Source organism: Mytilus californianus, unplaced genomic scaffold, assembly GCF_021869535.1.
Source record: "Mytilus californianus isolate M0D057914Y unplaced genomic scaffold, xbMytCali1.0.p SCAF_11, whole genome shotgun sequence".
Classification (NCBI taxonomy): domain Eukaryota; kingdom Metazoa; phylum Mollusca; class Bivalvia; order Mytilida; family Mytilidae; genus Mytilus; species Mytilus californianus.
In genome coordinates, this window is record NW_026262593.1 from 63,570,845 (window position 1) to 63,715,023 (window position 144,179).

At 34.2% G+C, this 144,179-nt stretch overlaps 3 protein-coding genes and 1 long non-coding RNA gene across 6 annotated transcripts; 3 read left to right on the forward strand and 1 right to left on the reverse strand.

The window, feature by feature from the left end:
* Positions 1–11,607: 11,607 nt before the first annotated feature.
* LOC127720497 (cytochrome P450 3A4-like) lies at positions 11,608–31,955 on the forward strand. Of its 3 annotated transcripts, none has more exons than XM_052227087.1 (14): positions 11,608–11,630; positions 14,549–14,645; positions 17,528–17,580; positions 18,928–19,024; positions 19,374–19,490; positions 20,930–21,018; positions 22,219–22,367; positions 22,646–22,773; positions 23,827–23,947; positions 25,578–25,735; positions 26,895–26,983; positions 28,397–28,534; positions 29,562–29,724; positions 31,634–31,955. In XM_052227087.1, the coding sequence occupies exons 1-14, from the start codon at positions 11,623–11,625 to the stop codon at positions 31,706–31,708; spliced, it is 1,482 nt and encodes a 493-aa protein (XP_052083047.1). In that variant the 5' UTR covers positions 11,608–11,622; the 3' UTR covers positions 31,709–31,955. The 3 variants fall into 3 exon arrangements, with proteins under 3 accessions (XP_052083047.1, XP_052083046.1, XP_052083045.1); XM_052227086.1 differs by lacking the exon at positions 11,608–11,630 and adding an exon at positions 11,655–11,811; XM_052227085.1 differs by lacking the exon at positions 11,608–11,630 and adding an exon at positions 12,186–12,316.
* Positions 31,956–34,017: 2,062 nt separating this feature from the next.
* Positions 34,018–55,518, reverse strand: LOC127719274 (solute carrier organic anion transporter family member 3A1-like). Its single transcript, XM_052225289.1, has 11 exons — positions 55,497–55,518; positions 53,696–53,716; positions 50,312–50,452; positions 48,924–49,010; positions 46,201–46,386; positions 44,222–44,374; positions 41,147–41,336; positions 39,764–39,872; positions 38,229–38,386; positions 37,072–37,136; positions 34,018–35,161 (listed from the first exon to the last, which is right to left on the reverse strand). Exons 1-11 carry the CDS (start codon positions 55,516–55,518, stop codon positions 34,785–34,787), a joined length of 1,509 nt encoding a protein of 502 aa, XP_052081249.1. The 3' UTR covers positions 34,018–34,784.
* Positions 55,519–63,555: 8,037 nt separating this feature from the next.
* LOC127720498 (uncharacterized) lies at positions 63,556–67,781 on the forward strand. Its single transcript, XR_007990823.1, has 2 exons — positions 63,556–63,977; positions 67,206–67,781. It is a non-coding gene; the product is annotated as an uncharacterized LOC127720498 (long non-coding RNA).
* Positions 67,782–123,271: 55,490 nt separating this feature from the next.
* On the forward strand, positions 123,272–126,396 carry LOC127720499 (uncharacterized). The gene is made up of 3 exons (XM_052227088.1): positions 123,272–123,632; positions 124,084–124,245; positions 124,514–126,396. Exons 1-3 carry the CDS (start codon positions 123,321–123,323, stop codon positions 124,847–124,849), a joined length of 810 nt encoding a protein of 269 aa, XP_052083048.1. The 5' UTR covers positions 123,272–123,320; the 3' UTR covers positions 124,850–126,396.
* The last annotated feature ends 17,783 nt before the right edge of the window (positions 126,397–144,179 follow it).

Consider the following 144,179-nt stretch of genomic DNA (forward strand, 5'->3'; position numbering starts at 1 on the left):
CAATGCAAAAATTGGTATGCAAGGGTAATTTATTTGGTCAAATCATCTTTGTAAGTGACATGATATCATTACAATGATGGAATAAATGTTGGGAGAATTTGTTGATATTTCCACCTCAAGTTGATAATGTCTCCTCAGAGCACGCGCTATCGTGATACGAGTTTTACGGATACGTTGAGGAAACAGATATAGCCGTAGGGAAGGATGGATTATATTAATAAGTATTGACTGAGTGAAAGTCCTTAATTTTTATATTACATAATTATGTAAATAATGTATCAGGAAAATGTACTTCAATGTTCTTTCTGTGTATTTCTAACTTGTATTTTGTAAAATTAAACATGCCATTGAAAATATCAATAAATAACATGAACTTGTTTTATTGTAACCAAAAAAACACAACATAGTTTTTTTTCTGTTTATAACAAATAAGAATTCAAATTATATAATTTTCGTCTGCTGCGGCGCTTCTCCCTTGATTGTTATGCGTGACGTCATGACGTTGAGTAATTTCGGACCGGAACGGCTTAAATCTGGATCTAAATTTAGCAAGATTTTTAATATTGACCGTCAATATACATTAAAATAGATACAAAGCATCAATATACTTAAAAATAGAAACAAGGCTTCAGATACACGAAATAAACTTTGAAACACGTGATCATATAACCAATGAAAACAGTAGAATGCTACACCATATGTAATATTTATCAATTATGGACTTTTGACGAGGTCAATACGTTATATATTGACCTGTTCCGATTATATTGACCGAGAACGAGGTTAATACGTTATATATGGACCTGTTTCGATTATATTGACAGAGGACATCGTCTTAGGCGATGGGAGCATTAAGTGTTACCCTTGAACGTCCGTCCGTCCCATTGTCGTTGCAAAGCTTGAGCGGGAGCATTCGTATCCTCAGACACATTCTTCTTTTATTTTTTATTATTTTCTTGCAATAAGCAACGGAGAAAGGATGTCACTTATGAAGCAGGAATTACCACTTACCACTCAGAAGTTCAATCCCAGTTTTTAAATGATGTTCATTTTATTTTTGCATTAGTGTTTTGTGGTATAATTTTTTTTTTTTAACATATGGGCGTCCATTTGGACTGTGTGGGATATATAGATACACAGCCACATCTGTCTGCCTCACTTAACCTTAATGAACAATCGAACAACTTTTCAGGGGTTTGAAGTTTCCTATAAGAAGATCAAATCTTTTCCCCTGTTCAACATCATCTTCATTCTTAAATGACCGTCCAAACTTCTCGTTGATCCACTGTTAGTAATTGACCCAATTAATTTATTGTTTATCTGAATTGTATGAAATATTTGCAACCGGACTTCAAGCAAACATCAATAATTCAAGATGCTAAAGGAGAAAAGAACGTCGGAAAATTGAAAAAAAAAACAAAAACAATTAGTACTGATTTTTATTAAATATATAGAAATACGAAAACTTATTCTTTTCAAATATCATACCTGATGCTTTATCTATATATACATTTAATTAAGAGGTTTTATCCAATTTATTGTTAAACTAATTGATTGTTTAATGTCATATGGCAAATATTTGATACATATTCAGAACGAGAGAAACAACTGAAGACACCAAAAAGCCTTTGTCGCTCACCCGGATCAATGTATATCTTCAACAATGGCCATCCTCTAACAGTATAGACTGATTCATAACTCAAGTTTTTTTTTACCTGATAACATTTTCTGTTTTTTTCTGTTTACAGTTCCTCTCCATCAATTATTTTTATTTTTTTATCAAAATACAAAAAGTGGGTAATAAATCCTATAAGGAATCGTTTATAAATTTCAGCTGATTAACCTATTTCTAGATCTCGTCTTTGCTTTTACAGTTTGTCTCTTTCTTCTATATTTATTTTTTAAAACGCAAAAATATTTTTTTTTTTTAAATCCTCATTTAAGGACAATAACTGCGTTAAGGAGTTGTATGACTTTTTTGGTTGGAAAGACAGGATGCAGATCTGGACCTTCTTAACATGTTTGCCTTGTCAGATCCCCCTATCTATATCGGTTTTGAAAACAATAGACAATATTCCCATTTTAACCCTATATTCATTTTTCCCCATTCTCTATGCTCTATTTATAGCATTGGTCGCCTTGTTTTTGGTCGGCGGGAATACCGGACCCCAAAAACGATTGTGGTTGAGTTTTGTTCAGTTTAATTTGTCCTGTATTTTCAGAGAAGATTTGTTTAAAAAGTTAATTGACGACGACAGCGGACGCATAGTGATAGCAATGGTCGGGTGAGCTAAAACAATAAATATAAATAATAGTTATCCCGTGAGGACGCGGTGTGTCAGTGTAAGATCACCCCGAAGTCCGAGTGGGATAACTATTTTACATCCCAGCTCTTCTAGACTATATGGAAAAAAATGCATTTACGCTTCATAGCATCTAGTTCAGAATGCCATACAATAGTTATAATATACTTTATATATTACTATATAGTATATACCCTTTATGAGCCCCGGATACAACATTTATATATGTTAAATTAACAATGAGTTTGTATCCAGTCGTCTTTGTGTAGGGGTATGAATCGTGGCTTCATATACTAAAGGTCTTGAGTTCTATTCCCCGCTTACACACTGGAAATTTAGTGGATATTTTCTACATAATTTTGAAAGTTAGTCTTTTTTCCGATTAAATATTTCTAAGTTTTATTGTGTGTTCGACATTCCCGCCAAGATGTTACGAAACAAAAGAAACCATGCAGAACAAAGAAACTCAAGGTAGGGTGAACTGTTAGTGGTGATCCGACTCAGATCACCCCTGTTAGAACAAAGGAGCTGGGATGTAATATCGTAGGAATGTTCATGAAAGGCAGAATTATTGACAGGGAAAACAACTGGAAATTTAGGACTGTCAATGGACGTTGCATAGTGGGAGCATTTTTGCATGCCACTTAAGAATCTATCAAACCGACCCTGCGATACCCTAATTGCAATCGAGATCGTTAAATAATCACGTAGTAGTAGAGCTCTCAAATGGTTGTGGCAATTGTTCTTCAACGTAAAGAGAGCATTGCACTCTCACTACACGAGAACGAGACATCGGATATAACACGATTGTGACCAGACGTGTTTGTGTATTTATACATCTAGCACAGGATGTAAACAATTTTAGGTCACCGTACGGCCTTCAATAATGAGTGAGCAAAACCAATATCCTATAGCAAGCTAAAATGAAAAAAAAATTAAACAATCAAAAAGAGTAAACCAACGGCCTGATCTGTTTAAAGCTTTAATCAAGTGTAAATATATCCTCAAATGTCATTGCTCCAAAGTAATGTCTAGCGTATTTATGTCTAATAATTATCTTCTAAACTGCATTAACAAAGTTCAAAACATTTATCATTGGCATCACAAACCAGCAAGATTACACTATTTACATCTCTAACTGAATGACTTATTTTACTAAATCTTCTCAGTGTCTGAAGCATTATTGGTTAAAGGACATAATACATAATATTGCATCAAGGTTGAAAAAATAGATAACGAAATTAAGAATATTCTCCTACTTATAAGTTTTATGTTCACAATAAGTCTACTTAAAGACTAATCATGAGAATAAATTTTCAAAGTAAACATAAAGCGCATAAAACTGACAGCGGTATCTTACATTTTACTTAACACGTGGTATTGAATCTATTATGTTGGTTTTTAGATGTTATGTTTGGTTTTAATGTGTTATAGGATAGTTATTATCTTTTGGTGTATGTCCAAATGTATTTTATTCATTTATAATTTATATTATGACCTTATTTGAAAGAGCTCCCCTAACTTCTTATGGGGAATCGTCGGTTTTTAGGATTGAATTGTTTCACATTTTATCATGTCTGGTGATTTGTCACTGATTATACGGTATGGGTTTTGTTCGTTGTTGAAGGCTGCATTCTGACATATCGTTGCCTAAATGCGCGTCATTTAGACCACATCTCTTTGTATATATTTTTTAATGGACAAAAATTCAACTGTTTTCTGGATCTTAAGAAAAAATCACCTAAAAAACCAAAAGTCATTTTCGTAACAAGATTCGCACCTTTCTTGCACTATTTTTTCAGCCCTACCTGTTATTTTTACAACTAACGAAAATCAAAATTTACATGTAACACTACTTAGTTTCAGTTAGGTATTTTGTTTTGCAAAAGTTTGAAGCTAAACCTGTTGTTTTTAGAACCAAAGAACATTGATATATTGATAGAGAACATTAGTTTTTATTTGCGTTTTATATCTAAATATGAATCAAATTAAATTTCAAAACGCAGTATAGGGTATCTTCTACGAACATATCTGTGAAACCATACTACATTTAGGTACAAAGAAACCATTCAAATTGTTCTTTTATATTACAAAACTTGATCGCCGAAATGATAAGCTCTATTTTAATCTAGATGACATTTGAAAATTAAAGGAAGATTATGATGTTTTTTTTCCTTCAAAATTTAATAGGATCAGAAATACTCAAATTTATTTAAATTTTCAAGGCGAAACTAAGTCTAAAATTTAATACGTGGCAAAATTTATCGTTATTTTTAGGACCTAATTCAGGAAATTCGGAAATGGTCGACTATGTTTATGTATTTGCTTTTGGATTTTTGGTTGTCCTGCTAAGACTTGGTTCGTTCTTGGCGACAGATCACGTCAACAGATTTTTCTTGTGGATTATCTTTATCAAAATAATGATATTTTACATAAATAAAAAAAAAGATCATCTAGTTTAAATATAATTTAAATAATTTCATTTATAATGTTAACAGGTCAACTGGTTAATCTTCTATCTTAAAAGGTTGATACTCTGACTATTGAAAAACATGTCTACGTTCAAAGTTTGACAGCCTGAAAATGTCAAAAACTTGTTTATATGGAACATTTGGAAGGTACAGAAGTTTGAAAGGAATATTTGCAGATATTTAGTCCCTACTTTTAAATAACGGGGGAGTGTAAAATGCTTCAAAATAATTTAAGAAATGAAGGGTTTTTTTTTCTTTAAATTGGATAACTAGATTGGTTGATTGACTGATGGTTGGTTGCGTAACGTCCAGTCGCAAATATTTCATACATGTTCAGGACGATAACACAAAATAGAAAGAAATAAGAGTAAAATTTTGTCTTATTTTTGGCTTTTGAATTTTCAGTTTCAGATTTATCCGTATAACACTTTGACAAAAATAATTGCATTTTGTCGTGGCCAAAACAATTTAGAATACGTCGTCGAATATAGCAAATGGTTATGAAGTATCGTTATTTATGTAATAATTGAGGAACTACGACTGTTTCCTTTTTTTAAAGAAAAACGCCAAAACGATTTGTAGAACAATCATGATAACTTTTAGATCTGCTTGTGTGATAACGAAGATAATATTGATTAGACTAAGAAGTCAAAAAATATAAACGCTTGAAATCATAAATATAAAAAAGGTCAAATTTGCCTAGTGGGGTTACCACGTAAGTTTTATTGATTAGATAAACCCATATTTAGTGTATATGAAATTAAAACCCAGCTACCCATTCTTAAACATGTATTCGCTTAATAAAAAAAAATACACAGAAAAAAAAAAGATTCATGTTCAAAAATTGCAGTTCTTCAACTGCAGCAGAAGCTAAATATGATAAAATAAAAATGAATACTAGTATGTTTTCGACTTCGCCCTTTCCTTAAAATAATCTTATGGTGGTCAATACTTGTCACAAAGAAATCCGATTTAATCTTAGGAAGTCACGAGTTGCTTACACCACGGCCGTCACTCGGCTAACCGAGAGATTGGTCGGTTAATCTATATTGAGTATGCGGCTATATCGGCGGTTGGTCTGTTAATTGGGTTGGCTAAAGTCTGTTAATCAAGTGTTATCGAGAAAATGCTTGCAAGTTCAGTATGTTTCATTGTATAACTTTTTAAATATATTTTTTATCATAAAAATTATTCATGTCTGACAAAACAATTCAATGTACTGAATCCAGTGGTGTAATTATTTTTTTTCTAGCTTCGATAAACAATCAATAAAATGAAAAGGCGGGTTACTCATCAATAAATTTATACACATTTTACACACACAAAATGTACACAAAATGACAACTTGGCTGAATTTACTTGCATGCAATATTTTGAACATCGAAAAAGACAGGATTATGTTTGTTAACCATATTAATATCATTGTGTGAAAAATCTACACGAACAACTGTATTTTGGTGATATTAATCAATTTTTATTAAAAACCTGGTCTGTTAATGGGTCGGATGTATAAAACCCGGTCTGTTATTTGGTCTGTTAAGAGTTATGAATGGCAATGAAAATATAATTTGATTGCTTTATGGGGAGTTATCGGATCAAATGGGTAGGCTCAAGACGAGTGGCTAAAATATACGGAAGCAACACATGAACAATGAAACATAAATTTTGACAGTGGAAATTGGAAATTGATAAAAATGGTTTCAAAAAGTGTAATATTAAAGTAATATTAATTTCATTCAAGAATGGTCGCATATATCATGTGAATTCTGTTTCGTTGTTATGAATGACACCAATTTGTCATCTACATTGGTAACCAGTATATACATCATTTTATCGTTCGTTCTTATGTTGTACTGTTATACCACTGTCCCAGGTTAGGGGAGGGTTGGGATTCAGCTAACATGTTTAACCTAGCCACATTAAGGATGTATATCATGTGCCTGTCCCAAGTCAGGAGCCTGTAAATCAGTGGTTGTCGTTTGTTTATGTGTTACATATTTGTTTTTCGTTCATTTTTTTTTTATATATAAATAAGTCCGTTAGTTTTCTCGTTTGAATTGTTTTACATTGTCATTTCGGGGCCTTTTATAACTGACTATGCGGTATGGGATATATTGGGATGCTAAAATATAAAGAATAGAGAAAGAATGATGAGAAAAATAAATAAAATGTAGAAAAAAGTGACATAACAATTTAAAGAATACAGAAATAAACAACACCTCCAATCCGGACCTTCATGGTATACACGAGAATCTGGATAGAGACGCAGAATATAGAATAATAGATAAGGACAGTAGAGAGTGATGCATTGCAAAAAAAAAGAGAAAAATAACAATTGTTTACGAATACAGACATGAAACACCCCTTTTTACTATTTAGACCCTCCAAGATGTTTGTTAAAACAATTTTGGCATTTATTCCACATCTCCTTATTTTTAAATTAATAGTATAGACAACGATATCTATATAGATGCTTTGCAATTTTTTTTACTGTATATCACTTTATGTTATTTGAGACTGGAGTCCGATAAACATTGACCTCCTGTCAACCGCTGAATCTGATAGCTCAGTAAATATTGTAAAGTGCAAAAAAAAAACAAAATTTCAGGGGGAGGGGGTGGTTGAAACAGTAACGGATTGCGATGTACTCAAATTGGTGACAAATGCTAGAATTTTACAAGCGCACAACTGCAGTTCTCCTCTGCACTTATGTAGAAAGGAACTAAACGGAATAAAATGAATTAAAACTTAAGATAATCAAATGCAGCTGCATTCGCTTCTTTCTATTTACTTCTTTAGAATGTTTTGTAAACAACATATGATTAAGTAATAGAACAAAAGAACCAATTGGATGATGCTGACGAATTAGGGTTTAACGTCCAGTGGCAAATATCATGTCCATATGAGAACGACAACACGTTATATGTACCCGGTGTTGTATAAGACAGACACTTTCAGTCGGATTTTTGAATGTGCTTCTATTGTCGTGGCTAAATAACTCTTAACTGACACAATTTTAATTGTCCAACCCATTAACAGACTTTATTCCCCTAATAGTCACTAAAACGTGGTATTACTCACGATATATTACAATTATGAAATATTTACTAATGTCAATTTATTTTTTAGAACTAAAGTACTATTTTGTGTCCTTTAAATGATATCTAAAATTGTTTGTTTCGCCTATTATTAAAACAATTGCTATGCGTATAAGCATAAATACCACATACTTGCACGACGCCTTTAAGTTTTACTGAAGTTTGCGCAGACTATGAAATGTTTTTACAGGTGGAAAATGTTCTATGATAGATATCATTTTGTCAGACACTTTTCTTTTTTTTATTTGGTTCTTATAATATGCCAAAAATCTGTATATTTAACAGAGTTGAACATTTAAATTGTGCGTTTTACTCTTAACAGACGTATAACCGACCCGATTAACAGACCAACCGCCCATATAGCCGCATACTCAATATAGATTAACCGACCAATCTCTCGGTTAGCCGAGTGTCGGCCGTGTACACGTGAAATTTATTTAATTGAATTGACGATTTAGGAAAGGGATTTAAATACTGCGCTGATGTTAAATACCAATACCGATACAAGATTTAAGTGTGGACTTTCTCAAAATGCAATTGCATTGAAAAGTATCCCAGAGTAGTATAGTTTAGCTTTGTGGTGTGTTTGATATGAAGCGAACGGTTTACATCGACTCCAATTTTTTTAAGACGTGCATTGGCCTTACGTAGATCTTCATACATTCATTTGTATTTGTTTGATTTGGGAGTGCAAAACAAAACTTTAAAAAAATATATGTAAGGTTCAAGAACGGGAATGGCAGATTTTACGGCCACAAGTACAAATATATACATTAAATAATATGAGTAGAATATGTAAGGTTGTTTTGCTGCGCATCGTTTTTTATGTTCAAGAAAACCACTTTCCACGAGCCATATGTGATTCGTATTGTCTACTACTATCTGGTCTCTGAATGCACAGCATGGACAGAAGGAAGAAAGAACGGACGGATGGACCCATCCAACCATCACTATATACTGTCCAATTTAGAAAGCAGAGAGTATAGTGAATATTAGGTTGAACAAAATGCAAGAAATCGAAAAAAAAAATGCTCGACATATAATTTAGCAGGCTTTGCAAGAGGTGAAAACGAATATTCCATTTTCAAAATATCCTTCTGACCCAAGGATAATAAAATTAACTTCTCCATATAAAAACTTAACGCCACTTTCAACAATATCTCAATTTAATCGTGGTGTTCTGTTTTGTTGGTGGAGGAAGCCGTGATACCAAGAAAAAAAACCTGTCGACCCTTCACCGAAACGTAAATTTAACATGCTTGAATAATGCCCAAATGTGGTAATCTTTTAAAACTTAACTCGATATCCTCTTCTGTCCGATAAACTAACTGACAAAAGTTGATAGAAAGAAAATGTCAATTAAAATGTGAATAAGAATAACTAATTCACACATTTTAACGTTTTTTTTTTTAGGTATTGTCCCTTTTCAGCATTACATTAAATTGCCAGAGTGACCTTTCTAGATAAAATAAAAAGATAAAGATTATCAAATTCAAATGCAAAATGAAATAGCTTTTGTTTCATTGTTACATTCTTTTATTTTTTTTAATTGCCAAGTACAAAATTTCTATGTTTTTTTATTGAAATTTTAAGCTACACATTTCTCTAATCTAGAATATGATATAAATTAAGGAGATGTGGTATGATTGCCAAAGTAGACAACTATCTACCAAAGACAAAATGACGCAAATGTTTGCAACTTTAGGTCACTGTATGCCCCCTCCCCCACACACACACAAAAATGGAGCAATACACATCCCGTATAATCCTATGAAAGGTATATCTTAAATAAATTTTAAATAAACGAACATTTTGAACAAAGATTGACGTAGAGTAAAAAATCGGATTCGGATGTGATTTGATTGCAGTGGTTTTTTTTTATTCATTTATTTATTTCACTTTGCAGATTTTCCTTGTAATCGTTCAACAACATAGTAAGAAATGGGGGAACAACGATCTTAAGATTATTCGATCACTACTATGAACCATGGCAATTTTATGATAATATTAATAATGATCGTGTTGTTTTGCTGGATCCTCCTCGGTGTAACTTGTTATTATTTAATTGTATAAAAATCATCTCCGCATTATGAAACAACCCCATACAGATAACTATAATAAATGATTACCTGGGCTTTATGAGATGGTCCCCACAATAGCCAGTAGTGATCAGCGTCAAAATCGTATTGACTTTCCTAACACGTCTAATAAAAATGAAATCTAGAGAACAAAGATCCAGTACACTGAAGCCGCATCTATTTTATTACCCAATGTTTTTTTTTTTTTTTTTTTTTTTGTGCAAAACAATACTTGTTATATGTGTACTAGTATCAGAAAATATATCATTCTCATCAAAGCATAGACTTTTTTTTAAATGTAATGCACCGAAAGCACAATAATGCAATGTAATGTAATGTTACTAAACTCCCCTAATGTCATATCACGTTCCAATGTTTAGACATTACTATTCTTTTAAAGCGCACCATTTTAGATGAATACACTTTCCGTTTGAATACTGAACAATATATCACTTCCTATTTTTTGACAAACTGAATTAAAGGATTGATTATTTTCTTCATATGCTGGATGATTTTGTATTTTTATGATCCCCAAGGAAAAGGCATATGGTGCTTTCGGTGCATTACATTTTCGCGCATTACCATTTCATTCACACTCCAAAGTGAACAAAATGGATCCCGCCACATTCTGTATGTGCCTGTCCCAAGTCAGGAGCCTGTAATTTAGTGGTTGCCGTTTGTTGCTGTGTATCTTATTTGTTTTTCGTTCATTATTTTGTACTTAAATCAGGCCGTTAGTTTATTCGTTTGAACTGTTATACATTTGTCATTTCGGGGCGGAATGTGTTTTGCTTATTGTTGAAGGCCGTACGGTGACTAAGAATTATAAGCATTTGCTGCATTAATCAATCCTCTAATAGTAAATAGAAGAACTAGGGCATATTCGCATAAGGCCAGGACATTTTTTCCATTACTGATCTTTACCAGCAAATTATCAAAACAATTTCCTTCAGCGAATTTGCTCGACTTTAGCAAATAAAAATCGTTAAAATATACCTCACGAAGGAGATATAAAGTATTGATGAAATGATAATTAACTGCTCCGATTCAACGTAAACAAATTCAACATCACAGTACATTTTCACGCAAGAAAACCTTGGTCATCATTTACACAAGAGGCCTAACTTGACCAGTAAAAAGTAAAATAGCAAAAATACCGGACTCCAACGAAAATTCAAATCGGAAAGTCCCTTATCAAATGGCAAAATCAAAAGACGAATGAAAAACAACTGTCATATTCTTGACTTGGTACAGGCATTTCTTTATGTAGAAAATGGTGGATTAAACCTAGTTTAAACCTCTCACTTGTATGACAGTCGCATAAAATTCCATTATATTGACAACAATTTAGTAAAAGTTTAATTTTCAGTACGCTTACTAAATCAATATTTGGTAATGTACCTAATCGGTGTAGCTTCCAAGGACTCACTTTGTAGACATGTACAGTTACGGATGAACTGAAATCAATAAAAATGTCTGTGATCTAGGACACACATATATTTACACGACCTGTTTTTTAACCTTATTATTTCACCATACTTATTTGAACAGGTATTAGACGTGCTACGAAATGGTATATACTCGACGCTGAGGTTGACAATTTAGATCTTAATTGCGAGTATCGAATCAAAACACAAACGTGATTTAAAGATATCTAAGTCTTGGTTAGTCTATGGAAAGGTATATAATCAATTGAGTTTTGAACATATCCATATAAGGTAGTGTTCCCGATCTGTTAAATACTTGTCAATGTTGACGAATAGAGATTTATTTATAACGTTGTAGACATGGACGTTGTTGGTCTGGTAGATATACCTTCATGGATAATCTCAATTTTACTGTTCATTCTTACACTCTATTTGTAAGTTTTTCGTTTTCATTCTTTAATGCCAAATCGTTAGTTATTTTTTTTTTTTTTTTAATTTTTAGATCACTTTGAATTGTTACCACTATTTAGCTCGCATAAATATGGTATTACAACTGAAGGGGAATTCTAGCATAAATATGGTATTACACCTGAAGGGGAATTTTAGGCAAACTTTTAGTATTACAAATTTTAACCGACAGAACAGGAATTTCGACATGCATTGGGAAATGAAAGTACCATGTTGTAACAATTATACATGTATTCACGTTTAAAAATAATTTATAATAAAAAATGACACAGTGTGACCTCTAGGACACACGTATATTTACACGACCTATTTTTTAACCTTTTCATTTCACCATATTTACTTCACCAGGCATTAAATAAACTTTGATGAATAGAGATTTATTTATAACGTTGAAGACATGGAAGTTCTTGGTCTGGTAGATATACCTTCATGGATAATCACAATTTTACTGTTCATTCTTACACTCTATTTGTAAGTTTTTCTTTTTCATTATTTAATGCTAAATCGTAAGTGTTTTTTTTTTTTTTTTTTTAGATAACTTTGAATTGTTACCACTATTTTGTTAGCAAACATATGGTATTACAACTGAAGGGGAATTTGAGGCAAACTATTAGTATATACATATAATCGACAGAACGGGAATTTCGACATCCATTGGAAAATGAGGGTACTATGTTGCAAAAATGATCCCCTCCTATGTCTTAAAATGAAATCATCGCCTTAATTTTCTTTTCACTTGTTAGTTTAAAGTACAGACTTTCACACAGCAGGTGTATTTGCTGAAACAATCAATCTTATTTTCAGAGGTTGTCAAGTTACTATCTTAGGGACGATCATTTTATTTTAGGGGAGATTTTTAAATGTGAAAAAAATAGGCAGGACAGGAGTTTTGAGTAAAAAAAAAGGCAGGATGAGATTATCTGCAAAAAAAAAGGCAGGATGACAATTTATGTAAAAAAAAAGTCAGGATAAACTAAAAAAAAAAAGGCAGGACCGAATAGAGTGAAAATAAAAAGGCAGGACTGAATAGAGGGAAAAATAAATAGGCAGGACAAAATTTTTCATCCTAGCCCTGATTAATGTTTTTTTACAACGGATATGTGGGATGTTCGTCAATGAATCCTTAACCCAACGACACAAAAAGCAGATACACCATTTTGTGGTCAAATAAAGTATTTAACAATACAATACAATAGGACAAGTTTTTAACCTTTCTATCATTCGGATTGTGTATTGATCGAATTCATTACGTAAGAACAAATATACATGTATTCACGTTTAAAATAATCGATAATTTGCCGTATTAAAGATTATATATATATTTTTTTTTAAATAAGTATATATATTTACGCTTATTGTTAACTTACGAGTGCGACTGGTGATAACTTTGATTGCCAAATAAAATAGACTTGAGAATGGAGAATGTGAATGTGTTATAATGAAAATCTAACCAATTATTTAATGTATTTAAAATGACATTACATCAGTTCTTGACATTTGAATTCTGACCAGTATTTTAAGTGGTGATATTTGACTAACTACGTGTTTTATAGTATTTGTTTACTCTGTATCTAAATGAATTATAGGACAAAGGCAGAAATATAAAATGTCAGATTAAACAATTTGAAATTAGCATTTCCGTTTCAACTTTTATTTTTAAGGCTCCCAAACGATCTTATTCTTCTTTGTTAATGCTTAAGCTAAAAATGAGCCGAGTGAGGAATTTGAGGTATAATTTTGGAGGGAACCATATGAGGAATTTGTATTTCGTGCTCATAAGTTAAGAACAGAAAGTGGACATGGGGCCTTCAGTAATGATCATGGCATCACATGACCTACCTGAATGTCAAGGTCAATGGTCACCTATGACCTTGACATTTGACCTTGCACATTATTTTTTAAATTACACAAAAACCGTAAAAAATATGGTAAGTTTAATGATTGGAAATTTTTCTACATTGCAACACTAATCAAATCAAATAAAATATAGGACGAGTCCCATTGGTCATCCTAACCCTGGTATTTGGAAATATTTTAGATATGTGTTGGAACCCCGACCCCTAAACCATATATTTTCTGTTTGTCTTGCCAATATGCCTACATTGAAATATAGGTTTAGCCCAAGTGGTTGTCACATCCCTGTCATTTAGGAATGTTAAAATATTATGCAAATTGTTGAGACCTGCATTACTAAACAATAGTTTTTTTTTTCTTTTTATTTCAATTCAAGATAATTTAAATAATACAAAGGGTTAGTTCCTAGGGACGTCCACTCTCTCTTCTTTTGAGAAAGTCAAATATCTAGAAAATGGTGGAGATGCCCGCACCCTAGCCATATGTTTTCCTGCTTGTCATGTCAAGGCAAGTTGAATGAAGGATAGGATAAGTCCCCAGTGGTCATTCCCACCCCCTGCTATTGAGAATATTTAAATATCTTGAAAATGGTCGAGATCCTAACCTAGAAACCATATAGTTTCTTGTTTGACATGTCAATATGAATTGAATAATATAATGGTCTAGTACCAAGGAGTATCTATTTATGGAAAATTCATTTTAGAAAATTCGTACTAACATCATATCACAATAATTTCTCTTGTTTTTTCATGTTTCCTTTAATCCTATAGAATGTATCAAGTCTTCAAACGACAATGGAAATAATTGTAAAACAGTCTATTTTATTTCGATTGCATTTTTTTTCACCAGATATACATTATGGAAACATACTTTATGGAGAAGGCTAGGAGTTCCAGGACCAACACCGTTCCCTTTCCTTGGAAGCATTAAAGACTTGGCAGTAAAGGTAATATACATGTAATAAATCCATAGGTAATATGTGAACTTTTTTGGGGCTTTTAAAATTCGTCTGTAATTATTGTAGTATAATATCTATTTATAATTGAGGATTTCGGTTGATCATATTACACACTCATTCTTTTAGTGGGCGATAGTCCAATGACCTTGTCCGTTCGTTCGTTTAACACAGTCATATTTTCGTCACACTTTCCTCGTTAATTTCTAAGCATAAAGTCTTTATAAAAATTATTTGATCAGTAGCTTGAGAGTAGTGAGTTGTAACGTGTATGGACTTTTCGGTTAGATACCGACTCTCTGTTTGCCGATAATATTTTTTTTTTCAGCGTGGTAAATGAAATGAAATTTTTCTTTAAACACATCTACAATACTTCAGTTCAAAAAGACTTCATATTTGGACAGCAGCATATGAGTTGTAACGTGTGTGTGATTCCTGTTTTGGATCTGTCATAGACATCTTTTTTCTTTTTTTCTGATACTATTAGTTACATAGTGTGCTAGTGACCTAATACGATATATATGGTGTCAGTCCTTATGGAATTTACTGACCCCCATATATATCGTTTTAGGTCACTAGCACACTATGTAACGAATTTATCTTACCGACTATCTTAACATGTGGTATTTAGAATAGTGGCCTATCAAAGTGATCAAGTCTTAAATACCGTTAGTATTAAGAACCTACTTTCATTGGTCTATACAAAAACAAATGCCTGAAGTCTCTATACTTTTACGGATAAAAAAAGGTGTTGGGTAAACTCAAATGAGAAGGTCAGAAAAAAATACGCAATCACAGATCTCAGTAAGTCAAATAAAAACAGACAACACATTGACCAAAACGAAAAAATAACGAGATGACGATTAATAATACCAAACACTAAGTCTTCTAAAAAAAATGTAGATTGCTTCGGAAAGGTAATTAGTTCATGCTCCACTAATTGCAACCGCCGTGTTTTTGAGTTATGAATAAAACAGTGATAAGCTGCAGTCGTTTATGTAAAAAGACAGAAAACGGGATTAATGTAACGGCATGAAAAACGTATGCGTGATCATCTATGTTCGTAAATGTTTGTATCCTTTGATGTACAATACAATTCGACCATATACTGGAACACTCTACAATGGACAAAAACATACATCAAGGTTTAAATATCCTGAGTTGGAATATATCACTTTTTTGGAATCGCAAATAACTTTTTATCGAGCTTGCGACTTCTGTCGCAGAAAGCGAAACATAAGGATAGTGATCCTACTGCGATGGCGGCGGCGGCGGCGTTAACTAACTACTTAAAAGCTTAATATTTCAGAAGATAGAAGACCCGGATGCTTCATACTTTGTATATAGATGCCTTATGTTATGAAGTTTCCATCTGTCATATGGTCATTGTCCTTGACCTCACTTCATGGTTAAGTGACTTCTTGAAAAAAAAGTTCAGATTTTTTGTAATGTTAATTTCTCTCTTATTATGAGTAATAGGATAAGTCTATTTGGTATGTGCGTACCTTGCAAAGTCCTCATACCTTGACCTCATTTCATGATTCAGTGAACAAGGTTAAGTTTTTGTGGGCAAGTCCATATCCCAGATACTATAAGCGATATGTCTACTATATTTGGTATATGGAATGAAGGTGTACATGTCGAACCAGCAGGTGTCATCCGACCTTGACCTCATTTCCATGATTCAGTGGTTAAAGTGAAGTTTTTGTGTTTTTTGGTCTGTTTTTCTAAAACTGTATACAATAGGTCAACTTTATTTGGTGTATGGAAATATTTTACGATATACATGTCAGTCTGGCAGGTTTTATTTGATCTTGGTCTCGTTTTCAAGGTTCATTGGTCAATGTTAAGTTTTCCTAGTTAAGTTTATTTCTTAGATACTATAAGCAATAGGTCAACTATATTTGATGCATGGAATGATTTCAAAGTGTACATGTCTGTCTGGCAGTTTCATCTGACCTTGACCTCATTTTCATGTTTCATTGGTCAATATAAAGTTTTCATGGTTTGGTCTGTTTCTTGTATACTATAAGCGAGATATTTCAGCGTGTGCACTCTTGTTTTATTATCATCTTTAGCTGATTATAAATTAGATTGCCTTTTTCAAATGACATCATGTACTGTATACACTTACAAAATGTATGTATGATTCTTATGGTTCTTACATCATCAGTGACTCCATTGTACTTAATTGTCATTTTTATTTGTGAGGAATTTAATTTAGTTTGTTTATTTAACCAATAAAATTACATTGAGTGATTCAACATAAGATAATGATTGAGTTCTTATACCTGACTGTAGAAATTAGTCCAGGAACCAAAACAGTAAAATGGTGTCAACTAATCATAACATCATTATTCATAACATATGAATAAGAAGATGTGGTATGAGTGTCACTGAGACAACTATCAATCCAAGTCACAATGTGTAAGAAGTAAAAAATTATAGGTCAAAGTACGGCCTCCTACACGGAGCCTTGGCTCACACCGAACAGCAAGCTATAAAGGCCCCCCAAAAGACTAGTGTAAAACAATTCAGACAGGAAAACCAACGGTCTAATCTATATATAAAACGAGAAATGAGAAACACTTCTGAACTACACCAACAAACGACAACCACTGAACAACAGGCTCCTGACTTAGGACAGGTGCATAAAAATGCAGCGGGTTTAAACGTTTGAACTGGCGCCAACCTACATCCTAACCCGAAACAGTGGTATAACATTACAACATAAAAAGACACACAATAAAATATCTATTATGTTATTTATTTGAGGGAATGATCATTATTTCTTCTGCATTCTATTTTGTGAAATACTTTTAATGAATTTCAAAAGAATAAATCTGTATTAATTATATTGTACTGTATTGTAGGGAGTACCCAAAACTGACCAAGACTTAGTTCCAAAGTATGGCAGTGTAGTTGGGTACGTTTAAAAAGATTATAACGTTTTAAAAAGGAGTATTATCTAGTGTTAGAAGATAAAACCGTAATTGAAATAGCTGTTAAGCTATTCACACATGAGTATAGAATTATATTTAACATTATATTTACACATGCTTATATTTAAACTTTAATACATGTATAATGCTAATATGCTTGCATAAAGGATTCGGGTGAACTTACACACGAATATAAAGTTCTGTTTACTTTAAATTTATATGTGGACAAAGATGACCAAAGTCGTGGAAAGCGAGACATAGGGATTGCTTTTCCGGCGGCTGCGGCGATGGCGTCAACAATTGTTTAGTTTTCTGCATAAGTTAGTTTGGTAGGAACTACTTGTGATAGATCATAAATATTTAATATACAGTTGAATTACTATCAGTACATTTCGGTTTGAAGACTATTTCGAGGCCCTGCCCCCTAGGTCATAGTCCAGCAACTTTGAATTAACTACCAATTTTCAATGTTAAGTGTTCTGCTTAAGTTTGTTTGATAGGATCTACTTGTGATAGATCAATGATATTTTGTATGAAGTCGCATTAATATCAGTACATGTCAGTTTGACTACTATTTTGAGGCACTAGCCCCTAGGACATGGTCCAATGACTTTGAATTAAAAAGCAATTTTCAATGTTAAGTTTTCTGCTTGAGTTAGTTTGATAGGATTTACTTGTGATAGATCAATGATATTTTGTATGAAGTTGCATTACTATGAGCACATCTCAGTTTGTTGACCATTTCTAGGCCCTGTCCTGCCCACAAGATCATGGTCCACCGACTTTGAATTTATAAGCAATGTTGCTGTCCGCCTGATTGTCTTTTTCTGAATTTTATGAGGACAGGCGAGACATAGCTCTCTGTCAACAGTTTATTATTTACAAAAATGTACAATTAATATATGTGTATGCCCTGCCCACGATAGTAGAGGTGCATCATGTTTTCTGGTCTTTGCGTCTGTTCGTCCGTACGTCTCGTATCAGGTTAAAGTTTTGGTTTAATGTAGTTTGTGGGCACATCAATTTGAAACCAAGTATACATGGTCATTTGAAGTAAACTGCGAAAAATGTATGCCAAATTATCGTTTTGACCTAGATTCTACGGTTAACTGAACATGGATTTTTATTTAGTGTGAGCAGGGCAAGGTGTTCTATGAACATATATTCTTGTTTTACAATTAATAGACACTCAGCAATATTTGTATTCATTCATTTTATATTTTTTTTTCGTCCTGAACATGCATGAAATATTTGCCAATGGACGTTAAGCAACAAACAATCAAGTAATCATTTTATATAACAGTACATGTGCATTTGACTTTATTTTGCAGAATATATAACGGAACTATTCCTGTACTATTAGTTACAGATACAGATCTGATTAAAGAAATATTTATCAAAGAGTATCAAACGTTTACTAATCGTGTTGTAAGTTGTAAAGTTTGTTTAGTCTAAGAAATTCTTTGGTTGGATACGACAGTTTACCACATGGTTAATCGATATGTTAAACGGGTTTACTTTTAATTTTCTTTGGGGTGCGAGTTTTGTTATTTAAAACTACAATTGTTCATTTGCACATGTTCACGTCTAGAAAAAGTAGTAAATAATTTACATTAAGAAAGGTAGGACCTGAAATGTAAGCTTTGGAGAAAACAGTAACAAATTAAAAATATCTTGTTTTTAAGAAATTAAAGCTCAACACCCACAAGTCACTGTAAAGCCTTGGATGTGTTAAATTGTTTACTTTGTGGTGGTTAAAGTAATATTCATGTTGCAGCTGATTTTAAAGACGGATGATTTGTTGGACAGTATGATAACAGCAGCAGAAGATGACCACTGGAAGTTTATTAGAAGTACTATGACACCTACTTTTACATCGGGCAAACTAAAGAATGTATGTATAATTTTATATATGTCCAAGTCTGATATGTGATTTAGTGTCCAATTCGACGCTTAGTTAAGTGTTATAGTGTTCTTTTATTTGTCTTTGTAAATTATTTACCTTACTGTTTAGTCAACTTTTGGTAATATCCTCTTAGCGTGGCTCGGTACTTACACATCCCGTCATTGTGTTATTGTGCTATCGTCATTTGTTGTATTATTGTCGTTCATTTTTGCTTATGTGCTTTGTGTATATGCCATTTTGTTTTTCTTTGTTGACATATTTGTTTGTTTTTATAGTGATTAAGATTATAACACAAAGTTGACTGCTGTACCCCTATTTTTGACATGTTTACCTATTTTGTCTGTTTGTTTTGTTCACACATTGTTGTCAATATAATGAAATTTTATGCGACTGTCATACAAGTGAGAGGTTAAGCTAGCTATAAAACCAGGTTTAATCCACCATTTTCTACATAAGGAATTGCCTGTACAAAGTCAGGAATATGACAGTTGTTTTCCATTCGTTTGGTGTGTTTGAGCTTTTAATTTTGCCATTTGGTGAGGGACTTTCCGTTTTGAATTTTCCTTGGAGTTCGGTATTTTTGTTATCTTACTTTTTTTTACCATTCTTTTATAATTATTTAATACTTAAAGCTTCTGCAGATAATTAACAAATGAAAGTGTGTGATTTTGATAGGAAGACTTTGCAATACCGTAAAGCGTTATGATAAAACTGGTCTTTCCAACAGATAAAACAGATAAAAAGGAGTTAACCGATGCGGATTTAGGGTGTAGGGGACCAGTCCCTTTTATGGAGCTACAAAATGCACATTTAAGGTTATTGCATAGACTTCCATTCTTAACGTTGTCTTGCCGATGGTCCCCTTTTAACATAATCCTGGATCGGCACTTGGTTTAATGGGAAGCTTAATGAAATTTTATCTTTAGATCACAAAACTAAAATAGATTGTACAATAATACTATTGACACAGTACCTATTTATAATTCCGTAAGTTTACTTTATTCCCTTCCATCAAACCTACTAGGTAAATATTCCCTTTCATCAAACCTACTAGGTAAATATTCCCTTCCATCAAACCTACTAGGTAAATATTCCCTTCCATCAAGGAAAATATTCCCTTCCATCAAACCTACTAGGTAAATATTCCCTTCAATCAAACCTAATAGGTAAATATTCCCTTTCAACAAACCTACTAGGTAAATATTCCCTTCCATCCAACCTACTAGGTAAATATTCCATTCCATCAAACCTACTAGGTAAATATTCCCTTCCAACAAACCTACTAGGTAAATACTCCCTTCCATCAAACCTACTAGGTAAATATTCCCTTCAATCAAGGTAAATATTCCCTTCCATCAAACCTACTAGATAAATATTCCCTTCCATCAAACCTACTAGGTAAATATTCCTTGCTCTGTATTTACTAGATGCTTCCAATGATACTGCGATGCTGTGATGATCTCGTAAATAATATCAGTGGTAACATGGAACAAAATGAAACTGTAGAAATGACAGAGTAAGTATGTTTAATAACTATTCCCTTCGTAGTAATATGAAACCAATAGATAAATACATTTTTCTTTTATGTGGTATGATTCGCAATGATAGAAATATCATCTAGAGATCAAAGGACGAGGATGTAAACAACTGTAGGTCAATGTAAGACCTTCAGCAATGAGCAACACCCTTACCTTTTAGTTAGCTAAAAAAGCTTCGTCATGACGAAATATGTAACAATTCTAAAGAGAAAAGTAGCAGCCTAATTTGTGCTAAAACAATAAACGAAAAACAAATACGGAATACCAGACTGTAATTATTTTTACAATTTAATCCTGTTATCTGAAATACGACTTACTGTCCCTGTTCTTACTGAAATTACGATTAAAAGAACAGCTCTTATTTACGTCATTTAGAATTAAGAATTTAATACTGTTTTACCCGAGAACAAATTTTGACAGTTCTACCGTAGAATCAATTTGGACCGGTTTACCCTAGAACTGATCCTGGCAGTTTTACACTACAACAGTTTTGGACAGTTCTACCTTATAACAGTTTTGGACAGTTTTATTCCCTAGAGCTGATTTTTACAGTTGTACTGTTTTAGAAGAGTTATATGACAGATTTTCTTGCAATGCTAAGAGAGTTTAGAACAGTTCTATGACATATTACAATTTTGTCAGTGCTAAAGAGAGTTTAGAACTGTTTCCAACTGTAAGTTGTGTTGATGAATAGCTATTCTTATCAAAAATACTAAATGACAATTCAAATCATATTATTCTTTTCCTTTCTAGATATATCTGTCGTCAAAACATCCTTATTTTATTGTTTTTTTTTCTACTGGTTACCAGTAACAGAGAGCAGAGCATAAGATCAATAAAAGTGAAACCCATCTATAAAGGTCAGGATTATGCCGTTAATTTAAAAAGAAAAATTGCATAATTTAAAATTTTTTTAAACTCAACCAACCTAATCTTATGTTCACAAAACTTTTAACACATTTTTTACAAGAAATACAACATTAAGGTGAATAATAATACTTTTAGCGAGCAATATAGAAAATTTCAAAAACTTTACACCGAACTCATGGACATTCTTATAAATTAAATACTAATTTTCTATTGTTAGCTTTTAAATGTTCTTTCATTTAAATTCATTTATTAATATAAAGATGTGCTGTTCAAATGTCAGATATACACATTTTATTTCAATTTTTCAGAGTCTTTGGTGGTTTTACATTGGATGTTATTGCAAGCACTGCCTTTGGTCTTCAAGTGAACTCTCAAAAAGAACCAGACAACGAGTTTGTTACGAATGCAAAGAAAACAGTCACGGATGACGTTGTAAAACCATATTTCCTGATAGTTAGTTAGTGATTTTTCTTTATACTGTTGTTCTAGTAAATCTGTCATTGAAATTTTGCACTACATGTAAAAAGTCATGCGCAAGAGTTTTAACTTTTTCTCTTTGAAAAACGTGTATTATGATAAATGTTCGCCATTATTGTTTTGTATAATGTATTTAAAAAATCAAATATTTGTATCATGTAGTGATATCATCCAATATAGTATAGAGTTAACTTGATTAATACTTTATATTTTTTTTCTTTAACCCATAAATGATAGTTACAATCATTAATATTTTAGTGATTTTTCCATTCTTGAAAAATCTGATGGGAACCCTGTTCAAGGCTCCAGTGTTCGGAGAGGGTTCTGAGGAGTTTTTCAGAAATATAGTACAGCAGTTAATAGCAGAAAGAAAGTCAAACACCAATGTAAGTACAAAGTTACAAATCATGCTCTTCAGATAATTGCTTTGCTCTTATATATTTTGAATTATTATTCATTATCTTGATCATAATATACATTTTACCTGCATCGCTGAAGGCGGAAGCAGGTCTAATAATCATTCGACTCCGTCCGTCGGTCCAAAAGGAAACTTTCGTCAAATTTTTCTTGGCTTTTATGAAAGGAAATGATTTATTATTTGTCTGCAGCTTGATAACGTTCAGTTGTAGCGAGTAAGTAATTTTAACATCTGCCGTGTATCTTCTTCTTGTTTTCCGGTAGTTTGAAATTTTAAAACCAGTCATTGTACAAGGGAAATTTTCGTCAAACCTTTTTTGGCTCCTATTGAAGTGAATGATTTTAATATTTGGTCTGGGAATGATCAGTTATGCTCTGGTATACATGTTTCTCAATGAATTGCATGCAGCAACGCAGGTCCAGACCCGGTCTTGGTCTTGTTATAGAAATGAACAGTCACATGAATGACATGCGATACCTCATCTAAAAATATTAATAAGGGAAATAACAAAAATACCGAACTCCAAGGAAAATTCAAAACGAAAGTCCCTTATCAAATGGCAAAATCAACAGCTCAAACACATCAAATAAATGGAAAACAACTGTCATAATTATTACTGACTTGGTACAGGCATTATCTTATGTAGAAAATGGTGGATTAAACCTGGTTTTATAGCTAGCTAAACCTCTCACTTGTATGACAATAACAGTTCTGTTGTCATAAATAAAAAGTTATGTTGTCATAATTAGCATGTGGAACCTAACAGTTGGCTTTTGTTTTGATGCTTGTCTTTTGTACGACCCTGTGTTGTATTAGTTTAACCAAATGGCTTTAAATTGCGAAGACAACTTCCTTTAGATTTTAATTATAATTCTTTAGTATGTTTTTCAATTACCTTAAACCTGACAACAAATATTTGATATATTATAGATTCCTTAATTTATCTGCGCTTTGTGACTAAATGATTTTATTGTTTTCTTTAAGAGTCAAGTTCCACGAGTAATACTCTTTCTTGTTTTAGAATAATTTCAGAGATTTTATTCAATTGATGTTGAACTCTCATAAAGAAAAAGAAAAACATAAAGAAAATGGGAAAATTGATGAGTTGGGAGGACTTGACTTTGCTGAGTTCAAAAACAGAGGTATTCTGGCCTTTAAAGTGCTTTTGAGTTTGCGTGTAAATACATTCTAAAAATAAAAATATTGTTTATGGGATCAAAACGAGGAGGATGTAAACACCTTATGGTCATCGTACGATCTTCAACAATGCACAAACCCATACCAAATATTAAGATGTAAAAGATCTCGGAAAACAAAATGTTAAACAAAACAACAGAGAAAACTAACGACATGATTGAAACTATTGACTTTAATACGAAAACCAATTTTTACAGACGTCAATCACTGAATTACTGGTTTTTGGCTCGGGAGATGCGCTTAAAGCATTTGGCATGGTTAAACATGTTTATGAGTGCTCAACCTTACCCTATCGTAGGACAATGGTGTATCAACACACACTTTAAAGTAGGTCAGAAAGGTATTGACCCATCGGCTCGACGCAAAGCACAACAAAAATTAACTAAAGGACAAAATACGAATAATGCTGATAGTTATTGTAGTTACTGGAAGCTAGATTAATGCTCCTAATTTAAACTAATACATTGTAAACAAAGACGTCTTTCCCTGACCAAATATAAATCAGTACACTTCCAACAGATTAAGTTTAAAGACGTCATAAGCAGTCTGATAAAAGCATAATCTCTTGCAGTGCCATAGTATAAGTATCTACTTGAGGAGGACCATAAGTCTTTACTTAATAAGTTAGCTTAGCAATACATTTTCAGTAAAGTATTAAACAATTGAAAATAATAAAACATATATTCTAAGATCTTACTACTATGTAAGACTGGTATCCTTTAAGAAAAAGTTTATTCAACGGACTAATGGGTAATTTCAAGTTGATTGTATATTAATTTACGAGTTCTATGAACAGCTTTACCGTAAACGGGATGTATGATCTTGTTTGTATTAGATTCCAACAAGTACAACAAAATCTTTAAAATAAAAAAAAAAGATGTTAGTAAGAAAAACTATCAATAGGGAACGAACGAACGTTTCTCTCTAAAAATTAAACATTTCCTTATAATTGTATATTAACTAAATGGCTAAATTTCGAGAAATCATTGAGGCCCTTTGCATTTTAAAAAAAGTCATGGAATAATTCATATCTCGATTTTTATTTCGTTAAGACTAAAGATATCGATGATAACTTTGGAATATTTATATGATGTATATGATAAAGTTTAAATGCATTAAACCTCATACATATGGATTTATTGGCCTACCTCAGAAGGTTCAACACATCATTTTTATACTACTGTAAATAAGAATTTTATCACGTAGTACAAATTATCATGGATTACGTGTTTGCTAGTTTCTTTTATATTAAATTTGAATTGATCTAATTGATAAGGGGAGGCGAAAGATACCAAAGGGACATGCAAACTCATAAGCAAAAACAAACTGACAGCACCATGACAAAAGACGATAAAACGACCAAATAACAAACAACAGTAAACAAAACACAACATAAAAAAAACTAAAAACTGAGCAATACGAACCCCACAAAAAACCGGGGGTCATGTTAAGTGCTCCGGAAGGGTAATTTATCAATATCTTGTCAACAAATAACTTTTCCAGAAACCAGAAAAAAATATAGTGCATGTAGCTACGAATGAAAATTCTTTAACAATATCATTTCTAATGTTGTAGGAATGAACGAAAATGAAATATTGACGAATTCCATGGTATTTTTTGGAGCCGGTTATGATACAACAAAGAACACCCTATCGTTTGCCGCCTATAGGTTGGCCTTACATCCAGACATGCAAGAAAGACTATTTACTGAAATCGATAATGAATTAGGAAAGGTATTAGCATTTCATTCTTGTAAAATTAAAGTTTTGTATAATTAAACAATTGGCCAGTCACATACTGTAGAAAGAAATGTAAGCAATTATTCACGAAAAAGAAAGTGTAGAGTATTAGCAAAAAATTTAGCTGCTTCAAGAAACAAAGATCAAATATCATTAGCTTTCTTTAAAACATATTGCAATGTTAGTCAACAAAACTAAAACAAGCACTTTTAGGTTTTAACTATCGAAGCCTCTGTTCGATTCAATATGTACAAGATCTTGTCTTTGGTTTTACCGATTGAATACACTGCTGTTTAAAGATGGCTTTCTTCGTGCACTCTATGTTTCCTTAACCGATACCTGTCAAAACGAGTCGCTTTATACAACACTTGAAAATGATCGAAGACCCTAATGTACACCCTAATTGGTATACATTAAAATCAAGAGAGGGAGTTTAATATATTCAAGAAGAGGGCACATCTTTAACTCAAAAACCACAAACAAGGTTCTTCACCGAATACATTAAGTATAGAAAATTAGTAGGCACTACTAAAAAGTTGAATCCGTATTAGTGTATAGGGTACAAAAGGGAGGTTTGTAAAAAAGATAACATATCACTCATAAATGTTTCAAGTGCTGTTCGACATATTCAAACATACTTTTTTTCTCTTGTTCCTGTATGTCACTGATCTTATTTTTTATTTTTTATGTTATTTCTTTCAATTTTATACTTTCTTGTCACTGATTTTCAAAGGGTATGAGGAAAACAAATAATTATTGAAGATTCGTGTTTATTCGGCAATTCGAATTACAACGTACTAATAATAGAGGAATCATATCAATAAAGTTATAATGTATATTCACCCTAACATTATATTGTTCCACTCCATCTTTATATATTTCGAATGGGACTTATCACAGTATATGTACTTACCATGTGCGACATGACAGGTGCCAAACGTAGAGCAGGAGCTGCTTACCCTTCCGGAGCATTACAATCGTACCTGTTATTTTGTGGGGTTCGTATTTTTCTTAGTTTTCAGTTTTCTATGTGGTATTTTGTGGACTTATTTGTCATTTCGTCGTTTTATGTTATCCCATGGCGTTATCTGTTTGTTCCACTTAAAAGAGTTTAGAATGTCCCCTTGGTATCTTCTGAATCTTTCTTTTCCAGAGACCTCCTACCTATGATTCTCTTCCCAACATGCAGTATCTAGAGATGTTCCTAAATGAGGTTCTGCGTCTGTATGCAATTATTCCAAGGTAAATTTATACAACAAATGTGCTTTTTTACAAGAAAAAAATCGAAGCACAATTAAAAAGCTAATCATGTTAAAAACTCAACTCAAACTGGCTAATATGCCGCGTTTAAGACATCATTCTTGTTTCAATTAATAAAGGTCTGATTTTACGAAACCTTGTCAAACTGGGTTACTTTAAATACAAACCTTCTTCTCCTACAATAACAGACTGAAGTGTGTGTTCATAGTTTCAAAATTTGCGCCTTTACGTTACGAAAAACGAGGCAAAGGAAATAATATACACGTTTTTGAAAAACTCTATGATTCAAATTTATGGATTTGAGAGATCTTAATGAAGAAAAATACAGCACTTTGGTCGCACGAAAATAATAATTTTATTTTCATTAAATATTAGAAAGCTATGCTGGTATTCAAATCTGTAAATGAATTGGCACCTCCTTATTTAGAAGAAGATCGTTAATCATTGATTTACACCTGGCAAAGACTAAGTTCACAAAGAAAATATTTACTCTAATTCATAATTTCCTTTCAAAAATATAATATTTTGTAACGAGGTTTTTTGTTTAATGACAACCTTCCAATTTGTATTGGTTAATCATATAACAGATTTCGATACGAAACTTAAGTAAAAAGAAAAAAAAATTAACCAAAAAAAGTCTCTATTTTGTGGGTTTCGATCGCCTAATACATGAAAATCCGTTGCATTAATGCAAAAATGAAACGGGCACAAAGTATTAGGTTGTATTAGACAATACACCGTTTTTAAATTTAAAGTTTGTGTAGTAGTATGAAACTCATATGAAAGTCTGGATGGGGTTTACATATTAGAGGATTATGGGCCAATACCACAGTAAAATGGGCCAGAAAATACAAAATAGAGAAAATAGGCCGAAAACAATAGAGAATAGTGAAAAGTGAGGTACTTAACTATAAAAAATAGTCTCATAATAATGTGTTAGATTTATAAAGAGTATTGATAAATAGATTAAAAAATTAAGGAATAAAGATTTGGAAGACCCCTTTCTAGACCCTCTTATATGATATTAAGCAAAATGCTAGTTAAGCAAGTATCTTCAAATATTTACCTAAAATATGCACGAATAGCTGGGAAAGAACCAGTAAGGTGTCATTTATTGTGTTGTTTTGTTCAATTGCTTTACTTATGTCAAAAGAGGTCAACATGAAACAAACACGTGTTAAGTATTTATTATTAACAAATTTATATTCCAAACATTGGCTCCACATTTGCTAACCTGACTGCAATGTATGGGAAAACTATGTTTCCTGAACGTTTTCTAGTCAAGCAGTGAGTCAGAGGTCAAATTTTTCTCAACATAAGTGGTCACTGGTCCGTTTTATTGTGATATGTAAATGCAATGTATATATATTAATTAGTACATTTTATTTTACACAGGATTAACAGACGCGCCAAAAATGATATCACAGTCAATGGTATGTTTATACCAAAGGACACCGATGTAACGATACCAATATCTGCACTGCACAGGAATCCCAAATACTGGCCTGATCCAGAAAAATTTGATCCAGAAAGGTAATATGCTTATTACAAGCTACAAATATATCCAAAATCTTTTACAATTTTACACACTTACAGACAGACATACGAAATTACGTGAAACAATATTAAAAGTCACATGAACTCCATATAGAAATAAACCCATGTCAACTGACATATTAACCGTACTTCGGTTGCTATGCTGTGAAACAATATTAAAAGTCACATGAACTCCATATAGAAGTAAACCCATGTCAACTGACATATTAAGCGTACTTCGGTTGCTATGCAATTACAGACTCATTTGACATGCAATCTTCAATTAAAGACAGCAGTAAGCTTCATGTAATAAAAAGGTTTAACGACCATGAATAACCAAATTGCAATTGAGGCAAATCAGAAAATCCTTCAACTGTATCAGTGTTGGACAAATCAGGTCTCGTGATTTCTCGTGATATCACTGTAGATACACTGCGTCATAATTGTTGCACTTAATGACAACAGTGTCATTTCATTCGATATTTTGGCAACAAGTTTCGATTGAATAGGTTCAGTTTCTGCAGAGGCGGATTCCTAGCTAGTCTATAAATTACCAATAATTGCTTAATTTACATGCTACCTAGATTCTGCTTTTATGGGACTTAATGTTTTGTTCGTAAATTAAGATCGTGTCTTTTTTTATTTGTGGTTAACCGTTTAGTTGAGTGATCAAAATATCTAAAAATTCATTCAATTTGTGGTAAAAAATACAAGAATTTTTATATTGGTTTATTTCATCTTAAAAATAGTGCATGCATTCCGCTCAAGCCGGTGCCAGGGGCCGTCTTAAACTTACAGTGTGGTGAGAGTGTAAAAACCCTCGCCAAAGTTTCAGTTGGCTGTGCTGGATGTACAAGTACGTAGCCACGTGTGTACAGAATAGGGACGTCAAATCCGATGCCTCGTGTAGGGAGAGTGTCACGCTTTCTGCACGTAAGAACTCTTGCAACAACTCTTTTATTCTGATACACCTATCTTTTGATATTTATCTCGTTTTAATATATATGCATTCATATTTGCCTAGGTTTACAGATGAGAATAAGGCTACAAGACCTATGTACAGTTTCCTTCCTTTTGGCCTTGGACCACGTGTTTGTATCGGTATGAGACTTGCTTTGATTGAAACCAAGTATGCTCTCATTTCAACGGTGCAGAAGTTTAAGTTTGTAGTCTGTTCCAAAACAGAGGTAGGTGGAAACATTAGTATACACATAAGGAGATGTGGGATGATTGCTAATGAGAAAACTATTTACTTAAGTTAAAATGAAGTGGATGTAAGCAATTATAGGTAAACGTACGGCCTTCAACAATGAGAAAAACCCACAACGTATAGTCGGCTATAAATGTTCTGACATGAAAATGTGATACAATTTAATTGAGAAAAATAACGGCCTAATTTATAACAAAAAACAAATATGACAGACATGAACCAACGACAACCATTGCACTGCACGCTCCTGACTTGGGAGAGGCACTTAAAGAATGTGGCGGGGTAAAATACGTTTGTGAGTCCTACTTGGAATAGTGGTGTTACAGCACAAAATAAGAACAAACTGTAAAAACCAGTTGCAATTGGCTTAACTCATAGATCGGTACGAGGCTAATACACATTAATCAAAGTCCATTTCAAAAAATTATGGAATTAAAAGTAAAAAAAAAAAAATTATTTATTTTTATCTATTGCTACACATACTTATTTTTATTTTCACTTTTGTACACATTTGTTTCCTGCATTTTGTGTTGCAGAATATTCATTTTCATCCTGTCTTGTGCAAAGTTCCAACAAGGCATTTTTTATTCATTTTTAAAATCCACCTGCCTACCCCGAGAAAATCAAGTGGTCGACCTATTGTACAGGTGTCACATCTGGTAATGAGGTTAAAATGTTAAATGTCAAGGTCGGTAAACGATATAAGGTTTATAAAAGTGATACGCCAGACGAGCTTTGCGTCTAAACAAGAATCAGCAGGAGCGTTCGAATCAAAACAGTTTGAATGCCAAATCAAAAGGTCGCCTAAAGTGAGATGAAGACTTTGTCTGTGATTTTGCACACTTACATGCAGTTATCGTTGTCATTCCTTGCCTGTTCTAAAACCGTTTTTTCTTGTTCTATTTTAGCTCATCTGGCCAAAAGGGCCAAGTGAGTTTTTCTCATAACTTGTCGTCCGGCGTTCGTCGTCGTCGTCCATTGGTGTCCGTTAACATTTACAAAAATCTGCTACTTTGAAACTACTGAGCCAATTGACACCAACCGATTCATATTTTCTATATTTAATTTTAATCTTAAAACTTACATTATCATATACAACCACGAGGTTTTTTCAGGTAAATATTATAGAAGAACATTGAGATAACTAAGTAAGAAAAATATACAACGACATCTGATTAATATTCAAATTTAACAGTCACATGGACAATAAAATAAACATTTTAGCAAATTGATCTTTTAGGGGAAAAAACGGTTTCGAGTCATCTGATGACCTAAAATCTCAGTCCATATTTCATTAAGTCCAAATTTCTATATTCTTTCCCCTAAAAGTGATGCGAAAGATATGAAAGGGCTATCAAATTCCTAAGTCGAAAAAGAACTAACAATTCAATGGAAAAAACTACCAAAAGACAAACAACAGTATACCACACATAACATAGAAAAGTAAAGACTGAGCAACACGAGCCCCACCAAAAACCGGGAGTGATCAAAAGCTGTTTTGTACTTTATATTGTTGCAAAAGTTTTAAATATCTCCTTTTACACACTCATTATTGATTTTATGCTCATCAAGTTCTTATTTATAAAGAAATTGATGAAAGTAAATATATGTTTATAGTTGTATACCAGTTATATGATATTTATAAAATTTTAGCATTTAAAATTTTAATTTTGTAAACTTTCAAAAATGTTCAAATGTTTCATAGATAATCGGAGTAGCCTGAGATGGAAGAATCTTTAAACTTCACACAACCATAGGGTTTAGAATACTTATATTCTACCTAATGGCAATAACAATTTTTTGAATAACCAGTAAAATTAATAAAAACTGATAAATAAAGGAAAACAATTGCAGTGCTCTCTTTATTTGTTATTTGTTATTTACAGATACCAATGCCTCTTCAAAAAGGTTTCATCACCAGACCACTAAATGGAGTCCATCTGAAGATCGAACAGAGATGATTCAATGTTTTCATCGGAGCTTGACACACATTGTTTAAATATGTTTACATTTCAAAATGTGTTACTTTATTTTTTCTTAGCATAGCCAATTTATTTAACATTAGTGACGATTGAAAAGTATACGGTCCATTTTTTTGATAAAAACATAGAATGTTGGTGTATATATGTGATACCTGTTATGTAGTTTTCTCGTGTCAGTTTACTTTGACTTTTTCAATGAAATGGAAATATAACTTATACACTTTTAGACTTGTGTTATAGGGAAAAGAGACTGAATATAAACAAGAAGATGTGGTATGATTGCTAATGAAACAACTCACCACAAGATACCAAATGACACAGAAATTAACAACTATAGGTCACCATACGGCCTTCAACAATGAGCAAAGCCCATAACGCACAGTTAACTATAAAAGGCCCCGAAATGACAAATGTAAAACAAATCAAACGAGAAAACTAACGGCCTAATTTATGTACAAAATAATGAACGAAAAACAAATATCTTACACAGCAACAAACGGCAACCACTAAATTACAGGCTCCTGATTTGGGACAGACAAGCCTGTTAAATATGAAATAAATTTTGATTATTGACAAACAAGGGGATTTTCTTATATGTGACATACGGGAATTTGCCTGTTATTTTGGTTTCATTCCTTGACATTACCTTTGGGCAATAACAATTTTACTCTATTAATTAACGGTTTACATGACATTATATATTTGTTAGAGACAAGTGCGTGTCCTCAATACTCAGAATTGTCAGACTTTTGAAGTCAGATTTAGGCCATTTAAAAATGATAAAAAAGACATAAAAAAATCAATCTTAAAGCGTCGAATATCTGAGTTAAAGATAGAACTTGATCTATTTCCTTTCACCTATGTATTATCATTCTTTTATTCATTTCTAAAGGTTAACCTGACGATTTGTTTAAAATTGTTAATTGAGTTTAACATGGTCCATGGTATTCAAGCATTCCCAATGTGGTTGAAACACATTAAAGTATCAATTGATTCGTTCTTTAAATGTGCATTTTTGCATTATTTTTTTTTTATTTTTAGATTCACGAAAATCTCTTTTATTGATACTTTGAATCTTATGGGAACACACAACAAAAAAGTTCATGTGTGTGCTGTTTACAAAATCCCATATTTTGTTTAATAGTAAGTGTTGTATCAGACAACGTACAACGTATTGACAGAGCTGAATTTGTCATGGTCCGGGTTTCACCAAATGTGGTTGAAGTGCGAAGACCAAACAATGTAAAATGTATTTTCCAAAAAAAGTAGGACAAATGAGAAGCAGAACATGGCATCCAAACAATTTACGAAATAACAAATGATTGTCTAGTTCAATGCTTATGGAAATTGTAAATAATTCAGTGGATGTCATTTCATATAAGTTTAGGTACTTCATAAATTGCCTGAAAATTCAGTCATTTCACAAAATGCCTAAATTTAGAAAATGCATGTAACATATATATACATTGTTACAAGACATAAGTAAAAAATGTGACATTATTATTATGCAACTAAGAAATATAAAGAATTTAAATTTCTTCGATATGAATATAGAGTACATGATACTTACTTAAGATAACGTTGGAGTACATTACATACGCACTCATATTCGAAAAAAGTTACATAATTTACCCCCGTCTGTCGACAAATGATTCGTGTTTGTCAAGATATAAATATTGTCAAATTTCAAAACGTCTTTTCTAAAACTTAAGATAAATAAACTCATCATAGATACCAGGATTGAAATTCTATATTTTCGCCACACGCGCGTTTCGTCTACAAAAGACTTATCAGTGACGCTCGAATAAAAAAAGTTAAAAAGGCCAAATAAAGTACAAAGTTGAAGAGCATTGAGGACCAAAAATTCCTAAAAGTTTTGCCAAATACAGCTAAGGTAATCTAAATCTGAGGTAGAAAAGCCTTAATATTTTAAAAATTTAAAGTTTTGTACACAGTTAATATATAATTATGATCATATCAATGATAATTCATGTCAACACAGAAGTGCTGACTACTGGGCTGGTGATACCCTCGGGGAATAAAAGCGTCAGTTTGCTACGAAGCGTAAAAGCAACTAACAAAATGACAAAAAAACATCTCAGTCGAATTCTAAATCAATCAGTGACAATATTGTTAAAAGTATTACACACATGAGAAATTATTTTCACTGCATGTAAAATGTATCATGTACGCGGACAAATATGAAAGTGGGTTTGTCAATATTTCCCGTGGTCAAAACACATAAAAAAAATCATCACATACAAACAATTCATATAACAGGTAAATACTTCATTGCAAAAATATTTATAACGTAAAAAAATATGTTCTACATGACAAAATTGCACTGAAGAGAAGTACACAAAATATGCAGAAATATGAATGTCGTGTATTAAATATCTATAGTGCATGATGGATGTTCAATACATACCTAGTACTGGAAAATACACTAAAGCAGGGATAATCAATAATTATTGTGTAATTCAGGTTTCAAACAGGGAAGTTAATGTGAGATTCCCCGGCTTAGGTGTTTATATTCAGCTCAACTTTGGATCAGAGAGTATAAACCCTAAGACGGGAATGTCACATTAAATACCGTATGAGACCTGAATAACATATAATATTTGGTTATTGTAAAATTAAATTATACGACGGACCGTATTATGCAATTGTTGTCCATTTACTATTTTAGTGCAGGACAAAATGTTGCTGAGAGTATTTGAATTGTTTTACATGCTTTTCAGTGGTTATTGCACTTATTTAACGTTTGATACAAGTGGTTATTGCACACTTTTTACGTGCGTTACAAGTGGTTATTGCACACTAAAGTCTGCTTACATTTTACCGAAAATATAACTTGTGTAATAAATAAAAAAAGTCTAAAAAGTAGAATATTGTATTTCAGGAACAATAGCGCTATTACTGTACAACATCTAAATTGACTAGAACACAATGTTTAATTAACGATACCCAACCAAAGTGATATTGCATTATTGCAATACCTAGGGATATTGCACGCTCCATTTACTTTTTACTGGGATTCTTGCATTGCTGTATATTAGATATGTATAAATTGAATGTTATATTGCATTATAAACATTAAAGTCGGTTGACCATTTGATAGTTTTCTGTTCCCATAGCTATGTTCATCAGCTGTTGATTTCTCCATTAACTCCTCTCCTTCTGGTATTATTGTTTTCTCAAACTTACTAACTTGTTTCCGTTTAAGGTCCTCTCTATTTCTGGCACACATGAAAGCGAGGAACGAGAACACAGTTGCAACCAACTTGATACCCAAATCTAATGCATGACGTCGGTATCTGAAATCTACTAAATCGTACAAAGCACATGCGCCGGTTCCACCACAACTAGTATTCCATAATCGGCAACATGTATCCACTACTTTTCCTGTTATTACCGGACCCGGAAACCAACCTTCGAAAGACATAGAAATGAAATTCAACTTGATTTGTATCACAGTGATACTATTAGTTAGATGACTTGGTGTAACCAGGGATGTACGGATTTTAAAACCGTTGTAAAATTCCGAACTTCCTTAATTTTTACACCGACATTACGAATGTATTACTTCTAAAGCGTTTTTTTTAACTCATTCTTATACCGGGCACACCTTTTCTTCATCATCTTAGCAGACGTAAATAAATAAATTTAATCGACTACGCATGCAAAATCAGCGTATTGAAAAAAAGAAATTACTATTTTTTTTTTGTTTTTTTTAATATAGAATTGAATGTATTACACATATTTTTTTTCACGTTGTAAATTATCATTTTAAATTGTTGCGCGATGTTAAATGTTACCTTTTTGTCGCAGGGAGTAAAAATTTTAGCTAAAGTGGGGTGATATTTACAACATAGGTAATTTACCAATCAGATTACAAGATTCTTGCTTCATATAGATAATTATCCATACCACAACGCATATTCGAAAGCAAAGTTAAATAAATGTATGAAAACAATCGTTCATCTTCTTTTAAAATAAGTATATATAATATTTACCAAAATGGTTTTAAAAGTAATGTGTCTTTACATTAAAGTGTATGAAATGGTTTCCTGGATATAAATAATATCACGGAATAAAATGGGGAAACAACATTTTTCACTTGTTTCTTATTCTTCAGATTGTAATTGAATACAATGAATATAAAAAAATTACCAAACTTCAGTATGCTATAAAAAAAAAACCCACAGATATACGTACTTTTTTTATGTAGAATCAGATACTTTGAAGATACTACAGTTTTCAAGAAAGAAGGCTTCACGCTACTTTTCCGGAACTTAGAACCTTCCCAACGTTATGCGACCATTTTACATAAGTTTGGAATAAAAACAACAAAAACAAAACATGCATATATGATAATTATTGTCAGTATGAACATAAATCCTTGGACGACTAAGTCCGTTAGAAAAAATACCAAACATATTCAGGACGATAACATATTAAGTATAATTTATATGTATATACTCTGCTTTGCACGTTATCGACATGCTGAATCAGATGTTTAACAGTCCAAGGAAAGGCATGTACAGATAACCTTTATGATTGGTGAAAGTTAACTTCGGACAGGATTTATGATTGCTCCGGTTGGTCTCAGAATTCATGTTAACTTAAAAAGCAGACTTGGTCCTAGGAATTCTTTTAGGACTGCCCGAAAAGTAAAGTTTATGACAGGTATAATATTTAAGTTAACTCTGAACAACAAGTCCTACACAGAATTAAGCTTGTGACAACGTCTGCATTTTAAAGCAGTCATTGATCTGGACTGCTATGTTTGAACCAAACCTGTTCAAACAAAGTTAGCGTCGGTCTGGTCTACTCCAGACATGAACCAAAGTTAACTAGTTAACAGGGCCGCTTTGATTGATGAATTCGATTTGAGTATAATCACCTACATGTATCAAGAAGTTTGGTAAAACAAGATATATCCATAGGATCGATGAAAAAAGCAGACCTGTCCTCATGACTGACATGACTGATCTGTCAAACAGAAGACTTGTCCACAGGACAGGTTAACAGCAGGCCTGTTCACATGTCTGCTTGGGTCAAGTGGTCCTGTCTGCAGGTCAGGACAAGCTGACCAGTCATCAGGTCTGGTCTTCTTTATGAGACCTGCCCTCAGGTGTGGTCTGCAGCAGTCCTAAAAATGCAGACCAAGGTCTGATCTGTTAAGGATAAAGTTGACTTTCAGGTCTTCTTACATTTTCTAAAGCAAATACAAGTGGCGATCCCAGTATAATGGAAAAGTGCAGAAATATATAAGTTTTAAATGTTTACCCAATCTAGTATAATAAACAAACAAAAAAGCAGAACAAAATAATGTTTACCCAATACTGTGGCTAACAATGATCTGAATGCAAGTGCCATGGCTTTATCTTTGTCCTCAACACATCTGAAAATTTATTTGAAAATTGAGATAGGAATATCATGTAAGAATAACTAAGATAATTGCATGGTGTCATTAAAGACTAGAGTTTGGGACTTATTTTTACCATTTTTTTATTCTGACTTTTTATAATTTTATTCTTTATTAATACATTTGTTTTGATGTGCTATAAGTGGGGGTTCGGGTTATATAATTTTCTTCCAGAGATCGTAGTGTTAAGGGGTGGTTAAGCACTTAACTTTTTTACAGTAATAGTCAGTGGTTGTCAATTTAGAATTTGGTTCTATATCAGAAAGTGGAGTTTTGTCATCAACAAGGATATTTTGGTAACCTTTACTGGTTCGTTTCCAATGCATGTATCATTGTGTTGCTATTTCATTGACGTGTTTATCACATATACCAATTTTGTCATGATGACTTTTATTTTGAGGGACATGAAGCCTATAATAATCGAGATATACGTTCGCAAAAAATTAAGCAGGATGCAAACTTAGTTTAGCTCTTCTTTCCAGTTGACTTTGTGGTAATTTATGTTTGCAATTTTCTTACTTATTTGGTGCTTTCAAATAAGAGATAAGTTTTGACAAATTCACAATGATTGATATTCGCGTTATTTTTTTACTTTCTAAAGTCGCGTACATCAATCGCTCACGATTGTTGGTTAACAGTATTTATCGAAAAAAACAGTTTAACTATTATCAAAAAGGTTTCTGAATTGATCATCTGTTGCATTTGTACACTTCGGTATCTTTTTTTTTAGATTTTCTATGTGTATTTATATTTATTGAATTTTAAACAATCTTGTCCATTTAAAAATGTCATAGTTATGAATTTCTACAAAAAACGATGAAATTTGTCTTAATTATCATACAAGTGGGAGGTTTAGCTAGCTATAAAACTAGATTTAACCACTATTTTCTTCGGAAAATGTTTGTACCAAGTCAGGAATATGACAGTTGTTTTTCGATCGTTCCGTTGGTTGATAACGTATGATTTTGTCAGTTTTTATGAACTTCCCCTTTTTGAATTTACCTTCGAGTTCTGAATTTTTGTTTAACTTTCCTAATATCAAGATAAAAGTAAAAGTAAATAATCTACCTCATCACGAATATATATTCAGGCATGAGAGCTATTGTCTGCAACAAAGCAAACACAAATACCTCTGATATATAATCATACAGCATATCACAATCTGGTTTGCAAAGCCCTGGTGTAGCAGTAGCGCCTTCTCCAATACATTTACAGTCAGCGTATCCCTGGAGAAGACATTTAGACATAAGATTATCAAATTGTAAGTGCTGTGATGCATGTTTTAAAGGTGTAATGTGTTTATTTTTTAGCTAGCTATAAAACCAGGTTTAGTCCACCAGTTTCTTCAGAAAATGCCTGTACCAAGTCAGGAATGTGACAGTTATTTTACACTCGTTCCGTCGGTTGATAACGTTTGGTTTTGTAAGTTTTTATGGACTTCTCCTGTATGAATTAAACCATTTACCTTGGAATTCTGTATTTTTGTTATCTTTATGTCTTAAAGTTACTATAACTTGTTCAATGCAACGTTCCTGTAAGAAACCTATTTTCGTATTCAAAATTACACTCTGCTTCACTGTTGTTGCTGTGTAATGCAAGTTTTGTTTAACAGGGAATCACACACAGTCATTTGCAAGCAGCAAAATTAATGAAACAGAGAGTTAAACTATCTTTGATAACAACAAGAATACTTTATTAGACCAATTATCGGCCCATAAAGGGCATGTTACATATTATGATTACAAATAGACATAATCAAAGAAACAATAATGATGATGCTCATGATAATATTGATTTAACTATAGCAGTTGTTTTTTTTATTGTAAAACATTTATTACAAATCAAAACCACAGTGTTGCATGGTTATATATTGATATGACACCCTTGAATAAGACCTTCCAACTTAGCTCCTTTCCAAACTTCTAAAAGCAACCAATTAAAAATAGACAAAATGTAATTTCTTTTTCGTCAAACGTTTGACAGAAGATACTAAAGGGACATTCACAAACTATAAGACGAAGACAGGTTGTAAAACGAGGTAGATTTGTTAGGGGCCCATAGTCATCCATTGCTGTGAAATAAGCATTCAGGTGACAGTAAGTTTGTGGTACATGTATTTTTTTTTTATCAGATTTTGCATACAATTATAGCACTGATATAACAATTTTACCTTACAAATGTTTGTCTAGTTTAATATATTTCCTTTATTCTCATTTAAACAAATACTTTTTTTTCAATTTTCGGTTAAGTTGTTTTGTAAAATTACATATTTACACCCCGCTCTTTGAAAAAGAACTAAAATTTTGAAAACTTATTGTCATGTCGCAATACTCCCATACTTGGCAAAATCTTGCATCTCCACTGAATGTTTAGTCAACAGAACTTTTGATATGAATAAGCATAACGAATAACGGTTGTTTACCCCAAGACCTCCCCAAACCCTTTCCATTCAAATACTTCGGATTATAAGAAAAGTAAGCTAATTTAGCTTAAGGATTGAATCATCAAAAATATAATACAACCCCGACCGCATGCCGTCGAGGCCATGGGCTGTTTACCTTTCTAGAAGTATTAAAAGTATACCTCTAAATTGTGTTCCATACACCTTCGTGACAATACGAAAAATAGTTCCTGTTGTCCGAACCACACACATGGAAATAGGTATCTTTGTTACAATGACAGTCTTCGATGCATGTAGTTATATTGGAATTGCTACAAAAGAGGAAAATGAAAATTTGCATTTTTTTTTTGTTTTGTTTTGTACATACTGGTAAATGTTAATGATCAGCTGGATTTTAGCGTACTTTATCATTTAGACGCGTTTACTCACAATAATATGATGACGTTACATACTATAAATTGAAGTTCTACTCGAGCTTGAAATTAGAGATTTAATATCTAAAGTTTGAAATTCGAAATTCAATATTAGAAATTCGATCTGAATTTTTTTAAATTCAATATCTAAATTTAAAATGAATCTAGAAATAAAGAAATTCCATATCCAAATTAGCCTGTCAAAAGAAGGCTTTTAAGTTGTTAAACTTTTGAGGTAAATGTCTTTAATCCGCATTTACATAATGCCGATAATTGCTCTCGTTTGAGACGAGACACCGATACGACACGAAAAATGAAAAAGTCGGATTTATATCCACAATGATCTGGAATGTCCTATCATTGTCTGACCACAGTCTTATACGTTCATAACAGAGTCCTACTGATCGGGAATGGTCCGGACAGGTCGGAAAAGCACTCTCGATAGTAAGGTGCGTCCCGTAACATTCGAGAAACTTGATTCGATTTTGTCTTTTCGGATTACAACTGTGACTATGTCGCGACATATTCTGCTGTATCAGATCAAAATCGTAATAATTTCTTTTATTATACTTCATGTCAAAATGCCAAATTTTGATTGGTTAATACGAGGGAGATAATTTACTCTATCCCATGGTAAATACTCTATTACCCTTCACGAAGACGCTTGATCAAGTGTGCGCTTTATTAGATACGGATAGTTGTTGTGTACAAACGTCATAGTTTAGTACTTTGAATTTGAAATTTCATAGACAGTAATAACAGAACAGTCAGTATGATAAATTAAATAATACATAGCAGAGAGGGTGATAGAGCAGATTATTACCCCTCGAAAAAACATTGTCAACCTTGGCTTCGCCTCAGTTGACAATGTTTTCTTGGGGAAACTATCTGCTCTATCACCCTCTCAGCTATGTGTTATTTATATAGTGTTGTCTAGTGGTAGTGACTTGCTGTTTTTAATTGCCTCTTTGGTATCTTCTTACTTTTTTTTATATTTTTTTTTTGCGACGAAAAGCGGAACTGCACATTTCCCTTTGGATTTTGGACTTCGAGTTATATTCAATTGACTCTAAGAAAAAAACGGTACATCAAGTAGTGAAAGTGTAAATAAAAGTAAATATATACCACAATGAAACAAAAAAAAAAAAAACAACAAAAAAAAAAAAGTTTACCTTATTGTGTTATATCCGATAATTTCTGGATTATCGCATCCAACGAAAAATCCTAGTAGTAGAGTGAACCCTGTAATGGCCGTCAAAATCAGTGCTAGTTTCATGCATGCATATGGGGTCATTCGAAATTTGTATACAATGAATCCTCCAATAAATGTCCCAAGTGAAGCAGAGCAGATGTTTAAACCACCTAAAAATCTATTTTACACATTTTTAAATATTTACAAAAGACCCAGCAGTGACGCTCGAATAAAATAGTTAAATAGGCCAAATAAAGTAAGAAGTTGAAAAGCATTGATGACCCAAAAGCAAATGCTGTGATTCAACAATGTCCTTTAAATTATTCATATTTCTTCAATCACATTGTGCACAACTAGTAGGTTTTTGTTTACTTGTTATCTGTCTTTAAGGTAGATCGGCTGTCTTTTTCTGAGCATCCCTTCTGAGCATGTTGCAAAAATGATTTTTTGGTTTTAAAATAATTATACCAAGTATCATTAGTCATACAACAGAAACATATAAAGCTTGATATTTTAGATTAAACTATAACAATTTAAGTGTCGTCAAGAGTATATATAATTTTCAGAAAAAAATTCTTTAAAATCAAGAGCAGATAATTTTATTGAATTTGATAGGACAATTTGTGTTGGTTTTTATTTATTTTCTCAAGAAGATAAGGCTCGTGACCCCCTATTTCTATTTGATATTTCGGAAGAACTTATGACAAGTAATTTTCTTATTGAATTTTAACCAATTCTATCGTTAAATGTTTCCTGAATAAGGAAAATTTAAGTTTCCCCTATATAACCCATATACAATAACTGTGATTTCGTTAATTTCAGTGCATTTAAACGGGGAAAAAAACAAGGTCCGTGACCCCTAGTTTTCATATAAAAATTTGAAGGTACGTTGAACCAGAAGTCGTTTGTACAGTAGTTTAAGAAAAATTCTATCGTCGACATCCGCAGGCCAGCTACATTAAAGAAAATGTCTTTTCATATTTAAATTCTAAAGCTTTTGTATTCTCCTTTTAATGGTTTTCAGTGCTCTTATATTCACTTTTACAGTGAATCATAATATAGTCACAGTCACTGGTACATGTAAACTGGATTGCTCTCTCATTTTTTTATTTATGTTGTGTAAATTTATCCTTTAATAATAAATGTGAATTAACTTTTGATTTTTCAATAAGAGTTGGTGGATGTAATATGATTTGCTCATTTGAAAAAATGAAATTCTACCGTCTTCCTTTCAATACTTATGAAAGGAGAATATATCATAATCCAGTAATTTTCATTACTAAATTCTCAACGTTCTATATAACACACGTAAAATAAGTTATGTCTAATATTGTTTCATCTCAGCTTCTAGAAAGTGTTCTACAACTAACGTTGTTTATGCTTTAGACTAGTTCCCTTACTTCAACTAACGAACTTGTTATTTCTTTTATTTTTATAAAAGATACGTAAACAATGGAATTAATTATTTCTGGAGTGTCAGAAAATCTGGATGTCTTGGATAGATTATAATTATGTGCTTTTGAATGTCCTTTCAATTCGGTTAACAATTATTTTTACTCCGTACACTCCACTTCCAAACAGCCTTATGAAACAGAAATTTTCTTATTTAACTAAAATGATACTTTGTATTGGCGCCAATTTTGCCATTTTAACAGAGATCTTGCTCCTGTATTTTCCTGTATGGCCTTAATTAGTCAGTAAAGATCCGTCAAAATTCTAATTGCTAAATTTGTTTGCATTTATACCGTTACCTGGATAACTTCTTTGCTTTAAATACTCAAGAGTTCTCCATTTATATTGCGGAATTTTAACCAAGGGAACTTCCATTGAATAGATATAATATGAACAGCAATGATTGCCCTTTTCTATATTGGGATATTTCCTTTTCATACGGGAAACTCTTTACTTCAAATCTTTACCACAAAAGAAACAATTTTTCGTTCCATATTGTTTTTGAACAATGAACCCTAGCTTTGTCAAAGGTGTGGATGATTTACAAAAGATTTCTATGCCCGTTTACTAATAAATGTCATCGTTTTAGATTTCAATGAACGTTATCTATGTAAATCTAGTAAATAATTGAGCTTAAACCTTTACTTAATTCTTTTATAGATACAAAGATTCAGTTGGGAAGTTAGACTGTATCTGCCAAATTTATCAAAATAGTGGCATTATATCCTAACTTTTACGGTGATGTCGTTTATAGAGCATGTTATTTTAAATTTGTTCTTAAAGGTTGTCAAGTTACCTCCATAGTAAGATCTTTGAATATTTTTGTATCAGTACTGTCATTGATTTTGTTTTTTTAATAAATCAATTAATTAATCTTAATGTGTGCTGTTACACATGTTCACAAACATGTTTAACCCCGCCATTCTTATTGTGCCTGTCATATTTGTTTTTTGTTCTTTGTTTTTTCATCAATCATGTCGTTGTTTTTTCCGTCTGATTTGTTTCACATTTTGTCATGTCGTGACCTTTTATAAATGAAAGAACGGTTTTGGTTCTGCTCATTGTTGATGGTCCTACGGTGACCTATAGATCTATGCTTTCGTCCACGTCATTTGGACTCTAATTGATAGTTGTTTTATTGGCAATCATACCGCATCTCCTTTTGATGTTGATAGATGCTTTTCTAGTAAAACGAAGACAACTCATTTTACAAATATCAAGTCACACATTAAAAATGCATTACACGTGTGTGTACATTTGTCACATGCGTATTTAAAGTAATGATATGTTGCTGTTCTATTGAAAAATTAATATATGTAGTTTATAATTTTTATTATTATATGTTATAAAAGTGCCCCCCCCCCCCCTCGCCAATAAATTAGACTTACAAATACTGCAATGTTTTGGGTATATTTTTATTCACTATTCGATTCCGTTCTATATTTTTGTTGGTCTTTTATTTAAGGTTTTCAACGTTATTAGGAATATGCTATTTTCAGATAAAAACTTAAGTTTTAAAATAAAAAAAAACTTGTTTTAACTTACATGAAAATATCATGGTAATTCAATCCATTTATTCAGATAAACTTACCCATTAATCAATTGTCATGCCAAGTGGGTATAGTAAACTGTGTTTCTAAAAATTTTGGCATGAAAGAAATCATACCCGAAACAAAGAACATTTGTAAACAGCTGCCAAGGATCGAAAAGGTGAAGCACCCGTTCCTAAATAGACGTAGTACAGTGCTTACAAATCCTGCAATTGATACAGAAACAATTTTATAAAATTTATCTAATAACAACTTATAACGTCAATTGTAATAGTTATATGAATGACTTGCATTGAATACGTCAGCTGTAAAGGCATTTATCTACGAGAAAGGAATTCAATGAGATAGCAACCCAACGACACAGTTGGTAAACAAACGATATCTAGAAGTCAAAAGACAGTCTTCAACAATAAACAGGTGTCACAGCAAATTATTTCAAGTATTAAATCGCCAAGAACAAAATTTGGGAAACGTTTTAAATGAAATAGCCGACAAGATATCTTTGGAGAATATAAACACCGAAGTTATAATATCTAAAATTACAGAGACATTGATACTTTTACTTGTGAATCAACTGTTCAATTACCCAATAAAATTGAGAATGGAAATGGGGAATGTGTCAAAGAGACAACAACCCGACCATAGAACAGACAACAGCAGAAGGTCACCAACAGGTCTTCAATGCAGCGAGAAATTCCCGCACCCGGAGGCGTCCTTCAGCTGGCCCCTAAACAAATATATATACTAGTTCAGTGATAATGAACGCCATACTAAACTCCAAATTGTACACAAGAAACTAAAATTAAAAATAATACAAGACTAACAAAGGCTAGAGGCTCCTGACTTGGGACAGGCGCAAAAATGCGGCGGGGTTAAACATGTTTATGAGATCTCAACCCTCCCCCTATACCTCTAGCCAATGTAGAAAAGTAAACGCATAACAATACGCACATTAAAATTCAGTTCAAGAGAAGTCCGAGTCTGATGTCAGAAGATGTAACCAAAGAAAATAAACAAAATGACAATAATACATAAATAACAACAGACTACTAGCAGTTAACTGACATGCCAGCTCCAGACTTCAATTAAACTGATTGAAAGATTATGTCTTCATCATATGAATATCAGGCACAATCCTTCCCGTTAGGGGTTTAGTATCATACCATCATAACATATATGAGAAGAACATAACCCGTGTCATGCCAACAACTGGTTTTTAAATAAATGTGTTTAGTGCCGATGCAAAGACCCTATAAGTGAATCAATATTAACGCCAAAATATGCAATCTTTAATGACCTGACAACAGTATCGTAACTATATCCCTTCTTGATAAGTCTATTTAAAGGTTTTGTTAGTTTCAGAGGTGAATACTGACATTTTTGTGCTTTATAAAGAATATTTCCATAAAAAATTGGATGTGATATACCTGAACGTATAAGAAGTCTGCATGTTGAGCTATATTTACGAATGATGTCCTTATACCGATGATAAAATTTAGTAAATGTTTTGACTAGTTTGTGATATCGAAAACCCTGGTGTAATAATTTTTCAGTAATACATAAATTTCTCTCGTTAAAATCTAAAACATTGTTACATACACGAGCGAATCGTACAAGTTGAGATATATAAACACCGTAAGATGGTGACAAGGGAACGTCACCAAACATATATAAGCTATCAAAGTAATGTAACTTATTAATAATGCTAGATTTAGGAATCTTTTAATGCGTTAACTACAAAATATGTACATTTACGTGCATTCAATTATAGTTTAGACCGTTGGTTTTCCCGTTTGAATAGTTTTACACTAGTAATTTTTTGGGGCCCTTTATAGCTTACTGTTCGGTGTGAGCCAAGGCTCCGTGTTGAAGACCGTACTGTGACCTATAATGGTTTACTTTTATAAATTTTGACTTGGATGGAGAGTTGTCTCATTGGCACTCATACCACATCTTCTTATATCTATATTCAAGAATGTTATGTTATGATTACAAGTATATAAAAGATGTCTCTAAGCTAAATAAAACTAACCTTTTATATGACTGAGAAATTTAATATTTTTCTTTGGCTCAGTTTTTATTACTTTTTTGTTAGATTGGTAGTTCCTTGGAAAACAAAACAACGGCAAAGATATCACTATGCTAATAATTCCAAATATTAGGAAGCCTAACCACCATGCCCCTATCCAGCGTGGGTCCCTAGTTGTAATAGCAACATCTGAAATAAATATTACACGATTTCTTCTCTATGTATGAACAAAACATGCAGATGACAGTATGCTTTATATCTGTTGGAAATTGGCTTCGGCGGTACAACATAATTATATAGGGATTCGTGTATTCACCTTATGGTCACGTGACATAAATCGTAGTTATAAAAATGGAATACTTACCAAAATTTTAGAAGATACAGTATCTCGACCTTGAACATTACTTGAATTGAACAGGACATTACATTACACTACTTTTACTGCTAGGTCATTTAAAAACTTAAATCTCAATGTAGAGTAGAATTAAATGGTGAACTGCTGATTCTGAAATCTCGTGCACCGCAAGTGATTGATCATTATTTTTATTTAAATCTACTTATGCCTTAATCAGATAAATTTTTGAGAGAAAAAAAACTTTGGCAGTAAGATATTCAATTATTTATAAATTGGTTTATGATGTTGAGCAATCAAAAACCAATCAATCATTAATGTGTTTACCTGACAATATTATATATAAACAAAAAATCCCATATGAAAGTCGACAATCAAAAGATGATAAACATAACTGGACGCTTTAACTAACATTAATTTTCCAGAAAAGGGTTTAAGTGTTTAAGTTTTAAATAAAAATGTGTCAGGAGTTTAAATCAAAGGGTATTTTCACTTAACTTCAAAATATTGTGCACTCGGAAATTCTTTAAGTGAGTGGGGCTGTCTGTAGGTTAGACGAATGAATACAATGCATCTTTTATAAACAGTAAATTCTTATCATATAATTTAGAATAAATTACTTAAATTAGCTGTATTTGGTTAAACTTTTCTGAATGTTGGGTCCTCAATGTTGTTCAACTTCGTATTTTATTCGGCCTTTTGAACCTTTTGATTTGAGCGTCACTGATGAGTCTGTTGTAGACGAAACGCTCGTCTGCCGTACAAACTTTTAAGCCTGGTATATCTGTTGAGTTTATTTACATTTATACCAAATAAAGAAATATAAAAATGAGATGCGAGATATAATTTTCAACAGCACCATAAATTAAAAAGTAAATAAAACGAGAAACCATTTTCAAGGATAGACTGGTACTCATTCTTAATTTCTATGGCACCCGAGTTCCCCTCCGGCTTTTTGCAGAGTTCATGTTGTTGAATCTTTAGTTTTCTATGAAATGTCTTGTTTTTGTTGTTTGCCGTTTCTTCTTTTTTTATTCTTGTTCATGGTTTTGTCTGTTTTTATTGGATTTAAAAACCATTTTACCCATTTTAGATGTAAAAGTCTAAATGGCTCCTTGCCTTTACAAGTGTTATTTGAATTCAACAGACATTTTCATAAATATGCATTTAATACCAAATAGAGGAGGAAAAGAGCATTAAGATATAAAGAAGAACATTTACGTCATTTGGACTGATGTTTGTCTGATTAGCATTATTTTTAGCTTTTTCTTAAATTGACATTTATAAGGGGGAGGGTTCGGATCCCGCTTACATGTTTAACCCCGCCATATTCTGTATGTATATCTGCCTGTGCCATGTGAGAAGCCTGTAATTCAGTGGTTGTCGTTTGTTTATGTGTTACATATTTGTTTTTCTTTCATTTTCTGTACATAAATTAGGCCGTTAGTTTTCTCGTTTGAATTGATTTACATTGTCATTTCGGGGCCTTTTATATAGCTGACTGTGCGGTTTGGGCTTTGCTCTTTGTTAAAGGCCGTACGGTGACCTATAGTTTTTAATTTCTGTGTCATTTGGTCTCTTGTGGAGAGTTGTCTCATTGGCAATCATACCACATCTTCTTTTTTATAATTAAATATTTGTCACATACCATGTCTTTTTTTTCATTATAATCTTAAATAAATCAAAGTTTATCTATGTCACTGCCAAAAAATATACATTATTGCAAGATCCGTATCCTTTGACATTGTCAAATTTTCATTTTCACAAATATCTAAGTTTAGGCATAAATATAGCGTGTAAACAAATTGCCGGTACTAAAACATATTTATGCATAAAAAGCGTCATATGAAACAAAATTTAAGTGGTAGACTTAAACTAGTTTTGAATTCTCTAAACTGTTGTTGCATTTGTTTTCTTGTGTTTCCTTTGCTTATTTTCAATTTTCATTTAAGGGCATACGATACATTTTTGAACCCACGGTGATTTTTTTAAGAACATTTGCATACAAGCTATTTTTCACCTAGTCAATTCAAAAATTATACCTTATGTGCTACTTTAATTAAGAGATAAATGTGGTCGGAATTTTAGACATTTACTCAAAATTGCGGTTTTTGGACATTTCTATCCTTTTGGATAGGCATGCCTAACTTTTTTTTTTAAAGATAAATACAAGCGGATTATTTTTAAAACATTTGGATAATCTTCTTTACACAAAGAGGGGTCAGTGTACTTGTCTTCTAGCTAATGATTACAACTGTCGAAAAATGCATCTTTTCCCGATATGTCACAGTTTGACGTCGCAAAAAAATAACGTCATTACCTCTGCTGTAACTGTATCGTATGCCCTTAAACGAGTGATACCAACAGATCATACCTTCTAACGTAACGTATATATTACTAAAAACTGCCCCTAATCCAAATGCCAGTGCTGGTCCAAATATACAAACGGTAATGATTATACCTAAAATTAAACAAAAACAGGTACATAATTTCATGAACATACACTGAATACAACAATGTCAAAGGTCAAATAATATAATATTAATAAAACAAATTTTATTTAAAATAAAATGAAAATATACGATGTAAAGAAAGACTAGCATGTTCAAAGTCATAACAATTCAACCCCTAGTTTCAAAACAAAGTCCGTTCGGCCTCCATCGATTTTTAAAAATAAATAATTTGAAATTATTTTTTCGATTTTTTCGCAATGTTTTTTCTACTGATTATACGAGTTTAGACAATATCGGTCATAATCAGTTGCTGCTCTGTTAAGGATGTACTCAGGTCAAGTAATGAACTTTTGTCAGATGTTCGGACTTCTTGTGTTTTGTCTTACAATGCAGGGTAAAATATTTTGCCCCATATCACCAACTTTTCTTTTCATAGAAGATTTCAAAAGCTCATAAAAAGGTCATTACCAAAATTGAAGCAGATTCTAGATATTTTTAGCTTACGATTTGAGACCCAAATAATGCTAATGCTAAATATAAGGTAAAAGTCCGAGTCAGCCTTTTCCCGCCATTTTTTAAAACTCAAATATCACAAAAAGGAGTTCCATAACCTATCAATATTTTAGCTCATTTTGTTCCTTTACTAATGCTCTTTTGACTAATAGTATCAATTTTAAATTCTTAATTTTTATGCCCACCTACGATGGTAGAGGGGCATTATGTTTTTCGGTCTGTGCGTCCTATTGTCTGGCCGTCCGTCCGGCCGTCCGTCCGTTTGTCCGTCTGTCCCGCTTCAGGTTAAGTTTTTGGTCAAGGTAGTTTTTGATGAAGTTGAAGTACAATCATTTTGAAACTTAGTACACATGTTCCCCATGATATGATCTTTCTAATTGTAATGCTTAATTATAGTTTTGACCTCAATTTCACGGTCCATTGAATATAGAAAATGATAGTGCGAGTGGGGCATCCGTGTACTATGGACACATTCTTGTTTTAATTTTACCTAAGTACATCCTTAAACAAGTTGTCTAGTGAGTAGTATACATAATAGGTGTTCCCTGAATGCCAAGCGGCCAATTTTTCATTCATATTCTGGTCTATATTAATTCAAGGGATACATCTCAAATGGAAGTGAGATCACTGAATATTTAATGAAAAAAAATTGAAGTCCTGTGTTACTTTCATTAAAATCATCAAGAGACAAATTGATTGATTGTTGATTGCTGAACGTCCGAAATATTTCATGCATGTTCAGGACAATCATTAGTAAGAATATATAAACACATGTTGACCTTGAATGTAAACTTACCAAGATACATAGATGTTTTCCTTTTCTCGACATTTTCATCAACGTAATAAGAAACATATGGCGTCCTTGGAGACTTCCCAACACCTTGCAATACCATACCAATCGCAATAATAGCCATTGCAACAGGAGTAAACGCTGTTGCTGTACCAACAGCTTAAGGTGCCTCGCTTTCACATTGGGTTGTATCGTATGACGATGAATTCTTAAGATTGCACAATTGCAAAGGATCTGTTGGCTCAAAATTTGTTTCATTTGTTGTTTTTGTTCCACTATCTTGGCTCGGCATAAGAAAATATGCACATGAACACAAAATGCCGGCAAATCCATAAAGTACGGTTGATATACCTAGTGTGTGCGGGATATGAGCAGTTGTTGCTCTATAGCTAACAAAAAGTGTCAACAATAAGAAACCGATGTCATTACAACTTAACAAAAATCCACTCTGTGAACTATTGAAGCCAAACTGTTTTTCTAGGGTTGTTATCTGCGAACTTATATAAATTGACAGGGTTGATGTTGTCAAACTGGATAAACTGTAGATGCCCGTAAAACAAACAATGGTCGCACAAAACTGGAGACTTTTTGGTTGACATCTGCCTATCCCACAATTATCGGATTTTGTATTCATTTCTGGAAAAAATCTGTGGTGAAATTTTAAATCTAACTACATAAGTATATTGAAATGTGTACGAAATGAACGGATTTACCGGACGAACGATATTACTGCATTTTAGGGGGATTGACACCAACCCAAAATTAGTGTAACGTAAATTTCCAGTAAAAGATTTTCAATTTTACTAAAGCTCCTTCATGCAAAGCATGATTTTTATTAAAGAAAAAGGACTTTAGATCTTTTTCATTTGAAAATATTTAATGAAACATTTTTAATTGTAAACTTTCTATCGAAATGAAGGAATAACTTTATTTTGACCCCGTCTCTCTCTCTCTCTCTCTCTCTCTCTCTCTCTCTCTCTCTCTCTCTCTCAAATTTGATCTTCGACAATTTTGGATGTTCTTTTATCTCTTTGTTGATCGTGCGCTTAAATGTTTATTGATTTGATTTCCCAAACCTTTGGTCAATAGTGTATATGATTAGGATCGTGCGCACTACAATCTCTATGTTTTTATTTATATTTCAGGGTATAATGTATAGACAATAAATGTCTAGTGTCTTTAAATATCAGCTGTATTTGTATGAGGCTAAGAAACGGATGTAATGCGAGCTTTAGTGAGCTATTACTCCTGTTTCGAGCCGAGTACAAATACAGCTGATACTTAAAGACACTAAACAGTTATTGTCTTTATTCTGCAATTAATTTTGTACATTTTTTTCCATCCCAATCGTTGAATTTGTTTTTGAAAGAAATCGACATGACTTAAACGCGGACGGCAATGAGGACCCCAAATTGAACTGTGACGTAACCGTTCGCTCGAAACAGAAGCAGGATACCAGGAGACTATATACGTATATCGCTTCGTGTTATCTGTACACCTGTATTAGTATAGTAGAAAGGTCGATTGCAGGATAAAATGTTTCTATAGATAGAAAACTAATGTAATTGTACGATTTCAATATGAAGGATAATCGAATATAATTTGACGAACTATTTCGAAACGAAAGTTTTATTTCGCGCAGTTCCAGTTGTACTTCAATCTAAATTAAATATCCGAAGGATAACCTTAATTTCTTAGGGTTGAACATGTTTAAATCCGCCGCATTCTTTTTAACGTGTCTTTAACCAAAACTCTCCATCTAAAGGCAAATAGTTTCGTGTTTATACCCAAAAAGAACAGAAAACACTTTTCTGGAAAAGGTTATAACGCACCCTGATTCAGTGGTTGTCGTTGGTTGCTGTCTGCCATGCTTGTTTTCGTTTATTAGTTAAGAATTATGAAATTTCGTTGGTTTACTCTTATGCCTTTGTTTCATATAATATTATCCTCGGGCCTTGATAAATTAATATACGGTATCGGTTTTGCTCATTGTGAAGGCCGTACGGTGACCTATAGTTTTCACATTCTTGTCCGTTGGTCTCATTGGCAATTATACCGCATCTCCTTATATTTATGTAAGAATTTGTCCAGTATCAAGATCAAAGTGTTATCCTATATGATATATATGGTAACGAATGAATGGCTGATTATATTTGGACTTAAAAACAAAGTCACGTGTATACCATACTTGCATTACTCTCTCTCTCTCTCTCTCTCTCAATTCACACTTACCTTGTTTATATACGATCATATGTACTCGTGTATTATGGCTATAGACAACGTTCCAGCTGATTTAACTACATGTACATACTATTCAATGTAAATAAATTATAATCTACCTTTTCAAAATTTAAAATGCTATTGTGCAAACAAAAAGCTACGTACCATATCTCGTAAACTTTTGATATACATGGACTTATAACGTGTTTACCTGTGAACACGTGTTCTTATGCCTTTTAAGCTAGATTAAATTTAACTTGTTTAAGTCTATGAAACTTATATATCCTTGAAGAAAAAAGGAGAACTATGTATATATCTATACTACTAAAATAACGAGGTCCAACTTGTAAGCCGCCATGACGTAAAAACGACGAATCAAAGAATTCAACTTTATATATAACTAATATAGGACAATGGTGTTGATTAAAAATTGCACCACTCCAGGCCCTTTAAATTTGTTTTACACATAATTACCGAGTCACTTGAGAATCGGTCTAATTAATCATACGGGGCACGTCACGATGGGTTAAATCTGTTAAGGGATTCTCATTGGTAAATATTAGCTTATTCCGGAAGAACATGTGGTAAAGTAAAGGCTTTTTTTTATTAGGGACTTTCCGTTTTGAATTTTCCTCGGAGTTCAGTATTTTTGTGATTTAACTTTTTACCATCTGATTGGTTATTATTGAGCTGCATCTATTATATGTGAGCGTATCCGTAAACTTTTGAGTGAAATTTTTGAAGTGAGATTTTGGAGCGAAAATTTTGGAGTAAGATTTTGGAGTGAAATTTTTGGAGTGAGATTTTGGAGTGAAATTTTGAAGTAAAATAGAACACAAGAATAAGAGATGAACTGCAATTACAATGTTATATGTCCAAGATTTTTGTTGAGAAAAAATATCAAGACATTTTACTATTACAATGTATTGATTTACATCAAAATTTCAATTTCGGATACAAAAATGGAGTTGGGGGGTTCCTGGCAGATTTTTTTTTCAATTGCATGAAATTGTAACATTCGGCACAAACAAATCTGTGGACCTATCATTGCTAGTTTTATGCAAAAAAGTGCCTTCCAATCACCCATTACATTAATGTATAAATCAGCTCTCTGGCGATAAACTTTTTTGTAGTCCGTTGGGTCGGGTTCCAATTTCTTTTTAATCTTACATTTAACTTTTGATGTAGTACCTAAAAGAAAAACTATGATAGGATGTTAAAATTTATTTGCTATCAATGTTTGTCTACACACATAAAAGGATTGTAAAAAATGTCAGTATCTAATGCTGTACTGATCCAGCATTTCTTTGTGTCCTTCATTCAATTGGTCTTTATTTTCGTCGTGTACAATAACATGCTGCATTTCGAATCTTGGTATAAGTAAAAGTATGTGCTCTGCATGTCCTTAGAGTTTTTGACAATTCGATTAAAGGCTGAAGAATGAATTGAAGTCATACCTTTTTAAAAGTAAATCATGTGGCGACTTTCTATGCTTTTTTTTCTAGAACCCATTTCTTAATTTTCGAAGTCAAGTTATACTTTAACTCAGGGGCTACTGCGGGCACTGTATGATAGAACCGCAGTATCAGAAGAATGTAAAGTTGAACAAGTTATGTTGAGCAAGTGTGGACGCAGTATTGTGCTTAACTTAGTAATGTACTGGACATAGACTCACATTTTTTACATGGCAGGGTTGGGATCCCTAATATTATCATTTTTGGATCTAACAAAGTCAAAACCTTTCGAATGAATATATCAACATTTCTTTTTAGAAACTTATTATTTCGCCCTCTTTGTGGCTCCCAAATTCGGACCGGTAGCAACTTGGACCCCCATAATTGATCTGACCTTTTATTTTGTATATTTGAAAAGGATCAGTCATACCATAACATTTTTCGTTGAGCGTCATAAAAATAAAAGAACATAGTTCCAATGTCCCCGCATTGCACATATTTTATCTATCAAAGGTACAAGGGCAATAACTAATAAATTGCTTCGCCGAGCGCAGCTGGATACGACCGCAGAGGTTCAACCCTGAACAGTTGGGGCAAAAATGGACACAATATTCGCGCTTGATACAGGTCTGATTTTGGATTGTAATCAAATATTTGACACATAATAGGTTCTGACACAGAATAACTGTAGTCAAAGAACTTAGAATTGGTTATATGATTTGAATTTATATTCATTTTTTTGCTTTTGTGCAATACACTATGCTGTTGCGAATTGAATTTTCTAAGTCCAAGGACCATAACTCTGCACAAAATCATCAGACCGGAACAAAATTCGAACTTGATCTGTAATTTGTCATGATAAAACTGTATAACAATTATCAAATCAATATCTTCAAGCATGACGAAAAAAAGTGTGAAAAACTGATTATTTGAGTGAATTTTCAAAGTCCAAGGACCATAACTCTGCATAAAATCATCAGACCGGAACAAAATTTGAACTTGATCTGTAACTTGTCAGGATAAAACAATATACCGAATTTCAAATCAATATCTTTAAGCATGAAGAAAATAAGTGTGGAAAACTGATTTGCCGAACTGACGGATGGATGGACAGACAGACAGACGGACAGAATGCAAACCTAAAGTCCCCTTCGACTTCGTCGGTAGGGGACTAATAACAAAACTTTCTTTTCAAGAAAAAGTTAGAACCTGTACACTTTTTAAAAGCACCTTCAAACATGTGTGTGTGACCTCAACTTTGCATGTTTGGAGATACATGTATAACCTTAAGTTAGTTATGATATTGATACAAAGTACACGTACATGTATTATAAAAATCATATCATAATCGAAGAATGAAGTTATAAGTTTTACTAGACATACATGTACATAAGGTGATTCCATGTTTTTTAGACTGAATAAAAACTGTATATTGAAAATTGGTTATTTATTAGATTATTAAACCCACAACTCCACTTCACAACTCCACTCTACTCAACCCTTCTGTACATGCCTACTTTGAATGACATTTGCTGCCATGCTTAATTGAAACTTCGGTTTAATTAATTGTGATATAAATTTTAGTATATTTCACAGATATTTTGTTTCATGTATCTCGTATCTCGTATTTTGTTATTATAAAACACCCATGCAACCACGTACGCATCCCATATTGCCTAATATACTATGTACTCCAAAATTTCACTCCAAATCTCGGATATAACATTGTAATTGCATTTCTTTTCTTATTATTGTGTTCTATTTTACTTCAAAATTTCACTCTAAAATCTCACTCCAAAAATTTCACTCCAAAATCTCACTCCAAAAATTTCTCTTCAAAAGTTCACTCCAACACTCCACTCCATAAAATACATTATGCCAGTTTACCACACAGTAGCTGTCGTAATTGTGCAGAGCCATTTACAAATTAAACGTTCTTAAAAACATGTAAATATACAAAGGATCGTGTATGCTTGCTTCTGTCTGTAGTAAACACAAATTAAAGATAAACGGGAATATAGATATACTGTTCCAAGAGATAAGTACCTATTAACTAATATAAATCAAAAGCATAAAAAAATTCTGAAAACAGGTTTATTCAAATGACTTATTTTCTATTAATTATAATGTTTTTTATCCCGGGTCTATAGCTAGGACAGTAAGACGGGTTTATCTGTAGTTGACCTAGAAAACATGGGCGCATCTATTAACCTCTCACGTGACCGATCATCACTTACTATGTAATGAGTGGTAGGGATGAGCCGCTTGAATATGTCACTATTCCATGCTCCATGATATATGAAAAGGGTGAGAAATTCAGATTAAATATATCATTAGGTTGTAAAACTAATTAGATGTCAGTATTTTTTTTTATGCGGTTGAACCACAGTCGTAAATGCATCAGCTATTTGTCAAACTAATTAATCTCTATATATCTTCACATGTGGTATTTCCACTGATGCTAGTTATAGATGCTATCAATCCGATTATTTTGACATTTTGCACCTAATTAACATTCAAAGATTTGCATACATGAAACATGATATCAATTATTAAAAGAAATTCCATAGTCATGATAGTGTCAGCGTCCTTTAAGAGGGAACGGCAATTTAACTTTTTATAAGTTTTTCATTTATATAAAACTGAAAGTGTTACTCTCTGGGGTGTAACTAGAAATAAACGGATGCTTATCAGGTTTCATAAGTATTCTAAGATAGGGAAATATATCTTTAGGTCTGTTTGTTGTTAATTGATATATGACAGGGTATATATTTTTGATAAACAAAATATATGAGGAGGGTGGAGTACTTGATGTCTCAGCTGCTTACCCCTACCAAAGAAAGATTTAAGTGCCCCCCCCCCCCCCGAGAAAAAACTTCAGATGTGGAAAAAATCAATATGTGAATTACACAACGATTTGCACAATGACTGCCCTCGTTTGATTCCATATATATGTCTCATTTGATGCCTTCAGACGAGCCAACAAACTTTAGTGGATCAAAGCCGTATAAACAGAAAAAAACTTTGCATAAACAGGTTTTTGTATGGTCCGGACATTTTTTTCTGGATGATGCGCCAGTGCACACAATCCGTTTTTTTTTTTTTTTTAATAAAACTTGTTATGAAGTAAAATACCACTGGCAGACGAATGTTTACACGTTGTAAAACGACTGTTAAAAACTTAAATTAATCTATGAAAATTAATCCGATGACTACAGTGCATCTGCCTCTTTTTGTATAGAAGATCCACACATCAGATTTTGAAAAAGGGGGGTGGGGTGGGGTTTCAGGATATTTGTTCATTTGGGACGGCGCTTTTATATTTCGAAAAGTATGCGGCTTGTGAAATATTTTATTCCTGTGTGCAGTTCTTGCAAAAAAATTTTAATGTTCTACAAACAGCTGCATCCATAGACAAATCCCAGCAAAACTAACTATTAAGGTCCCGCCTTCCCTAAAAGCCTCGTCTTAATGTTCCATATATGTAGGCCTATGAAGGTCTGTGTGCTTATAGTATATATTCACTTTATTTTCTTTATAAGACTGACGTATACAGTTACTTCTGTTGATTTGAACTTTCCTCAGTAGATTTTTCTGTGCATGAATTATAAAATTTTATACATTAGAAAGGGTTTTTCAAAAGTCTTGGTAATCAAATAGTTTACTAGAACCTACGATAGCGTAACTATAATCCGACAACCCGAAACTCCGACAGTTCAGTAGTCAGACGGTCCGATATATATCCCTAATGTTATACTTTAATAGTACTGTATTTCACTGTATTGTATACATCGGGCACTTATATAAGAGTCTAATACAGATTAAGGATGAACATCTACGAGACCTCTGTTTTGGCGTGATTTGGAGGGGAGTTGGCAAAACACTAAATGACGCTTCTAAAACATAACTAATTATCGCTTTGAATTTACATGTTGGAGTCTTTGGTGGTTTAATGGCATTCATTTATATTAAGCACGGGCTGGAGCATGATGTTATATACTATACATACTAGTAGTTGTATGTCGAGTAATTTTCTGCAAAAGAAATTGGAATAAAACACCTTATAACAATAGGATTACATGGGCAATGAAAGTTCAAAACTTCTTAAGCCCATATTCCAATCGCAAAGTTATATCTACATATGGCCCGATGCATCGATTGCATATATATATATATATATATATATATATAGATATATATAGCGCAGTTCATGCGGACACCAAAGTAATACGTTACTCAATTTTCAGCATTATACGTGAGTCGAACCAAAAGCACAAAACTCTCGTCTCTGTGGGCCCGTCTGATTAGAGGATTGTTAAATTTTAGGACTGTCTCATTATAGGTCTGACCACGGAAATTTCTATGACTTGATATATATATACATTCGACCGGGCAAGACTATTTATTTTTATCTATGTATCCGTTTTAATTATTAATATCATGATTACCAAATGATTATAATCGATATGTAATCTGGAATTAGTATTCGTATATAATTTATTATGTCCCGCGTGTAACGTATCAAATACACTGAGTTATATTTTAAGGACACGACACATGTCCTGCAATACACTTAGAATCCTTATCTAATTACTTTATTATTTATAGCACTTATAATTTTGCCGAGGTCAAATACGACTTCACATTCTTGTGTTTACATTTAATTATATGAGGTCTGGGCAATAGATGTATATCTTGTTTATATTTTTTTCACGGTTGTAATGACGATCGTACTACGACGACGCCTAGGAGTCGCGTCACAAACTAAGGCAGATAATCGGAAAAACCTGTCTATAGAAGAGGGATGGATTGATGTAGACATGCGTCTAATTACTTATCACGCTAACGTCCAGCACGGTACAGTGAAATTCTGATGACAAAACAAACAAGTAATAGCTTTTCTAAAAAGCTTGCCGTATTTTAGCTGCTTATACATGTATTGAGATCGGTGGTTTGTGAGTATAGGTTTTTTTTTATTGGAATCTTACACTCCAAGCATTAGAATATATAGTGTCTTTTTTCTCCTGGTTTTTATACGCCCATCAAAATGTTGACGGGACGTATTATGGTATACAAATGTCGTCTGTCCGGCGTAAACATGTCACACCGTAACCTAAGAACGACTTATCCAAATTTCATGAAACTTAACATAGTTGTTTCTTAAGATGGTCAAACGATCTGTATACTTTTTGGTGAAAATAAGATTAAAACTTTAGTGTGGTTTTTTTCACATGTCGCGCCGTATCTCAAAAACAATTTATGATTATTGCTTAAAACTTTACACACTTCTTAGTTATATTAATCTTAAGATCTGTATACTTTTTGGGGATGATTCAAAATTTTAATTTAGAGATATTGAGTTTTTTGTAAAAAAAAGGGTGTTTTTCGCATGTCAGGCCGTATGTCAGAAACTATTTATGATTATTGCATAAAAATTCACACACAAGACGACGGGCGTATCATGCGCTCATGGCGCAGATGTTTATTGATTTTAGTTGTAGTATTGGTGAATCAGGGTTATCATTGAAGGAGGCTTGATAGTCACATATGATAATATATATATATGGTTTGTAATAGCTAGAGTAAGGATATAAACACTTTTTTCTTTGTTTTGTGGAATATGATTGTTTTTACTCTTTATGACAATGCAAGTAGTTTTAACATGCATACTGTGTCTTGACAGCTATTTAATAGTTAGCAAGGTTATAATCAAGTTGACAAGAAAAACGTATTATTTACTTTTGAGGATTACTGCTAGACAAAATGGACTACCAGTGGCAGATCTAGAAATTTTCATAAGAGGGGGCCCGCTCCAGTCATACTTCAGTGATTCACTACATGTATATGATCAACCAAAGTTTTCCCACAAAGGGGGGGGGGGGGGGGGGTTCCCCTGAAAAACTCTCTAAATCCGCCTCTGACTACTATAGTTGGCCATTCGAATATGAGAATATTACATCTTATATGTATAGAAGACAGTGGTCTCTTTAGCCCAATTTAGAAGGGCGCCCTTAGCCACGCCCTGGGTGCCTTCAATTGCACCCCTCCCTGACGCCTTTTTCAAAGGGGGGAGAATAGTAAGTTTATTTCGCTTCTTCTGGTTAATAGTGATCTGATGTATGAATGTGTATTGCCATGTTTTATGAACATGTAGTATGAATGACTTTTCTAATGCAAATTTCATAGAATAAATAATCAAAACAACAACTTATGCATCTTTATTAACAACAAATAGCAGATTTATATGACATGTTTCGCATAATTAGCAATTGTTGTTATTTAAAAAAAAAAAAAAAAAAAAAAAAATATTTGTTAATTGACCGGATTCAGTTTCTCTATTTATTTTGTTAATCTGCTTCTGACACGGGGAGGATTGCTGTTATTGCCTATCGCAATCAACAGTATATCCTAGAGCACCGTCCCTTGGTGTCTCCTGCAGATGAACAAATTTCCATCTTTATAGATAATAATTTAAGTTTGTTCAAACTTTATCATTAAGACCTTTTTTTTTTACACTGCTGGACATAAGGAAGGAAGGGAAAAAAAATATACTCAAGAGTACTTTTAATGTATTTTTGTTATTAATGCTATTTTCATTGTCTATTATAATATCTATCACGTTATATACTGTACAATGTCTCATGTTTGTTGCTTATACTATCATAATTGTTAATTGTAAATGCCCCCTGTGTGACCATGATTGGAATAATAAATATTTGATTTGATTTGATTTGATTATATTTTTTATTATTTTGTTACGGTTTATAATCTTGACATTTTTTTTGTAAGTTCTATAGATGAGAGCTTCGTATTAGTATTATCATTTAGTGCTTTATATTTGGATGCATGTGTAAGCATATGCTTTTGTTAGTTGGAATATTTATATTTTCATTTCTGATGGCAACAAGTTCATGTAATACATATAGTCAGGATTGTTAGTAAGCGATAGTTGTTTTGTTTGTTTATGTTTATTGTCATGATTGATATGGACTATATAACTTGCTGTTTGGTGTGAACCAAGGCTTCATGTTGAAGACCATACTTCAACCTATAATGCTTTACTTTTACAAATTGTGACTTGGATGGAGAGTTGTCTTTGGTACTGATATGACATTCTGTTATATCTATCGACAAGATTGAGAACACATTTTTTTGTAATAAAACATATTTAATTCTATGATATCATATTTAACAACTTATCGGTAATTTGTGCATTTTTCCTTTGATGTGTACTCTGTGATAATGTCAGTATCAGTTGACTGGTCGTGATATATAAATTATTGGGTCAGTTCGCAATTGACATGCTCAGGTGCGCTGTGTCAGGATCTTCTTTTCTCTTTCATTCACAAAATCATGCATGATTTTTTTTTTGCAGAATCGCAAGAGTGTTTTGGTGAATGAAACACTTCTCATATTGTTTGAAAGTTTCAGTAAAGTTAGTTTTGCCTTTTTGGCAGATTGTGTGAAAATTCGAACAGAATATGAATAAAAAACCCAATAAACTTTTAAAAAATGCACTATTATTAATAGCTTTCCTTGCTTATTCACAATGATGTACAAAATGTATAAATATATCATCCATGCTATTCCGATCTAAGTTTTTATTCATACATAGTCTGGTGCTGTTCCAAGTAGTCTTCTTTTTCTGTTTCTTGAGAAGTATTTGTTTTACCTGTTCAGTCACTTTAAAGTGTTACAATTAATATTTAGACGCAACACAGAATAGTGACCAAAAAGGTACTGCTATCATATGAGAGGAGCTAGAAAAAAAATGAAATGTACACATTATCAATATTTTTGTGGTACCATCAAGATGTGGTTTCATTGTCAATATATAGACAGATATTCATAGACCAAATAACAAATAAGCAACAAATTCAAACGTAGATGTAGGATGAATTATAGAAAAAGAAGGGGTATCCGGATGCCCGAAACTTGACGAGGTTTGGTTTGGAACAAGTGATATGTCTGCATTAACATTAAATGTAGGTTTTAAAAGGGGGACCCAGATCACCCAGATCGCCTTTCCCTAAATCCTTTTCTGAAATTAAAGGTAACCGCATATTTCTGGGCGCGGTTGAAAAATAAATGAACATGACTTTGAAAAAGCAAGAATATTAAGCTAAAAGAAATAGACCAAATTTGGATGACATCTGTTAAAATGTTTGAAATAATTATGAAGTTGACAAGAAATGAACTTGTTCAGATAATATACAGTCAGCCTACAGACTTGTTGCTTCCTGAAATGTCTGCTTACACGGTGCTTTCCTAAAATAATTTGTAATGTGATAGTTTTCATGATGAATGCTGAGCAAACATAGACTATGCCATTGGTTTTGTTTGAATTGTTTTACATTGTTATTTCGGGGCCTTTTATAGCTGACTAAAATGTATGCAGTATAGGCTTTGCTCATTGTTGAAGGCCACAAGGTGACCTATAGTTGTTTATTTCTGTGTCATTTTGGTCTTTTTTTGAGAGTTGTCTCATTGGCAATCATACCACATCTTCTTTTTTTATATTATAATGACAAGATAAATGTTATGTTATCCACCCAACTAAGTAAAATATATAACTTCTCGTTGAACTTCTAAAACAACGATAAATCTGCTGATTCATATCGTATCATTCAATGCTGTCAGATGCTAATGTATGTGAAAAATAATGAAATCTACCTTAATGTATGCTTCCATTATATTCGGCATTGTTATTCAGTTATGTCCAAAGCAGAACTTATGAAAGGCATGCAATAATTTAATTTCGATAGATGCATTTGAAAAATTTATTTTCGGCACTAGTAAAGCGACGTCTATGTTCATGATGTCATGTGATCATCTATATATATAAGAATATTTCATTAGAGTTGATTTATTTAAGATTGCTTTGAATCCTACTTATTGCTATTTGTCTGCAATTACTGGCCATCACAAAGGTTCACGTAAAATTTTGACGTCATAATACAAAATATCTGACGCCACAATGGAAAAGTGATTGTTGTATGATGTCAATGGTTGAAGCAGGACAGATTCTCAGGTCAGCTGGGACAGAATTCCATAAAGCGATTAGGTGTATGGTTATTATGTATGGGTACTATGTTCAGGAGGAGGAATTCTAATATATATACGTAAAATACCGGTTTGGTTTTGGATTAAGGTGGCTCACCCCAATAAGGACCCCCGGTAGAATTTTTTTATTTTCACATATTTTGTAGATTTTTTCATGCTGAATCCAAAAATGCAAAGAAAAAAGGGGGTCACCAGGCTCGTTTTCCCCTCAAATGGAAGCGAAATGTGCGATTTTGACCCTATTTCCAAACTTTGACACCCTTTCAACAATAACAACTACATCAAATTCAAAGACTTTTAGAACCATGTCAGTATGATTATTATGTGAAAAAACAATTAAATTTGAAATGTAAACGTTCCCCTTGGTTGTTTTAGACTTAAAAATCATTTTATTTTCAGATTTATGTCTAAATTTTGCATTTTTTAATTTCAGTTTAAGGCTAAAAATATTGGTTAAATCGATTTTTCGCAAAATTTCCCCGGTAGATTTTTTTTAAAAACGGATACGTCAAAGCTATGAACTTTTCGAACATTTTAAGGTAAAATAAAATGGGGGTCACCAGGCTTTTAAAAAAGTTACGAGCTTTTGTATAACCCCTCTACCCCATGAGGTCTGATTTCAATGCACTCCATTAATTACTTTATTGTGATTTTTTTATTGATGTCTTTAAATAAATAATGTTTGTAATTATATCAATGGACGAAAGCTGAATATAAATATGATGAATATTTTACTGTTTGTTATAAAAAAGCGAAATTTTGATTATTTTGGTGAAATACGGTAATTTTTCTGGCGCGAGTTGCTTCCCTCTAATCTGGCGCCATAATCGGACAACAGAAATTTCAGGGTCGCCATTGCTGAGCAGCATACTGCACTGATAAATACGACCATGTGCATGAATAACAGACATAGTGGCGAATAGACAACGATGAAGGTAGAGTCATTACATAAGAAAACATAGATTTTAATATATTAGACAGTCAAATGTTATCAGTATCACGAAAAATACAAAGTGGGGGGTTTTCTCAAAATACTCGCTACTGTAGAAAATCACTGCGGCTGAAACCTTGCATGGGCTAAATTTCTGTTCTATGTATAATCTTTATGGCTGGTATCTTATTTATGTGTTTACTTGACCATTAACCTGTTAACTGGCAAGTTGTGAACATGTATAGCCTGTTTTGAAAAATATCCGTGTCAAACAGTCAAAGAAGGGGGTGGTCATTTTCAGCATCTCATGACCCCTCTCATGATCTGCGCTACCGTTAGCGTCAAATGAGCCTTGATTTTATATCGTCATTCGTAAAATCTAATTTCGTAGCCACGTTAGGGTTAAATGAAGTCAAATATTTATCGTTAGCGGTCTATAATGACTAGTAAAACAGGTTGGGAACAAACCCTCTATATGGTGTTTATACCTGTATAGAGGAATAATCCTTCTATAGTAGTATAGAGGGATAAAAGAGGGGTATTTTTGTTTAGACTGGATTTAAAGCAAAATAGGGCAGAATGGCATTTTCTAGTTATATTTGCTATAATCTATAGCACTATATATGCATCTATTATTGCACTTTACTGTATTCTGTATTTCTTTACTAAAAAATGGCCTGGGATACCAAGTTTTCTGCTAAAGTGACAGAACTTGCAATCTATTGTATACCTATCTGAACACCTGATCAACAACAAAAGGGACATGCAGTTGACCTTTAAATTTTATGTTAAATCTAACAAAAGAAATTCTGTTCACTGAGGCATAACTGAGTGGAATTTACCTGATCATCACAGCTTTCTTCTTCTTCTTTAAGTTTCTAGCGATCCTTCAATTATTGAAGATTATTCGCTGGGCGTCGACTATAAAATTTTATAATTTACATTGTAGCAAGAAAAATAAAAAGAAACAAAATCAAAAAATCAAAATAATGTATGTGCATTTGTAAAATTTCATTTAGATAAAACTATATACATTTGATAACAAAATAGTTAGGGATAGAAAATGGGGATGAGAGCAGATTCTGAGATCATACTCTTGAATCCCTGTACTGTACTGCATGATACTATTTGTTGTGGCAGAAGATTCCAATCTATAACTGTTCGTGGATAAAATGAATATTTATAACTGTCTTTAGATGTTTGTATTTGCCTAAATGAGTGTGGATTGCTATGTCTAGTTCTATTGTGTAGTGGGATCAAAAGGTTATATGTAGGGACTGCAACAATTAAGTACATCAATTGGTGCATCAAATGTAGCAGGTTACTGCCATAGTAAGTAGAAAATGCCATTCTGCCCTATTTTGCTTTAAATCCAGTCTAAACAAAAATACCCCTCTATAGAGGAATAATTTTATCCCTCTATAGAAGGATTATTCCTCTATACAGGTTTAAACACCAGTGGCGGGTCCGGGGGTTGAAACCCCCACCTTTTTTTTGACGATCAATGCATTTGAATGGGGACATTTAGTTGGAACCCCCCCCCCTTTATCCTGGGTTAGGAACCCCCCTTTTATAAATGGCTGGATCTGCCCCTGAACACCATATAGAGGGTTTGTTCCCAACCTGTAAAATGGGGTTCCCCATAACTTCCCTCGGACAGGGGTTCATGATTACAACTCCCTATCCCCAACTCCCATTTCTCTTCCCTTTTACTCTAAAAATTTTCTCCCCTAACTTCTACTTCCATCCTCCTTGCTCCCAGACAAAAAAATTGCAAAATATTTTTCCCAGATTATTCATCCCCCCTCTTTTCAAATTCTTGTCCTTTAACCCAAAATCATGTTCGCTCCAATTCACGTTCATCCCTTTTACATTCCCACCCTGCGTCTGTTTGTACCCTTCCTTTTATCTAAATCATGCTTTTGTTAGTATAGTTCTATAACAATAAAATAAAGATATATTAAGTTTATTTTTATTGTTTAAAAATAAAGTGACTCACATGAGATCAAAGGGTTTTTTTTCTATTTATAATCTTCATAAGATTTACCTCTACCAAATTGGTTACTTTTATTTTCACTTCAGACCAGGCTAACTAACGGTAACGGACCTGCACATGATACCCCCTTTTCTCGCTTCCTGGTCCCTCATTCCCATGTTCCCTTACCCCTGTCAACCCGCTCAAGGGGTTCGATTGTTTCGTTTATTTTCTTGAGAATATAAATGGCCTGATTTGTAAATTATAACCACTAGAGTACGAGGCAATACATTTTATTGATGAATTTGTCTTGAAAACTATTTGTTTCCAATTAAACACCCCCCCCCCCCCCCCCCCTGTCTCTCTTTTTATAAAAAATTTCATAACGTCAAGTATCTGGTTTAAACATACACACGTAGGGCTTATCTTGTTTACCAAATAACACATACATTTGAGTTGAAAAATTCATTATTGTTTTGTGCTTAGTATTTTTAACAGAAAAAATTGTATATCCCATATTCCAAACAGGTTACAAGACACCTCAGCATAATTTGGTTGACGAGGAGTACAAATGAAGCTCAGCTGCATCTTAGAATTTTTAGGCATAGAAATAACTTGTCCCTGGCATCGAAACAGCATGCCCCGAGAAGTCTGTATTCAACATATATATAAAAACAAAATCACTATTTACACTTGCTGTGCATGTAATTTATTTTGTTTGCTCATTATTGTTGCCACAAATTCTTCATTTTTTTACGCCGTAGTGGAGTGGGCATTAAGTTTTACCCTTGTCTGTCTGTACGTACGTCCCAAAATTGGTGTCCGTTCTCTAACTTCAGTTTGCCTCAACCAAATGTTATGAAACTTATACACAATGCTTATTACCAACAAACACAGCTCAAGTTTGAATTTTTTTTTGGTGGTGTCACTTTTACTCTTCTAGAATTATGCCCCTTTACAAATGGAAAAATTGCTGATTTTTTTGTTTCCGTTCTCTAACTTTAGTTTGCCTCATCCAAATGTTATGAAACTTATACACATTACTTATTACAACAAAATTCAGATCAAGTAAAACTTTGGGTAGTGTCACTCTTACCGTTCTTTAGTTATGCTCCTTTATAACTTTATATGCAAGTGGGGCATCATCTGTGTCCCATTGACACATTCCCCATTTATTTAAAATATGAACTACAGTATGCTTTTAAATGTCAATCATGGTTGATTTTCTGACAGAATTACTCTGACATTTAATTTCAGGCTTCAAGTACATGTAAGAGGAAGGAGTGATTTGTTGTGAAAGATCCTGGAATGTTCAACTTTACTTGGAAACTATTGGCAAAGTACTGACAGAATTTACACGAGAAGCCAGTATCATCTTGTCTTGCAATTGGGAACTATATGTAAAGTGCAGAAACTTAAGAACAACATTAGAAGCCAAGATCAACAATACTTGGAACTACATGTATAATCAAAGTACTGTCAGAATCCATATGAGAGAACCCAAGATCATCTACACTTGGTGTCTATATGCAAAGTGTTGTCAGAAACCACTTAAGAAGCCAAGATCAACTATAATTTTGAACTATATGCTTTAGTGCTGTCAAAATCCATAAAAAAAAATCCAAGATCAAAAGGACCTACTTTACCTACCTGTCCCAATGATGAATACAGATTACTGAGTCTTATAAAAAACACTGATGAAGAATATTGATATAAAAATAATGAAAATATAGAGCTGATCAGCTAATGATTATACATGTACATGATGTATACATGTCAACAATTACTAGTATATTGAAATTTACAATGCTAATAAATGTTTTATAAATTTGATCTCATAGACATTTTAGGAATAAAAATCAAAAATATTTCAAAAAATGAATTTTAATAGAGCTGAATTAATTTTTTTTTTTGCTGTCTGTAGTGAATTTTGCTGCAAACACAATTCATGATATGCAAACTGCTATATATGCAGTTGTCTATAATACAGAAGGTAGCTATGAGATTTGTAAATTTTGGAAATCATAATACCAAGTGGCAGTTGTGGTAAATGCACATGCCTTTGCCTCATCTTTTACCTCACCAACCCCTGACCTAAATGGCCACTTGAATTATTTTACATCATTTGGCATTTATTTTCCATCCATATGCTATTCAGTTTCTATTTCAAACGTTATATTTTCTGGATAAAAGCAGAAATAAAATACAGTTTTGTTCAATGAGACAGCAACCAAACAAAACAACCAAAAGAATTATATATTGTCTGGGAAAACTTGTGTCTCACTATTAACTGACAACATTTTTACCTACTGTAAATTCAGAAATTATTGCGTTCATTTATTATTGCGATTTTTGACGAATGGACTAAATTGCGAGTTTGATTATTGCGATTACAAAAAAAATCTGCATAAAGATCTATAATTCAGTTATCAGAATGCAAGTTCTTATTATTGCAATATTCACCCTGTCGCATTATTTGCATTAATAATAACCTCACAATAATTTCTAAATTTACAGTATCACAATGATCCAGATTAATATTGTTTTGTAAATTTAGATATGCACTCAAATTAATACAGATTGCTACAAAGATCTCAAGCATATTTCATGGATCAGTGATCAAGGTTAAAGTTACCTGATTAGGGTTGTTTATCAGATACTGTTAGCAATAGGTCATTTGTCAATGTCATGTTTTTGTCTGTTTTTTCTAATACTAAAAGTACATGTAGTAGATAAACTATGTATGCAATGATTCACAAATGTAAGGAGTACATGTCTGTCTGGCAGTTGTCATTGACCACATTTGCATGGTTCATTGGTCAATGGTAAGTCCTCTTTTAACATGCTACATTGTGTAATCAATGGGTTATTATATTTGGTGTATGGTATGATTATTAAATGTATATATTGAAATATTAAGTAAAAAGATGTGATATGATTGTAAATGAGACACTCCACAAGAGACCACATGACACAGAAATAAACAACTAAATGTCACCATACGACCTTCGACAATGAGTAAAACCTATACTGCATAGTTGGGTATAAAAGCCATCCAAATGCAATCCAATGACAAATGTACAATTTAAAACAATTCAAATGAGAAAACTAACGGCATGATTTATGTACAAAATAATGAATGAAAAACAAATCTGCCTGTCTTGCAGGGTCTATCTGAACTTAACCTTATGTTCATGGTTTTGTCTGTTACTGGCATACTATATATATGTTTAAAATATTTGGTTGATGGGGTGATTGTAACAGAGGCGGATTTAGGGGGAGGGCCCATTGGTTGATTATATAGGGAATCACTGAAGCATGACTGGAGCAGGCCTCTCTTAGGCAGTCAGCCCCCCCCCCCAACCCTTTCATGAAAAATTCTGGCTCCGCCACTGTGTAAGGCTGGCTTGGATTGGTTTATCTGATCATTTTCATGATCATTGATAATATTAATTTTTTCTGATACTTGTAGTGAAACTTTATCTTTAGGAATATCAACATCAACATAAAGCAGGTGAGACATTTCAGCTTGTGCACTCTTGTTAACACAAAAATTATATGGACTGCCGCTAGAAAATAAATGGACAATGCATGCTTAGTATGGAGAAAATTCCTCATTTTTACCATACGAGGCTGCGTATTTGTCTCGGGTGGGGTGGGGGAGGGGGCACTTCCTATATTCAAGGTGATGGGACGTGCCGCTAGAATAGGTCACCTTTTCAAGCTTGAAAATATGTGAATAGGTCGGGAAAACTCAAAAATATATGATGAGGTCAATAAAGTTTCCATAACTTCTTCGTCTGTCATCTTTCATGGTGTTCCCGGTTGTGATTTTATCAACCAAATTTTCTCTTTTAACACTTTGGTATTCTAGTCTTACATTACACTACATGAAACCCAAGCATTATAGGGAAAAGGTTACATTTTTACCTACGCAATATATGAAAAGGTATACATTTTTGAAAAAGGTGGGCCCCAGCGGCACCCCCTATCAATTAAGTATTGAAGTGCCCCCTCCTAACCCCCCCCCCCCCCCCCCCCCCCCCCCCTCCCCCCGAGGTATTTATACATCCAGCAGTATGAACACCATGTCATAGCAAGGGATTATCTGTCAGATTAGGGAAGTCATATTTCTATACCCTACGATATGAAAATAAGGAGATGTGGTATGATTGCCAATGAGACAACTATCCACCAAAGTTCAAGTTTAAAAGTCAATATTAAAAAAAATGCATCTCCATATTATCTTTGCAGCTAGCAGGTGGGTCAAACCAGTGTTCACACATCATTAAAAAAGTTGTCATGCATATTTCTTGCCGCAATGACACACTCCACTTTATTTTTTTTAAATCAAGAACTTTCCTTATAAGCTTCCCTTTTGAAAAAAAAGTAAGACAGAAGTTAAAGTTTGCCAATATCACCGACTATTATAGCGTCCCTGTGTACTGGGCTGAGTTTTAAAATTACAATTCCAACTTTTCCTGAACCTAGTAAGTAGTATAGATTTTGTGTATATATAATGTCTTTAACTGGTAGTGTTTTGAACTGCCCGGTAGACTGCGGATGTGTGTCCTAGGCAAAATTCCGACTTGGTCAAGCCAAATATTTTGCGCCTCAAAGCATGTGGTATTGAGGGATAATAGCATATACCGATATATAAGGCCGGAATACTAGTAAGGTCCCGGTTGCTATTGACCAATTTTCATCTACATGATCAAAGGTTGAAAACTGCAAATTATTGAAATGTCCGTTTTTTTTTCTGCGTAAAACAAAAAATGTGTTGCTCGAGTTCCGTTAGTCTATTATAATAACTCATTCTAAATCAATTATTTTAGTTTTTATGCTGATATTTCCTCTTTTTTTTAATGCGAACTCTGTTGGCATATTGATAGATACAACAGAAAATAGAAAATTAACAAATAGCAAAATAAGTAAAAGGAAAATATTATAAATAGAAAACATTGGCCCCGAGGTCTCATGTTAAAGGACTAGAGTTCCAAATTTCATAGAATCATGATACGAGAAAATTTGTTATATATGTTCGTGCCCATTATTTGATAAAGTATATAAATCTTTAAATGAAAATGTTATGTGTGACTCAAGTATTTAGTCTTTGTTTGAAAATTGTAATGTCCAAAAAAAATTTTGGAAAATAAAAAATACTTAACTATTATCAAAATTTTGCAGTGTTAAAATATTTCACATACTCCGGAATTGTTATGTTCAAAAAATTTTGGCAAATAAAAAATACGTAACTACATATATTATCAAAATTTTACAATGGGAAAATATTTCACATACTCCGGAATAAGATCCTACCAATACTTGGAAATGAAGATAGTTCAAGTAAAAAAGAGATTTATGACAGTAACAAAATGTTATAATACGCCAAACGGATAAAACGGTTAAACGCTCATTAGAGCTTATGTTGACTCTGTTTGTATACTTTGCCGACTCTAAATAAAGCTTATTTATTTATTTATTTTTTATAGCGTGCAGATGAACCCCGATGCCTTTATATTATAGCATACTATATGGGTTTTACTTGTTTTTGAAAGCCGAAAGGTGACATATGCAGTTGTTTACATCGCTATCCTTTGTTTACGGTTAAACATTGCGTCATTGGCAAAATATTTTCATATAGATACTAATACATCTAAAAGACATCTTTTGATATATTCAACCAGTATTTAAATGAAAATAGGGTGCGAACGGGTCCAAGGGGCGAACGTGTAGAGTGAGAATGTGTTTTTGGAGCGAACGCACCAGATACCGTCGTACAACTACAAGTCAATATTTATATTTTCTTTTTTTCAATGTTATGCTTTAATATATCATGTATAATTCTGTTCTTTTTATGTGAAAAATGAACAAACCACTCTGTAGTCCTGACCGTACGTATTTCCTGTTTTGTGGCTTTTGTAGAACGTTTTGCATGGTTTGTTGACATCGGGAAAGGGTGCTTTCATACACGCCCGCGTTCCAATGTCGTCAAAACTGTTTTTGAGAAAACCCCTCAAAGCGACCGTTTCCAAGGCGCTCGTCGTTAGTAACATGCGTTAAAATATGCGCACTGTTAAAGGGCCGAGCCACCTTAACATCCTGGATATCCTTATCGACCACCATCATTGATAACGCATCCAAATAATAAACTAGAGCCTTTACATAGTCAGTTCGATCTACCAATATCACATATTACAAATACTTATACAAATACAGCCTATAGATTAAACTCAACACCATTGTTGCGGCATTGTATATTGATGATTATACATATAGTATCAGCGCATTCAGATTTGAAAATGTTAGCAAAATAGCAGCACCATCTGAAAATGGGAAACCTTTATTATCTCGAGCATGTGAATCGAAGCAAATAGTTATTATCATCACGACGAAATATACCTATTGTAAGACCTGATACATTGTACATGTAATGTGAACAAATTAGAATTGGATTTATCTATATCAAATGCACTTCTCAGTGCTGTTGATATATCAATTAACAATCTGTGTACAGTGGCGGATACAGAACTTTTCATAAAGGGGGGGGGGGGGCTATATAATCAACTAAGGGGAGGGACGGCCCCCAGCCCCCCTCCCTTTTGGATCCGCCTGGGGTGTACAACGACTCCAAAGAATAAATCATGTATGAGTACCCCACATGCGAACATCATTTGGGACCTCGCTGTGTTGCAAGTATCTTGGGTTTTCAGGCATATTTTCATTAAATTGCTCATTGCTGCCTTTTTTAATTTCATCTATAATACATGTATAGACGTATTTACACTTGTATGCAAATTTGTCCGCCATTACGTAAAATCACACAGGTTCCCGTAAACATTGACATCATAATTCAAAACATTTGACATTCACAATTAAAAAGTGATTGTTGCCTGACGTCAAAAGGTGATTCGGAGTAGATCTAAGGTCATTCGGAGGCAAAATATAACTAAATACCAAATGTGTTAATACGTTTATAGTCGACCAGCTACATGTAGAGGGGTCATTAAACAAACTAAAGTGCACTGAAACCCTTGTCCATAACTAAATCGTGATGCTTGGTGTTTGCTTCCTTGCACACACGCAACCATATTACTCACCTTGTTTGTTTTCTATTCTTCTAATCAGCTGTTTATCGGCAATTGTCTGTTTTGTTTACATCAGAAATCAATGAAGCGGTGAATGCGCGGGGAAACGAAATGACATATTCGTATCAATACGGTAAATTCCGTGTTTGAATATTTTCTAATCAATATGTTCAAGCAATGAAAAATATGAGGATAACATTTTTAATCATAGAGCACACGTTTTGTGTATTTACTATTTAAAATTACAGTTTATGATTGATGATTGATTGTTGGTTGCTTAACGTCCAGTGGCAAATATTTCATGCATATTCAGGACGAGAACAAATTCACAATAAATACAATAGGTAGGTTCTGTAATAGATTAAGGGATTAAGGTCGGAGAAATTTAGACTGCCACGGGAAATGAGGGTATATTGGATAGGGACAGAAATTTAGCCTTGCAACAGGTCACCTACGGACCCCTCAAAGAGTTGTTGCAAGGGTTCTTAACGTGCAAAGAGCGTGGCACTCTCTTTACACGAGGCATCGGATTTAACGTCCCCATTCTGACTGGACGTGGCTGCAAATTTGTACATCCCGCACAGCCACACGGACGCCCCACTTTAGCACGGGTTTTACTGCCGGTCGGAGGAAGACCAATGGTGACCATACTTCTATTCCCCAGTCACCCTTGGGGGGACAGTTTATGAAGAAATATAGCAAAATATGTTTCAATACGCACTATAAAGTGAAGATTAGATGTATTATTGTTTTGTTTTTGAAAGAACATTAATAATCCATAAATACACACCTTTGTACCAAAATTGCAACAAAATTTCAAGATAACATAAATTTCATCATCACAGAATGATATTATTTGCTCAAATTGACAGGGCTTCGTGAACTAAATTTGGCTTAAATTATGATAGCAAATGAACACTTCATTATAGTTTCTACCGATGACCTACTATCATGATTTTTATCCGACCCCACTTACGGACGCGTTGACATATAATGCATACAACTCAATAATAGCCAATCAGACGTTAAGATATCCTTCACTTCCCCCAGAAGCAGCCCGGAAGCAGCTGAGATGCAGCCATTTAATGTTATGTATAACCAATGAGATACCGTTAACAGATTTAACACATTCCAGACGTCCAGCCTCTGAATAATCAGACCGTATCACCATGGTGATACGGTAATAACCCTCCCTTCCCGAAAAAAAAACCTGCATTTATCGTATCAAGTCACCCCCGGGAAGGGATGGATATTTTACACACAAATGCGTCGGTACAGGTCCGGTGGCTTGTTTTTCTCAGTCCTGTAAGGTGTTTTGAAAGCAGGTATTATATAAACATATAAAAAAATTAAAGCGTTGCCAGAATAATTTGTGTAAATAAAAGTTGTATTATAAATAAGACAGCAACCAAATTAACGCCAAAGCTAAACTAGATCAACACTCTGGTTTTCTCAATGGATACATGTCTTTACAATTTTTCAAGCTCTAAATTTTCAAAAAATAGATAATTCAACAAAGACTTCCAAAAATATGAAATCGACACAAAATCCTTAAAATAGCAAAATTAAAATACACAAATTTAGGAGACCTTAAGGCAATGAACAGGAACGAACTCCGTTTGCTAACATCTGAGAAAACAATAATCACAGCTTCATGTACTTGTTTGTATTATATCCGTTTGCTAACATCTGAGAAAACAATAATCACAGCTTCATGTACTTGTTTGTATTATAATGTTCTGACAACAACTGGTATATGGTTAAACTTTGATCGATGTATGTGAATAGTCCTTGCGAATGTTCGAAACTATAGTTTTAGTAAATAATTTTTTTCCTGATCAAGAAAATTAGACAGTCATATATTTATTACAAAAAAATAAGATGTGGTTTGAATGCCAATGAGATAAATATCCACCAGAGACAACATGACGTAGATGTTATAAAATATACGTCAACATACGGCATTCAACAATGAGGAAAACCCATAATGCATTGCAAGCTATACAAGGATCCAACATGACAAATGTAAAAAAAAAATGTCAAACAACAAAACCAACGGCATGTCATTGATTTATATACAAAACAATTAAAAAAGCAAATGTAATACACTACAACAAACGACAACCAATGAAATCCAGGCTTATGATTTTGCCACAGTCACACATTCTACATGACGGGGTTATCAATATAAAAATAAGAAGATGTGGTATGATTGCCAATGAGACAACTCTCCACAAGAGACCAAATGACACAGAAATTAATAACTATAGGTCCCCGTACGGCTTTCAACAATGAGCAAAGCTCATACCGCATAGTCAGCTATAAAAGGGCCTGAAAAGACAAATGTAAAACAATTCAAACGAGAAAACTAACGACCTAATTTATGTACAAAATAATGAACAAAAAACAAATATGTTACACAGCAACAAACGACAACCACTGAATTACAGGCTCCTGACTTGGGACAATCACATACAAAATGTGGCACATACATAACCATGTTTGCGGGCGCCCAATCACAATCATCAATAAAAGCGCTGTTCCTCTGCTTTTTGTGTTTTGCTGTGCATGAAATGACTGTGTGTCATGGACGGATACCCCTTATCCTTTTTTTCTATTTTGTACGAATTTATTGTAAAGACCAGTTGAAAAGGGGTTGACTCATCAGATTGATACAAAGCTAAAAAAACTAACTAACAAGAAGACCTATATAACCGAATTTAAACCGATTTACTCTATACGCAGGAACTATATACCCTTACAAACTAATGAGACCTGCTCAAGTAGGATATAGGGACAATTAGTTCCGGTATAATAAAGATTCGGTGGACTCTAAAACGTGTTTGGTTGATTTATCTCACGGGACAATTAATGAAAGATTTATCACACCTTTTTTCTCAAACACAATCAAACAAACAGAGAGTAAATAAATGACATGTCTTTTGAAAAATGTATTCATAAAAAAGTTTACCGAAATAAGTACAGACAAAAACGCAAATGATATAGAAATTGAGCTTTTTCCAGGGGTAAAAATTGCCACGCACACACAGAAAATTGTAACCCTTTGAAAAATATCATATTGGTCTTTCTAATGTTCCACTTTTTTTACCCCAATATAATATACGCAGATTAATATTTTGAATGGATGATACTACAAATCAAAAATTCAATTTTCAACATAATAAGCTATAAAACGGCAAGCTTTTTTAGAAAAGCTATTACTTGTTAATATTACCAATAACTAACAAGTTCCGCATCGAATCCCATACCGATACTAATAGTATATGTCGCATGTTACCTGTTACCTAATCTGTACATTCCGCCTCTGTCAGGCGCCCCATCAAATTGTGTATTTAAGACTTGCTATAATATACACGGGTCATAATCACACTTGAACTTGTCATTATATAGGTAATTACATAGTTCAGGTTAGTTTTAATTAAATTTGTAACAAACTATGTACACCTGATTTTAAAATTAATAATTTGATTTTTTTCTATCTGATATTATTTTAATATAATATTAAACTTATATCACACATAATGAAAATTTATAAATTTATATTAATATGGACTTTAATTCACTGTAGCATAAACATCTTTTAGTAAATTTGAATTGAATATTTATCATATTGTACTGTATTTTTACCAGTCTTTTCGGATAAGTAAACTGGCTTGCTTATAAAAACAAGAAGTGTAAATGAAATTTGGATTGATTAAAATTTGGTTTATCTATAATGACATACATTGAATACTGATATTTGAAAGATTAAAATTTATTTTGTTACTGCTGGGAGTACACTTTCTAAAGTTTTATAATAATGGTGACAAAATCAATCCAAACTTCTGAAATGCATGTATATAGGTGATAGTAATATATACAAAAAAATTCGTAAGGGTTCCGCGGAACCCAGTGTCTCGCCTACTTTTTCTGTTAATCGCAGGCTCAACAAAAATGAGGAAGTAAATCAATAAAATTATTCCTCTTGATACTATCTTTTGATTGTAAGAAGCTTCTGTCCAAGTTTGGTAAAAATCCAGGATCGTTTAAGAATCTAATAAATGTTTAAAAACTTTAACTGCAGACTGAATGTAATGTTAACTGGGAGAAAACAAAATTTCCTTCTAGATACTAGCATTTGATCATAAACAAGCTTCTGTCCAAGTTTGGTACAAATCCAAAATAGTATAAGAAAGTTATTAAAATTTTAAAAACTTTAACCACAGAGTGAATGTGTTGTTTCCTGGCAGAAAATATAAGTCCATTTAAAAGTAAAATAAGGAAAAAATAGATTTTTTTTTACAAAATTTCCTTCTGGATACTATCTTATGATCATAAACAAGCTTCTGTCCAAGTTTGGTAGAAACCAATGGTAGTATAAGAAAGTTATTAAAATTTTAAAAACTTTAACCTCAGAGTGAATGTTATATTTTCCGGCAGAAAATATAAGTCCATTTATAAGTAAAATACTGAAAAAATGGAATTTTATTTTTACAAAATTTCCTTCTGGATACTATCTTATGATCATAAACAAGCTTCTGTCCAAGTTTGGTAGAAATCCATATCGCTATGTCTCGACAACCATTCATTAATTACTTCAAACACAATTTACTTAACTTTTTCCTGCTTTTCACTCTTTGGTTTTTAAATTTGCACAGTTAACTGTTTGGAGGGACATTTATTAACCAGGACTTAACTTGTACAATAGATTTTTGTTTAAAATGGTTTGCAGGGGGGTGGGGGGGGGGGGGGGGGGGGGCAAGGTAGCTTAGCCCCCCCTCTTTTTACAGGCAAATTTTCTGGTAGCCCCTCTAGGTCTCCCCTTATTAGAAACACTTGATCCACCACTGGAAATCTTTTCTTTTAAATTTCTTTTAATTGATCTTTAAAATATTATAAAATTAGCTCGATTGAAAACTTGTTTGAAAGAAAAAAAAAGACCCATTGTCAAGAAAAATAGATAAATTCATTATACATATGCATAAATATAGCCTTAGTATTTTGCCTTGCATCTTGTTTTTAATATCTAACATCTTCTTAACATCTTTTTACTCATATATCTTTAACTGGTTATGTCTATTTTATTGCATCTGTTGCAGATAAAAATTAATGATTATTCATATGGGTTAGACTACATTTAGTTTTGAACACATTTAAATATTAAGTATATTTAATAAAGAATTTTGTTTTAAGGCATGGTAAGGTAAACCGTTATTTTGATACCAACAACTGTTGCATTTAGTTTACAGTATATTAATACAGCATTTATTGTTTGCATTTTTAAAAAATATATAAATATAAAACAAATTATAAAATTTCAATTTTGAAATGGAATGATGTCTTATATGTGCAAGCAGTCATTAAAGTAAACCATACATGTGTGTTTGTAATATTTTACAGGTTTTATCTAATGCTTTATGGTACCTGACCAACCAGCATCTTACTATCAATGAAGCAGCAAGTAGACATAAGGATGTGTATCCTATACCAGCCATCTTTGATGAATACCAAGGATACAATGAAGTAAAAAGAAAGAAGGCAAATAGTATGCCCTTAGATTCATCAGGCCTTGAAAATCAAGTTCATGCCTTATATAGGTATTAAATAAATGTCATATATGGGTATGTGTTATTGAGACAGCAACCCAACAACAAAAATATAAAAATGGCAATATATAGTCTAGAACGATCCACAGGTTTCTGTACAATACTGCAAGTTCTAAATTGTCCCAATCTAAAAAAGTTTTGATATATAACAACCACTGATTAAGTTTGTAGTTTTACATGTATGCTTCAGCTGTCTATCTTTACATATTCCATTATATTAATAGTTGTTAAATTGAATGACACTTAGTCTTTGGCGGAGCATTGTCTAACTTAGAACTTGCTAAATGAATGAAATCATACAGCAAATTTCTACAATCACAGACGGGTCGGATGAAGGAATTGCACATTTCAGTTGAGCCTGCTAAAACAGTTGCCAAAGATGCAACCATTGAACATCGTGGTCCATGTCATAATGGTACATTGAAACAAAAATACAAAAAGATAGATGAAGCTTTACAGAACTGTGCCCAAAAGTCACCTGGAGAACCAGTACTTTTTGAAGAGAATATACATTTAGATAAGCCATTTGAAACAAATGTAGAAAGATTTCGATATTTTGAAGATCTTCAATTGACTATACCTGTCGATGTTATTAGATTTTCACCAGGTGGAACAGCAAGCACTACTGTGTGTTTGGTTAAAGTACCAGAGTTGAGAACAGAGAGTGAAATACTGGTACAAGGAGCACAGTTTATGCTAAAAGCGAAACCAAACATGTTGGAATTTCACACTAGAACCCAGAAGAATATGTTTAAAGACAAATTAAAAAACTTGTCCAAATTATCTCCAGCGGTAGTTGAATTCATTTATAAGGAACTGGCAATGGATGGAAGAACAGCTTTTAATCCTGTTGTTCAAGAGAGACAGACTCATATCTTTGGGATATCAAGGCCTGATCACCGACCTTCGCCATCTGAATCCTGGTAGGCCTGGAAATAAATATGACAATTTTTTTGAGGTAATGTCTGGCATTGTAGAAGAACTAACAGCAGCAGACGATAGAAGACATGGTACCTGCCACCTCTCAGAATTCATATCTTTAAATGAAATGATAGAAAAGACAAAAGTAATGTGTCCAGAGGGAACAGCAATTCCATCTAAAGATCTTGTTAGACTTCAGTTTACACCAAGAAACCCTTACACTCATAGAGCTTTATCATTTACATCTCGAATTAATATTCATTATAAGGTACAGAGAAGACAACTGAGAATTTCGCATGAAGATGCCCATTTTTGTAATGCACAACTTAGGTACTTGAAAGAGTGTGTAGTCAAATTGAAGAATCGCTGTAATTTTCTCTGTTGTGATGATAAGACAAAAGTCCCATTCGGCGAACCTGGCACAGCGGTCTCTACAGGTGTAAGAGGCAAGAAATCATTAGTTCGTACAAGCTCTACATTGGTGGCATTAGATCATATGACTAAAGCATCGCTTACTTCATCTGTCATTTTGAAATGCAAGGTTCCAGAAAGTGCAGATAAATCATTTGTATCAGGGACTGTCTTCGTAGCAGTGAATGACTCTGTTTTTCAGACGTCTTCACCATTTCGACATGCTGCTATGATAACAAAAGTTCTTGAATCTCCTGCACCTGTACTGCTCAAGTTTACAGACGGAGGGACTGACCAGAGGAACACATTAGAAGCTGTAAAATGTGCAAATATATGTTTGTTCCAGGAACTGAATCTAGATACGCTTATTCATGGTAGGTGTGCACCTGGACAAAGTTGGACAAATCCTGCAGAAAGGGTGGTGAGTTTACTTAATTTAGGGTTACAGAATGTATCCCTTGAGAGGAAAGAACTAGAAAGTGCTGTTGAAAGAAAGTTAAGGAACTGTAATAGTATGGCTGCTGTCAGAATACTTGCCCAGGAAAAACCAGAAATTAAAGAAAGTTGGACAGAATCTGTGGAACCTGTGCATTCAGTTGTAAGAAACAGATTGATCAGACTTAAACTCAAAGATGAGCCAATTCAAGCTGTTGATCCAGTATTAGATGATAGTATAGATGTTTTGAAACACCATCTTAGAGAGTTGTTTCCGCAACTTGATTTACAGAAATTGCAAAAAGTGCATACGAAAAAGGTAGCTGATTATGTATCTTGGATTGAGAAGCATTGTAAGATGACCCATTATGTTTTTCAAATAAGAAAGTGTTCAGACAGGAATTGTTGTTTGGAACCAAGTTTGTCTGCAGAACAACTTCAGTGGCTTCCAGATCCAGTCTTGGAAGAGGATGGAAATCATTTCAAGAAGTATAATGATGTCAAAGACCAGGACACTACTGAAAAAGACAGACCATCACTAAGAAAAGCGAAAGAAAAACCTGTCAAACAGAATAAAAGACATGAAAGTGTTGGTATAAATGAAACAGATACTAATCAAAATGCAAACCAATCCAGTGAATCTACACCTGTATTAATCGAAGACAATATGCCCACATCAGATCCTTCACTTTATACAGTGCAAAATGCTAGGTCTGTGTGTGAATGCATTGAATGTGCAAAACCAAGGGTAGTATATTCACGTCATAAGTTAACTGAAAGGCAACAGATTTCTTTAATTGTGGCAATGTCAGAATATGAGTACACATGTGGTTCATCACTTTTACCTCCATCAAACCAGTTGTGTGAAAGTTGTATGTAGATCAAATTTGACCTGCAGCATGCCTGTGGAATTGGCTTATTACAGCAGTGTGTTTCGTTCATTTTTTGTATATAAATTAGGCAGTTAGTTTTCTCATTTGAAATGTTTTACATTCGTCATTTCGGGGCCTTTTAAAGCTGACTATGTGGTATGAGCTTTGCTCATTGTTGAAGGCTGTACGTTGACCTATAGTTATTAATTTCTGTGTAATCTGGTCTGTTATGGAGAGTTGTCACATTGGCAATCATCCACATCTTCTTCCTTTTTATTGTAATAAGGCTCTTTCTATTTGCCTTAATTCAAATAATGTAAACAAAACCATGTAGTATAAAAGTGTTAACTTTAATAGCTTTAACATTTGAAAAATGATAACATAACATGCATGGCATCCATGTATACAATAAAGCATCAATGATATACAATTAAAACATTGGTCTAGGTGACAAAATTGACAATTGATGGAATAGTCAAGTACTGATAAGCTACATGTACATGGTATTATGATGTTTTATGTATAGTCACTATATATAGTGCCAAAAAACAAAATTTTATATCATAGAAATAACATAATTAATTAATTTAGATTTACTGGATTGTTCTGAGATTTATTTATCATATTACCATGATTACTGACAAAAAAACAATCACTAGGTCCAGACATAGAAAGCTCATATTTTATTCTGAAAAATGACAAATGAGAAAACATGTACTTTTATGTACTACATGTAGTGTCAGATTGGTGAGTTAAAGAACATGATCATGTTCAGTATAGTCCAAAACTAATGAATACTGTAAAAATTAACACATACATATATCATAAAAAAATTTAAAGACATTCATGATATTAGTACCACTCTTTTAAATTAAAATAATCACCCAACATAAAAAAAAGTCTTGTATTGGACTTTTTTGGAGATAGATTAATTTAATTAAACATGGTATATGTATGTGATAAATAGATAATAAAAATTATAAGTTTCTTTGGACAAAATATGAATATGTTCCTTTAGTATAAAACAACAAATACCGGACAGTGCCCAAACCTCATATTTACCAATTGTAAACTTCCAGTTCTTGTTCCAAAGTAAAAAGCTTTTCAATTTTTTGTTGATGAAAGTCACAGTATGCTAGAAATACATATTACATTGCTGCTGTGTAAACTTTTTTTATAAAGTTTATATTTCTAAAGGTTGGGTACTTCATACCTTGTACTTTGTATGCATATTATATACCTTATGTAATAAGGTTTCTGTCTGTCAGTATGCAAATGCCCTCTACCTCATTTGCAGGGTTCATTAACTGATTGAAAAAAAACCGAGTTTCTTATGCCAACACCGTAGTGGAGGGGGCATTAATTTAAGTTTTACCCTTGTACATACTTACATGTACATACAAAAATTGGTTTCAATTTTCTAATTTTAGTTTGCCTCAACCAAATGTTATGAGACTTATACACAATGCTTATATATATATATATATATATATATAATTATTACCAACAAACACGAATCATGTTGAACTTTGGTGGCATCACTTTTACTTTTCTAGAATTTAAAAAAATGTATACACCTTTACAAATCTCAATCTCTAACTTTATACCTATGTAATAAAACATATACACAATGAATATAACCACAAAACACAGATCAAGTTTTAATTTGGTAGCGTCACTTTTACCATTCTACAGTTGTGCCCCTTTACAAATGGAAAAAAAAATGCAGAATTTTTCATCTCCATTTTCTAACTTTAGTTTGTCTCATCCAAATGGTATGAAACTTAAACACAATGCTTATTACCACTTAACACAGATCAAGTTTTAATTTGGGTAGCGTCACTTTTACCATTCAACAGTTATGCTCCTTTACAAATGGAAAAATTGTTGAATCTTTCATTTCTGTTCTCTTAATTTATTATAGCTCAACCAAATGTTTTGAAACTTATACACAATGCTTGTTTTAAAAAAAAAACACTTTAAGCATTCTATATTTATTCCCCTTTGCAAATGGAAAAATTGCTGATCTCCAAGTACTATAAGCAATAGGTCAACTATATATTTGGTGTATGGAATTATTGTAAGGTGTAAAAATGTATCAAACATATAAGCAAGACAAGTAAAATAAATAATCATAAACACATACATGTATCTATAATTATAGTTCAGGCAAATTGTCATCTATTTCATCAACAACGTCCTCTTCTGCATCTACAGGAACAGCTAGACTACGTGCAAGTCGTGAAATAATTTGATCTAATCGTGTATTAAATCCTGGCATGTCTGTTCCAGCTAATGGCATAGCCTCCGTAGCTGTTTATAAATAATATTTTGCTCTTGTTCGTTAACTACCCCCAAGGGTGACTGGGGAATAGAAGTATGGTCACCATTGGTCTTCCTCCGACCGGCAGTAAAACCCTTGCTAATGTGGGGCGTCCGTTTGGCTGTGCGGGATGTACAAATTTGCAGCCACGTCCGGTCAGAATGGGGACGTTAAATCCGACGCCTCATGTAAAGAGAGTGCCACGCTTTTTGCACGTTAAGAACCCTTGCAACAACTCAAACATTCAATAAAATCTGCCGAAAGAGACCGACGAACTGGAGTAAATTCGAGCCAAAAGGTATTTCAGGTAATAGATGGTCGATCCATACCAGACTGGAAAAAATTATTAGCCGTCAACGCAAATAAACAAGCTCTACTTAAGTTCCTGAGTGATTTTACTCTTCGTCATATTGCTCAGTACCCGGTGCTGACCGCCAGAGGATAAACTTTATCTAGCGGGTATTTTTGTTGACCCAATTGTCGTGAAGATGTTATCTTCCACAGGGGTAACTGACTGCCAGGGTTTATTCAGCACACACGAAGAGGCAGACACGCGAATGATCCTGCATGCCATGTTTGCTGATGAAGAGTCTGGGAAGGAAAACAAGAAGGTCGAATTATTATAAAGTCTCCAGATACATATGTCCTAATTCTTTGTGTGCATTTCTTTTTATCAATGAAAAACACCCAGGAACTGTGGTTTCAAACAGGAACAATAACTAGCAATAAAGATGGTCGTAGATACCTTCCTGTGCATGAATTATGCAGTGTGTTAAACCCTGTCATGTGTAAAGTTTTACCTGCTGTTCATGCTTTGACAGGTTGTGATACCACATCATCAGCAATATGCATCATACTGTGCACATTGTAGACTAAAAATTCAGGGCCATAAATTTCTCTTCCTTGTTCTTTAAAGAATTTCAGCAGATTCCCTGCATAAATCTGGTGGTTCTTAAAAAATTAAGGAGAAACAATAATTCCTATCCCAACACTTAAAGTCATAAAATGAGAATATAGTTCTGGTCTTAAGATATCTTTCAACACAATGTTTCTAGTATATAACAGAAATTGTCGATATTCAGTGGCTTTCCATCGGTCTACATCATCAAGACTTCTAGGTTTTCGGGCAAATAAACTGGGAATAGCTTTTCGAAGTTGTAACAACTTAAAACTTTTTTGATCTTTATTTTGTGCAGATAATTTAAAGTCTCTTTTACCTCTTAACCAAAGCAATAACAGTCTCGTCATGACCCCCAAGCATGTTTGATGCATGTAATCAACTGGAAATACTTTAGTCATGTCTATTGACAGATTTGTTAGTGGTGAGTTACCGTGGTGATGTTCAGATTGAGATTGACTTCTGAATGACACATCAGTGCGAGGCTGTTCAGTGTCAATTTCCTGATATATTATTCTACCATTCCATACTCCAGTTTGGGTACATTTATCACATCCATAATAACCAGAATATAATTTAATATTTTTTATCATTGCTTTGGAAGGAGCATCACAAATAAAGCTATGTTTTTTTATTTGAATAGTTCTTTCTTTAAACTGAAACCCATAAACATTCAACCTTTGAAGTTCTTCAATTGAATCATTCATGAAATTTAAATCTTTTGGCTTGCTTTGACCTAAACATAATGCAACAGGAAATACTGCTACTGGATATTTTTCTAGAGATAACCCACATAATATCGGCCACAATAATGTTCGAGAACTTTTAAAAAGAGGCAGACCATCTATAATAAAAACAAATATCTATTTGTTGGACATTTTCTTGCAATTCTTCTGGATATTTTTTTAAGTTGTCAACAATGCCTTCTTCTATCCCAAAGTAAAAATAATCCATTCCAGAGACTATTATGGTATCAACGTGACGTTTAGTTTTTAAAAGACTTCTAGCTGTTGATGGTAATTGTTCTAATCCATTCTTTTTTAATATACTAAGCATCTGATCAGTAGCATTGTGTGAAATATTGTTCTCATTAACCCAGGAAGTTAAGTCTTTCGACAATGACACCCGACTTGGAATTTCTGAGTTATCCTCTGAATCAGATGATTATGACGATATGTTGATCAATTGCATTCCATAATTCTGATTCAATTTGCGAAACTTGGTTGCTGTCAGAAATTGAATCATTTTCACCAGCTACCAATTCATCATCACTCAAGTTTCCCTGATCTATGTTTGACTCATAATTTGATTTAGAAGAAGAAATGCCTGAATTTTCTCCAGTTCTAACATGCATGTACTGATTTTCATCCTCAGAGTTACTTAAATCAGTTTCATGATATCTTTTTCTTTGCAAAGAACGTGCCCCATGCATCCATGCTTTCTTGTAACTTTTTCTTCTTTCTTTGGATTCAAAAGCATGCATTCTGAAAAATGAAATGTTAGTTTTTTCTTATAGAAATAAGTTTAAAGCTATACTACTCAAGATTGTTGTTTTAATATTAACATAAGATGCATGCATATTCAGTAATGAGTACTGTAAAAATTGGTCTTGTAAATCATTAAATGTCGATAACTATTGCTTTTCACAAGTTAGAGCTCTAGGCAGTTTATATACAAAAAACATGAGTTCTAAAAAAATTAAAAAAAATTGCTAGCATTTCTCAAATAACAAGAATATGTCCGCCTCACGTGCACGTTCTTTTTTATGTTCGGTGGACCGTGAAATTTGGGTAAAAAATTAGAAAGATCATATCATAAGAAACATGTATACTAAGTTTCAAGTTGATTAGACTTCAACTTCATCAAAAACTACCTTGACCAAAAACTTTAACCTGAAGCGGGACAGACAGACGAACCAACACACAGACATGAAACATAATGCCCCTCTAACCCCAAGGGTGACTGGGGAATAGAAGTATGGTCACCATTGGTCTTCCTCCGACCGGCAGTAAAACCCTTGCTAAAGTAGGGCGTCCGTTTGGCTGTGCGGGATGTACAAATTTGCAGCCACGTCCAGTCAGAATGGGGACGTTAAATCCGATGCCTCGTGTAAAGAGAGTGCCACGCTCTTTGCACGTTAAGAACCCTTGCAACAACTCTTTGAGGGGTCCGTAGGTGACCTGTTGCAAGGCTAAATTTTGTGTCCCTATCCAATATACCCTCATTTCCCGTGGGAGTCTAAATTTCTCCGACCTTAATCCCGGACGCCCCTATTACAGAACCTACTTATTGTATTTATTAATTTGTTCTCGTCCTGAATATGCATGAAACATTTGCCACTGGACGTTAAGCAACCAACAATCAATCAATCAATCATAATGCCCCTCTACTATCGTAGGTGGGGCATAAAAATAGAAAGGATTTCATTAATATAAGATGCAAAAAAAAACAAAAAAATTATTTATAAATTAATATTCTGCTCATGAAAATTACAGCCAAGCCCACCCATACATGTATATATATATATGTATTCATAGATCTGTACATGACAAAGTCCATTGTAGACTGACGGAATAATATGCATGCTTAAAACAGTGAATTTAATAGAAAATACATGTGGAAGTATTACACGTATCTGCAGATCAGTCTTATTAAGACATAACTGATAAAAAGACTACAAAAATATTTTATGATTGATTGATTGATTGTTGGTTGCTTAACGTCCAGTGGCAAATGTTTCATGCATATTCAGGACGAGAACAAAGTTCACAATAAATACAATAGGTAGGTTCTGTAATAGATTAAGGGATTAAGGTCGGAGAAATTTAGACTGCCACGGGAAATGAGGGTATATTCGATAGGGACAGAAATTTAGCCTTGCAACAGGTCACCTACGGACCCCTCAAAGAGTTGTTGCATGGGTTCTTAACGTGCAAAGAACGTGGCACTTTCTTTACACGAGGCATCGGATTTAACGTCCCCATTCTGACCGGACGTGGCTGCAAATTTGTACATCCCGCACAGCCAAACGGACGCCCCACTTTAGCACGGATTTTACTGCCGGTCGGAGGAAGACCAATGGTGACCATACTTCTATTCCCCAGTCACCCTTGGGGGTCAAAAATATATTATGCTAAGCTTAAATAAGAAGTTTATATCATTGTGTGACAGTGACTGCTTTTCAACATACATATACAAAAAAAAAATTCACTGCCAAATATTTTCTCTGCCAATTTTTCATTCATCGAAGTACAGTATTTATTCATTTTATTATGATTGTATGTTTATAGATCAGTCCAAGTATTTGCCAAAAACTTTTAACTCTACTAGTAAAAGCAGTACCAAAATATAATCATCTGGTTTATATGAAATTTTCATTTAAAGTCTGAATCAACATGAACAATATTCACTAGTCTGTTTACTAACCGTGCAGACTACATGTACAACATGTACTATAGATTCATTTTTATGGGTTTCCAGTATTATAGAAATACATGTATGAATACACATTATGTTGTACAAATGTGCAATCAAATCGGATGAAATTAATTAAGTTCGGTTAAAATAAGTCAGACGACAATATATATCCTCGACTAATTAATTATTCGTGCTATTAAGAATGCATTATGACCTCACTATTTCTGTTGAAAAAAGCATAAGCGTGAAAATATAGAGAACAAATACGTCATTTCTGGAATCATGTCTATCACCGGAAAAGATCGTCAATTTCGCACGCCTTTATGACATTATTTAACAGATAGAAGGCGCGTCTTTATTGCCAAACACTTTTTACTCTACTAGTAAAAGCAGTACCAAAATACAATCATCTGGTTTATATGAAATTTTCATTTAAAGTCTAAATCAACATGAACAATATTCACTAGTCTGTTTACTAACCGTGCAGACTACATGTACAACATGTACTAGATTCATTTTAATGGGTTTCCAGTATTATAGTTTATTGATTGTTGGTTGCTTAACGTCCAGTGGCAAATATTTCATGCATATTCAGGACGAGAACAAGTTCACAATAAATACAATAAGTAGGTTCTGTAATAGATTAAGGGATACAGGTCGGAGAAATTTAGACTGCCACGGGAAATGAGGGTATATTGGATAGGGACAGAAATTTAGCCTTGAAACAGGTCACCTACGGACCCCTAAAAGAGTTGTTGCAAGGGTTCTTAACGTGCAAAGAGCGTGGCACTCTCTTTACACGAGGCATCGGATTTAACGTCCCCATTCTGACCGGACGTGGCTGCAAATTTGTACATCCCGCACAGCCAAACGGACGCCCCACTTTAGCACGGGTTTTACTGCCGGTCGGAGGAAGACCAATGGTGACCATACTTCTATTCCCCAGTCACCCTTGGGGCTCCAGTATTATAGAAATACATGTATGAATACACATTATGTTGTACAAATGTGCAATCAAATCGGATGAAATTAATTAAGTTCGGTTAAAATAAGTCAGACGACAATATATATCCTCGACTAATTAATTATTCGTGCTATATAGAATGCATTATGACGTCACAATTTCTGTTGAAAAAAGCATTAGCATGAAAATATATAGAACAAATACGTCATTTCTGGAATCATGTCTATTACCGGAAAAGATCGTCAATTTCGCACGCCTTTATGACGTTATTTAACAGATAGAAGGCGCGTCTTTATCCCTGCTCTATTAAACGTTTCCAGCACTTTCATAATCGTCATTCTGTAGGGTAGAATAGAAATAATTTATGTTCCGTAAGTACGTAATCTTGTTTCCCGTAAGACTGAGGGAGGGTGACCATCTTGTTAGAGGCATCAAATGTTACTGAATAAGTTTGACACTGAATCAGTAATGATATGTCCCATGTTGATTCATCAGCGCAAAACATTTAACAGTTATTTCAAGTTACCATCTACTCTTTTCACAAGAGTCTTCAAAACTTGTTGACGATCGTCTCCAAACATCAAGGTAATTGGACGAAGAAATTACAATTCATAAAGTTAAGTGATTTGTATCATGTGCATTAGAGAAATGAGAATCTAAGAATATGTTTTTATCATGTTCCATTGGAGCCCACAAAAAAAGTTATAATTGTCAGTTCTAAATCAAATTGAATCGGAAGTGTGTGCATATAAAATGATCAGTGTAAGAGACAGACTTATACATCGCACTGGGCTATAAAATGCAGCTGACCATAATTCTGAAATCTGCAATCCAAATATATCTTTTCCCCTAATATACCGGTAATATTTAATATTAAAAATGTAGTACAATTAGAAGAACTAATTATTTTTTTGTGCAGATAATGAAACAGGATGCCGATTCCCTCTCAGAATGACACCAAATTTATGTACCCGTCAGATGGCTGACTGCGACACAAGGCAGTTTAAAAGGGGAAAACGAAATCATGTTGTTTTAAGTTGATGGTAAATTGATTTTTCCAACCACATGAAGTTATTGGCATGACAAGTGGCCAGTTATCCGAAACACCATTAGGACAGGCACTAAAAGGTATTTAAAATTGTTGAAATTGAGAACTATTGCTTGAATGTTTGCTTGACATCCAGTGAGCAGTATTTCAGTTCATTCAGGACAAGAACAAGTATAAAAAAAATCTTGCGGGGAAATGGGGTGGTCAAGTAGACAAGCAGAAATTATGAAAGGAAGCAGGATATTTTGTCCTGAGTTATGGTTCATGGACTTAATAAATGCACTCAAATATTCAGTGTCCGCACTTTTTTTCTTTGTGCTTGAAGATACTGATTTGTTTATTTGTATGTAGTTTTATAATAATGACAAATCAAGTACACATTTTGTTCCGGTCTGAAGATTTTGTACAGAGTTATGGTCTTTGGACTTGGAAAATTCACTCCAATAATCAGTTTCCACACCTTTTTTCATCATGCTTGAAGATATTGGCTTGATATTTCTTATATAGTTTACACCATGACAGGTTACAGATCAAGTATAGCATTTTATTCCAGTTTAATGAAATTTGAATTTGTCAATTTAGAAGATACAGATGCTACAAGAGAGGCCTTCTACAGACAAATGGGATATTCTGAAGAAGTTAACAAACACGTTTATTAATGTCCATTGGCAATACAAGAAATTACTAAAGTTTGGAAGTTTTATCAATTTGATTTGGGTGATTTTCATTTATGTTCCGAGTTTAATCACATAAACATTGATTCGCATTGTCCAAAAATAAGTCTTATAGCTGTCCTAATCTAAACAAGACATTTATGATTTACTCCGAAAACAGTTTAAAATACAATATATGTGGAAGTCGCAGAATGCGAGATATAAGGATTACAAGCTGGCGGCATTTGCAGTGGAGCGTATTATTTGTATAAAAATTTATATTTCAGAAAGTAGAAACCCTGGGTACTTCAAATCGTGTTAGCATATACCATGTATCATGCATATATCTTTTTTTCTTTTTTTTTTTATGCAAATATGTATTAATCAAAGTTTTCAATATAAACAAACTGTGAGGCAGAAATTTTTTTTAACATAAACATTTTTAGTCTATTATTCAGGAAATTACTAATTATTCTAAACAGACAGTTGATTAAAGAAATGCCTCTGTAGTTGCCAGGGTTACATTTATCTCTAGATTTGAATATAGATATAATACTAGATTAATTCCAGCGCTTTGCTGTATAAAGAACCATCTTCTTTAACTGCAAAATGGCTTAATTGGTCAGAAGTATTTGATTCTTTTAAAATAGACGGAGAATTAAATGATTTATCACCAACCATTTATTTTTCATTTTTGTAGAAGTTGCATCTGGATTGATTGATTGATTGTTGGTTGCTTAACGTCCAGTGGCAAATATTTCATGCATATTCAGGACGAGAACAAATTAACAATAAATACAATAGGTAGGTTCTGTAAGAGGGGCGTCCGGGATTAAGGTCGGAGAAATTTAGACTGCCACGGGAAATGAGAGTATATTAGATAGGGACAGAAATTTAGCCTTGCAACAGGTCACCTACGGACTTAAAAGAGTTGTTGCAAGGGTTCTTAACGTGCAAAGAGCGTGGCACTCTCTTTCCACGAGGCATCGGATTTAACGTCCCCATTCTGACCGGACGTGGCTGCAAATTTGTACATCCCGCACAGCCAAACGGACGCCCCACTTTAGCAAGGGTTTTACTGCCGGTCGGAGGAAGACCAATGGTGACCATACTTCTATTCCCCAGTCACCCTTGGGGGGTCCTCATCCAGTAATTTTCGAGAAATGACTGCAAAAAAGTCATCTTAGACCAGTTTTGGTAAGGTGCAGAACAAAGTGGTTTAGAGACTCACTTAAAATCTTACTTATCTCATTTTATTTCTACATTGTCAGTTTGTACGTTTTCTCTCAAGTAGACATTTTGTGTAGTTGGGTGTGCAATTTATTTTGAAATATTTTTTTAATGAAAGCAATTGTTTATACCTTATTGCAGAATGTATTTACTATACAGAAGACTCACTGAGAACTGTGACTTTGTTCAATCTCACAGTACATGCCAGAATAAAGTGGAATATTGCTAGTAGTGACAGTAGGAAAGCAACACATAGAAAACAACCGTTGCTGATACACGAGGGGTTAAAAGATGATATGCTTTCAAACTGCATTTCACGTTTTGCTTAGCCAAAAAGGAAGGTCCTTTTTCATTATTATATTTTCCCTATACAACTTTCGTGGCATTATACAAGTTCAATTGTAAATAAGAATAAAACAGAACATTTTTTTTTTTCATTTCACAAGGTACATGTCAGTACACAGACGGGATATAACAACTTGAAGATATCTTGAAATTCATCACAAGACGAAGCAGCATTCTACCAGGTGGATTTGACACTTAATTCTCAGTTACTTTCACGAATGGAAAATGATATCCAAGCCTTTCAACTTGCACCTTAAACCTAACATTGTCTGACATAAATACTGAAGTTTTTATTTTTGTATCGTGTGGAGCTGGTATTTGTCTCATTCTCAGTTGCAGTATCGTTGGCTATTGTTTACACTAACTAAAATTTAGAAATAAACCAAAATATAGATGTAGATAACCTCGGAGCTAACGTAGACCGTAACGTTGAAATGAGCCACAATATTTCAACAGGAAGGGGAATTTGTCACGAAAATGCAGAGATCGACGAGCTGAAAATGTCAAATTTCATTTTATCACCACCCGAACAACGAGATCTTACTAATGCGAACAGCGCAAGTGATTCCTGGGATGGGTTTCTACTACCAAGCGATGGTTTTTGAATCCATAACAGTCATTGATACCTACATTACAGCAGTGTGGAAACATTCAGGAGGAATCTGATAAAAATGAAAATGCCTCTGGAGGGAACTTGGCGTATAAACATCTGTTTTGACCTCTTCGATCAAATAGACAGGACGATTTAAGACTTTATTCAAGAAATCTGGTCTTAAATCGTCCTATCAATATCTTCAATCAAATAGACAAGACGAATCAATTTATTTAATAAATGCGAACCTCTCATTAATAGGTGTCAGTCGATCCCGGCCTTTCTCTACAGCGACAGCAATGTCTTATACCATCCTAGGCATTGCAACCAGCTAGTCTCCCCATAATGGAAAGGTTTAGTTTCTACTCTCACAGAAGTTGCTCTTCTGTTGAGAGTAAGAGATAGGAGCACAAAAATAGACCATGCTACATTACACAGACATCAACACCATTTTATAGTAATACAAAGATGAACCATGTTATACTGTTAAGAACTTAGTTATTTTATTTATTACAATATTACGAAAAGTCCCACAGAATATCTTCCCCTCTGTAGTTAATGCTTCCGTACTGGCATGCTTTATTATATACTATTTCTTAAATTTTCATTTCTTAAATGTAGGAATTATTTTGACACTAAAATTATGAGGGACAAAATATATTTTTGTTATCATTTTCAATTTTTTTAGTATCCCAGTTTCTTTCCCCCCCAAGGGTGACTGGGGAATAGAAGTATGGTCACCATTGGTCTTCCTCCGACCGGCAATAAAACCCGTGCTAAAGTGGGGCGTCCGTTTGGCTGTGCGGGATGTACAAATTTGCAGCCACGTCCGGTCAGAATGGGGACGTTAAATCCGATGCCTCGTGTAAAGAGAGTGCCACGCTCTTTGCACGTTAAGAACCCTTGCAACAACTCTTTGAGGGGTCCGTAGGTGACCTGTTGCAATGCTAAATTTCTGTCCTTATCCAATATACCCTCATTTCCCGTGGCAGTCTAAATTTCTCCGACCTAAATCCCTTAATTTATTACAGAACCTACCTATTGTATTTATTGTGAACTTGTTCTCGTCCTGAATATGCATGGAATATTTGCCACTGGACGTTAAGCAACCAACAATCAATCAATCTTTTTCATATTTGTGCCTATGGCTTCAACGTTAAAAATTTTAGAGAATACCATTTCATGGGGATGAAAAACAAACTCGTAATTTCCTCACCCAGGTATTATGTTATGCGTGATTAAAAATCTTCCTCAGAGAAATTGAAAATGAACAGCTAAAAAGATTTATTATGTTCCTACTTTTTGAAGGCTGAAATTTGAATTCAGAAGATATAGAACCTTCAATGTCGTATTGCCCGTTCAACTAGGATGCGTGAGGCACCCACGGACAGTGGGGACAAGACTGTTGTCAGGACAGTTATGAAAAGATTTAGGATGATTTCATTTTAGTGTTATATTTATTTAAAACTTCTTGTATAATGGGTTTCTGCAATCAAATTATCTTCAATTACGTTTACAATGTATGAACGTACATAATTTCAAAAAAAAGTTAGTGTGTGTTCAATTGTCCCTGGTTGTCAAACGTCAGTGTGTCCTTATACACCGCGCACATACAAACTGACAGGATTTTACTACCGATCGGAAGAAATACAACGTTCCCATATTGTTAATCCCCCTGGGCAAATCAATCTACCCACCAATATGATTTGTTTGAAACATGGTTTAAGGGTACGATTGATTGATTGTTAGTTGCTAAACATTTAATGGCAAATATTTCATGCATGATCAGCACGAGACCAAATTAACAATAAATACAAAAAAGGTGTTCTGTAATAAAAGGTGTCCGGGATCAAGGTCTGGGACTTTTCGTCTACCACTGGAAAAAATGAGTAAATTGGATACGGACATACATTTTGCCTTGTAACAGGCCGACTACGGACCCTTCAAGCGGGTTTATCGTCCCAATCCTTGCATAATACATACGACAAAATTATTTTTCTTGTGAGGTTGACCGGCATATTTTCTGTTTCACCCGCATCAAAACCTAAATTATAACATTCATAAATACAGAACCAGGAAGATGTGTGAAGCATTTAATTAATGCTAAACAATTAGAATTCAATATTTACACAAAACCCTTATCAAAGTGTTATGAATTTTAAATATTTGATTAACGATGCTCCATTACGAGTAAGGAAATATTTACCCTGTTCGGAGAGTAGTAAACATATTGTGCCATTACAGTATGTAATCTAAATAATTATAGCCTTCTGTATTAATTGGGCGGTATCCGATATTCTGATTGGAGAGAGCCGGATGCGGGTTATATTGATAGTGAAACAGGTAATTATAAAGTAATTTTGTCGTTGGTAGTAAGTTTACAGGACAGAAAGTCTCAAATAATATTGTAGGTCATGCTATTCCAAGCAGGTCTTTGTTTACAAGTTTATCTGTGGCATTCTTGTATCAATTTTACCAGTATTTAAATAATGAGCTTCAAACTGACAAAAGAAACACCAAAGGTAACATATCAGGACAGTTTAGACGTTGTCAAGAGGGCACGATAAGTAATTGACCACAAGGACCCGTACAAAATCCCCAAGAAAGAGTGGTAAAATGATCCAAAAGATTTGACCAATATTCAGTATGCAGATACATTTTGTTTACCCTTGTATCTATGTTTTACTTAATTTGAACGTTTAACGGGAAGTGTTCACTAGTACGGCATAATGTTATTATATACATTAGTACTGTCACCAATATTTAGTATGCAGATACATTTTGTTTACCCTTGTATCTATGTTTTACTTAATTTGAACGTTTAACGGGAAGTGTTCACTAGTACGGCATAATGTTATTATATACATTAGTACTGTCAACTACAAATACTTTTATGTTTAGGTCTACGGTAAATTTAATTTAAACTGCAATATTATTTCTTTTACACATGTTAGTTTGAAGTTTTAAGAAAAGTGTGTTGTATTTTTATGTTTATTCAATTTTGTCTGCTGGATTCCGAATGTGTCTGTTTGTTTTGCTCTCCCCATGTTTTCAAAAAACACGAATTGGAAAGATATAATCAAGTTGAGGGCTTGTTAGTATTACCAACGACAAAACTTTTTCTTTATGACACACTAAACAAGTATTCAACGTTTTCTTTATAATGATGAAGGATGAGAATATGAGTTTTGTAGAGATGATATAATGCTATTAGTGGCCAAACATGTGGAGCAATCTAGCAATTTGTCTTTCTGGTTTTTATTTTCAGGAATTTAAAGCCAGTTTAATAGATATAAGTTGTCAGTGAACACTAGCTTTGCCATTATGCACAATTATTTGCTGTTCGTTACATAATTTTGCAGTTTAGGGAGCTGGGTTTTATATATGTCATATGATGGTATTAACATAAACGGTACCAATTTTACAATTCGGCAAAACGATTTTTCGGTTTAAAAGAAGGAAAATTTTACACGAGAAATATGTTTATGTTAGTTCGCGAAACAAAATTGCCCCAATGAAAATCCTTTACACCATTGTCTTTTAGTTTTATCATATGCTGGATAAAGGGCTGCAAAAATGTACTGGAGACTGGTTTACCTTTCGACTTCGAAAAATCCCATATGATCAGGTTTCTGCTAGAGAATCCTGATACTGGTGGTAACTCATTTGTAACTAAGTAGATTGGTCATATTGATACGCTAGATTTTTTAAATAATGGAAAACCGTCTGTGTTGAAAAGCAAATCCATGAACCGACCAGGCTTACACTAATCGTTGTATAATTCTTCTGCAACTATACCAGCCACGTCAGTGGTTCCTTTAAAGTCTGTGCGGTACTTTAATTTACTTGACTATAATGCATATGCTTTCTGGCTTCGGGTCAGGGTTTGGACTTTTAATAATAGGTGTGAATTTTCTTTACATTTTTCTGCTAAGAATTTAATCAATCAAATCAATATAAGACAATCGTAATCTGTAATGGTCTGTATGAATTTAGGCTGGTCTTTTCTGTAGCTTGTTTGAGCTCTAATTCTTGTATGTTTTTTTTTTGCATGTGTTGTACCTTACTGCTATTGTCGATCATGGATTCTTTGTTTTCAGTTTGGAACTTTCCAGATTTATTGATGTGAGTTCATAGCCAGTTATTCTAGAATATTTTCGTTTTTCTTTGAGGAGTGTTGCAATTGTGAATCAACAAGGCTGATCTTTACATGGTTATGGTGTCCAATTGTAGACAATTTTGTGCACACATGATTGCATTGATGATTTAGTTGTGAACAAATTTGTGCTAGCAACATCAAATTTCACTCACCAAGTTCGAATATGTTGTGTGATTCTTTATTTGGGTTTTTGAATATCGTATATATGAGGAGCCTGCTTTTAAATTGGTGTGGATGAGTGTGACAAGATTTTGATATGAATTAGATATGAATCAAATGGATTTTACTCCTTTGGTTTTGTTCAAAATTATATTAATAACATGAAACAGTACCATTTTTTCTGCACCAGATGCGCATTTCGACAATTAATGTCTCTTTAGTGATGCTCGAGGTCAATATATTTGAAATCCAAAGCTTATTAAAATATGAAAAGCAATAAACCAAAAAGGACCAAAAAGTATAGCCAAAGCTCAGCAAGGAATCAGAGCCTTGCATGAGGAAGATACATTAGTTATTGATTATACTGTTTCAACAGGATAACTAGAAACCGTAGATATGGACACTGGGATTGTGCAATGCCTTGTTCTGTACAAGATACCACTTTTACTTATTTTTTTCTACTAGTAATATGTTAAATGCCATTTTGGTTCCAAATTATTCCATTCAAATTTCTCCACATTGAGAAAGCTTTCTCTACTATCCTGAAGTTAAAAGTGTAACAAAAGGACAATCAAGTATAAATACCCCTTTTTAAAATGCAAATATAGTGTCATGTGAAAATCTTACCCTCTCCAATGTTATATGCTTTCCAAACAACAAGGGCAACATCTGTAAATTTGAAGTTGTGTAAAGAAGTAATCTCTGGAATGTTAGACTTGATCATCTTGGCTCCACTATGAAGGTTGGTGACAGCATTTACAACTTTAACCTTATATTTCCCCTTGCTGATTCTGGTCATTAACATATTCCAAAAACAATTAAAAAATAATTCAAGAGTAACTTGGGATTGTGTCTTTTAAACATTTATTTGTTTTCTCACATATAAGATTAATGTAGAATTACCAGCTGTATGTTTAAATAAAATGAAATGTTATATGTATTCCCGATTTGTGGTTTACATGATTTATCTCCCATTTGCTGAGTTATCTCCTCTTTATAGCAGGTATCTAGTAGACAAAGTGTTTAAGCGATATATAAATCCATTTTTAGATGGTGACGTTCCCTTGTCACCATCTTATGGTGTTTATATATCTCAACTTGTACGATTCGCTCGTGTATGTAACAACGTATTAGATTTTAGCGAAAGAAATATATGTATTACTGAAAAATTATTACACCAGGGTTTTCGATAATACAAACTAGTCAAAGCATTTACTAAATTTTATCATCCGTACAAGGACATAATTCGTAAATATAAATCATGCAGACATCTTATACGTTCATGTATTTCACATCCAATCTTTTATGGTAATATTCTTTTCAAAGCACAAAAATGTCGGCATTCACCTCAAAAGCTAACAAAACCTTTAAACAGACTTATAAAGAAGGGATATACATTTGTAGGTACGATACTGTTGTCAGGTCATTAAAGATGGCATATTTTGGCTTTAATATTGATTCACCTATAGGGTCTTTGCATCGGAAATAAACACATTTATTCTAAAACCAGTTGTTGGCATGATACGGGTTATGTTCTTCTCATATATTTTATGATGGTATGATACTAAACCCCTAACGGGAGGGATTGTGCTTGATATTCATATGATGAAGACATAATCTTTCAATCAGTTTAATTGAGGTCTGGAGCTGGCATGTCAGTAACTGCTAGTAGTCCATTGTTAATTTATGTATCATTGTCATTTTGTTTAGTTTCTTTTGTTACCTATTCTGACATCGGACTCGGACTTCTTTTAAACTGAGTTTTACTGTGCGTATTGCTGTTTGTTTTTTCTACATTGGCTAGAGGTATAGGGGGAGGGTTGAGATCTCAAAAAACATGTTTAACCCCGCCGCATTTTTGCGCCTGTTCCAAGTCAGGTGCTTATGGCCTTTGTCAGTCTTGTATGATTTTTTATTTTAGTTTCTTTTATATATTTCGGAGTTGAGTATGACGTCCATTATCACTGAACTAGTACACATTTTTGTTTAGGGGCCAGCTGAAGAACGCCTTAGGGTGCGAGATTTTCTCGCTGTATTGAAGACCCATTGGTGGCCTTCGGCTGTTTTCCGCTCTTTGGTCGGGTTGTTTTCTCTTTGACACATTACTCATTTCCATTCTCGATTTTATAAATCAGAAAACGAATAACAAAACTTGCAATACAAATAGTAAATAGTTTGATAATAACAATTGGTCCCATAAAGTCCTTGAATTGCACTGACAACGCTTCCTAACTTTTTGTAGTGTGTATACTTGTCCTTTCGCATCCCTTTCTGTATTTCCTCTTAAAAAAATGTTCCCCACAACAAGCGCAGTTCTCCATTTGTTCAATTAATTAATCACACTCACAATAGTCTGCAATACACGCTGGATTTTCGTGTAATTGTATCTATTTTTAAATATGATTAGATTATATATTCATATTGACCCAGGATCATTTGAATAAATCAGCGGTGTTTGACAGAAGGATCAAGTTGCGATTGTTTTGAAACATTCATCTCATTATCATTGTCTTAACTCAGAAATTTTACCCACCAAGGGTGACTGGGGAATATAAGTATGGTCATCATTGGTCTTCCTCCGACCGGCAGTAAAACCGTCGCCAGAGTGGGGCGTCTGTTTGGCTGTGCCGGATGTACACATTTCCAGCCACGTCCGGTCAGAATGGGAACATTAAATCCAATGCCTCGTGTAAAGAGAGTGCCATGCTCTTTGAACATAGAGAACCCTTGCAACAACTCTTTGAGGGGTCCGTAGGTGACCTGTTGCAAGGCTAAATTTCTGTCCCTATCCAATATACCCTCATTTCCCGTGGCAGTCTAAATTTCTCCGACCACAATCCCAGACGACTCTATTACAGAACCTACCTATTGTATTTATTGTTAATTTGTTCTCGTCCTGAATATGCATGAAATATTTGCCACTGGACGTTAAGCAACCAACAATCGATCAATCTATTACAGAACCTACCTATTTTATATATTAATTTGTTCTCGTCCTAAATATGTATGAAATATTTGCCACTGAACGTTCATCAACCAACAACCAATCAATCAATCAAAATTTTATCCGAACGTCAAATAACAGAACATAAAAAACGGATGCATATATAATAAAAACAACATCACACAAAACAGCCTTTTAACACCTCCATACATATTTCGCTATGACACAAGCGGCTTCTTATCTCGGTTAAGGAGATGGTCGAGTTCCAGGGGGAAATGGTAAACAAATAAGCTTCATACGGTGAGATTTTGACACACACTTTTGGAATTTGGGGACATTTGTCTTGAACAAATGATTTAAGGAAGCACACAAGATTGTCATTGAGATCGTCGACGTCTACAAATAAATTAAGATGCATCTATTTTTATTAGGAAGGTCATGGTCACAATTTGGGATCTCACCTTGCAATATTTGTAAATATTGCAGACGACAACTACGCCTAGAAGTTCTATACGTGAATTTTTAGATAAAAAAAGTTCAAAAACATCTTTGCGATAATATATTAACATTTGAACCATTAATTACCTTCTGACTGGACAATCAAAGTTTCCTGGCCACTAGGGACTCCACGAAATGAAGCTGAGTCCTTCATCACATTGATAATATCCTCCTCTGCTTGTGAGGGCTGTGAAGGGGGAGGGTCACCACCAGTCTTTGCTCTTTCCTTTTGACATGTATGAACTTTTTCTTGGCCCCCTGCTCAAGTTCCTCCACCTATTCCTAACCTCGGCCTCTGTTCTTTTGCAGACACCAAAGGCATTGACCCTGCTGGTTATTTCTCTCCACATTTCATGCTTTATGCTATTTGTTACCTCCATAGAATGTTTTCCTTCAGTAGATCTAGATTGATTGTCATTAGTTCACTGACAAGGTTGCTCTCAGATACTGTTACATTTATTTTTCTTTCCCTGGTAGTGGTAGGTAAGGTTGATGTTTTTTCAACCATTTTGAATAATAAAGGAAGTTATTTTTTCAAGAATTATAGGTAATTTTTTTTTTCTAATCACATCGTTAATTATAAACACTGCGTTAACTAGCAACATCGTTAAATATTTTTGAACAACAATATTTAACGCAGTGATTACTAGTAGTTAACGACTGCGTTAAGATTTAACTACTCGTTATGCTTAATCGAGTTTAATTAAACGACACCTTTGAACAACCGGGCCCTGAATACAAAAAGTCAATTTGATAATCCATTTGGTGCTTTTTTGTTAGAAATTAAATGAAAGATTCTTATTAAATAGTTACACAATGACTTGTGTGTGCACAATATGCCATTTGATTCTCGTGTTTCATGACTTTTGAAAGTCAATAGATATATGTATTAAACTAAGATAAATCTAAGCTGCTTTATTGAACTATGTTTATGGATGTATTTACATTTAGTTAAGTGTGTACATTGTAGAAAATTATCAAACAGATTTGTCTTACTCATATAATGTACTGTTGAAGTTGTCTTATTCTCATCTTGTAGTTCAGAACTTTGGTGCAAATATGTTCTAGCTCTACTGCAACATGAATTGATAGGGGTTCTTTGTTTTGGTGCTGTCCTAGAGTTCCTATTTGTTTTGTTTTATTTGAAACAGCTGTCGGCGTTCTAAGTTCTACTGGCACTGGTGAAACTGAGATGTTTCTTGCATCTATCTAAATGGTATAAAACAAATCTTCTGTGTATTGTATAAATATAACAAAACAGTCTGACTTGAGTATAAAGATTTACTTATAAGACAAAAAAATCTTATCTTATTAGAGAAAAAACTTATATTGTGTTTCCTAAAACATAGGTATAACTAAAGTGGGCGCGAAAAGGTGTCTTATGGTTTAATCTTATTGGCGATCTCCTCTCCTAAGGTTTTAAAGAACGTTAACCATTCAACTTAACAGGGGCTTAATAACATTAGGTACCAAACTAGAAAATTGGCGATAAAACTTTATTCTGTAACAACATTAGGGGACATATAAAGAAAGAACAGATAAAAAGACACTTCGGGTACAGTCACATTGCAAGTATTTTCATGTTCAACTTCAGATGTTGAAGGTGTGTTTCTTGGTAAACATCTTTTATATTTTGCACCTTCTAAGGATTTAACTTGTGGACCGTTAATGCACACATTGGGCAGGGTTGCTCAAGGGCTTCCACTTGTGGCAAAGTCCATGTAGAATATGTGGCCACATGGGATAATGACAGCATTTGTATGTCTGCCTATCTACACACAAGGTGTATCTTCCTGAGTGATCTTCACAAGAAAATCATAATTTAAAAATTAAAACAATTTTTTCCATAGCAATTATAGGTATATTGATCCAATATCCACCTGGTTATAAGTATGGATCACATTTCCGACCTTACATTATTTACGTGCTACGTCTACACTAAAGTTACGTATTCCTTATATCAAGGAAACACACTAAGAAATCTCAGAAAACTTTAAAACGCAAATACTTAATAGACTAAAAAATAACTAGACAACTACATCAAGATTGCAAAAAGCATGCATGTACTTCGATATAGTCATAAATGATGGTCCGTAAGAAAATAGTGACCTAACTGACAGCATAGACAATACCATTCAAACTTACAAGGATAAGCTGTACACCTCTGTAATAGAAAAAAAATACCAACAAAATAAGTAAAATTGGCCACCAGCTAATAATGAAATATTCTGAACATATAATGATTGGTACCCAAACCGAATTGAGCGTTGAAGCAAGAACCAAAATGAGTTCATAAAGCAAGGAAATTAAAGAACATTTTACACATAAACTGAAAGTGTTCACGGCTTCTTTGAAACCTAGAACAGACAACCAAAGTTACCAAAAGAAACAAAAACTGTTCTGAGCTTAAAACTTGGACAATTAAACATATAACATATAATAATCTTTATCTTCCCTCTAAGTAGGTATCCATTTAAATAAACAAAAACAAGCGACTGTGCCTTTAAGACAGGAGATGTTTTCCCTCTCACTGCAGATTATGCATTTCCTATCTTGCGAAGTGATATTAATTTTTAAAGAACTAATCAAAAAGAGTAATTTTTCACAAAAATGTTAAAAGTTGAAATAATTTATATTAGTTATTTGAATAAAAACCATTTTCGGTGATGCCCCTGACTTATAAATGGTCAACAGATGACAAACAACTGGAAATAGTTACTAATTAATTATAAAACATTGATTTGACCGAGTCAGTGTTTCCTCATCATGTAGGGCAAAGTCCAGCCATTGTTTCGACCTGCAACGCACACACAATACAAAATATATGGCCGCAGGACAAAACAAACGAATCACAATCCCTTTCCCTGCATATTATACATTTTCTGTCTGGAAAATGCAAGGTAACCTGCAATTTGTTTTTCAATATTAGGGTATTCATTAATCATTCAGAAGATAAGTGAAATGTGTCTCATAGACATAGGATGTATGAAATATCTCAGAAGTCAAACCAACAACTGTACCTTGAAACATATCTTGATTAATCTTTTTGAAGACATACCGGTATTGGAGAAAATAAAAGGATTTAGTCAAAACATTTTTTACTTTATGAAGAAAGAAAAAAAACCTTCTAAAGAAGTGTGTTCTTATGGAGATTAACAACAAGGAATCATTTATCAGTATTCCTCCCAATACTTCAGAACATAACTTATTACAGAATTAATGCACTCTTGAATTTGATAAGAAAAAATTGCTTTTTCTTCAATACACGTTTATCTATTTTTTTGTAATGGAAGTTATGTACATGCAGGTATGTCATTTGAAGCCGGCAACATGCAAATTCCGCCGGTTACTTCTGCTTTAGCGCCGGTTACTTAAAAATTGTCAAAAATAATATTTTCGCAGATTTTTTTCGAGTATTGCGTCTTTTACTTTGATTTTTCGTGTATCGATTGTCGCCGACTTTACAACATTGTACAACACAAGATCGGAGAGCTCTTACTCTAGTTTCTGTATTTAACATATTCGCGAACAAGGATAAAATTTGCGGAAATTCTCCTGTCTTGTTTCCATTCTAAAACGAAAATGGCCAGTGTCCTTCGAAGAGGACACTAAACCAACTGAATTTGGATTCCTTGTTTTAAAAAAAAGTCGCTAGGAGCGAGGATGGTAATTATAACATAAAAGTATATAACATTTAAAAAAAAACCCACAAATTTCAATGGCTAATCACGAGACAGAGAATGTAAATATTTTACACGATGCTGACACTGACAGAAAATGGAATACATTTTTTTTACTGAAGGAAACATGTAATAGAAAATAAAAATAAAAAAACACTGTTTGATACAAAATACGTGAAGCTGAGTTAATAAAAAAATCAAAATTATTTGCTAGGAAAGTAAAGGCCGTTTGAATGGTTATAAAAAATGTACCAAATTGGAAATAAGAGTATCAGACATGTGTTGTCAGCATGTCCAGCGGCTAAATAATAATGCTGTTTACAGCAACTAAGGGTATTTGTAACGCCTTTAACAATGAGCAAGATCAAAACTGTAAATCAAACTACAATGTAACAAGTGGCGTAATATGAATATAAACATGATAAACGCATCCAATCGAGAAACTAATGGTAAACATTCAAAAGGCAATACTTTTTTTGAATTCATACAAAATAAGAAGAAATGAGCAAACTCTTATCTAAATGAAAATTATTTAAAGAATAACTGATGTTTTCATGTAATTGATTATTGTTTTGTTATTGTTACTTATTGTCCATTAAGCTTCTGTTTATTTTGTTTTTCAGTCATTAACAAAAGGGATATTTATTCATCAATCATTTACAAATGACAGGACACAATTATGGCTTACAAAACAACATACACTGTTGCATCCTAAGCAAACTATCAGACTATGGTACCAGGATATCAATTTTTATGTCAAAAGAATACAAATTTTAAAAAATAATTAGTCTTCAATCTTGTTATTTATTCCCCCCGGTGGATCGCTATCCTTGCCGTGGTCGGGGGGCTTGCGAGCCTCAGTGACCCTGAGAACTATGCCAGCTGGAGCTTCGTCTCCTGGTAGGGTCACCCATGCTGGACAGGTCGAAGGGTAGAGGCCAGACTAAAGTGATCCGAACATCGTACGAGTTGCCCGATGTTTAAAATAAAAATAGGCATTCCAACCTGTTGTCCGTGGGTTGCTACCCGTGTCGGTGGTTGACGAGATCCTGGTGGATGAGAGACTGTTGCCAGACTCCTTGTGGATGGGAGAAGCTTCAGACTCAATACTCTGCTTTGGCTCCGATATCATCTAAACGGGAGGTCAGATTGGCCCGGTCTGATCAATCGGCTGGTCATGTCGAGCCCTTTAGTCTCTCCTTAAATTTAGCTTTCCTTATAACCATGTTGTATTCAATATTAAATATTAGCTTTTTTAAACGAGGATAACTGAAGAAGGCGGTGGCTCATGGGTCAATCAAGTAGTACGCTTTCTATTTGCTTTATGGATACGCTCTGCTTGAGTATAGCATTCTTGGAGCATTTGGTGCTTTCGCAGTGGATCTTGGGTGCTAATTTTACAATAGCAGCTCTTGACCCCGGACAGCCGCAGAAACACAGCATCGCCCTTGTAGGCACTCCGAGGTGGGTGGATGACAAGAATGGTGAACCTTTCCTCTTCTTATTATGGCACTTCAAAACCAAAACCCTAAATCAGCTTTAATAAATAAAAAAAGAAAATGTGATGACACTGAGCCCTGTCAGGAAGATGACAGTTGGCCCCGATTTATTGTCTTAACAGGTACTGCTGACAAACCTATAGCTAAAAGTTCTCCCTTTGTGATTCCAAAAAGTATCCAGGGCATTGCTGGAACTGTTAAAAATGTTTCTAAAATGATGTTGGTTGAATGGTACAACAAAAGTCAATCGGCAAATTTGCTGAAAATGAAAACAATAAATGGCTTTGCTGTTTCGGCTTCAGCACATGCTAGCTTAAACAGTAGCAAAGGAATCATTCGAGACAGAAGTCAATATCTGTCTGATCTGACTTCTCAAGAAATTTGTGAAGAACTTTCAAATCAAGGTGTAACTGATGTAGTAAGATTTCAAATTAAAAAGAATGATCAAATAATTAAAATAAATACTTATCTTTTAACTCTCAAAACTCCAACTCCTCCTTCGTCTTTGAGATTGGGATGCTTTGGCATCAAGGTTGGCATTTACATCCCTAACCCAATAAGATGTTTTAAATGTCAAAAGTTTGGTCATGGGACCAAACAATGTCATGGTAAGCAGAAATGCTTCAAGTGTTCTGGAGAAGGACACGAGGGAACAACTTGTTAACCTGATTCTTTAAAATGCTCAAATTGTGACGGATCCCATTTGTCATCTTCTCGGTACTGTCCAGTTTACATAAAAGAAAAAAATATCATTAAAATTAAAACAGAAAGAAACATCAGTTACACAGAAGCTAAACAGATAGCTTCTGTTTCGAACGATTTCAAAGCTACGAACAAGCCTTCGTATGCCAGCAAAGTTGGCCGTTCATTCAGCCACGAGTCGACACAGACTCAAATGAACTGGCCCATTGATGCTGAAACATTTACGATGTTGCCAGTTCAAACTGAACCATTTGACAGAATTATTACAGCAAGAAAACCAAATTCTACCAAAACCAGTACTCAGTCCACTCAATCTTCCTTACAGAACTCGATGTCATCACCTAAAAAAAAATGAAAGTAAGAAATCAAGTAAAAAAGATGCAAATAAATCAGACAGTTGGGGCAAAGGATCTATCTGGGATCTTCCCGACGATATAGATAGTTCATCTATCGTAAATAGCCTTCCTACATCTGCCTCTAAAACAAAGTCAACTAGTTTATCTTATACATCTCGTAAACATTCTTCTAAAGCCCCGTCTCCTCTCCGTTCTCAAGAACAGCAGATCGTCCCCAAAACGCCAGCAAACTCCTCCCCTCAGAAGTCGTCTGATAGGAGGTCACGGGGTAGGGGTCGAGGCGGAGTAACACCAACTTCGTCTAGTCAAGGAGATCGACGAATCTCCTCACAAAATAGATTTGCCACACTTACTGATGAATCAGAAATGGAATGCGAAAGAGTTGTGCCACCCGAAAGATCACAATCTCAGTGTGATCGAAATAAAAACGCTGGCAAACTCGATAGCATTCGTCCTTCTATTCATAAATTATGACAAGTATCATTCAATGGAAACTGCCGAGGTCTTAAAATAAATCTTCTCGAGTTAACACTTCTAGTCCAGTCTTTTTTACCTATTGCATTTTGCCTTCAAGAAACTCATCTAAAAGAAAGTGACAATGTACTGTGGATTCATTATTATTCGTTGGATACCAATTTTCGTGGTTTTCGTGGATACAGCTGAACCACGAATTCAAATATTCAACGAACTACAAATTTTCTATAAGCACTGTATGCAGAGCTTGACAAAACCACGAAATCAAATATCCACGAAAATGCCAGTTTTCCTCAATCCACGAAAATTGATACCCACGAAATTAAATGAATCCACAGTATCTTTAAAAGTATACAACATCTATAGCACATTTTCTAAGGAAGACGAACGTGCTGCAGGCGGATCAACCATTTGTGTGAAGGACAACGTCATTCATAGCACAGTTCAACTCACCACAGATCTGCAGGCAGTTGCAATTCGTTTATCATTAGATAAAACAATTACATTATGTTCTATATATATTCCACCTAATTCAAATATAGATAAAGCTAAACTCAAAAACCTCACTGACCAATTACCTTCACCTTTTATACTTATGGGAGACTTTAATGCCCACAATCCCTTGTGGGGAAGCAAGTATCATAATGCCAAAGGTAAGATTATTGAAGATTTTGTCTCTCAAGAAGGACTATGCATTTTTAATGATGGATCTAATACTTATCTCCAACCTGGAAACGGGTCTTATTCTGCTATTGACATCACTTTTTGCGATCCGTCTCTTCTTCTGGTTTATTCATGGCGTGTCCATGATGATCTTTGTGGAAGTGATCACTTTCCAATAATACTTGAACATCTTAAATATATAATTTTGATTATTTTGTTTTGTTTTGTTAATGTCTAATGTTCTATTTTATTTGCTAAATTACCTGTTTTTTAGCTTCTAGTTTTCTTTTTTCCAATTCATTATCACTATCGCTCAAATTTTTCCTTTTTTCGCTTCTTAGTGTTTCTACTTTTGCTTCTTTATTGTCTTTGACTGTGGGGGCTTTTGCTGATATGATTTGGTTTTTTCCATTTCCTTGAGCCACCTAGGCTCCAGATTCGGTTTTAACCCCTTTTTGTCTCGCCTTGACGGTAGTCAAAAAGCGAGACATAGGTATGCTGTTTCCGGCGACGGCGGCGTCAACAATGTATTAGTTTGTGATTACGTTTAGTTTATGGTGAACCACAAATGGTAGGTCAATGATATTTGGTATGCAGTTGTATTAGCATTGGCACATCTCATTTCCATGAAGATTATTTGGCCCTGCCCCTTCAGTCATGGTCTATTGACTTTGAAATTTTTGCTTAGTTTACATGTATTAGTTTATGATTGGGTCAGTTTACGGGGAACCACTAGTGGTAGGTCAATGATATTTGGTATGCAGTTGTATCAGCATGGCATATCTCATTTCCATGGAGATTATTTTACTCAGCCCCTTTAGTCATGGACAATTGACTCCGAAAATGTTGCTTAGTTGTATTAGTTTGTTATTAGGTTAGTTCAAGGGGAACCATTAGTGGTAGGAAAATGTTAATTGGTATTCAGTTGTATAAGCATTAGCACATCTCATTTCCATGGAGAAATGTTGCCCCCCCCCCCCCCCTCCCGTCATGGTCTATTGACTTTGAAACTTTTGATAAGTTAACATGTATTAGTTTGTGATTATATCAGTTTAAGATGAACTGCTAATGTTAACTCAATGCTATTTGTTATGCAAATTTATTACCATTTGCAAGTATCGTTATTTAATAACGTTTTGTTTTATTTTTGCGTGTTTATCATCTAAAGTGTCGGTGTTATCCGATTCCGAATTTGAATCAGATATGGTACCTAAAATCTCAGATAGATCTTCCATTAGGTCATTGTACTCATTGTGATAAGGCATTTTTTTCTCTTTTGTATTTTATTCATTTTGTCGGTCTCTGATTCCGGCTTATCGTAATTGACCTCAAATGATTGTGTGATTATGATTTCATGGTCCTTTGACTCATTACTACCCTTAGAATCGTTAATATCTTCCTCTATACAGTTGAACGGCAAACGCCTGAATCTGACAGATAGAGGTCAATTTGTCGACAAAAAAAGTACCCGTATGTAAAATGTTTACGCCCACAAACAGCGCCACCTATAATTTTTTCTACGGCGTCTTTGAGAACGATGTTCCGTTCTGTAGTAAATTAAAACATTAAATTAACTAAAACATAGAAAAGTAAGTGTATAAAACTAATTAAAAGATATATTTGCACATGACTGGTTATGCATGATACGCTGGCAATGTGCGTAATGTCCTTTAATCCAAGATTCAAAATTAGTTTGTTTCCTATGTCAAAATGGCGGATTCCAATGTTTACATTTTTCCATCGATTTGAGAGCTGACACAAATTCGTATCCAATCATTAATTTGCATATTATGTACTGTGTAGGGTAGCTTATCCAATGGAATTTACTGTTATAAAGTGGCTATACGTTACCATCCATCGTTACATAAGTGCCATGTGTTTTGTGTGTATAGCTCAGGAATGATGTGTATTCAATATTTACGGTAAATAATCAATGTTATGTTCATTATATTTCCATGCATACACAAGTCATAACAGCAAATGCATTTTTTATAGAACTCATTAGGTAAACAGACATGTTTAACTGTCTGCTTTAGCAAAAATTCGTGTAAATAAACCCGATGGGTCGTTTTGAATATTCAAGCACAGCAGACAAACACGTGGTAGATTATTGATGTTTGTTTACCTAAATTGCACGCTGTTGTTACTAAATACTTAGAAATAACCATTATCGTGTTATTATTGTTTAACAGCAGATAAAATTAATTTTACAATTGCATTTAACTACTTTCAAGAGTTATATAATACACCTTGCCTAAGAAATAGGTCTAGCTAGGTCCAGGGACCTCCTTTACTAGGTCCTTAAAAAAGAGGCTGTAATAATGTACATGATGTAAATTACCATATTTACATTCCAGCATTTTTTTGCATTTGATATATTTCATATACATGTACATGTATGTACATAGAGAACAATAGAGTAAATGAACATACATGGGTTTAATTCCCACCCTAGGTAATAATTTTAATACTCATTAGAGGTTGGAGCAAATAGGGCAGATTGCAATTGACCATAATGTAGTGTCTAAAAATGCTGATTGATGTGGCCAAGTCCTCAACATCCTTTTTTCTCAGGATACAGCAGCTCCTTTAAGGATTAGTAAGGGAACACTTTACATATAGTCCAGTGGCTAAGTCCTGTCTTTTTTGTCTCTATTATTTCCTTATTTATATTATTATATTTCTTATATTCTCTTGTACATGTAGCAAGCTAAAAAGCTATCATTACTCTTTTTCCTCATCTGCCTGATAACAATGAAATGTATTCATTGTTGATGTCTGTAAAGTGACTTATAATTTAACTGCTAACAGACATTTGGACTCTGGTGGATAGTTTCTATACTGTTATCTCATTGGCAATCATACCACATCTCTTTATTTTAGTACAGGTTAAGTATTTAAAGTAAGTGACTAACAAACATTAAATCATTTGAAAGAAAAATTCTGCAATGATTTCAGTTTACATATATCAACAATAAAATTTGGTTGTATAAATTGTGTCATTATGTTTATAATGACCACTGTAATTGTGAACTGCCATGACTGTCTTGTACAAAATATATTTGAATAAGTTCCCTAATGAATAGTATATAGATGTTTAAAAAAACAAATGTATGTACTAGTTCCAGATCTATCAATTCAAAAATAATTGATGTTTTTTTTAATTAATTGAATAATAACAACTTATTGCAATAATCATGATAATCATGATATTAAAATACAAACTAGCATTCTTTTGAGAAGTGACCAATCTCTATGTTAATTGTTATAGTAGTCTCAGGTTTGTGTTTTATAGTTCAATTGACTATGCATTTTAGAGCAGTTAAATATGAATTTGGATTAAATTTGAAGTTGATTCAGTATATTTTATGACACAATAACACTCTTTTATTTAAACAAAGCATTTTCAGACTTTATTTACAGACCAGCTTAGCTAATCATTCATTATTCAATCAATAATTTAATTAAAGGACTCAACAGTTGTTTGTAGGACTTATGAATTCAAATATAAGGAAAAAAAAATCAAAACTTGAAGTAATACATGTAATAGGAATTATGAGAACTGCATGATATCAGATTGCAATACAGCTTTTTGTTCAGTTTTCTTTGTGTTGATTATAATGTTTTAAATCCCTTTCTGGTTTTTTGGATGTTCAGATTTTTTCTCTTGATTAAGAGCGAGCAACGGAACTTGTACATCTTATATAGTTTCTTATCTCGGGGGTGGATCAAGCCAATTTTCAAAGAGGAGGGGGGCATGTATTGTCTACATTTTCTTTTTTTCCATATTGTATTTTAATGTAATACAAAGTTAAATTCTATAGTAACACAAGTTCTGCTGACAAATGGCTGATAAACCCCTCTTGTATGTAATTATTTGGCATGAAATGAAATATGTTTTTTCTGTATATGGAAATTAGGAATAATCCACCCTCTCTTTATAAAAGACCTGGATCTGCTTAAAAGTTCTTGCTTTTCTCAGAATTAGGAATTAAGGCTACCAATAATCATGCTTGACGATCATTGAGGTCACACTTAAAGAACCCATCTCTTTGCAGATCATAGTAGAAAAACAAAGATACAATGTAGTTGGTAACATAAATTTATTTAAAAATATCAAGAGAAACATTCCCATACAGAATCTCTGTCAATAAGTTATTTTTTCACTCTTAACAGTGAAATCTTAAATATGTAAATTGATCGGCAAGCCTCACATCTTGAAAAATAAAATGTCTGTAGGAAAGAACTATTGTTTCACAATTGATGCTGTGTTAGAATTTATAATATCACTATTTTTCCCCATATGATCAGCATAAAAAGTGACAAGTTCTTCGGTCTAAATAACTTTGTTAAATCTCATTTCTGATGGAACATTTTCAGTGCACCAGATTAACAACTTTCTATGTTAGATACTTATTTAAATATAAAAATTCAAGTCTAAGTTTAGAGTGAAATTTTAATATATTTAAAAAACTGTTCTAAACAACCAACATGTACAAACACTGAGTTTATTTTCATATCCTTTCTAAGAATATTGATACAAAGAAAGTAAAACAAAGACTTGTATCATTCCATCTACCAAAAGGGTGTTTGAGAATATACAAATAAGTCCAAGTTTCAGAGAAAAGTCAGTTATCTATAATTTTCTTCTTTGGAAGTTTTCAAAAACCTGTTTTAGGGTTCTTGAAAAAATGCCATATTCAAACATTCCATGACTATTTTTATGTTACAAGAGTAGAGGAACATTAAATATTGAATGGTTATTCAAGAAAGTGTCGAAATATAACTACAATCATTAATTTTACTCGAATTTACTGTTGTGAACTTGCAGTTTCCTACGACGCGTGTACGGAGTTATCTCCCGTTGATCTCCGCTTCGCCACGAATAAGCTGACACAATTGCGTATCCGGGGAATTTATGATCTATAATTAATATGTAAGATCCAGAAAATGGTTTTACTTCATATTTTATACCCCTCCATACGTTACCAAACCCATTTAAGAAATGATTTGGGATTTTCCGTAGACCTACGCAAATTTTCCAAAAAAAATTTCAACTTCCATCGTTGTTTTAGAATACTTTTATAACACCTTTCATAAATAAGTATACATAATAATGAAGCTTATTCACTCAAGATTTGGACCCTACAAGTTTTATTTATGTACGAGTTATAATTAGACGATACGAGGTAAAAAACCAAGAGGTGTACACGTTCACAAGAAAACGGTAAACTCTGACCTTTTATCACGTGACCAATGTCTTGAACTTAGACGCCATTAAATCGTTTGCCGTTCAACTGATAGAGGTAGCATCTAAACTGCTAGTTTGTGCCACTTCAAGTGTGTCATTTTCTTGGTGTATTTCTACCTCTATATCACAAGAGTATTTGATGGTTGACTCTTGTGAGTCTTGAGATTCTTGTGTCTCTATAAATTCACTACTAGTCGATCTTGTGGGACGTGTCCTAGCTGCACCCCAAGCGTATTGCTTTTCTTCCGGACAATCTTTTGAAATATGACCATACCCTTGGAAATTGAAACATTTTCCCCCTGAGGTTGAAACACAGCATCGCCCTTGTAGGCACTCCGAGGTGGGTGGATGACAAGAATGGTGAATCTTTCTCATTTCCTATGGCACGGCGGGACCAACCCTCTGAATCGGCTTTTATGCATAAAGGGGGAGAGTGTGATGATTCAGTGCCCTGTCAGGAGGATGACAGTTGGCCCAGATTTGTTGTAATAAAGGGAACAGATGAAAGACCAATTTCCAAAATGTCTCCCTTTGTGATTCACAAACGAATTCAAAGCGTTGCTGGTGCTGTAGAAAAGGTTTCGGGGGTGAGATCGGGCAGTTTGTTGGTTGAATGTTCCAGCAGGGGTCAATCAACAAATTTGCTTGCACTGACAACAATTGCAGACTTTCCTGTTTCTGCCTCTCCTCACAACAGTTTGAGCGGCTGTAAGGGGATCATTCGAGACAGAAGTCGGTACCTTGGTGACCTTACCGTGGAGGGGGTCTGTGAGGAACTTTCAAGCCGGGGTGTAACTGGTGTTGTTAGATTTCAAATAAAAAAGAATGGAAATGTAATCAAGTTGAATACATGTCTTTTGACATTTAGAACTCCAACTCCTCCTCCATCTGTTGCTTTGGGTTGCTTCGGAGTCGGAGTTGACAGGTTTGTCCCTGGCCCAATTCGATGCTTCACTTGTCAAGGGTTTGGTCATGGAGGCGAGCAGTGTCGTGGTGCGCAGAGATGCTTCGGGTGTTCTGACGAGGGACGCGGGGGAGCGGCCTGTGGCTCTGAATCTTCTAGATGCGTAAACTGTGGTGAATCCCATTTTTCATCATCTAGGGACTGCCCTGTTTGCCTTGGGGAGGGGAATATTATCAAAATTAAGGCGGAGGGGGGCATCAGTTGCCCAGAAGCTGGACGGATGGCTTCTGTTTCGAGTGGTCTCCTTGTTTCGAACGGGCCGTCGTGCGCCAGCGAAGTTGTCCGCTCGTTCAGTCACGGGCGTGCACGGGCTCGCATGGCCTGGCCGGTTGATGCTGAGACATTTGCAGTGTTGCCTGTTGAGGCGGAGCCTGGCGATGGAATATTGATTCCAAGAAGACCAACACCTTCTGGAGCCAGTGCTCGGTCAACTCAATCTTCCTTACGGGGCTCAGTGTCATCATCTAAAGGGGGTGAAAGGGAGGAATCAAATAGGGGAGATGCAGTTAAATCAGACAGTTGGGGCGGTGAATCTGTCTGGGATCTTCCCAGTGACATGGATGATTCTTCCATTTCCAATGGTCCTCCTTCATCTGCATCTAATAAAACTAGCTTATCATCTGCATCTAGTGCAAGGTCTTCTGGGGCCCCGTCTCCTCTTCGTTCTCCAGGGCGGAGGGATGTCCCAAGGCGGCCAGCAGGTGCATCCTCTCGGAGGTCTTCTGGTTCGGGGTCGCGGGGTTGGGGTCGAGGCGGAGTGGAACCAGCTGACAGGTTTGTCCCTGGAGCGTGGTCCTGGAGATCGACGACTCTCCTCACACGGCAGATTTTCGGCACTTGGCGACGAATCAGGAATGGAAATCGAAAGTGTTCCGCCACCCGAGGGATTGCGGTCTCAGGGTGAGCGAGGTGAGAATGCTGGCAGGCTCGATAGCATTCGCCCGTCTATTGGCAAGTCATGACTAGTGTCATCCAGTGGAATTGCCGAGGTCTTGGAATGGATCTTCTCGAGTTGACGCTTCTGGTACGGTCTTTTTTACCTACTGCATTTTGTCTTCAAGAAGCTCATTTGAAAGAGAGTGACAATGTGTCTTTGAAAGGATGCAACAGACATTTTCTGGGGTGGATGAGCGTGCTGCGGGCGGATCATCCATTTTTGTGGGGGACGGCGTCATTCGTGGCACGGTCCAGCTCACCGCGGATCTGCGGGCAGTTGCGGTTCGTTTGTCGTTGGATGGAACAATTGCATTATGTTCTATGTGTGTTCCACCCAATTCAATTGTCGATGGGGCTAAGCTCAAGAACCTTACTGAGCAGTTACCCTCACCATTTGTACTTGTGGGCGACTTCAATGCACGCGGCCCCTTGTGGGGAGGCAGGTCTCGTAGTGTCGGGGGTAAGATCATTGAGGACTTTGTCTCTCGGGAGGGATTGTGCATTTTTGGTGATGGATCTGATACTTGTCTTCATCCTGGAAGCGGGTCTTGTTCTGCTATTGATGTCACTATTTGCGGTCCCTCTCTTCTTCTGGATTGTTCATGGCGTGTTCATGATGATCTGTGTGGAGGTGATCACTTTCCAGTAGTACTTGAACATCTTTTTGCTTCTGCCCAGCAGAGAGTGCCATGTTGGAGGCTTGACGGGGCGGACTGGTCCTTGTTTGGGAGTCTCTGTCAGGCGGAGCTTCAGTCGGGGATGTTTGAGACTGTACAGGGTCCAATTGTGGCTTTTAATACAGTTTTGACGTCAATTGCTGACAGAACTGTTCCTGGGACCTCGGCGGGTCCGAGGCGTCCCAGCGAGCCGTGGTTTGATGATGCTTGTGATCGAGCAATAGGTGACCGTGGGGGATCTGAAAGACGGTTCAATCAGCGGCCAGCGACGGAAAACTTGAGTGGTTTCCGTGTTTTTCGCGCTGGGGCGCGGCGGACTTGCAGGCGGGCGCGACGAGCGTCTTGGAAGAGGTTTGTCTCGGAGGTGGCATCTCGCACTCCGATGGCAGGGGTATGGAACGTGATACGGGGGATAAAAGGTAAAAATTCTGAAGCCACAGTTGGACATTTAAAAAGTGGCAATGATTTGTTGACATCTGAAAGGGATGTTGCCAGCAGGCTTGGTGAAACTTTTGCGAGGTCTTCTTCTTCTAGCGGCTACGGGGAGGATTTTGAAAGGGTTGGGGGACAGGAAGAAAAGGTTGAATTAGACTTTAAATCGAAGGATGGTGAAAATTGTGATGGACTCTTTTCTCTTGGAGAACTTAGAACATCTCTGTCAGGGGCCCATGATACGGCTTGTGGGCCTGATGATGTTCACTGCCAACTGTTAGAACACTTGCCGGATTCCTCGCTGGAAGCTCTTTTGCAGCTTATGAATAACATCTGGGAATCTGGTGATTTGCCATCAATCTGGAAGCTTGCAGCCGTCGTGCCTGTTCCGGGACCAGGTGGGGATCGCACGGGTCCTGTTAGTTGTCGGCCAGTTGCTCTTGCCAGTTGTGTCTGTGAGGCACTGGAACGGATGGTCAATGAACGCCTTGTTTGGTTTCTGGAATCCAATGGGCTTTTAGCCAATATCCAGTGTGGATTCCGCCAAGGTCGCAGTACTCTTGACCATCTTGTTCGATTCGAATCGTTTGTCCGTAGTGGTTTTGCGAAGAGTGAACATGTGGTGTCGGTTTTTTTCGATCTAGAGGGGGCCTATGATGCTGCATGGAAGTATGGTGTTTTGGAGGATCTCTTTGATGTGGGGTTGAGGGGCAATATGCCAAATTTTGTTTCGAATTTTCTATCTAACAGACAATTTAATGTTAGAGTAAATTCAACCATGTCTGATCTGTATGATCAGGAGATGGGTGTCCCTCGGGGTAGTGTTTTATCTGTTACATTGTTTGGTCTTAGAGTCAACGGCCTTGTTGAGGTTTTGAGAAGTAGTATTGAAGGTTCATTGTATGTTGATGACTTTTTGATGTGTTATAGAGGCAAAAATATGAATGGCATGGAGGGACAGTTGCAGTTGTGTCTTGGAAGAGTTGAAGGGTGGGCCTCGGAAAATGGGTTTAAATTTTCCACTTCAAAAACGGTCGGGATGCATTTTTGTAACAAAAGGCAATTGCATCTTGACCAAGAACTCATTTTGTACGGCAACCCAATTGAAATGGTTGATGAAACCAAATTTCTTGGGTTAATTTTCGATAAAAAGTTAACCTTTCTACCCCATATCAAAATGTTAAAATCGAAATGTGTAAAAGCATTAGATATTTTAAAAGTTGTCGGCAGCACCGACTGGGGTGCTGATCGCAATATTTTACTTAATTTATATAGATCTCTAGTTAGATCTAAACTAGATTATGGCTCTATAGTGTATGGCTCTGCAAGGAAGTCCTACATACAGATTCTCGATGCTGTGCATCATCAGGGTTTGCGTCTCTGTCTTGGCGCATTTAAAACCTCACCAGTTGAGAGTCTGTATGTAGAGGCTGATGAGCACTCACTCTCTAACAGACGTTTGAAGCTTGGACTTCAATATGCTGTCAAACTAAAAGCCTACTCAGATAATCCTGCCTACAGCTGTGTTTTTAATCCAATTTATGAAGATATTTTTGCAAAACATGAAAATAAAATTCCTCCGTTAGGTATACGTTTAAAATCACATTTAGCTTCTTTTGATTTAAAATCTGTTGCTCAAGTTGAAACTTGCAAATGTCCTCCATGGGAACTTCCCAAACCAAAAATGATATTTGATCTCCGTGAACACAATAAAAATAAAACAAATCCTCTTTTAATTCAGCAACACTATGCTGAAATCAAAGCCAATTATTCAGATTTTTCAACTGTCTATACTGATGGATCAGAAGATGGTGACAGAGTTGCATCTGCTGCTGTCTTCAGGGACAGAGCTGCAACTCTCCGTTTGCCATCTGATGCATCGATCTTTACTGCTGAAGCAGAAGCAATAATTTTGGCTTTGAAATTTATTGCTTCTTCAGATAAATCCAAATTTATTATATATTCTGATTCACTTTCATGCTTACAAGCTATACAAAATACTAAAATTAAAAACCCAACAATTCTCAAAATTTTATATGTAATGAGGAATTTAAAAATTCTTCTTAAAGAAATATTATTTCTATGGGTGCCGAGTCATGTTGGAATCCTTGGAGACACAGCTGTAGACCTTGAGGCAAAGAATGCCCTGGGTGACCCTTTATCTAACTGTGATATACCATATACCGATTTTAAATCTAATATTAGAGAATATGTTTTTAATATATTGAAAAATGAATGGAGTAAAAAAGATGGTAATAAATTACATGAAATTAAACCTAATTTATGTAAACCTTTCAATAATTTTATGTGCAGAAAAGATCAGTGTGTTATTTGTAGATGTCGTATTGGTCATACTAGAATAACACACGAATATCTTTTAAAAAATGAAGTAGAACCACAATGTATACCTTGTAACTGCAAGTATACTATTAAACATGTTTTAATCAATTGTATTGACTTTGCTGATATTCGGAAGAAGCATTTCAATGTCAATACTATGTATGATTTATTTAATAATATTCCATTTACAAATATTGTTTCATTCTTAAAAGAAATTGGAATATATTATAAAATATAAAAATGTTGTTATATTTAAAACGATTTTAATTTTTATCACGTTATCTTAGTGTTGATTTTTATTTGTAAATAATCAATTTGCTTTAGTCTAGAATTTTAGTTTATTGAAAGACCTTTTGTCTGATTTTAAAAATATACCTTAAATTGTTATAATATTCGAATTAGCTCTCGCCGCGATATAGCCTTTCTGTGCTAATGCGGCGTAAAGCAAACAACAATCAACCAATCAATCCCCCTGAGGTTGGCCTTCATATCGGGTACATATTTGTTGCCCTTTGATATACATTTTTCGTGGTATGCTATTTGCCACTACTTTCGATATCTGGGAAATTTTTGAAAGTGTTTACCTTATGTCTGCAATGTCGACATATTTCTGCAGCTTATTTCTAATGTATTCAGGTTTAATTCAAAGGGAATACCAAATAAAGTTATGTCGATTGTTTTTCCTGTTTTCCCTTTGTAATGGTTCTGCTTGTGCTATGGTGAAATCAAGCCCTTGAACCGTGAAATTTTCCCTGGATAGGCCTTGAAATAGTTCTTTTGATTCTTCATCTCTGAAAGATGTTAAATATTTTTTTTGGCCTGTGCTTTGGTAGTATCTTATAGAGCAGATACCTCCAATTGAAGTTCACTGTTTATAAAGTGCAGCATTTCTGCTGATGGTATATTATGTGTTTCATTTTCAGATTGAATAGTGAGGGTACAGGGCCTAGGAATTATTTTTCCTATGCCATCATTTGCCAATGTCAGTTTCAATCGATGTAAAGGTAGGCTGAGACAGACCAGGTGAATTGAAAGAGGTCACGAGTTCGTTTAAATGTGATTGGCCTTTGCCAGTGACGTACGTTGACGTCAAAACGTTTCGAAACAGGGGCATTGGTACTTGTATCAAATTTAAATTGTTTGAAACATCCTTGGCACTCTGCCATCATCACGTTAGCTAAACTTAAAGACCTCACCTCAGTCTGTAGCTTGATTGGAGTGTTTCCTTCTGATGCAACCCTCATAGCCTCTACACATAATCATACATGCATTGTTATTTTTGAAACAAGTTCATCAATATGGACGCCTTGAGACTGAGGTCTTTTAATTTGCGTATTCTCATTCTCAAGTCATCACCAGAGGAAAACGCGGAATAAATAGAGCTGTTTGACATGTTTTTTTCAGTGTAGTATCATAGAAGTAATGTAGTTTCCTTATCTTTATCTTCAAAATTTCTTTTCTGATGTTTCTCGACTTTTTAAAATTCTGTAAATAGGTCTCCCTAAAGTAGGTTTTTTTTTGTGCCGCATCTTGTTGTTCCCTGTGCTATGTATTTGGTGCAATACCATCCCACCCTTCTTCAAATTCTGGCTGGTTTAATAATAAGTCGTCTGCAATCCTAACTGCTATATGGAAGGGTTCAAATTGTTGCCGTTTTATCACAATTTTTTTTTCATAACTCTTGAAATCTTGCAGTGAATGATGAAAATCTTCATAAAATGTCTGAATCCTCATTTCTCCATTGGGAATAAAGCATTAGGAGTTCTTTGTAGTAGTTTTCAATGTCCTTGTCTGGGTTTAAATGGACTGCCTTATTATTTGTGGTTTACGCCGTCCCCTGTGGGTAGAAGTTGATAGGGTGGTTTCATTGTCTGTGATATCATCATCTACTTGCTGTTTATTTCAGGAAGATAATCATCTTTTGTATTTCTACACAATGATTTTGCACGTGAAATGTAGGTAGATGTATCTCTTTCATATTATGATGCAAATTCAGCCAATAAAAGGTTTTCCATTGATTTTGGTCCTTAGGTTCATGTTTGCTCTCCATGCCTTCAGATATGCAGCACTGTAACTATTTATTCTAATTTCCAGTAAAGATCGCTTTAGGAAATCGTTTGGTGCTCCAATGGATGATCGAACAGCTAAAATGTAGTCTGGTTCTTTCAGGGCTACCTTTACTAAAAATTCTTGAAAGGAAATGTCCTCTCCATCATTCATTGCAACAAGCGTGTCATGTATTTTGTTCCAATTATGTTTATGCTTTCCCTTTAATGTTTCCAGTGTCTTCTAATGGGTGAAGAATAATTGTTTGTTGCATTGGTGGTTTTGGGAAGCCAAATCTACACTCTATTTTTTTATACAGGTTTGACTGTGTTCATGTTATAATTTTACTTAAGTAGTGAGACTATCATCAGCATTTTGGATAGAACAAGTAATAGATTTTTCAATGTATTTGCAAATTTCTTCATTGCTGTTGTCATTTAATGTTGGCGCATCATCACACCAGATCATCATATGAACATGTGGTGATCCTCTCTGCTGGAATTCTATTCTTTAAAACCAATCAATAATATTTCCGATAAATGGAGATCTGATAGAATAAAATCTGTCATAAAAGACTGAAGGGAATGACCAAAGAGTGTTGCACATGAAACGGGATTAGATTGTATAAGACGACTTTTTTTCTGACCAGGTTAAATTTTGAAGTTCTTCATCAGAACAGTCCTTTTCATCAACTTACTTTGCAAGAATTCGTAGAAGATGGGTCGATTGAGTTTTAGCATAAGATAGTGTTAGGAAGAATGTAGCTGGTCCTAGTGTACGTATCATGGCAAATGATTTTCTATATTGTCGACATCACCGAAAGGAACATTAGCAGCTTCTTCCCATCTTTGGAAGCAAGGCTTCACCAAATTGGGAGCTTTATTTCTTAGAAATGTTTGGATGTTACCCGATTAACACATGGCTTGGATTGATGCTGTTACATTCAGCATAATAGAAGTGTAGTTTTACATATTATGAAATTGTTTCTATAGAATTGCATCCTAATGACACGGATAAAAAGTTTGAAACAATTTTCTTCCACGGTAAGGACAGCCAGATATTGACATATGTCACAAATGATTCCTTTACTACTGTTCAAACTATTATGATGATGGTGTGCAATGGTTTTCACTGTCTGCAAATCTGCTGATTGGCTTTTGCTAACAACGACAAACTAATTCACTCAAATTCCAACTGATTAATTTTGTTGACACCTGTGTGACTAGATGCATGTAAATTTCTCATGTAAACATGCGTTTTGCATACCCTCTTTTGCTATTAAAATTGTTTCAAATCTCTTTACCGTATTGAAAATATTTTGATCGGCCGTACTTATCGCTACGATCAACATTTCTGTAACAATTAATGTCTTGATTATTTTGTTTTTCAACTGTAGTGAACAACATTCGGTAGTGTGATCGCAAATGTGGCTTAATTTACATTCATTGATTTGAATCCTTGCCGCTACGAGGGTGAATAAGTCACGACCATGTTTACTCTTATCTACTTTAACTTTATGTTCTCTAAGTAGATTTCACGCTTTGTCGGAAAACATTTCATGATAATCGTAATATTGAGAGCCGTTGAGGTTGCTTATGTCAATAAAATCTTCTTCGTAGGAATCTGGTTCGGCGTGTCTTACTGGATAGGCTTTTTGGCATAATTATTTTGTATTTGCCGAGAGCTTAGATAAACTCCTGAACGGTAAGGGTAGAGTTTAATCTGATGTAGGGTTCCCTAGGAAATTAACCTCAATGCTGACAGCGATTACGGTATGCGATTGCAGGCATTCTTAATTTTGGAATAACATCATTACCGTCAGTTATCTGTCGCTGCAGAGATGAAGACGCAATATCAATGTTGCTCAAGATCTGGCTCCCTTGTTTATATCGACCAGTCTATTTTCATATGAATTAATAAATAAATAAAGTAATAAAAGTGCATGGATTAACCATATCACTGAATTGTGAATAAAAGGAGATGAGTACTGTATAGGCTTCTTCAGTCGGTTCAAAAAGTTTATTTACAAGGTTTGAACTAATTAGGTTATTAAAAACGCGAACATTCAAGCTTAAATATAAAAAATACCAAATATGCTATAAAACACCCTTTTTAAGATTGTTTTGTCTAAATTGCAAAATAAGAAAAAAACGGTTGTAAAATGGCATCTGGAATTTCTTATCAGCCACGTGATTTTATCGAGCCGGTAAATATGAAGCACCTTCAGAAAGAAATTGAATGATGTAAAAAAAACTTGAAAAACGGACGAGAATTGTTTAAACTGCAACAGTTTAACATTGAAAATTGTATTTATTTTTGCATTTTTTTGCTTTTTACTGTTTGTTTTAAACTGACCTAAAAGTATTTTCCGATTGAAAGCGGAGCACGAGTAAAACAGGTAATAACGATGAAGCGATCAGGTTTCACATGATGTTTAACAAAATAATGTAGACAATTGTAGACATAGAATATTTTACTGTTGAAATGTGCCAAGTTTATCGAGATTTATAAAAGTATATTTATTTTCAAGTATTTTAGATTTATGTATTTGCAATAAATGTCATCGATTACATTATTGAAACTGGACATCTAAAATCAGGATAATAAGTTCGTAAAACATGTTAAATTCATATCTATTTAAAAAAAGTGTTTACAATAGCAAAGATCGGCTGTACTAAAAATAAATTTCTTATCTTGATCTCTAATCAGGTCAATCAGTAAATGCCCGGATGTCATACAACATTGTTAACATGGCGTATGTATGATGTTGATATTTTAACGTAAATTAAATGGAAGTTGCTCAGGTAAAACATAAGTCTGAAGGTGTGAAGCATTGTTGTTACGAGACATGTAATAGTGACACAAGATATAGACATCGTGATGACATGAATGATGTGTTTTTCATTCCTTTTCCCAAGCCTATCACGCAACGGGAGAAATGTGAACGTTGGATTAAGGCATGTGGGAGACCCAAGGAGGATTTTAATGTGGACAAGATCAAACGGTGTACATACATGTGTAGTAAACACTTCGTTGGTTGTAAAGGACCAACTGAACTTCATCCGGACCCATTGCCTGCACTGTTGCACAATGAGGAACAGGTATGTGCATTTTATTGTTTACCTTTTAACCTTTACAAGTCATGATAGTGTACAACATGTACAATGTGACTTCTTTTGTATTTTTGTGTAAATTGTATCCTGATTGGTAACTTAACATACTATTAATTATTAGAGTAATTTCACAACATTGATTTGCCAATATACTTGAGAACTTGTAAATAAATACTTTTTTTAAAATTTTTATTAATACCTGATTAATTTAATGTATAGAAAAAAAAAGTTAAATATTTATGCACAAGTATATCACACATGATAAGGAAAAGGCAGGGAGGGGGTAGTAAAATCACAAATATCAAAACACTTTTCCATTTCTAGCTTCGTCGCTTTCAGTTGTTCATCACTGTAGAAAAGTTTTCTTAGTTAATCCTTTAAGATACTTTTAATGCATGCAAGATTATACAATTTTTTATCCTAACTTAAACTATTACAGATTGACCGCTTTAAGAGGAAAAGAAAAGCTCCCACACCAAGAAAACAACATATAAAAATCTTAAGGAAAGATGTGACTGCGGCAGCTGAAAGTCTTCTTGAGTTGCCCGAATACACTGTATCAGATCAAAGTATTGACAAGAATTGTACTGAATCAATGACGGTAAGATAAAATTGTTATTAACTGTCTTTATATTAGATAAAGACAAGAAGGAAAAAAAAGGGGGGGGGGGCACTAAGGGTACATGTATCTGCTTAACAATATTATATATTTGAATATTTTCATGCACTATATCATGCAAGTGTTATTTGTTTTGTGTTGTTGAAATATTTGAAACAACTGCATTAATAATTCGAGTGTGAGTTTCGTCTTGAATATTAGAAATATATTTTTATTTATTAATAGTTTTTGTTGTTGTTTTTTTTTACAGTCTACACCGGCTCAATGTGAAACATATCAAGAGAAAACTGTACAAACTGAATCAGTCATTCAACATAACAAGGAAGTTCAAACTGTTTATGGAAAAGAAATACTAAACGCAAAGATTGAAAACATGGTATTAAAAAACAAAATGAAAGTAGAACAAAATCAGGAAAATAAAAATGCATCTTCTGATGCGATGCTGTCATTAGAAGGTTTAAAAAGTGATGATGTAAGAATGAAATTATTTACAGGACTACAATATAATCAATTTATGACATTATTTGAATTTCTTGGTAAAAAGATGTGGTATGAGTGCCAATTAGACAACTCTCCATCCAAGTAAAAATTTATAAAAGTAAACCATTATAGGTCACAGTACGGTCTTCAACACGGAGCCTTGGCTCACACCGAACAGTAAGCTATAAAGGGCCCCAAAAAAGTACTAGTGTAAAACCATTCAAACGGGAAAACCAACGGGAAAGTCTACATAAACTGACATACTGGGATGGCAAAAAAACAAGGGAAAATGCGGAAAAAGGAAATCGTAAACTAGAGCCAAAAGAAGAACTATTTCTAACATTGGTACGCTTGAAAAGAGGATTTAATCTAGATGTCATGTCACACTTCTTTCGACTTTCATCTTCAACAGTAAGCGTGATATTTACAACATGGATTCAGTTTTTATATTGCCATTTTAACGACTATAGAAATATTATGTTCCCAGAACGTCAGCACTTTAAAGAGTATATGCCACGTGTTTTCAGATGTTTCAAAAACATACGATGCACAATTGATTGTACAGAATTTTTTGTTCAAATGCCAAGAGACTTTCGGCGTCAAGGAAATTTGTATTCCTCATATAAAAGTCATCATACATATAAATGTCTTATAGGAGTAGCCCCAAATCTTGCAATAGTTTATGTGTCTAATTTATATGAAGGATCTATAAGTGATAGAGCAATTGTTGAAAAATGTGGCTTTTTGGAATACATTAATCCAGGTGATCTTGTCCTGGCCGATCGAGGCTTTGTGATAGAAGATTTGCTAATGGCAAGACAAGCAATCCTTAACATTCCGCCTTTTCTTGGGAAAAGGTCTAAATTTACTGCTCAGGAAGAGTTGCAGACCCGTCGTATTGCTAAAGCGAGAATACATGTAGAAAGAGTGATTGAAAGAGTAAAAAAAATTAAATAACTGAGTGGGAATATTCCATTATCACTAACACAAATATCAGACCAAATGGTTTTTGTAGCATGCTGCTTGGTTTCAAGAACCACTTGTCAAGTAACAGGAATGAGTGATGTACATGTACATACTACTGACTATATGGTATGGGTTTCGCTCATTGTTGAAGGCTGTATGGTGACCTTTTATGTATAGACTTATTTGTTAACTTCTCGCTGTTTTCTATGCTAGTCTCTGGTTGAGAGTTGTCTCATTCCCAATTATACCACATCTTCTTATTTATGACAATGAACTTTGTTGTATGAATGATAAAAAACATTTTTAAACTGATAAAACAATTGTATTCGTGGTTTAATATTATGCACATTTGTCATGTTTGTAAGACTATAATATTTTAGAAGTGATTTTATGAATAAATTTTCATCAGAACCTCTCAAAGTGAAAATCAATGAACACATGTATACTTTCATCAATTTGTTAAGAGCTACATGTAATAGTAACAATTTACATCATTATCAAAGAAGGATTTTTCCTGTTTTTTTATTGAGAAAATCAGTACATGTACATGTACTAAGATTAATATAGTAACAAAAAATTAATATAACCATTTAATGAACCGGCTTGTTTGATTTATATAACGTTAAGACGTGTACACATAACACATATATATACAATGTACTTATATTTTATAAATCTAAAATAATTGGTTTCAATTTTCTTGGCACACGCATTTCAAATATTTCAGGTGCAATGACTTGGTGCCATAATGATGTAACATTTCCTATCATGTCCCTAAAAAGCTGTTCATCACGTCTTATCCTCTCAACATTAGGTGTTCCTATTGGCGACCACATGACAAAATCACATCAATTTAGGCCCATTATCGCTAACTGAAATTGGATTTGATAATAGTACATGTTTGTTGTCTTAAGCTCCAGATAGGTATTGTCAGTTGTGTGTATCCCAAAACATGCACTGTATAGGTCCTTTTTGGAAATGTGATTCTTCTCAATGCTCTTGAAAAGGTCAGATGGAGCTATTTTGCGGAAGATTTTCAAACATTTAATCTCAAGCAATCCATGCTTTTGGGTTTCTGATGGATCTGTTACGAGACCAACTTGGCTGCATCCTAATTCAGGCCACATTTTACATACCCAGAATCCAGTCTTTTCAACCTTAAAGTCAGAAACCTTTGTTGCCATAAGTTTACAATAGTCATCTCTGGCTTTATCTTCATTTTCAATTCCATATAGCATGTCTGGTGATTTATACATAAATGACGAAATATTCTAAACGGTACTGCTGATGTATGCCTGAAATTTTCTCAGACTTGCATCTGTTAGAGGTGATTTCAGCAAGTTCACTAATGTATTTGCCTTTTTAGCTGTGGATGCAGTTATTCTGAACCAACGGGATGCTTTCCACTCGATTGATTCTGATTGTGATTCTGTGTTGGGTATCATTAAACATCTTTTTTCAGATAAGCAACATTCTTGTTTTATGTTATTAAAAAAATCCCAAGCTTGAGACTTTAAAATTCCTCTACGTTCAGGAGAAATTTCATAATCAGCATATGTGTACTTGATTAGTGTGTGGCACATTGAAGTTTTTCCTGTACTAACACAATCGTACTTTAAATTGTTCGAAAAACTGTTCATGTTAACATCATTGGCTTTTCTTAAATCTGTAGGTCTAGGGTCAAACTCTGTAAGCCTCAGATGTTTTGGTTTGTAAGATGTATATGAAGCATCTGTAACTTTTCCTGGATTTGTTTTGTTTTTTTGTCCCTTTCCCCACTCACATTGTTTACTAGTACATGCTAGTTGGTCATGTCCAAACTCCTTACAGTGTTTATCTACTGTGAGTAAGACTGCTGCCACATGATTGCAACGTCCAAGAGCTGACTCAGGACATGTACAGCTAGCATCTTTAACAGCTCCACTTAGACAGGATAGTGTTACTTGCACTATCCTTTCTTCATTACGCATAGATGCTGCAACTTTTGCCTTAACAAAGTAATGATGGTTACGCTCATTATCCATTATGTTACTCACACTACCACACTTGACATACTGTTGGCGTTTGGTAAGTGGCTTTGATGTCAAATGGCCTAGGTCAGTGTCTTCAGTTTGGCCATTTTCACCTTCCATCACAACACTTTCCAGAAGATAATGGTATATGTGACCGTAATTGAAGTTTGCTGGTATTTGTCTTGAAGGAAATGGTTTCCAACCTAGGACTGGGGGTATCAGTAGCTGTAAGGAGAGACTTGGGTCCTTTTTCGTTTTAGCTGCTTTCAGATCACACCATTTCCCACCATCAATAGCAATGTCAATTTCTTCTGACTTTCCAGCTTTAACTGCGTCCTTACATCTGAAAAATACAAATTAACATGTTTATGACAGACCTGGGTCACAGACTCTTTACTTAAACGTGAGATAAATAAACTACTATGCTTAAACAGGACGCCGCCGTATTTACCAACACAGAAACGTTTGTCAATATTTCTAATGACTTCTTCACTTTTATTTTTAAATGCACATACGTGTATTTTCATATTTTCTAATATTTATATATTTACGGCAAGTGTAGAACAGAAAAACCAACAGAAAGTAAATAGAAAACGAGATTGATAAAAATCAAAGGCTTATCGTACTTAAAAGTCCCTTATTTATAAATATAAATAATTATTTAAATATAATAATTTCAGGTAATACGATTTAAATATCCCGTTACGCCTTTTACGATTAAACCCCAATCGAATTACAAGTGACAATTTACCTGTACAATAATGTCACATTTAGTTGGACGACACAAAGGAAGTGGGCGTTGTTCGATGTTTTCTCACCTTTGAACGAGGTCAGATTTGTTTCAACTGGTTTTCAACCCTCCGCATTCAAGCCAGCGTTTGAGCTGAACATTCCCGTAGTTGTCAAGATCATCGAAATTAATTTTTGCTCCCGGTACATCGTCAGAAGTCAAAGTAACTTTTTGATAAGATTGTGTAGACGCCATAGATTGTTTGTATGAGGCTGGGTCACGTGACTAAAATATGAATATTCATTACCCAGCTATGACGTATCGACCTATGTTTGCTATTGAATATACAAGTATTAATATAATACATTACAGCAAAAAGAACAACAACCAAACAAAATGAGCTTGACGCTATCTTACTAACTGCAAATTTATTTTATAAGAATTAGTTCATGCACAAATTAAAGAATAAAAACGTTTAAAATTGTGAATATTTTAATTGACAGGTATACACGAAAGACTTTGATTATTCGTATTTAAGAAAAGGGGATCGGAACATATTTTTTGTACAATCATCTTCGTAACTTTCAGAAATGGCTTCTTAACTATCTTTAAGTATTAAAATTGAAAATGATCCACCCTTTTCACCAATTTCCTATTTTTTTTTTGGTGAAAACTGTCGGCTTAAACTATCACAATCGAAAAAGACATAAATAGGAAAATTAGACTAAAACCAACATTGAACGAATGACTCTATTTGGCAGCGTACAGCAGTGGAATGTTACGGGTGAACTATTCGGGTTACTTCGTACGTAAAAACGACATCAACCGGTCTGTTCGTAATTTTCAGTGAACACGAAAATGACCGAAAAGTGTCAGCGATTTGATTGATCACATGCCGAGAATCAATTACCATTCCATATCGTAAAATAATTGACGAGTAATCGGAAGATAGGCGGTATCGCAGATAAAACCTTTAAACTGGCGTTGTTTTTATTCCTGTCAATATAATACTTCCATGATTAAACCCCCCCCCCCCCCCCCCCCCCCCCCCCCCCCCGGTGGATCGCTATCCTTGCCGTGGTCGGGGGGCTTGCGTGTCTCAGTGACCCCAAGAGCTATGCCAGTTGGAGATTCGTCTCCTGGTAGGGTTACCCATGCTGGACAGGTCGAAGGGTAGAGACCAGACTAAAGTGATCCGAACATCGTACGAGTTGCCCGATGTTTTGAATAAAATAGGCTCTCCAACCCGTTGGCCGTGGGTTGCTACCCGTGTCGGTGGTTGACGAGATCCTTGCGGATGAGGGCTGTAGCCAGACTCCTTACGGTCAGAAAATACCCGGACGGACAATACTATAGTTCAATAAGCTGCTTTGGCTCCAATATCATCTAAACGGGAGGTCGGATGGACCCGGTTCGATCAATCGGCTGGTCATGTCGAGCCCTTCAGTTCATCCTCAACAATAAGCTTTCTTGTAACAATTTTCATGATATACACATGTGTTTTAAATAAAGCTATTTATATTTCGGATAACTGAAGAAGGCGATGGCTCATGGGTCAATCAAGTGGTACGCTTTCTATTTCGCTTGATGGATACGCTCTGCTTGAGTATACCATTCTTGGAACATCTGGTGCTTTCCGCAGTGGATCTTGGGTGCTAATTTTGGGGACCAGCTACGTTATACATGTTATACTTGGAGCTCGTTTTCAGCATTAGCACTTGACCCCGGCTCGCCACGGAAACACAGCATCGCCCTTGTAGGCACTCCGAGGTGGGTGGATGACAAGAATGGTGAATCTTTCTCATTTCCTATGGCACAACAAAACCAACCCTGTAAATCAGCTTTAATACATAAAAAAAGAAAATGTGATGATTCAGTGCCCTGTCAGGAAGATGACAGTTGGCCCAGATTTATTGTAATAAAAGGAACAGATGAAAAACCAATTTCCAAAATATCTCTCTTTGTGATTCACAAACAAATTCAAAGCGTTGCTGGTACTGTAAAAAAAGTTTCAAAAATGAGATCAGGCAATTTGTTGGTTGAATGTTCCAACAAAAGTCAATCAACAAATTTGCTTACACTGACAACAATTACAAACTTTCCTGTTTCTGCCTCTCCTCACAACAGTTTGAACAGCTGTAAGGGGATCATTCGAGACAGAAGTCAATACCTTGGTGACCTTACCGTGGAAGAAATCTGTGAGGAACTTTCAAGCCAAGGTGTAACTGATGTTGTTAGATTTCAAATAAAAAAGAATGGAAATATAATCAAATTAAATACATATCTTTTGACATTTAGAACTCCAACTCCTCCTCCATCTATTACTTTAGGTTGCTTCGGAATCAGAGTTGACAGGTTTATCCCTAACCCAATTCGATGCTTCACTTGTCAAAAGTTTGGTCATGGAAGCAAACAATGTCATGGTACGCAGAGATGCTTCAAGTGTTCTGACGAAGGACACGAGGGAACAACTTGTAGCTCTGAATCTTCTAAATGCGTAAACTGTGGTGAATCCCATTTTTCATCATCTAGGGACTGCCCTGTTTACCTTAAAGAAAAAAATATTATCAAAATTAAAACAGAAAGAAACATCAGTTACCCAGAAGCTAAACAGATAGCTTCTGTTTCGAATGATCTCCTTGTTTCGAACAGACCATCGTACGACAGCAAAGTTGTCCGCTCATTCAGTCACGAGCATACACATACTCGCATGACCTGGCCAATTGATGCTGAGACATTTACAATGCTGCCTGTTGAAACAGAACCTAACGATAAAATATTAATTCCAAGAAAACCAACACCTTCTAAAACCAGTACTCAGTCAACTCAATCTTCCTTACAGAGCTCAATGTCATCATCTAAAAAAAATGAAAAAAAGAAATCAAATAAAAAAGATACAGTTAAATCAGACAGTTGGGGCGGTGAATCTGTCTGGGATCTTCCCAGTGACATTGATGATTCTTCCATCTCCAATAGTCCTCCTTCATCTGCATCTAATAAAACTAGTTTATCTTCTGCATCTAGTACAAAGTCTTCTAAAGCCCCGTCTCCTCTTCGTTCTCCAGAACAGAAGGATGTCCCAAAGAAGCCAGCAAATACATCCTCCCAGAAGTCTTCTGATTCGAGGTCGCGGGGTAGGGGTCGAGGCGGAGTAAAACCAGCTGCGCAGGGTCCTGGAGATCGACGACTCTCCTCACACAACAGATTTTCAACACTTAACGACGAATCAGAAATGGAAATCGAAAGTGTTCCGCCACCCGAAAGATTACAATCTCAGGGTGAGCGAAATAAGAATGCTGGCAAACTTGATAGCATTCGCCCGTCTATTAACAAAACATGACTAATATCATCCAATGGAATTGCCGAGGTCTTAAAATAAATCTTCTCGAGTTAACGCTTCTAGTTCAGTCTTTTTTACCTACTGCATTTTGTCTTCAAGAAACTCATTTAAAAGAAAGTGACAATGTATCTTTAAAAGGATACAACATGTATAGCACATTTTCTAAGGTAGATGAACGTGCTGCAGGCGGATCATCCATTTTTGTGAAGGACAACGTCATTCATAGCACAGTCCAACTCACCACGGATCTGCAGGCAGTTGCAATTCGTTTATCATTAGATAAAACAATTACATTATGTTCTATATATATTCCACCCAATTCAATTATCGATAAAGCTAAACTCAAAAACCTCACTGATCAATTACCCTCACCATTTATACTTATGGGCGACTTCAATGCACACAACCCCTTGTGGGGAAGCAAGTCTCATAATATCAAAGGTAAGATCATTGAGGACTTTGTCTCTCAAGAAGGATGATGCATTTTTAATGATGGATCTAATACTTATCTTCATCCTGGAAACGGGTCTTATTCTGCTATTGATATCACTATTTGCGATCCCTCTCTTCTTCTGGATTATTCATGGCGTGTTCATGATGATCTATGTGGAAGTGATCACTTTCCAATAGTACTTGAATATCTTTTTACTTCTGCCCAACAGAGAGTACCACGTTGGAAACTTGACAAGGCGGACTGGTCCTTGTTTGAGAATCTCTGTCAAGCGGAACTTCAGTCAAAGATGTTTGAGACTGTACAAGATCCAATTTTAACTTTTAATACAGTTTTAACGTCAATTGCTGACAGAACTATTCCTAAGACCTCGGCAAATCCGAAACATCCCAGCAAACCATGGTTTGATGATGCTTGTGATCAAGCAATAGGTGACCGTAAAAAATCTGAAAGACGGTTCAATCAACAACCAACGACGGATAACTTGAGTAATTTCCGTGTTTTTCGCGCTAAGGCACGGCGGACTTGCAGGCAAGCACGACGAACGTCTTGGAAGAAATTTGTCTCGGAGATAACATCTCGCACTCCGATGACAAAAGTATGGAACATGATACAAAAGATAAAAGGTAAAAATTCTAAAGCCACAGTTAAACATTTAAAAAATGGCAATGATTTATTAACATCTGAAAAGGATATTGCCAACAAGCTTGGTGAAACTTTTGCGAAATCTTCTTCTTCTAACAACTACAGGGAAGATTTTAAAAAAGTTAAAAAACAAAAAGAAAAAATTAAATTAAACTTTAAATCAAAAAATGGTGAAAATTATAATAAACTCTTTTCTCTTGAAGAACTTAAAACATCTCTGTCAAAAGCCCATGATACAGCTTGTGGGCCTGATAATATTCACTACCAACTGTTAAAACACTTGCCAGATTCCTCGCTGGAAGCTCTTTTGCAGCTTATGAATAACATCTGGAAATCTGGTGATTTACCATCAATCTGGAAGCTTGCAACCGTCGTGCCTATTCCAAAACCAAGTAAAGATCACACGGATCCTATTAATTATCGGCCAATTGCTCTTACCAGTTGTGTCTGTAAAACACTAGAACGGATGGTCAATGATCGCCTTGTTTGGTTCCTGGAATCCAATGGGCTTTTAGCCAATATCCAGTGTGGATTCCGCCAAGGTCGCAGTACTCTTGACCATCTTGTTCGATTCGAATCATTTGTCCGTAATGGTTTTGCGAAAAATGAACATGTAGTGTCGGTCTTTTTCGATCTAGAAAAAGCCTATGATACTGCATGGAAGTATGGTATTTTAAAAGATCTCTTTGATATGGGGTTGAAAGGCAATATGCCAAATTTTATTTCGAATTTTCTATCTAACAGACAATTTAATGTTAGAGTAAATTCAACCATGTCTGATCTGTATGATCAAGAGATGGGTGTCCCTCAGGGCAGTATTTTATCTGTTACATTATTTAGTCTTAAAATCAACAGCCTTGTTGAAGTTTTAAAAAGTAATATTGAAGGTTCATTGTATGTTGATGACTTTTTAATATGTTATAGAGGCAAAAATATGAATAACATAGAAAGACAATTACAGTTATGTCTTGGAAGAATTGAAAAATGGGCCTCGGAAAATGGGTTTAAATTTTCCACTTCAAAAACGGTCGGGATGCATTTTTGTAACAAAAGGAAATTGCATCTTGATCCAGAACTCACTTTGTACGGCAACCCAATTAAAATGGTTGATGAAACCAAATTTCTTGGGTTAATTTTCGATAAAAAGTTAACCTTTCTACCCCATATCAAAATGTTAAAATCGAAATGTTTAAAAGCATTAGATATTTTAGAAGTTGTCGGCAGCACCGACTGGGGTGCTGATCGCAACATTTTACTTAATTTATATAGATCTCTAGTTAGATCTAAACTAGATTATGGCTCTATAGTGTATGGCTCTGCAAGGAAGTCCTACATACAGATTCTCGATGCTGTGCATCATCAGGGTTTGCGTCTCTGTCTTGGCGCATTTAAAACCTCACCAGTTGAGAGTCTGTATGTAGAGGCTGATGAGCACTCACTCTCTAACAGACGTTTGAAGCTTGGACTTCAATATGCTGTCAAACTAAAAGCCTACTCAGATAATCCTGCCTACAGCTGTGTTTTTAATCCAATTTATGAAGATATTTTTGCAAAACATGAAAATAAAATTCCTCCGTTAGGTATACGTTTAAAATCACATTTAGCTTCTTTTGATTTAAAATCTGTTGCTCAAGTTGAAACTTGCAAATGTCCTCCATGGGAACTTCCCAAACCAAAAATGATATTTGATCTCCGTGAACACAATAAAAATAAAACAAATCCTCTTTTAATTCAGCAACACTATGCTGAAATCAAAGCCAATTATTCAGATTTTTTAACTGTCTATACTGATGGATCAAAAGATGGTGACAGAGTTGCATCTGCTGCTGTCTTCAGGGACAGAGCTGCAACTCTCCGTTTGCCATCTGATGCATCGATCTTTACTGCTGAAGCAGAAGCAATAATTTTGGCTTTGAAATTTATTGCTTCTTCAGATAAATCCAAATTTATTATATGTTCTGATTCACTTTCATGCTTACAATCTATACAAAATACTAAAATTAAAAACCCAACAATTCTCAAAATTTTATATGTAATGAGGAATTTAAAAATTCTTCTTAAAGAAATATTATTTCTATGGGTGCCGAGTCATGTTGGAATCCTTGGAAACACAGCTGTAGACCTTGAGGCAAAGAATGCCCTGGGTGACCCTTTATCTAACTGTGATATACCATATACCGATTTTAAATCTAATATTAGAGAATATGTTTTTAATATATTGAAAAACGAATGGAGTAAAAAAGATGGTAATAAATTACATGAAATTAAACCTAATTTATGTAAACCTTTCAATAATTTTATGTGCAGAAAAGATCAGTGTGTTATTTCTAGATGTCGTATTGGTCAAACTAGAATAACACACGAATATCTTTTAAAAAATGAAGTAGAACCACAATGTATACCTTGTAACTGCAAGTATACTATTAAACATGTTTTAATCAATTGTATTGACTTTGCTGATATTCGGAAGAAGCATTTCAATGTCAATAATATGTATGATTTATTTAATAATATTCCATTTACAAATATTGTTTCATTCTTAAAAGAAATTGGAATATATTATAAAATATAAAAATGTTGTTATATTTAAAACGATTTTAATTTTTATCACGTTATCTTAGTGTTGATTTTTATTTGTAAATAATCAATTTGCTTTAGTCTAGAATTTTAGTTTATTGAAAGACCTTTTGTCTGATTTTAAAAATATACCTTAAATTGTTATAATATTCGAATTAGCTCTCGCCGCGATATAGCCTTTCTGTGCTAATGCGGCGTAAAGCAAACAACAATCAATCAATCCATGATTAAACCAAAATATAAATAAAGCAGCTGAGTTATTGATTCAATACAAAAAGAAAATGTTTTCATCGATTTGGTACGATTTGATAAACCAGTGGCTATTTTGCCGCGGCAAACAAGAAAAATATGTTATTTTCCCGGCTCTGATTAAAATACATTTATAAAAGCCGACAAAAAAGCATATTTATATAGCAAAAGCTATTTTGCTTGCGCCGTTATTAACTTGGATTTGTTAATTTGAAGATGGAATTTTAATACTTTTCGGCACTACCATCAAGAATTCCGGCGACGGCAAAATAGAAAAATAATCCGATTAAAATACCCTTATTTAATCCGGCAAAAAGGCAAATTCTATAGCAAGGTAGTACTGACACAGAATCAGATCTTGAATCAGAAAATAATAAGAAAGGGAGAAAATTAAAGGAAAAACGTTTTAAACTGAAAAGAAATGAAAATGCCGAAAAATTCCAAAAAGACGTTTAGAATTGGCTTGGATAATATATAATTCTTATAAAGCATCAGAGCCACACAAAGAAAAACAACAAAGGCGGAGGTACCAGAAAGTTAAGTCAACAAAACATACACAAAAGAAGACGTCAAAGAAGAGGGAAAGAAGATTTTTTTTCCAAAAGGAAAAAATAAACATGAAAAACTTGATGATTTCACAAAAGTTAGTAAAGTGACGCAAGAAAAACTAATTGTAAACAAAAAGTCAGATAGACCAGGTTCGTCTGAAGGTCAGGGAAAGGATTTGGAAAAAAAGTTAGGAGGGGGAGACCCCAATGAAACGTAAAAGTGTTGATGCGGGAGATGTTTCCCCAGCACAAAAGAGTAACTTGTCTAAGAGGAATGTAGAATATATAACCCTATACAATTTAATTGAGGACTTTTTTGAGTCGTATGTTCAAAATAAGGCAGGTCCAAAGCACACCTGAATTGACCTCCAAAATATGGTTGGCAAAGTTAATGATATACTTCATGTGGCAGTTGAGCCTTATTTTGAAAACGTAAATTATATCAATTCATGAGAATTTCCACCTTTTTATTTGTATTAGTAGTTGCAATATTTATGCTTGGGAAGTGTTATTTGAACTTAAAACAGTGTCTTTACCTTTCAAATTAGTCATACCTTTCATAGCCAATAGGTAACGTGTTAATGTTAAGATTACAATAGATTTCCTTCAGGTTTTGTACAAGAAATAAATAAGATATGATAAATGTGTAACAATATATATTTCCCATCAGAACTAACTTCAACTTCAAATTATGTAAGATTAACTTCTTTTTTTATAGAATTCTACATGATATATATTTGTTTCTTTCATCGTTCACAGAAAACTGTTACACTTACATTTTCTGGATTTTATATATATATGAAAGTACATGTGTGTTGTGTTCAGTATTTTTCATTCTCTCGTTACATGTAACATACAATTTCTTTATACATTTTAGGGCACTTTTCTTCAACACCAAGTTTCCTTCCTTGTAAGTTATTTTCAGATTTGTATTAAAATTATCATGCACTATTCAAAAAATGAGGCGATCAAATTATTTGAATAACATTTAATGCTGTCTAAAATACAATATTATCCGCCTATAACATGTGATATCTAATTGGTAACAATTGTACATAGTTTTGATTGCTATATTTTTTTTCTGCTGAGCATTATCATTTTCATACTTTATGGTTAGGGTTAGTTTAATTCGGGCCCCCTCCCAATGGCGGGTCGCCCTATAGTGCAGTCTGTCCGTCCATAACAAATTGTGTCTGCTCTAGTATATCTAGAGAACCGTTATGATTTCAAAGTTTATACTTGACATGTATATTAACCAACACCAGAGGGTGTGTCATTATGTATGTACAACTTCCTAGGTCAAAGGTCAAGGTCAAAAACTTTGGTTTCAGTTGACAACCCCATGTCCTATGGTAAAGATTGTGTCCGCTCTATATCTTGAGAACCGTTATGATTTCAAAGGTTATACTTGACATGTATATTAACCACCACTAGAGGATGTGTCATAATGTATGTACAACTTCCTAGGTAAAAGGTTAAGGTCAAAAACTTTGGTTTCAGTAACCCCATGTCCTATGGTAAAGATACGAATGTTTTACCACACGTTATTCACAGCGGGGCCCACAGAGATGGCTCCCATCTCAATGATATCTAGTTTCCTATGTTTCACGATATATATCTCCCCTAGAAACTAACGACAGTGGTCGTCAATGTCTTCATTTCAATCTGCAAGTTTACCAGCAGACTCTGTGTACTTGACTTTTCATTATGCTGAGGGTTCGTTTGTTTGGAGTGTTTTATGCTTTTTACCTATGACCCATTCCTCTGTCTCCATTCTTAATCCTATTTTATTAATTGAAATACTTTTATTTTTTGCATTACATGAAAATGGCTGATGCACTATATGATAAGTAAGTAGATAATACATGTAATTAAATGCAAATTATTACTCTTCTATTCTGATCAGCAGACCGTAATTTTGTTTTTATCTAAATTGGTACATAGTGGATGTTATAGGTACTCCATTCATTTTTAGAAAGCTCATTCAGGGACTGGTAGTTGTTGATTGGTAAATTTTCTTAGGCAATGTAGTGAGTATTTCTAAACAGTGTTGTCATGACCTTCTCTACAATCGTCTTAAATGTGTATGTCTTTGGCTGCTTCATCAGTCTGTAATGCTTGAAAATGGTCATTGGAACTTCCATGGTCTACTACGCTTGACTTTCTGAAGTTGCAGGCCCCGGGATATACAAAATTGTTTTTCTTTTTGTGTTTCTGTCAGATGGTGCAGGACATGGCATTACGTGTGCTGGCAAAGGTAAGCCATGTAAACATGTACCCCTATGTTCTATTTTTAGCAATGGCGGCCATGTTGTTTGGCTGGCGGATTTATCAGACACATTTTAAACTAAATACCCTAATGATGATTGTGACTAAGTTTGGTTAAATTTGTCTTGGTAGTTTCAGAGGAGAAGATTTTTGTAAGATAACAAAAATTTGTGAAAAATTTACTATAAAGGACAACTCCTTAAGGGGTCACTTGACCATTTTGGTCATGTTGACCTATTTGTAGATCTTACTTTGCTGAACATTATTGCTGTTTACAATTTATCTCTATCCATAACAATATTCAAGATAATAACCAAAAACTGCAAAATCTCCTCAAAACTACCAATTCAAGGGCAGCAACCCAACAAGAGATTGTCTGATTTGTCTAAAAATTTCAGGACAGATAGATCTAGACCTAGGAAACAATTTCACCCCTTGTCAGATTTGCTCTAAATGCTTTGGTTTCAGAGATATAAGCTAAAATCTACATTTTACCCCTATGTTCTATTTTTAGCCATGGCGGCCATCTTGGTTGGTTGGTCGGGTCATAGGACACATTTTTTGAACGAGATACCCCAATGATGATTGTGGCAAAGTTTGGTAATATTTGGCCCAGTAGTTTCAGGAGAAGATTTTTGTAAAAGTTAACGACGGACGCCAAGTGATGAGAAAAGCTCACTTGACCTTTGAGGTCAGGTGAGCTAACAAGTAAATATCAAGTCAATAATATCTTCAAGCATGCAGACTAAAAACAGTGTGAAAAAGTGATCATACGAGTGATTTTTTCAAGTGCAAGGACCATTACTCTGCCCAAAATAATCCGACCAAATCAAAAAGTTGAACTTAATTTGTACCTTGTCATGATAAAACTATATACCAATTATCAATCAATATCTTCAAGCATGATAAAAAAAAGTGTGGAATACACTATCATTAGATGTGATTAATAGTTTTCTAAAATTAGATATGTTATAATACAATGTATATATATTTTCAAATTATAATCAAATATCAAATATTATTTGTTTCAATTGTCACAAACTAATATAGATTTGTAACGTATCTATAAAATGTCAACAACTTTTATCTACACATGTATTAATTTAATGAAATATATACCTTAATAAAAATAGTTCATTATCTAATTAAAGGATTTTATTCCATAATTTTTATGCCCCCGCCGGGGCATTAAGTTTTACCCTTGTCCGTCTGTACGTACATACGTCCCAAAATTGGTTTCTGTTCTTTAACTTGATTTTGCCTCAACCAAATGTTATGAGACTTACGCACTTAGGTTTCTGAAAAGACAAAATCAGCTTTTACTATATCACCAAAGGTCCTAGATCCATGGGGTCTTCAGCAATGAAATTTTGGACCAATGATCTTTACAAAGGTCAAAGGTCATGTCCCAGATAGCGAATTATGTGTGTTTGACCTTGTTTAAAGGATTTTTAATGTGTTTTAAAGTTTTTTAAGATTGACCCTCACCTTTGACCTTATTACTTGTTTTGGAATATCTCAGAAACCCTTATACGTAGAGGAATCAGCAATAGTGAAAAATGATTGGGTCATCAAGGCGCAACTTTGATACATTTTGACCGAAGAAATTTGACCTATCTATAAAGGGCATAACCCCTGTTAAAGGTTTCTGAAAAGACAAAATTAGCTGTAACTACTAAACCAAAGTTCCTAGACCCATGGTGTCTTTTGTAATGACAGTGGGGACTAATGACCTTGACAAAGATTATAAGGTCAAAGGTCATGTTCTGAATAGCGAATTTTGAGTTTTTTACCCTATTTTAAGGGTTTTGTGTGTTTTAGAGCTTTTTAGGTTGAATTTTAGGTTTGATCTTACATCTTATTATAGGATATCTCAGAAACCATTATACTTACAGAAATCGTCAATAGTGAAAAATGTTTGGGTCATCAAGGCGCAACTTTGATACATTTTGACCGAAGAGATCTAACCTTTCTGTAAGGGGCATAACCACCGTTACAGTTTCTAAAAAGACAAAATAAGCTATAACTCTTAAACCAAATGTCCTAGACCCATTGGGTCTTTTGCAATGATATCACTTGTCAATGACCTTGACAAAGTTCATATGGTTAAAGGTGAAGTCCCGGATTGCGAAAATGTGTGTTTTAAAGCGTTTCATTGCATACTCTGTCTATTTTTTACATATATTTTACATCATAAAAATGAAAGGTCCTAGATAATGAACTTTGTGTTTTTTACCCTATTTTAAGAGTTTTTCAAACCTTTTCGAAGCAATTTTAGTCTGTATGAGTGTATATTTTACAAAAAAAAGGTAAGACCTATCAATTGTTCTTTTCTGCCAAACTATGCTGCAGTAACCCTACGTCATCTTGCAATCAAGTTCACACTTTGTATCTGTGTTTTAAATACTTAGCTGGATCTTACCCTGTAAGTTGTATAATTTGTTGTTTAGTTGTCAGCATAAAACAGAAAAACACCTGAATCATAATAGGTAGACAAAACCTGAAGTGTTGAAATTGTACAGGAAGTGACCTGATAATTGGTTACATTTGGACTGGAAAGATTCAAACACTCCTTGGTAGGGTAATGTCCCTTTGAATATAATCTGATGTTGTTGGCCACTTATACTAAGAAACCTTCAGTTATAGACACCTGGGCACTTCATAAATGATCATCTCTTAATGTGACCTTGAAACTACCTCATTGTTAAATTTAGAGGTCGACCTTGACCTTTGTAGGGGATAATATAAAAAAATTGTGATAGTTACGAAAGTCTTGAAGTGGAAAATGGTGGGTCATTAATGCTCAACTTTGTAATATTTTGACCAAAGGTATTTGACCTTTCTTTAAGGGTATAACCATAATTGACAGTAAAAAAATATTACTAGCTATATTAACAGTACCATTTTTACTATATCAGATGTGCATTTCAACAATTAATGTCTCTTCAGTGATCCTCAATGCCGAAATATTTGAAAGTTAACATGCTTATACAATCGTTGAAGAGCTGATAAAACTAAAATGGACTTGAAGTAAAGCAAACATGTACAAGGAATCTGACCCATGCTTGAGGGAGATACATTCCTTAATTTAAAATGATTTCGAAATTTTATAACAGCAATTCTTAAAAAAAAAATCGATATTTTCATGCCAATACTAAAGTACTCTTAAACTCAAGAGTCTAGCCAATGGTCCTTGACCCATGGGTCTTCAACAATGATCATCAAATCATAAGACCTTGGATTTAACCTCAACTTCAAATTTCATGGTTGACCTTGACCTTTATGTAATAGAATCTTGTTAGACCTGTATCTCAAAAAATACAATATATAGAGAAAAAAATGAAGTAATGTAAAAAAACTGGTTCTGGCCATTTGCAAAAAACTGTTAATATGTTCTTGTCCTAAACATGCAACCCCCAAGGGTGACTGGGGAATAGAAGTATGGTCACCATTGGTCTTCCTCCGACCGGCGGTAAAACCCTCGCTAAAGTGGGGCGTCCGTTTGGCTGTGCGGGATGTACAAATTTGCAGCCACGTCCGGTCAGAATGGGGACGTTAAATCCGATGTCTCGTGTAAAAAGAGTGCCACGCTCTTTGCACGTTAAGAACCCTTGCAACAACTCTTTGAGGGGTCCGTAGGTGACCTGTTGCAAGGCTAAATTTCTGTCCCTATCCAATTTACCCTCATTTCCCGTGGCAGTCTAAATTTCTCCGACCTTAATCCCTTAATCTATTACAGAACCGACCTATTGTATTTATTGTGAACTTGTTCTCGTCCTGAATATGCATGAAATATTTGCCACTGGACGTTAAGCAACCAACAATCAATCAATCAAATCCCCAAGGGTGACTGGGGAATAGAAGTATGGTCACCATTGGTCTTCCTCCGACCGGCGGTAAAACCCTCGCTAAAGTGGGGCGTCCGTTTGGCTGTGCGGGATGTACAAATTTGCAGCCACGTCCGGTCAGAATGGGGACGTTAAATCCGATGTCTCGTGTAAAGAGAGTGCCACGCTCTTTGCACGTTAAGAACCCTTGCAACAACTCTTTGAGGGGTCCGTAGGTGACCTGTTGCAAGGCTAAATTTCTGTCCCTATCCAATATACCCTCATTTCCCGTGGCAGTTTAAATTTCTCCGACCTTAATCCCTTAATCTATTACAGAACCTACCTATTGTATTTATTGTGAACTTGTTCTCGTCCTGAATATGCATGAAATATTTGCCACTGGACGTTAAGCAACCAACAATCAATCAATCAATCAATCAATCAACGTCAAATTTCATGGTTGACCTTGACCTTTATGTAATAGAATCTTGTTAGACCTGTATCTCAAAAACTACAATATATAGAGAAAAAATGAAATAATGTAAAAAAACTGGTTCTGGCTATTTGCAAAAGAGCATGCTGGTAGGGTGAACGTATAACAAAGATGTAAAGACAGTTCATACCTTTAATCATATGGTAATCAAATACAAAATTATTGTAAATACATAATTATTGCCCTAGTAAAAGTGTACATTCAACCATGATTCTTCTTTTAGTGAAAGCAAGTTTGTGTATTAAAAGTGAAAGATACCTAAATTTCAATAAATGACATGACAAGCACATCTTCCTTAAATTTTGATTTCCTGAATTTCTTGTACTCGTTACAGATACATTTTAAGAATTAGTCGAACATTCTTTAACTTCAAAATTATCCATAATTAAATAATATTTTAAATAATATAATAGTATAATTTGTCTGTTGCCTTTGGGTATAAAAGGACTTTGTAGTGTACCTGTGCTGACAGAACTATTCCTAAGACCTCGGCAAATCCGAAACATCCCAGCAAACCATGGTTTGATGATGCTTGTGATCAAGCAATAGGTGACCGTAAAAAATCTGAAAGACGGTTCAATCAACAACCAACGACGGAAAACTTGAGTAATTTCCGTGTTTTTCGCGCTAAGGCACGGCGGACTTGCAGGCAAGCACGACGAACGTCTTGGAAGAAATTTGTCTCGGAGATAACATCTCGCACTCCGATGACAAAAGTATGGAACATGATACAAAAGATAAAAGGTAAAAATTCTAAAGCCACAGTTAAACATTTAAAAAATGGCAATGATTTATTAACATCTGAGAAGGATATTGCCAACAAGCTTGTGAAACTTTTGCGAAATCTTCTTCTTCTAACAACTACAGGGAAGATTTTAAAAAAGTTAAAAAACAAAAAGAAAAAATTAAATTAAACTTTAAATCAAAAAATGGTGAAAATTATAATAAACTCTTTTCTCTTGAAGAACTTAAAACATCTCTGTCAAAAGCCCATGATACAGCTTGTGGGCCTGATAATATTCACTACCAACTGTTAAAACACTTGCCAGATTCCTCGCTGGAAGCTCTTTTGCAGCTTATGAATAACATCTGGGAATCTGGTGATTTACCATCAATCTGGAAGCTTGCAACCGTCGTGCCTATTCCAAAACCAAGTAAAGATCACACGGATCCTATTAATTATCGACCAATTGCTCTTACCAGTTGTGTCTGTAAAACACTAGAACGGATGGTCAATGATCTCCTTGTTTGGTTCCTGGAATCCAATGGGCTTTTAGCCAATATCCAGTGTGGATTCCGCCAAGGTCGCAGTACTCTTGACCATCTTGTT

Coding starts and splice junctions, on each gene's coding strand:
- LOC127720497 (XM_052227086.1), top strand. CDS start 11,738: ATGGACGTTGTTGGTCTGGTAGATATACCTTCATGGATAATCTCAATT. Junction 25,736..26,894: donor TCGATAATGAATTAGGAAAG/GTATTAGCATTT, acceptor TTTCTTTTCCAG/AGACCTCCTACCTATGATTC. Junction 29,725..31,633: donor TAGTCTGTTCCAAAACAGAG/GTAGGTGGAAAC, acceptor TGTTATTTACAG/ATACCAATGCCTCTTCAAAA.
- LOC127719274 (XM_052225289.1), bottom strand. CDS start 55,518: ATGGCAGCAAATGTCATTCAAA. Junction 53,717..55,496: donor GGCAGCAAATGTCATTCAAA/GTAGGCATGTAC, acceptor TTTTTCTTTTAG/GTACTACATCAAAAGTTAAA. Junction 41,337..44,221: donor TATACCCACTTGGCATGACA/ATTGATTAATGG, acceptor ATAGATTTTTAG/GTGGTTTAAACATCTGCTCT.
- LOC127720499 (XM_052227088.1), top strand. CDS start 123,321: ATGGAAGTTGCTCAGGTAAAACATAAGTCTGAAGGTGTGAAGCATTGT. Junction 123,633..124,083: donor TGTTGCACAATGAGGAACAG/GTATGTGCATTT, acceptor AAACTATTACAG/ATTGACCGCTTTAAGAGGAA. Junction 124,246..124,513: donor ATTGTACTGAATCAATGACG/GTAAGATAAAAT, acceptor TTTTTTTTACAG/TCTACACCGGCTCAATGTGA.